At 38.6% G+C, this 144,179-nt stretch overlaps 7 protein-coding genes and 1 pseudogene across 11 annotated transcripts in view; 5 read left to right on the top strand and 3 right to left on the bottom strand.

The window, feature by feature from the left end:
- Positions 1 to 2,200: 2,200 nt before the first annotated feature.
- LOC110935414 lies at positions 2,201 to 3,270 on the top strand. Its single transcript, XM_022177797.1, has 2 exons — positions 2,201 to 2,611; positions 2,710 to 3,270. Exons 1-2 carry the CDS (start codon positions 2,201 to 2,203, stop codon positions 3,013 to 3,015), a joined length of 717 nt encoding a protein of 238 aa, XP_022033489.1. The 3' UTR covers positions 3,016 to 3,270.
- A 21,299-nt stretch (positions 3,271 to 24,569) lies between these two features.
- LOC110935524 lies at positions 24,570 to 39,100 on the top strand (annotated as a pseudogene).
- An 8,736-nt stretch (positions 39,101 to 47,836) lies between these two features.
- Positions 47,837 to 49,132, bottom strand: LOC110935415. Its single transcript, XM_022177798.2, has one exon. It carries the CDS (start codon positions 49,130 to 49,132, stop codon positions 47,837 to 47,839), a length of 1,296 nt encoding a protein of 431 aa, XP_022033490.2.
- A 19,787-nt stretch (positions 49,133 to 68,919) lies between these two features.
- On the top strand, positions 68,920 to 69,453 carry LOC110935417. Its single transcript, XM_022177799.1, has one exon. The coding sequence runs from the start codon at positions 68,920 to 68,922 to the stop codon at positions 69,451 to 69,453; it is 534 nt and encodes a 177-aa protein (XP_022033491.1).
- A 6,331-nt stretch (positions 69,454 to 75,784) lies between these two features.
- LOC110935525 (DEAD-box ATP-dependent RNA helicase 20) lies at positions 75,785 to 87,511 on the top strand. Its single transcript, XM_022177904.2, has 10 exons — positions 75,785 to 75,939; positions 77,473 to 77,717; positions 78,151 to 78,330; positions 78,864 to 79,025; positions 79,205 to 79,359; positions 81,522 to 81,614; positions 81,775 to 81,860; positions 82,844 to 83,070; positions 84,894 to 85,127; positions 87,238 to 87,511. The coding sequence occupies exons 1-10, from the start codon at positions 75,884 to 75,886 to the stop codon at positions 87,294 to 87,296; spliced, it is 1,497 nt and encodes a 498-aa protein (XP_022033596.1). The 5' UTR covers positions 75,785 to 75,883; the 3' UTR covers positions 87,297 to 87,511.
- Positions 87,512 to 92,470: 4,959 nt separating this feature from the next.
- LOC118491693 (inactive protein kinase SELMODRAFT_444075-like) lies at positions 92,471 to 110,743 on the bottom strand. 3 transcript variants are annotated; one of them, XM_035989668.1, is made up of 12 exons: positions 110,576 to 110,743; positions 109,754 to 109,840; positions 108,453 to 108,525; positions 106,199 to 106,364; positions 105,286 to 105,440; positions 105,117 to 105,211; positions 97,920 to 98,764; positions 97,020 to 97,180; positions 96,051 to 96,127; positions 95,816 to 95,963; positions 94,296 to 94,445; positions 92,471 to 92,881 (listed from the first exon to the last, which is right to left on the bottom strand). In XM_035989668.1, exons 3-12 carry the CDS (start codon positions 108,477 to 108,479, stop codon positions 92,681 to 92,683), a joined length of 2,025 nt encoding a protein of 674 aa, XP_035845561.1. In that variant the 5' UTR covers positions 108,480 to 108,525; positions 109,754 to 109,840; positions 110,576 to 110,743; the 3' UTR covers positions 92,471 to 92,680. The 3 variants fall into 3 exon arrangements, with proteins under 3 accessions (XP_035845561.1, XP_035845559.1, XP_035845560.1); XM_035989666.1 differs by lacking the exon at positions 109,754 to 109,840; XM_035989667.1 differs by lacking the exons at positions 109,754 to 109,840; positions 110,576 to 110,743 and adding an exon at positions 108,607 to 108,925.
- Positions 110,744 to 113,169: 2,426 nt separating this feature from the next.
- On the top strand, positions 113,170 to 114,219 carry LOC118491303. The gene is made up of 3 exons (XM_035988939.1): positions 113,170 to 113,406; positions 113,511 to 113,913; positions 114,132 to 114,219. The coding sequence occupies exons 1-3, from the start codon at positions 113,184 to 113,186 to the stop codon at positions 114,217 to 114,219; spliced, it is 714 nt and encodes a 237-aa protein (XP_035844832.1). The 5' UTR covers positions 113,170 to 113,183.
- Positions 114,220 to 131,715: 17,496 nt separating this feature from the next.
- LOC110935527 (ABC transporter C family member 8) overlaps positions 131,716 to 144,179 on the bottom strand; it is a 23,728-nt gene continuing 11,264 nt past the window's right edge. For 2 of the 3 annotated variants that reach the window (XM_035989669.1, XM_035989670.1), the window contains exons 4-13: positions 143,117 to 143,437; positions 142,939 to 143,025; positions 141,159 to 141,770; positions 140,100 to 140,264; positions 138,938 to 139,232; positions 137,622 to 137,836; positions 136,580 to 136,885; positions 135,419 to 135,482; positions 134,752 to 134,991; positions 133,515 to 133,880 (exon numbers count right to left, since the gene is read on the bottom strand). In XM_035989669.1, coding sequence (XP_035845562.1) covers positions 133,753 to 133,880; positions 134,752 to 134,991; positions 135,419 to 135,482; positions 136,580 to 136,885; positions 137,622 to 137,836; positions 138,938 to 139,232; positions 140,100 to 140,264; positions 141,159 to 141,770; positions 142,939 to 143,025; positions 143,117 to 143,437 — 2,433 coding nt within the window. In that variant the 3' untranslated portion in view covers positions 133,515 to 133,752. Of the gene's footprint in view, positions 131,902 to 133,514; positions 133,881 to 134,751; positions 134,992 to 135,418; positions 135,483 to 136,579; positions 136,886 to 137,621; positions 137,837 to 138,937; positions 139,233 to 140,099; positions 140,265 to 141,158; positions 141,771 to 142,938; positions 143,026 to 143,116; positions 143,438 to 144,179 lie in introns of those variants that run through there. The other variant, XM_022177906.2, reaches the window with a different exon arrangement.

Raw genomic sequence — 144,179 nt, forward strand, 5'->3', positions numbered from 1 at the left:
AAGTGCAGGTACTACGCGTAATAGGCTGGCCACTCCTTAGCATCCGTAGAAGTCTCGCAAGCTTAGGATGCATGAAGTCTGTTGAAATAAAGTTTCCTTTTTGTTTGGATCCGCCTGTGGATCTATTTCGACTATTTTGTGATACTTGGATATTACAATATTTTTAAGTTGAAATAAATCTTTCTTTGCTTCCGCTGTGCATTTATATTTTGTATGTTTGACTATGATGATATCAACTACGTCACGGAATCCCCCACCGGGCCCACCGGTGACACGTGGAAAATAGGGGTGTGACAGGTTGGTATCAGAGCCAACGCTGAGTGAATTAAACACTAGCCTTCTGTGTTTAATCTCAGTTAAATTAATGCACATTCCTCGAGTTCCGAGTCTAGACAAAGAACATAGGACAAACTCTGCTTTGTTTTATTTCATTTTGTCTTTACTTTATTTTATATATATATGTTGCTGTATCATTTTGTTGACAGGTTTAATCATGCCACCACGAATGAGACGCGGACGAAGAAAGACTCCTTTCACGAGCCACGATCATGAAGCCGGGCCCTCACACCGGCGAACACCTTCCATCACGATGAGTACGAGCCCACAAGAGCCGTGGAGGCTCTATGTTGAGCCCGGGAGGCGATCGGTCTCCCTCAGTTCCTCACCTTCATACTTGCATTCCTTTGGGCCCCAATCAGAGAATGAGCCCAATAATCAACCACCCTCTTTCATACCATTGCAAAGGTCCAATTCTCACGATTCGTTTGACGACCCAACCCCAGTTTTTCAAAGCCGGTTCAACCCGGCTAACATTTTTCCAGAACCCGTGGGATTCAACCCACTAGAACCTGAGGATCATTTCTCAGGAGACCATGTTGACGATATGGATGAAGACACGGACCCCGTGGAACCAGCATCCGGAACACCAAACCACCCCATCGAGATCTCAGATGGGTCTTCATTTCACGGATCGCCTTATCGCGGTCCGGACAGCTACGAGGAGAGATTCCGGAACATTGACTGGTATTTTACCCCCTCTCACCACTCGTCTCCGTATCAGCAGCAGCAACAGCAACAGGATCCTTCTCAGGATTCTCGTTTCGTGGCAGTCACTCCGCCACCACCACCACCAGTGGAGCAACAACCGCCTTCGGAGCCACCGAGGCGGAGAAGGTCAAACGCACGGATGTCTGTGCGAGGGGGAGTCCGCATCAGCACTCCCCAACCATCGAGTGGCAGTCATTATCCGCCACTCCAGGAAGAAGAAGAAGAACCACAAATGGGGGGTCCATCAAACCCCATTCCAGATGTCAACTCAGTGCCTATGGCACCTCCGTTGGGTTTTGACAACCCAATACCTGCTTACGCCGGCTCAGCGGCGTACAACCCCTTTGAGCAGCCGGCTCATACCCAGTTCGACTATGCAAATGTGGACCCATACCAGGAGGCATGGGACTACAACGTGTGACAACCGGTACTTAACGACTTCTAAATTACGCGATTAACAAACGCTTAAGCCGATAATAAGTAGTGTTTAAGGCACGAGTTAACTTAATTAGGCTCTTGGAATGCCTCGGAACGCCTATCTAACTTTACAGTGCGCACATGTGGATTTGTGAGAAAACTACTGATCGTTAAGCGATAACGAACTGTCACCGTACAAAATACTGAAAACGCCGACAAATACAATTTTTGTAAATATATTTTATATGTATAAGGATTCCGTTTTGTGAAATTTCCATGCTTTCGAACGACACAAAACGCAAACGTGAACGAAAACGCGACTTCAGGAACGCACCGGCAACGAAACGGAAGCATCGGATACGTGAATTAACTGCAAAACTAAAATCTCACGATATATTTTGCTTCGTAATTAGATTTTAATATTCTTAGTCAAAAAAGGATCGAAAAACGCATTAAAACAAAAATCGATGCATTCTATGTAATTTTTAACGCGACTGACGATCAATCGCGACAAAAAACGATTATTGATACCACTTTACACACTTATAAACTCGAAACTTTATTTTACGACGTTTTACAAAGTTTGGGTTTCGAAAACGGGCTTAGGAGTGTATCGGGCCTCTAAAAACATTGGTAACGGGCTTGTGGGCCCTGGGCCCAAGCCCACTTATCAACCAACTATAAAAACCATGTTATAAGTTGCAAACCCTTATTTTTCCCCAAATAAGCTCAGCCGATGCCCTCTAGTTCTTTCCCTCTCTGCATTTCACCTTGGAGAAACCCTTGTCTGCCTCACAAAACCTCAACTCCCTTCCACCTTCACCCTCTCATCTATCTAAACTCCGATCACCGGAGTGAGATCCGGCGGCCACACCCCATCGCCGATGATCGGCGGGACTCACACACTCACCCACCGTCCTCCTCCTCCTCCTCCTTAACACCCCAACTCCCACCGGTCACCCACCCTTACCCACTGTACCCGAACCCCTCAAAAATCAGGAGAGCCGCCTTGTGCGGCGGCGAGATCGGAGTTCGAAGAGAGAGAGAGAGAGACGGACCGGAGAGGAAGAAGGGGGCGGCGGTGACGGACCCGGGAACCAGATTCGGGCGACGGCGATGTATATTCCGGCAGCCGCAAAACACACCGGTGAGCCGATTTATGTTTGTATTTGTTCATTTTTTTTTTCATTTTCCTTCTGGGTAATTCTTCGGTTTTACAGAAGTCAACGACTGGTCAAACTTCAGTTCGGGTTCTCGGTCAGATTACGGTCACGTCAGTTTCAGTTCAAGGTTCAGTCTCGTGTCAGATCCGGTTCAAGTCTTGGGTCAGATTGCAGTTTTGGTTTAGACGGCTGTGATTCGGGTTATGTTTGGCTCAAGTTTTGGTTCGGTGCACGTGGTTCAGGCTCGAGTGTTGTTTGGTTGTTTCGGGTTCACGCTCGGTTCAGGTTCAGATGTTACAGGTCTGCAGCTTCGGGTCAACTGGTCAACGGCTCGGTCAAAGATGGTCAGAACCAGTCAACACGAGTCAAAGCTCAGGTCAACAGTTAAACTTGGTCAAACCCGAGTCAACTCGGGTCAACAGCGGTGAACTCGAAGAACCGGTAACAAACTAGAAGTGGCGAGTTAACATACGTTAGTTTAGATTTTTAATAGTTATACGCGACCGAGCTCGACCCGACTTGATTACTTACTAGTTTAGGTTTTGATATCTTGGCGAAAACTACATTTTGATTACATTGCGTTGATTATTGTTGAATTTTGATAAAATATATCGACACGTTAGTTGTCGGGTTGTTCCAAAAACAGAGGAAACTCTGCCCGATTTTCGTTAAAAACTCGAATTACAAACCGTGATTATATCTTAAAAACGACACCAATCGAAACTCTAGTTTCCTTATAAAAATAAATATAGGAGTATATTTATTTTAGCGGCGTTATATAACATATAAGACGGATTACTAACAAACATAATCGTTTATATTTACTCTAAACGTCGTTACTCATATATTTTTTTATAAAATAAATATAATTGTTTATATTTATTTCAGATGCCGTTTATATTTATAAATATAATTTTTTTTATATTTATTTCAAACGACGTTACTTCGTGTAGATTATAAAATCAATTTATTCGCTTACATTTATTTTAAATGTCGACTTTAAACTTTCTTACGAACTAAATATAATTTTTATATTTAGTTCAAACGACTAGATTTGGAGTTTATATTTTAAACTCACGACTTAAAATATATGTATATATATATACACACACTTTTACTTCCATCTTACGAAAACTACAACGACACGAACCACTATCCACCTACGTATGTCTAATCACGACGACTAACACGGCATCGCAAGTATATTTTTATATTTATATTTATATTTGTATATATATAAATATATATAAATTAATCACTCGAAAACTAAGTCGATCTCGCGACTTAGTTTTATCCCGAATATATACGGGATCAAATAACCATAGATTGGTTATTGTAGATCAAAATACTAACACCTTCGTAGAGTCGTTTTATTAACGACTCGGTAGAGCTCGGACACGTAGTTAACTACGATGTTGTATTAGAAAACTTATAAGTGTTCCTTCGTAGGAATGACATAGTTGCACGCTAGCTACTTCACGTTCTTGGAACGACACTACGGAATCACTAAGCTAGCTTTGCACAGGAACATCCAGGTGAGTTCATAACCCCCACATTTTACTATTTTACATTTTTATAAATGTTTTCGGGGGTGGAAAGACATGCAAATTTTGCAAAAATAAACAACTTTTCGATGAACGAAAGCTCATATTTCTAAACCGTGTTGCGAATGAATTTCAAGGAACTTAAATGGTTTACGAATGATTTCGATCAACATACCGGTTTTACAAAACGCCTTCATATTTACGAAACGTGCATGATTTTCTAATGGGTACGGGCGACACAGTCGAGGTGATTCGACACAGTCGAGGGGATTCGACACAGTCGAGGTGATTCGACACAGTCGAGGGGATTCCACACAGTCGAGGGGATTCGACACAGTCAAGGGGATTCACACAGTCGAGGTGATTCGACACAGTCGAGGTGATTCGACACTAAAAACCGTCTACACAGGTTGAGTACTTCCTATGTCGCCGCATACGTTAATGTCCTCGCGAAACATTAATGATCAACCTGTTCATAGACGCTTTACATACCCATTTACAACACTAAAACTTTCATGTATTCATAAGATTCATTTGATGGAAACTCACAAATACATGAATTACAAACTTTGGTAACGTTTTTCAAGTTATACCTAAGTAAGAGGAAGCGCTGATCCTGCTTACAAAGGTTCGTTTGGGCTCGGCCCATTCTCTCTCGTGCAATGCACAAACACTCTCATGGGCTAGACTCACAGTTTTTCATATATCATGCCAAGAAAATAATTTTACCGTATTTTCTCAACAACTTTGAAACCGGTTATCAAAAAGATTTATTTTAAATCTTTTCAAAACAAACTATGAACTCGCTCAACTTTATGTTGACTTTTTCGCATGTTCTTTCTCAGGTTGCGTTTTCAAAGCTATGGAACGGTTGGAATAGGAGAACCCATGGGAATTCGAGTACTTAGTGGCGTTCACTTTCTAGAAGTCTTAGCATTATTAGCTTCCGCTGTGCAATGAAGATACCGGTCCAGTCACACCAATGCTCTGATATTTCGGGGTGTGACAGATTGGTATCAGAGCTATTGGTTTCAGCGAATTAGGTTTCTGTAGAGATACCTAGGCTCTAACCTCACTATTCCCTAGGGACATAGATATCAAGAATTGAACACGTACAGAACGCATAAGGCTCGAATATGGGTTCCAACCGTTGCCGAAAACAATGAGTCGATAATTTTGGTTTTAAACATACACAAGAGTTGCGTTCGATACACGATACACGAAACGATTACATACACTAAGCAAAACCTTGAGAGTTTTGATAACATGCATCTAGGACCTTTGGAAAAACTTATGTCGAAGTTAATTAATGGTTCTCACGTAGGAACTGCGATTATTAACTTGGGCAAATGCCATTATCTATATTGTCTATGCTATTTTAATTACCAAACAGGTAATCTACGTGGAACGGAACAGTATTGCGCAACTATATGTGAAACATAAACTATACGTCAGCGGATGTCGAAGTACATCACACACGATTTTCGAGGCAAGGCCTTGGGGAAAACACACTTAGGCACGACAACAATGATGTTAATTCTGTCAGCGAGAGAATTACTGATTGAAATGTGGCAAATTACCACGTGATCCTGCAAATGACACCAAACACGCTGAGGTACGTTTAAACAAGATTTCGCAACGATCGATACTTAGTCTAAAGAGACTCGCAACTATTAGTGCTGCACAAGAAGTCACATGTCTTCGCATTCCCCCTATTTCACTTATGGCGATTACGCTATGTTCGAAATTCCAGGTAAAGTCCTTAAACTTCTGTTGTTGAAATTTTGGCTTTTGCATATAACGAGTAGACTTTCATATTTCTACTCCCCCTACTGATCCTTGTATCACAAAAATTTTCTTTCATAATAGCGAATACTCATTTGCTTCATTCTTGACGAACTCATATGTTACACATGCGTTGTTTGTTAAGCATGTGGCTTCACTTGAAATTGTTTCTTTATCAAGTTCAAATATTATTTCGGTATCTTCACTCCTTGCATTGTGATCTAGCTAAACCACATTATTGCATAATGTTTACTCTTTGATATCGAGCCAACGAAACTCGTTGAAACTCCTTTCTTTTCAAGCTACATACATGGTTTTTCGTTGTAACCATGGCAAAACTTTCTTGTTGATACATGTAATCATTGTTGGATTACGTTTAACCCAAGTTCAATTGATTGAGCTTGCTCGTTTTATATATTCGATTCAAGATTCCATATGATGGATTGAAGCCATCATATTCGAAATAATCCCAACAAGCACTTCATTTGCTTTGAACCATAACATGCTTGTTTGGTCTTCGACTTCATTGAATCGTTTCTTTGATCACGATCACCTTGTGGTGACGTTTTCACAAATTTGAAGCTTGCGCTAACCTCGTTTACACACATCATGTACGGATTTAATTATTTATCTATTTGTTTATTGATATTAAATCCGCTTTGTTGATTTGTCATATTAAAGCAATCTTAATACACTCGTGTGTTAAGATAATGGTACACAAATTCATTTCGTATTTCAGTGTACCTCTTAACGGTTCTTTCATTATCGATCGAACATCTTGTGATATTTATTGCTTTCCATCTTCGATCGAAAACATTATTTATTGTTTCATTTTCAATCGAAAATCCTATGGGATTTGTTTAGAACAAACATTCATATTTACTTCGTTGAGCCCTTCATCTGATTTTATACACGGTGATACTCGTTTGGTCACCGCTATTATTGAATTGTTTCAATCACTACGACACCTTGTGGTGTCGGTATGAACTTGTAGCTTGGGCTAATCTAGAAACGAGCGTTTCATGCAAAACACGGTGATACTTGTTCAATCACCACTATTATTGAATTATTTCGATCACTACGGCACCTTGTGGTGTCGGTATAAACTTGTAGCTTGTGCTAATCACGATCATCCACCTCATGCGAGCTATATATGCTTTTCGTTTGACACATCATTCAAATAGTCTGAATGCAATTATGAATTAAGACGATGATACACCAGGTTCGGTTGTATTTCGTTTCGGTGTATCCTTGCAGCTCAATAATGTCAACACGTTGGTTTTATCTTATTCATTTATTGGTTCGACGGTTGACAAATCATTTCTTGATTCTATTTATTTGAGCTTGTTGAATTCGAGTTTCATTCATACAACAACCAACGCTAGATTCCGTTGGTAGTAAATTCTATTGTTTCAAAAATTGATTTGCAGTTAGTGAACGTTCATTTGGAGATCCACTGGTTGAATTTCCTCATTTGTTGAACCCAGTAAACCTAGTCACATTGGTGATAGTATCACAACGTCTCGTTCACTTGACATCGATTTCTGGAACAAACTCAGTTGAACCATTTGGTTCTTATTGATGCAAAATGTTCTTACATTCACATAATCTGAATCAGTTTTGATTCGATTACGCGGTCATTCATTTTGGTATTATTCGGACTTACCTAGGAACGACACAACTCTGAGTAGATAACATAGACTAAATTTCGAGGACGAAATTTCTGCAACAGGGGGAGAATGTGACAACCGGTACTTAACGGCTTCTAAATTACGCGATTAACAAACGCTTAAGCCGATAATAAGTAGTGTTTAAGGCACGAGTTAACTTAATTAGGCTCTTGGAATGCCTCGGAACGCCTATCTAACTTTACAGTGCGCACATGTGGATTTGTGAGAAAACTACTGATCGTTAAGCGATAACGAACTGTCACCGTACAAAATACTGAAAACGCCGACAAATACAATTTTTGTAAATATATTTTATATGTATAAGGATTCCGTTTTGTGAAATTTCCATGCTTTCGAACGACACAAAACGCAAACGTGAACGAAAACGCGACTTCAGGAACGCACCGGCAACGAAACGGAAGCATCGGATACGTGAATTAACTGCAAAACTAAAATCTCACGATATATTTTGCTTCGTAATTAGATTTTAATATTCTTAGTCAAAAAAGGATCGAAAAACGCATTAAAACAAAAATCGATGCATTCTATGTAATTTTTAACGCGACTGACGATCAATCGCGACAAAAAACGATTATTGATACCACTTTACACACTTATAAACTCGAAACTTTATTTTACGACGTTTTACAAAGTTTGGGTTTCGAAAACGGGCTTAGGAGTGTATCGGGCCTCTAAAAACATTGGTAACGGGCTTGTGGGCCCTGGGCCCAAGCCCACTTATCAACCAACTATAAAAACCATGTTATAAGTTGCAAACCCTTATTTTTCCCCAAATAAGCTCAGCCGACACCCTCTAGTTCTTTCCCTCTCTGCATTTCACCTTGGAGAAACCCTTGTCTGCCTCACAAAACCTCAACTCCCTTCCACCTTCACCCTCTCATCTATCTAAACTCCGATCACCGGAGTGAGATCCGGCGGCCACACCCCATCGCCGATGATCGGCGGGACTCACACACTCACCCACCGTCCTCCTCCTCCTCCTCCTTAACACCCCAACTCCCACCGGTCACCCACCCTTACCCACTGTACCCGAACCCCTCAAAAATCAGGAGAGCCGCCTTGTGCGGCGGCGAGATCGGAGTTCGAAGAGAGAGAGAGAGAGAGACGGACCGGAGAGGAAGAAGGGGGCGGCGGTGACGGACCCGGGAACCAGATTCGGGCGACGGCGATGTATATTCCGGCAGCCGCAAAACACACCGGTGAGCCGATTTATGTTTGTATTTGTTCATTTTTTTTTTCATTTTCCTTCTGGGTAATTCTTCGGTTTTACAGAAGTCAACGACTGGTCAAACTTCAGTTCGGGTTCTCGGTCAGATTACGGTCACGTCAGTTTCAGTTCAAGGTTCAGTCTCGTGTCAGATCCGGTTCAAGTCTTGGGTCAGATTGCAGTTTTGGTTTAGACGGCTGTGATTCGGGTTATGTTTGGCTCAAGTTTTGGTTCGGTGCACGTGGTTCAGGCTCGAGTGTTGTTTGGTTGTTTCGGGTTCACGCTCGGTTCAGGTTCAGATGTTACAGGTCTGCAGCTTCGGGTCAACTGGTCAACGGCTCGGTCAAAGATGGTCAGAACCAGTCAACACGAGTCAAAGCTCAGGTCAACAGTTAAACTTGGTCAAACCCGAGTCAACTCGGGTCAACAGCGGTGAACTCGAAGAACCGGTAACAAACTAGAAGTGGCGAGTTAACATACGTTAGTTTAGATTTTTAATAGTTATACGCGACCGAGCTCGACCCGACTTGATTACTTACTAGTTTAGGTTTTGATATCTTGGCGAAAACTACATTTTGATTACATTGCGTTGATTATTGTTGAATTTTGATAAAATATATCGACACGTTAGTTGTCGGGTTGTTCCAAAAACAGAGGAAACTCTGCCCGATTTTCGTTAAAAACTCGAATTACAAACCGTGATTATATCTTAAAAACGACACCAATCGAAACTCTAGTTTCCTTATAAAAATAAATATAGGAGTATATTTATTTTAGCGGCGTTATATAACATATAAGACGGATTACTAACAAACATAATCGTTTATATTTACTCTAAACGTCGTTACTCATATATTTTTTTATAAAATAAATATAATTGTTTATATTTATTTCAGATGCCGTTTATATTTATAAATATAATTTTTTTTTATATTTATTTCAAACGACGTTACTTCGTGTAGATTATAAAATCAATTTATTCGCTTACATTTATTTTAAATGTCGACTTTAAACTTTCTTACGAACTAAATATAATTTTTATATTTAGTTCAAACGACTAGATTTGGAGTTTATATTTTAAACTCACGACTTAAAATATATGTATATATATATACACACACTTTTACTTCCATCTTACGAAAACTACAACGACACGAACCACTATCCACCTACGTATGTCTAATCACGACGACTAACACGGCATCGCAAGTATATTTTTATATTTATATTTATATTTGTATATATATAAATATATATAAATTAATCACTCGAAAACTAAGTCGATCTCGCGACTTAGTTTTATCCCGAATATATACGGGATCAAATAACCATAGATTGGTTATTGTAGATCAAAATACTAACACCTTCGTAGAGTCGTTTTATTAACGACTCGGTAGAGCTCGGACACGTAGTTAACTACGATGTTGTATTAGAAAACTTATAAGTGTTCCTTCGTAGGAATGACATAGTTGCACGCTAGCTACTTCACGTTCTTGGAACGACACTACGGAATCACTAAGCTAGCTTTGCACAGGAACATCCAGGTGAGTTCATAACCCCCACATTTTACTATTTTACATTTTTATAAATGTTTTCGGGGGTGGAAAGACATGCAAATTTTGCAAAAATAAACAACTTTTCGATGAACGAAAGCTCATATTTCTAAACCGTGTTGCGAATGAATTTCAAGGAACTTAAATGGTTTACGAATGATTTCGATCAACATACCGGTTTTACAAAACGCCTTCATATTTACGAAACGTGCATGATTTTCTAATGGGTACGGGCGACACAGTCGAGGTGATTCGACACAGTCGAGGGGATTCGACACAGTCGAGGTGATTCGACACAGTCGAGGGGATTCCACACAGTCGAGGGGATTCGACACAGTCAAGGGGATTCACACAGTCGAGGTGATTCGACACAGTCGAGGTGATTCGACACTAAAAACCGTCTACACAGGTTGAGTACTTCCTATGTCGCCGCATACGTTAATGTCCTCGCGAAACATTAATGATCAACCTGTTCATAGACGCTTTACATACCCATTTACAACACTAAAACTTTCATGTATTCATAAGATTCATTTGATGGAAACTCACAAATACATGAATTACAAACTTTGGTAACGTTTTTCAAGTTATACCTAAGTAAGAGGAAGCGCTGATCCTGCTTACAAAGGTTCGTTTGGGCTCGGCCCATTCTCTCTCGTGCAATGCACAAACACTCTCATGGGCTAGACTCACAGTTTTTCATATATCATGCCAAGAAAATAATTTTACCGTATTTTCTCAACAACTTTGAAACCGGTTATCAAAAAGATTTATTTTAAATCTTTTCAAAACAAACTATGAACTCGCTCAACTTTATGTTGACTTTTTCGCATGTTCTTTCTCAGGTTGCGTTTTCAAAGCTATGGAACGGTTGGAATAGGAGAACCCATGGGAATTCGAGTACTTAGTGGCGTTCACTTTCTAGAAGTCTTAGCATTATTAGCTTCCGCTGTGCAATGAAGATACCGGTCCAGTCACACCAATGCTCTGATATTTCGGGGTGTGACACAACGCACGTCACTTAGAGGGACCTTATGGTGGTCTTTGGAAAACTGGTTACCCAACTTATGGGTACCAACGTCCACCACCTCCTCAACCTATGTACCAGCCGCCGCAGCCACAGCTTATCCCGCCGGAACGCCAGCAGGAGGTTCTCGACCGGTTAAACCGAGTCAAGCAAGAGGTACGTGAAGACCGCGAAAGCAACCGAGGCTTCTTCAAAGGTCTGTCAGACTTGCTCAAGGGGAAGTCCAAGAGAAGGGGTCATTAAAGACCTTGTTATTTAATTGTTTAGTTGTAATCAGTCCCTGCGTGGACTTGTTGTTTCTGTACTCAGCCCCTGCGTGGGCTTGTCTTTCAGTATTCTGCCCCTGCGTGGGCATGTCTTTTAGTTAACCCCTGCGTGGGTTTGTTTGTTTGTGTTTCGCCCCTGCGCGGGCATGTTATTTTTGTAGAAGTCACGTTTAGGGCAAGTATTGTACTGTTTAATCTTTATTAATGGAATGGTTGAATTTAAATTTTCATGATTGTTTATTATTAATAATTGTTTATTATTAATAAGTGCATGCATAAACTTGAAATAAAAAGTAAAATGAAAATAACATTCCTAATAAAGAAGATCTACCATTTCTATTAAATGGCAAAATCTAAAAAGGGACAAGACCTAGCCATGTGTCATTTTAAGACAAGGCCAAGATGGTACCTCCATAATTAGATTCAGATCCATAATTAACATCTCAACTTAGGATTGATCTGCGTTATGTTAAAAGAGAATCTTAGGGGTAAAACCTAGCCACATGTCGTCGCAGGCATGGCCAAGATGGTAGAACCTGTCTAAAAGATTCCAAAGCTTTGTTAACATCTGTAGGTATGTTAGCAAGTTGGGCAAATTGTGATGCAGTATAAATCACGCAGGCCATCTTTAAATTGGGTTAATTTAAAAATTCCCTGTATTTCGATAACCATCCTTTGGGGATGAAGTGCCTACGGGTAATAAATTAATGTCCTCTGGACTAAGAGACAGTCGAAGTCTGCAACTCACTGTCTAGAATAGGGTAATGAACTGTGATTCAGACCCTAATACCTTGATCCTGTAAGAATCCGGGTTATAGATTAACATTGTCTTTGTGACTAAGTTATATGTTAATTCTAAATTGTAATAAAGGATTGTAATAAAGGTCCTGAATAAATACTTGATTAATAAATTAACCAGCAATGGCTATTTAAAACCATGGTTAATAAAATATAGAATACTGTGTTAACTTTTTAAATAAAACCTTGCCTATTATCTCTTTATGTAGCAAGAAAAGCTAAATGGCTAGGTCGGACGAGGTGAACAGTCGTCCGGTGGAAAATCACGAGAATGCAAAAATATAGTTAACTGCCGCAGAGCTGAAAGCACTTGTTGATGATGCGGTTACAAAGCCTTTAGAGCGACAGTACAGTGAGTACAGTGGGACCCATAGTAGGACCCTGTCTACACCACATAATAAGTCTAAGACTCATTCGGAGTCTCACAGCAAGCCACCCTCTGTCCAACTCAAGTCTAAGAAGGAGGAGACTAAGAAGGATGATGATAGACATTCTTCAAATGAAAATGGTGATCATTCCAAGAAGATTGTGTTTGATGATGCCCCACGTGCCAAAGGTTGCATGTATAAATATTTCGTGTCTTGTAAACCCCGGGATTTTACTGGGGAGAAGGGGGCAGTGGACTGTATGACTTGGCTGGATGAAATGGACACGGTGGTAGATATAAGTGGTTGTGCTGAAAAAGACATTGTGAAGTTTGTGTCGCAGTCTTTCAAGGGTGAAGCCCTAGCATGGTGGAAGTCGTTGATTCAAGCCACCGGAAAGGTACCTCTGTACAACATGTCTTAGGAACAATTTGTTACCCTAATTAACGAAAACTACTTCCCTCAGCATGAGGTTGAAAGGATAGAGTCGGATTTTCTATCTCTGGTAATGAAGAACCTGGACTGCCAGGCTTATCTCACAAGTTTCAATACCTTATCGAGGCTAGTTCCTTACCTTGTGACGCCTGAACCAAAGAGGATAGCCCGTTTTATTGGGGGTCTGGCCCCGGAAATAAAAGCAAGCGTCAAGGCCTCTCGACCCACTACATTCCGATCAGTAGCTGACATATCTCTGTCTCTCACGCTGGACGCAGTTAGACAGAGATCACTGAGAGCCGCAGATGCCGAGAAAAGAAAACGCGAAGATGATGGTTCGCGACGCTCAGACAAGAAGCACAAGGGAAACAACGACCAGAAGAAAGGGTCGGGATCGAAGAAGGGTGATCAGCAGACGGGTGATAAACCCAAGTGCAAGACTTGCAAGAGGCACCATTTTGGGAGGTGCAGGTATGAGTCAAAGTCCCAGTCCAAGCCAAAGGCTTGTGGAATTTGCAAGTCCCCAGATCACAAGGCAATAGACTGTAAGAAACTCAAGGATGCCACATGCTTTAATTGTAATGAGAAGGGGCATCTTAGGCCCAATTGCCCGAAACTTGCGAAGAAGACTGAGGAAGGAAAAAAGACCAATGCAAGGGTCTTCCGCATGGATGCGAAGGAAGCTATTCAGGATGACAATGTCATAACAGGTACCCTTCTCATTAATGATGTCTATGCAAGAGTGTTATTTGATTCTGGGGCGGATAGATCTTTTGTAGATAATAAGTTCTGTGAATTATTGAAATTACCTGTGAAAACCCTAAGTATGAAATATGAAGTGGAAGTAGCTGATGGAACAATAGATACAGTTTCGACTGTATTAGATGGATGTGTCCTATCCATTAGGAACCACTCTTTTCCTTTATCCTTGTTACCCTTTAAGCTAGCAGGCTTTGATATAGTAATAGGTATGGATTGGTTATCGCATAACCAAGCCCAGATAATGTGCAACAAGAAGCAGGTAGTAATCAAGACTCCATCTGGTGAGCCACTCACTATTCAGGGAGATACTCAACATGGATTACCCGAGCAAGTGACTATGCTTAAGGCATCCAGATGTCTGAGTAAAGGTTGCATCATTTATATGGCACAAGTAACCATTGACGAGAAGAAGCCCAGGATCGAAGACATACCAGTCATTTCTGAATATCCCGAGGTTTTTCCGGAAGAACTACCTGGTTTGCCACCAGATAGGCAAGTGGAATTTAGGATTGACATCATCCCCGGAGCTGCACCTGTTGCTAGAGCACCTTATAGGCTAGCACCAACAGAAATGAAGGAATTAAGGACGCAGCTAGATGATTTGCTAGCTAAAGGTTTTATTAGACCTAGTTCGTCTCCATGGGGAGCACCAATTCTGTTCGTCAAGAAGAAAGATGGCTCGATGCGTTTATGCATCGACTACCGTGAGCTTAATAAGGTTACTATCAAGAACAGATATCCTTTGCCCAGGATCGACGATCTGTTTGACCAGTTGCAAGGAGCAAGTTATTTTTCTAAGATAGATCTCAGGTCAGGATATCATCAACTGAAGGTCAAGGATGAAGATGTACACAAGACCGCGTTTAGGACTTGTTATGGTCATTACGAGTTCCTAGTGATGCCTTTTGGGCTCACTAACGCACCTGTCGCATTCATGGATCTCATGAATCGCGTATGCAAGCCTTATCTGGATAAATTTGTCATCGTCTTCATCGATGACATCCTCATCTACTCGAAGAGCCAAGCTGACCACGAGAAGCATCTTCGATGCATTCTTAAGCTGCTTCATCAAGAGAAGCTCTATGCCAAGTTTTCAAAGTGTGAATTTTGGCTTCGCGAAGTCCAGTTCCTTGGACATGTTGTGAGTGAACGTGGAATTCAAGTGGATCCCTCAAACATAGAAGCTATTATGAACTGGCAAGAGCCAAAGACGCCTTCAGAGATTCGTAGCTTCCTAGGTTTGGCTGGATACTATAGGCAATTTATTGAAAATTTCTCAAGGATTGCCGCACCCTTAACTTCGTTAACACGTAAGAATATTAAGTTTAACTGGGGCCTAAGCAGCAAGAATCTTTTGACATCTTGAAACAGAAGTTGAGTAACGCTCCAGTGCTGACTCTACCTGAAGGTATTGAAGAATTTGTGGTGTATTGTGATGCATCACACACCGGAATGGGTTGTGTGTTAATGCAAAAAGGCAAGGTCATTGCCTATGCTTCACGTCAACTAAAGGTGCACGAGAAGAATTACACCACCCATGACTTGGAATTGGGTGCCGTTGTATTTGCACTTAAGCTTTGGAGGCATTATCTGTATGGGACTAAATGTGTGATATACTCTGATCACAAAGCCTTCAACACTTGTTCAATCAAAAGGATTTGAATATGAGGCAGAGGCGATGGATGGAAACTCTGAACGATTATGACTATGAAATAAGATACCATCCGGGAAAGGCAAACGTAGTCGCTGATGCCTTAAGTAGAAAGGAGAGAGTGAAGCCGATAAGGATCAATGCCAAGAGCATTGAAATCAAGAACAGTTTGAATGAAAAGTTGTTAGCTGCACAAAAGGAAGCTGTGTTGGAAGCTAACTATCCTGAGGAAAAATTAGGAGTGACTGAAGAACAGTTGTCCTACGATAAGAACAGAATGTTGAGATTGAATGGATGAATATGGGTTCCTGTATATGGAGGACTTCGGGATGTTATCCTCAAGGAAGCCCATAGTTCCAAGTATTCCGTTCATCCTGGAGCTGATAAGATGTACCAGGATTTAAAGGCAAATTATTGGTGGATAGGCTTGAAAAAGTCTATAGCTGCTTATATAGCTTAATGTCTGACGTGTGCTCAAGTTAAGGTTGAACATCAGAAACCGTCAGGTTTGCTACAACAGCCTAAAATTCCCACTTGGAAATGGGAAATGGTGACGATGGATTTCATCACCAAGTTGCCTAAGACGCAGAAGGGAAATGATACTATATGGGTCATGGTTGACAGACTGACCAAGTCAGCTCATTTCCTACCCATTAAAGAGACGTTCAGCTCCGACATGTTAGCCCAACTGTACGTGGATAAGATTGTATCCTTACATGGCGTACCAGTATCCATTATCTCGGATCGGGATACAAGATACACATCTCATTTTTGGAAAAGTTTCCAACAATCTCTGGGCTCCCAATTGAATTTCAGTACGGCTTACCATCCTCAGACGGATGGGCAGAGTGAGCGTACTATTCAAACGTTGGAAGACATGCTGCGTGCATGTGTAATTGATCTAGGTGGTAGTTGGGACAGGCATCTACCATTGGTCGAGTTCTCCTACAACAATAGCTACCATACCAGCATTCAGGCTGCACCTTTTGAGGCACTATATGGTAGAAAGTGCAGAACGCCCATCTGTTGGGCAGAAGTAGGGGATACTCAATTATCAGGTCCTGACATAGTCTTCGAGACAACGGACAAGATTGTCCAAATTCGCGATCGCCTAAAAGCTGCTCGAGATAGGCAGAAGAGCTATGCGGATAAAAGGCGAAAACCTCTCAAGTTTGAGGTTGGCGATAAAGTTTTGCTTAAAGGTATCGCCCTGGAAAGGGGTAATGCGATTCGGTAAGAAAGGTAAGTTAAGCCCAAGGTATATAGGACCATTCGAGATCATTGAATGCATTGGATCAGTGGCTTATAAGTTAAACTTACCTGAAGAGCTCAGTGGTATTCATAATGTATTCCATGTCTGCAATCTAAAGAAGTGTCTAGCTGACGAGTCACTAGTCATACCACACGCAGATGTGCATATAGACGAGAGCTTAAAATTTGTGGAAAAACCTGTGTCGATTGAGGACCGACAGGTAAAGAAGCTTCGAAGAAAGCTTGTGCCTATCGTCAAGGTGAAATGGGATGCCCGTAGAGGTCCTGAATATACGTGGGAGTTAGAGTCCACGATGAAAGAGAAATACCCTCAATTGTTTCCATAAATCTCGAGGTCGAGATTTCTTTTAAGGGGGTGAGGATGTAACACCTTGAAAATTTATGTCCAATAATGTATAAACACGTGTCATAGGCTCTGAACGTGAGAAAGAATACTTTAAAGGGACTAAAGTTGACAAACGGGGAAACTATGTGAATATAAGGGTCCAAAGTGTCAAAAATGGATAAATATATTCAAACATAGCCCTACACATACCTTCAAACGAATAAATCATGGGTCATACGAAGCTAAAAATGAAAGAAAGTGAGGAATTACAAACTAAAGGGGCTAAATGTGTCAACATGTGCAAAGTATACCTCTGAGTGACCATTTGGCAGACCCGAAGCTTTGTAACGATAAAATATACTCACTAGAATATGTGGTTAAAATTTCATAAAGTTTCGTTATCGTATGAGAAAGTTATGATCAAATTCGTGTACGAGGGGTTAAAAGCGTCAACGTTGAATTCTAAGGCCTTATGAGTGGTTACAAGGTTAGTCAAGGACTTAACCAAGTTAGTAAAAGTCCCAAGGCCCTTAAAAATCAAGTTAGAAGGCTGAAATAGCAATTTAGAAGCTTAAAACCACGTTACAAAGGACCGGGGACCAAAAATGCAAAGAATGAAACTTGTTTGGCTGGTTCTGACAGGTCAGGCGACCCGCGTAAGCCCCCCTTACAGGCTTATGCGGGCCGCGTCAGGGTGCCAGTATCAGAAAAACGTGGACAGGTGCCTGTTAAGGCTGTTAACCGACTTTAAACGTTTGTTTCTTATACCAGGGGCTGCCCCAATGGTATTTCATGCATATGGGGCACCTGTAATGATCTTGTATCACCTGTAGACTCTTGTGGCATCATCAAATTCATCCATGAATGCTATATAAGAGGAAGCATGTTACAACTTGTGAACACTTGCTTTTGCAAACTCTCATAAGCTAACTTCTGGAGCTCCTCTGGTCAGCCACAAGCATTCTTAGCATCCCTAATCCTAATTAGCACTCTTGTAAGTAAGCTTAACCCTTCTAATTTCGTTTTAGCTTAGTCAATTAGCTAAAAGTCAAACCGTCGTAATTAATGTTTGACTTCAGGATTAGTCAATAATCACCCACTAATATCCCGAATTAAAAATACCTTTAAGTAGGTAATTATGTGGGTAACAAACCCTTAAAAGGATATTTTTAGATTCCCACTCTAACTATGTTAATTGTCGAGTCAAAGCTTATTATAAAAAGTCAACAGAAAGGTTATTTGCAAATTAATGCATAATTAGCAATGTAGGATACATGCAACCTGTTTGATCATTAAAATAACTTGGTAATTGATGTAAGAACATGTTCCAACATGTTCAACTCGACAATTTTCAGTTTAGGCTCGGTTTGGAACCGAAAGTCGCAAAGTTTGACTTCTGCTTTGACTCTCAGTTCTGAACCGTTTAAGCCAAGATTAGGATTGCCTTAGAGCTTCTCTTGGACCTATTTGCAAGTTAGTTTAACTCTCTGAGATTATACAACTTGGTTCATTAGATATCCTATTCGCATGCATGTTTCCGTTAATCGCTTATATGTTGACCTTTATGCCCATTTGACCTTAAAATGTGATTTTTGAAAATGTAAAAGGGTAGACACCTTAGCTACTGATTTATAAACTTGCACCTAAAATTTGAGATCAGTTTGAGGTGTAGATTAAGAGTTATGCTCAATAGCGTAATTTAAGGCCTCTTTAATAATTAAATGGCGTAAATTACATATAGCCTATCTAAACCCGAATTTTTATACAAAACCGTATACCTACTATTATAAAATAATATTTTGGTATTTTTGAAGATTTTTATTTAATTTTAGGCTGAGCATAACTTAGTGTTCTAAGATTAATTCGGTTTATGCCGGTTTTGCCCTTTTTAGCCATAAAATGAGTTTTACAAATCCTTTTGACTCCAAACCTTTTTCTACTGATTTGTTATGTTAAATAAATTATTTTGAGCCTGCTGGAATATTAAAAATATCAGCTTTTTACAGAAAACCCGGAAATGGCTCCAAATCGCCTTTTTAAGCATTTTTAGCACATAAGTATACACTAGAACCTTGTTAAGCATAATGGGTTGAACTTACTGATGTAATTAGTAAAATTTTATATTTTAATCAGTAGGGAAATAAATTAATTCAGATTTCCAGTTTTGACCCTTTAGGCCTATGTGAAATTACCAAAACGCCCCTACGGAGCATAGAATGGTTATAAGTTATAAATTTCACATATAATTGATATCCTACTGATATAACATGATAAAATGAGTATACTTACTGATTTATTCAGACCTGTAACTCAGATTAAAAATTAAACTCTTTTACACCCTTTAAAATGACCAAAATGCCCTTATGAGGCATAGTTTTGGTTTAAGACCATTTGGGGCATAATGGGAGGTATCATTCTGATATCACAACATATTTTAGGCATATTAACTTCAGAAACATGTATTTGACTCTTATGGTTACTCGTTACGCACTTTACGCGTTCGGATCGGCTTACGTAACTAGTTTACCCATTTTAGCCGAAACGGGTCAAACCATATCTTTTCGGTCTCAAAATCCAGAATGTGATTATGTTACCCATATTAAACAAGCACGCAAGCTTGTTGGGTCAAAACCACATTCTAAAACGGTTTTCGCCTTATCGTGCGTTTAAGACCGTAATCTTCATATAAAAATAACCGGTCTAAGCTTAAGACCCGTTAGGATTCTTTAATAGGTTATTAAAACCTTAATTTCCAGATCTAGGAGCCCAGTAAAAGCTGCGTGCACTCAATAGTTTTGGTTTATACTTTGCTCAGGTAAATACGTTTAACTTATTTTCCCTATACGGGCTTGGGGTACGGTATATAAAATACCGCTTGGTCGGGGAATTGACCTTAACCAGTTGGTGGCTAAGTGTTGTCAAATTAACCCGTTTAAAAATGCTGTTTTGTTTGTTTAACGCCTTTGGGGGTTTAATGACCATGTCCCGGATATCCTTGGCATCATTCAAAGAATGGCCACGACCTTAGCACACGGGTGTAGGCGTACACCCGTAGTGCATTACATTAAAGTATAATCGTCAGTCGAGAGAAGTCTCGTGGCAGAATTATATTAAGTGGTGTGTCTATTAATCTTTAACCCGGCACGACCCGGGCAACTGAACGCATAATAGACATGTAATTCTTTTACAAGATTATTAAGCAAATAATTATCCCAAGTTATAAAAAGTTTTGTGCCTCGGGCATTTAAATCAATTTTTAAACATTTTCAAAATGAGTCAGTTAAATTGTATTTACCAGTGTAAACTGACGTATTTTCCAAAAAGGCTAAGTGCATGTACTACGCGTAATAGGCTGGCCACTCCTTAGCATACGTAGAAGTCTCGCAAGCTTAGGATGCATGAAGTCTGTTGAAATAAAGTTTCCTTTTTGTTTGGATCCGCCTGTGGATCTATTTCGACTATTTTGTGATACTTGGATATTACAATATTTTTAAGTTGAAATAAATCTTTCTTTGCTTCCGCTGTGCATTTATATTTTGTATGTTTGACTATGACGATATCAACTACGTCACGGAATCCCCCACCGGGCCCACCGGTGACACGTGGAAAATAGGGGTGTGACATTGGGTCTTACAATATCAAAAAATAAATATAACTAACTAATTATATAAGTAAACTAACTGGTTGTTCCGAAATATATGTTGCACTATATTGTAGATATTTCATATTGTGGTTGGGTTCATTGCAGAACTCTGAATATTACAGAACTTTCAGAACCACTAATAAACAATTATTTTATTCATATACTTTTATAATTAACATTATTTAAGGATATATTATATGTATTTTTATGATTACATATATAAAAAACCAAATTATTTATGTGTAATAACTATTTTACATATGTGTAAAGGAATTAGTTTATATATGTGTAAATGAACCAATTTACGCATATGTAATTATAAAATTACATATGAAAAAATGATAAAACTACTCTTAACACACATGGAATCATAATAAATGATAAAAGATACCCTTAACAATGTTAAATATAAAAAATATATTAGTAGAATGATTGTTAACTAGGAGTTCTGTAAGTTCTGCAATTATTTAGAATTCTGAAATGATCTTTACCCTTTCATATTGATTTATGTTTTAAGACGTTAATTTTGAAGAAATAGAAGGTGTTCGATGATTAGTGATTTGTACAGATTTTGTAGCCGCATTATTAGAATACAAACTGTTATAGAATAATATAAAAACAATATCATATAAATATAGTTCTTTAGGCAGATGGGTGTGGGGGTCATGGTTGGGACATGATTCGCTACGTAAGAACATGAATGGAAGGTTGCACCACCCCTTTGGCTGATCCACCATGGTTCACATGGATTAAACCATGGCAACCATGGTCCTCTTTTCCATTTTCCAGATTTTCTTTCCTTTTTCTTTAGACAAAAATAAATTAAAATAAATAAGAGGATAGTTGTTTAGGTCATGACCACACACTTAGGGTAGTGGTTTTGGATGATGGATTAGAGGTGAGTGACATGACGCTGACATGAAGGGTCATGGTGGTCATGAGGGTTATGACTACACCTACACATTAAAAGTTGTAATATCATATAAATATAGTTCTTTATAAAACACATTAAAAGTTGTAACCACAATCAATTATAAACATATAATATCTTTCGAAATTTTATGGTATAAGATAACCTTTAGAAACGCAATCATTTTATAAACCTAAAATATCTTTCAAATTTTTATGATATAACTTACAGACCCAATCAGATACCTAAGTGTCAAAAAGAATCCCGCATATAGCTCGTATAGTCGTATTCACTTTCTAATATGGCATTCGTTTCCATTTTTTCTCATTTTCATATCAAACCCCATTCGCAAAACGACTCATTAATCCCGATTAGGGAACAAATCTTATTACATAAGTGATGGATACAATATTTTAACTATCAGCTACCTATATTGTCGTGCCCAACTGAGATTATTAGTTCAAAATTCCAGGTAAGAATCATGTTATAAGACCCAACATTTGACGGTTCTTTTAAGTTAAATTAAATTGCTTATGGTTATCTGCTTATTGTTCTTGAGTATGAAGTTTCAGCGTAAGCATATACTGAACCAATTCAGTTAGTTAATTGAGATTACAAACTCTAATGATACATATTAACAATTTTGTGATAGTTTTTGTTCATGACGTATGGATTTTGTATGTATTTTTTTAGCATGTGGTATGTAAACGATTGATGTGCTACTTTGATTACAAATATGATATAATTTCAATTCTGACTCAGCGAGATTTTGAGAGAAATTCGAGCTGGTGCCCAAGATGTAGAATATAAGAAAACGCATAATTTAATCACTTTAAAGTTTGATCCCGCTCATGGAATTGGAGGATTACCAAAGGTGACATGAATTCGTCAATTTGTAATTTAAGTTTCTGTTGCTTACCCGTATATTATTTAATATGTTTATTTTATAAGTTATAATCAAAGTTGTATTAGTGACTTGTACTATACATTACAGGGGAACAGTTGTTAAATTTATAGGCATGAGGGTGATTACGTATCTCGTGGCAGTGATGTATGTACCAATGTCCATTCATTACGAGTGAAGTAAGACTTGCATTGGATGAAAATCTTCTTGTGATAATCCAAAATTGGTGCCATGTTGTTTGGCATGATACCATGAATATAAGAAAATAAGGTGAACTTTAACTTAAGGTTGATTTACAAATGGATTGTGATTCGTTTCTTTGATCAGTTTTAGGTTTCTAATCTGCAACTCAAAAGTTTTGGTAGTTTTGAATTTGTGTTTGTTATTGGTATGACTTCTTACAATTTTGAATTTATATTTGTTATTGATACAGATGGTTTTCAATTGTTTCAGTTATTGGTATGATCATTAGGTTTCATTAGATATTTTCCAAACTTGTAATCCACTCTTCTATTTCTACTACATTTTATTTTATGATCCTTGGGCACAAATTCAATTTTTTTTAAATAACATTAGTTAGAAACTCGAAGGATTTTTTTAAAATAACACCAAGTATTAAACATTTATGTTACAATTTTATGAATTTTATCATTTTAATAGTTTAACCCGTATAATACACGGTTGCTAACCTAGTAAAAATTAAGATAAGTTCAATTGTATGTATCTTAAAGGTAATTTATTGTTTATTATGGTACTTCAAGATATATATATATATATATACACACATATAAACACACATAAACTAGTGATCTATTGGTAGAGTCAAAGGGGTATTAAAGTTATGATATCCGAAAATGTTGGAGAGTTCGTTTTACTATCTGAATACGTTATGTGTGAATATCCAAAATTCGGATATTCGAAATTTCGGATACGATTTTGGATGGTGAAACAAATATCCAAAAATATGAAAAAAAAATTATTATTTAAGAATGTTAAAAAATATACTTAACAATTTCAATAAAAAAAAATACTTCGGATATCGAAATTATCCTAAATATCCAAAATATAAAAGAAAATATGAAATATACGAAATACCCAGATTTTTATTAATAGTTATAATTAAATATTTTTTTAAAAAAAAAATTGGATATGATCTTGGATAGTTAAACGGATATCCAAAAATATGAAAGAAAAAAATATTATCTAAGAATGTTAAAAAAATACTTAAAAACTATAATAAAATCATGAGTTAATTACACAGATGGATCCTGTGGTTTATAGCAAGTTTCATCTTTAGATGCTAACTTTTTTTAACAGTTTCAGGTTTCATGGTTTCACTTTTGTAACACCTTTGGGTACTAACATCAAACTTAGTTAATTTTTATGTTAAATTTCAATAAAATAACTAAAATATCATTCCATTTTAAAAGGACCATTTATGTCCTTACTCTATTTTTAATTCCAATGACCATTTATGGAGCTCAATAAATCAGCCAACTGTATGTTAAGGGGTTGTTTAACAACTTCTGAATAGGTAAGTATTGAACTAGTAAGATGACGTCTGAACTATTAAGAGCCGGTGTAATGTTAACCATTCAGAGTCAAATGTCTGACCAATTCAGACAAGATGTCTCAACATTCAGATTCAGTATAATGATTAACCATTCAGAAGCAAATGTCTGAACCATTCAGACGTTTGCTCGCAAAACACACAATCTGAACCAGTGAGATCAGTTTGAACAATTAAAAGTCCTGTTAGGCAAACAAACAGCCCTTAGTATCAAACATAACTACCAATTTGATCGTTGACAAAGCTCACACAAAAGTCAAAATCACCCACAATATCTCTCTGGAATGTGAAAAATGGATTAGATTTTGAGGATGATTACCGATTGTAGCTTGATCATCTTCTTTTTTTCATCTTCTGAATCATTTTATCTACCTGGTGTTGCTCCTGTTGACTTTCAGAGGCCAGAGGGTAAGTACTTTGAACTCGTGGTTACGACTTACGAATCAATTATGTTTGTGAAAGAGGTTGATTCAACTTGATTATTCTCATTGATCCAATGACTATATATAGTACAAGGTAAATACAAACTAAATCTCCTATATTGGTGGAGATATCTATACATTGAATGAGCAAATCAATTACTGAAAATACAATATACTATTACACCCCCGCAGTTGAAACGTCGGGAGGACCGATGTTGAGACTGGTACGAAAGTCATCGAATAATACGCGTGGAAGGCCTTTTGTGAAGATATCGGCAATCTGATGACGAGACGGAACATGTAATACCCGAATGTGGCCGCGTTGCACCTGTTCACGAACAAAGTGAATGTCGAGCTCAATATGTTTAGTGCGCTGATGCTGCACAGGGTTACCTGAGAGGTAGACAGTATTGACATTATCACAGTATACCAAGGTAGCACGGGAGAGAGGATGATGAAGCTTGAGCAGAAGATTACGTAACCAACAAATATCCGCAACCACATTCGCGACGCCTCGATATTCAGCCTCAGCACTGGATCGGGAAATGGTGGACTGACGCTTGGAAGACCAGGAAATAAGATTGTCACCCAAATAAACACAGTAACCGGATGTAGATCGACGAGTATCAGGGCATCCAGCCCAATCAGCATCAGTATATGCAAGTAGACGTAAGCTGGGAACTGGTCCTAGATGAAGGCCAAAGTCAGTCGTGCCCTGAAGGTAACGTATGATGCGCTTTAAGGCATTCCAATGATCAAGTCGAGGGGCATGCATATGCATGCAAATCTGCTGAACAGCATAAGATATGTCTGGCCGAGTAAAAGTAAGATACTGTAAGGCACCTGCAAGACTACGGTAGGTAGACGGATCATCATGCAGAGGCCCGGAATCAGCAGATAACTTAGACTGGGTATCAACTGGTGTGGCAACCGGTTTGCAGGAGTCCATAGATGCCCGATGAAGGATGTCTTTAACATACGCCTGCTGAGATAAGAACATATTATCACCTTCCCGGATCACCTGTATGCCCAAAAAATATGAAAGTGGCCCCAAGTCTTTCATAGCAAATTCACCGGACAACGTGTGTAACAGCCGTTTTCGAAGGGCTTCAGTGGACGTTGTCAGAATAATGTCATCCACATAGATGAGGAGATAAGCAATGTTTGTACCATGATGATAAATAAATAGAGAATTGTCAGACTTGCTTTGATGAAACCCCTGTATAGTAACAAAATCGGTGAACCGCTGGTACCAGGCTCTTGGAGCCTGTTTCAGACCGTATAAGGACTTCCGTAGGAGACAAACGTGATTAGGAAAGTCCCTGTGACGAAACCCCATGGGTTGATGCATATAGACCGTTTCCTCCAAGTTGCCATGCAAAAATGCATTGGTAACATCCAACTGGTGAATCTGCCAAGATCTGGATAATGCAAGAGAAAGAACCAGACGAATAGTGGATGGTTTAACAACCGGGCTAAAGGTTTCGCCACAGTGAATGCCCGTCTGCTGATTACGACCATCACAAACCAAACGAGCTTTGTAACGCTCCAAACTGCCATCCGACCTGAATTTATGTTTAAATAACCACAAGCTACGTATAATGTTCATGTCTGGTGTTCTGGGTACAAGCTCCCAGGTCTTGTTTTTAATAAGTGCACTAAATTCATTGGACATGGCATTATACCACTCTGGAGAGGACAAGGCAACCTGTGGACTCTTGGGAATGGGGACGAGAGTGGAAGTGTGTAGGTTAAAAACTTGTTTGGGTTTGACAATACCGCTCATAGAGCGAGTATGGATGGTTCGGGTGGTGATGGGTGGGGGTGGCGTAGGCTGAGCGGGTACAGAACCAGCCGGGTTGGGATCTGAGGAAGTGATGATCGGTGAAGGAGGAATGGGTTGGGCTGTAGATGTGGGTAAAGAGTGGGCCGAAGTGAGAGGTGAGGGGTGGTCAGAAGGTACGTCAGAGGTTTGGGCTTGGGAAGGAAATAGGTGTGGGCCGAGAGAGGTGGGGGAGAAATATTTGGAGTTTGGGCTGTGGGGGTTGGACCGGTTGGTGTAGTAGGCGAAGGTGAAGAAGTGGCGGCAGGTGTAGTGGGCTGTGAGGGTTGGGCCGGATGGGCAGGGGATGGGTTGATATGTTGAGGGTTTTGGGAATTCCTTAGATAATCCCAAACTAGAGGGTTGATGGTTGGGTTTAGAAAATCATAGGAGGGAGGTTGTGTTGGCGATTGGATGTGGTATGGAAAGATGGATTCTTCAAAGTGGACATGTCTGGAAATAATTAGTTGGTGGGAGGTGAGGTCAAGACACTTGTAACCCCTATGATTCGAAGGATAGCCAAGAAAAACGCAAGGGTGTGACCTATAGTCGAGTTTATGGATGGTGGTGGAAGGGGAGAGAGGGTAACACAGGCACCCAAAAACACGAAGATGGTCATATTCCGGGGTGCAGTTGTAGAGCAAGGTTGTAGGCGATTTAAAATGATGAGTTTTGCTTGGTAAAATGTTTAGGAGATATGTGGCGGTTTCAAGTGCATGATGCCACATATTAGCGGGTAGAGAGGCTTGGGCAAGAAGGGTACGGACCATGTTATTAATGGTGCGGATTTTCCGTTCCGCTTTGCCATTTTGTGAAGAGGTATAAGGACAAGAAAAACGGAATTGCATGCCATTATGATTACAGAAATTGTAGAAGTTTTGGTTTGCATATTCTTTGCCATTGTCACACTGAAACTGTTTGATTTTACGTTCGAATTGGGTGTGAATTAAATTGTGAAGGGTGGTAAAGATGTGAAACACTTGGGATTTGGTAGCAATGGGAAAGGTCCACAAGAAATTAGTAAAATCGTCCAAAAACAGGATGTAGTATTTGTGACCACCCGTACTAAGTACGGGTGATGTCCATAAGTCACTGTGAACAATGTCAAAAGCAGAACGAGTACAATTAACAGAATCATAAAATGGCAATTTTACACTTTTACCAAAAATGCAAGATTGACAAATCATTTTATTGAGTTTTCCAAAATCAACAAAAGAAGACAATTTCAAAGACTGTAACAATTTGTCGCCAGGGTGACCCAAACGTTGATGCCAGCGATCTTGAGACACAGCAGCAAAAGCATATGGTTGAGTAGAGTGTAGGGGAAGAGGAGCTGTTAGAGGGTAAAGATCTCCTGTGCTATTGCATCGTAGGATAGGAGCCCGAGTTTTGAGATCCTTCACAAGAAAACCAAAGGGGTCAAATTCAACAGAAACCAAGTTATCAGTAGTAAGGCGACGAACTGAAATAAGATTTTTGATTATGTGTGGGGCAAACAGAACATTGTTAAGTTTAAGAGGTGGGTAGGGGGTGGAAGGACCTGGTTGCCTTGGGCCACAACAGGGATAGTCATGCCATTACCAACGACTATATTTTTATTAGTGCACGTATTAAAATTAGACGGGGACTATATACCTTGCTCATTAGCGGAGTGAGAGGTAGCTCCTGTATCCATCACGCCATGGTCCGGTTGATTGAGAGCCAAAGAATACAGAGCCTGTTCGATGTCAGTAGGTGAATAGCCTGTGTGATGAGCCTGATCTGGTCGCGGGCCCAAGATGCCTTGAGATGAATGAGAGTTGGGCCTTGATGGGTATGGGCATGGAGGTTGGGCTGGGCTGTTTGAATTGAGTAGGCTGGCCCACTAAGAGGCAGTCCAGTCACTCGGGAACACGATATAAGGATGGATCAGGTTCTGTTGCTGATTGGCCTGTCTGTTGTTGCCTCGTCCCGAGAAAGGTCGCCCGCGGCCTCGGCCCTGACCACCTCGGCTTCGACCTCGACCCCGATCTGATGAAGTGTAAAATGGCGGCTGTTGAGTGGTGTTTGACGGCGGGACTGTGGTGGCGGCAAGTGCTGTAGCAGCGGCTTGAGAGCCCCGTACGACCTGACGCTTTTTCTTTTGTTCTTCCGTATTGAGGCGGGAGCGAACTTCATTAAAGTCTGGCAAGGGATCACGGTTTTGAAGAACGTTGGATATGCTGTCATACTGTTCGGTTAGACCGGTGAGAACTTTGATAACCAACATCCTATCGTCAACCGGGGAGCCAACACTCTGCAGTTGTTCAGCCAGATGTTTGGCATGTTGGCAGTAATCTACCATGGTGGAGAAATTGTCGAGGGATAGGTTGGCAAACTCTTGACCAAGGAAGATTGCCCTAGTGTTTTTGTTATCGTTGAATTCACTCTCAACAGCGAGCCATGCATCGTGAGCCGTCTGACCAGGTTTCAGAATAACATGTAGAAGGGGTGCAGAGATGGTGGCGTAAATCCACTGGAGCACAACGGCGTCCAGTTGACTCCACAGGGCTTCGGCGGCACGAGCCGCAGCCTCGGCTTTGGCAGCGTCGGCCGAGTCAGAAGCAGGAGCAGAGGGTTCAGCGGCTTTGGCAGTGATCGGTTTGGGAGATAGGTGATCAAGCACCTCATAGATTTGACAGTGTACCTTGAAAAGGGTTTTCCAGGTAGTATAGTGGGTTGAATCTTTTTCGAGAATGATGGGGACATGGGTTTTGATGTTAGAAACGGTGAGAGCAGGGTGAAGTTTAGAATCCATGAGGAAGAAGTGAAGATGTTGGAGGCTGGAAAAAAAATTGCCGATGGCCGAGAGGAGGGATCAACGGCGCGGGTAGGGTTTTTAGAAATGAGAGGATCGATGTAGGTATGATACCATGAAAGAGGTTGATTCAACTTGATTATTCTCATTGATCCAATGACTATATATAATACAAGGTAAATACAAACTAAATCTCCTATATTGGTGGAGATATCTATACATTGAATGAGCAAATCAATTACTGAAAATACAATATACTATTAGTTTGCTTACTTCATCAAATTGGCGTTTATATATGCGAATCAGTTCGAAATTTGGGTTTAGGGTTTTGTGTTTCAGATTGAGGAGTTAAGTAGGTCATTCTTATGTGATTTAGAGTGATTTGTGTTTAAAGATTATCGGGGTGTAAACGAGCCAAGCTGCTCGTGCGCTACTCGAGGTGGGCTCGCTAAAAGCTTGAGTTCACTTGAGATTAAAGAGACTTAAGCCTAAAAATAAGTTTCATTATTTGTGTAAGAGTTAAATGCCATTTTAGTCCTTGTGGTTTGAGTCATTTTGCAGTTTAGTATAAAGGTTTCATTTTTCGCCCGTGGGTCCAAAAAGGTTTCACCGTTGCCATTTTAATCCACTGGGTTAACTTCATCCATTTTTTCTGTTAACGAGAAGAGCAATTCGGTCATTTTATATGGCCGAATTGCATTTCTAGTTAACGGAATTGCATATAAAATGACCGAATTACCCTTCCCGTTAACATAAAAAATGGATGATGTTAACCCAGTGGACTAAAATGGCAAAGGTGAAACAAAAAATGGATCCACAGGCGAAAAATGAAACATTTGGACTAAACGGGCCAAATGTTCCAAACCACAGGGACTAAAATGACATTTAACTCTTTGTATAATTTGTATTTGTTTTATCTAATATATATTATGTTATATATATAACACTTTATAACTATAAATATATATATAAAAATAATGAAAATATATAAATGAATTAATAAATAATAAATTAGCCGAGCCCGAGCTTGAAAAGCTTCTCACGAGCCGAGCTAACTGGAGCTTTAGAAATAAAGCTCAAAACAAGCCGAGCTTGAGCTCTTGTAAGTTCAACGAGCCGAACTCGAGTCTAGGCAAACTCTGGGCTCCGCCCGGCTTGTTTACAACCCTCATTCTTAACATTTTTCGTTGTCCCGACTGTTGAAGATCAGAAATTGTTATAAACCTTTATATAATCATTTTAAATATATTTCTAGTGTTTTTTAATCTCTCTAACCATCAAAGGCTGAACCAGAGGGTGGTCACGACTCGAGGGTCTGCTAACCCCAGCCACGGGAACTTGTTGATGGTTTAATATATAAAGTCTTGAGATTTTTCTAGTGAAAAACATTATTTGGAGTTTGGAGTTTGGACCCTCTAGTTGTAGCCGCCTAGCCGGTAATTAAGAGAGACCCCTCCCATAAAAAAAGTTCTGGTTCCGCCACTACTAACCGTTTTATATAATTTTCATCCGAGTTAATTACTATTTCCGTCCCTATGGTTTGTCAAAAATCACTATTTCAGTCCATTAGTTTAAAAATTGTGATTTCAGTCCCTGTGGTTTCACTTTCATAACCATTTCAGTCCACCTCCGTTAACCCAATCCATTTATTCTGTTAAGTACATGTGAATTGACCATAATGCACTTATTAATAAAAAACAAAAATATATCTAAATGAGTTAATTATTGTTTTCGTCCCTGTAGTTTGTCAAATATCACTATTTCAGTCCATTAGTTTAAAAATTGCTAATAGTGATTTTTGACAAACCACAGGGACGAAAACAGTAATTAACTCACTTAGATATCTTTTTGTTTTTTATTAATAAGGGCATTATGGTCAATTCACTTGTACTTAACAGAATAAATGGATGGGGTTAACGGAGGTGGACTGAAATGGTTACGAAAGTGAAACCACAGGGACTGAAATCGCAATTTTTAAACTAATGGACTGAAATAGTGATTTTTGACAAACCATAGGGACGAAAACAGTAATTAACTCTTTTCATCCTTTACATTTGCTAGGGTGATCTGCTTCAAGTCAAAGTCAACAAGTTGTCATCTACCAAGACACAACTTCCTTATGACTATTATCACTTGCACTACTGTCAACCCAGACATGTTCAAAACACCATAGAAAATATCGGCGAGCTGCTAAGCGGCGATCGCATTGAGAATTCAGTGTACATGGTGAGAATCTTATCTCTTTTTTGGTTCCATCTAGTTCCTGCAACCAACCTTATTTTAACTAAAGAGTTAATTACTGTTTTTGTCCATGTGGTTTGTCAAAAATCACTATTTCAATCCATTAGTTTAAAAATTGCGATTTCAGTCCCTGCGGTTTCACTTTCGTAACCATTTCAGTCCACCTCGTAACCATTTCAGTCACTGTACTTAACAGAACAATGGATTGAAATGGTTACGAAAGTGAAACCACAGGGACTGAAATGGTTACGAAAGTGAAACCACAAGGACTGAAATCGCAATTTTTAAACTAATGGACTGAAATAGTGATTTTTGACAAACCATAGGGACGAAAACAGTAATTAACTCCTAACTAAATTTTAGTTTTATTTGCTGATGTGGCACTGCGAAATATACTTGTGTTAAAAAAAGTGTTAAAATCGCTATAAGTTCGAAAAAAATAGTCTCTTGTTGAAAGTTATATTTGAAAATGATTAATGATGTCATTAGATATTCAAGTGTCAAGGATATACTAAGATGATATTAAGATGTCATGTCAGCAATTTTTTAAAAATCATAAAAAATGAGCAGCTGCGCATCGTCGTTTAATTTGTTGCTACAATCACTAATATGGGGTGGAGTGCGGGGGAACGGTGGCGGTGACCGCTCATCGCGCAGTAACACCGCCGCCAACCCCTTAAATGGAGCGGTGAACTGAAATATCCGGGGACTGCTCACTGAATGCTATTCGACCCATTTTTTGCCGTTGGTGTGTCAAACAGGGAGTGGAGAGGAAGAGGGGAGTACCCCTTACGTTTAAGTGCAAAATGGGGAATGGAGAGGGGATTTGACATGGCAGAGTATGATTGGTTGGGGTGGAGAGGGGGCTACTCCCCTCGAGTGGAGCGCCCCTTACACCCTAATATACTGAACTTGATTGCTAGATTCGGTAATATAATTATAATTGATGAAACACTGGTTAACACCGAAGGTTAACTAGCTGGGTCGTCTCTTATGTGGGTTCAATCTCCTTCTCTACTTGCTTTAGACTGATGTCCTGCAAAACAGCAACACCATTAGCTCGTTAAGAGGGGAATATGGGGGTTTCCCTCTTAACCGGGCTCCGGCGTGAGAATAAGTACTGCTCTGAGGAAGAAATAGTGTGTGTTGTGGGTGAAAGGTGCGGAGAACAGAATGGATAACCTGAATGGTGAAGGTATTTATAGCCGGAGGGTGAAGGAGGGAGGAGCGACCTTGACAGCTGCTATCGGGCGCCAGCTGTCCGACCAAGGGGAATATCCTCTTGGTCTCCTCTGCTGTGGTCAGGATAGTGGTCCACGTGGCGCGCCGACATTCGCCCATGCTGGAGAAATCCTACCGCTGCTGTCGGTCTGCCCCAGATTTGTCGCAGGTCTACATGGCGCTCGATAAATGGTGACACGTGTCGTCCTTTCTGTCGGAATGAGCATCTTTGGTGCCACCTTGACGTCTTCCGAAGCTTCTGGATTTACTTGCTGATGTAGGCGCCATGTTGGACGGAAAAAGTGGTGTGGTCCCTGCCATGTTGACATGGAATTGGGACCATACCTCTTCAATAATGGAAGTTGGTTTCTATTTTGCGCCTGGTTTAATCATCAATACTTTTTAATTGAAGTAACTTTCTCGAGCCCGAGAAGCAATCCGGGTGATAACCAAGTTATATTTATATTTAATAAAATGTCACAGTATATGCCACGTGGCATATACATGTACACTAAAATGTAAGTTGGTTCCTAAATCCAGAAAAAAAGTACGAAGTTTGTTATTATTTCGTGCATTTTGCCATCTTATTATATGTTGGGGGGGGGGGGGGGATATTCCACGGTCCTCCCAACCGCCGAGGTGATCCCACCTCGTAGACCGCCACCCAGCAAGCCTGAGTCTGGGGGTAAATCCGCTACCGTAGGGGCATTGGGAACGAGCAAGACTCGAACCCGCCACCTCCGGGTTAGAATGCGGGCTAGTGGCCATTGGGCTGACACCCAATGGTTATCTTATTATATGTTAACTGTTATGATCTCGTTCTTAATCGTCATTTCAGTTTCACATGCAAGAGGAGCTACCATGCCAAGTTGTTTGTCGAGTAAAGCTCGACGCTAAATCTGCAAAAAGTTTCCGGGATATGATTGATGATGAGTATCGGGTTAATATGTATGGTTTGTCACTAGTTTACAATATAAATTGTATTCTTAATGTGTCATTTTCGATAAATAGGTCAATTTGGGTTATGTTACATATTTTACATTGGGGAAGTTACGAGGGAAACATGTCAATTGGGTTGAACGGTTCAAACGGGTCGAATTCCACCCAAGTTGTATGTTTATTTCTAAGTCCATAACGGGTCAAGCGGGTAAACTTTAAAAATTTTTAAAAGCGGGTAGAGTGGCACTCAAATTGTGTTTTAACGCCAGCCTCCTTGTGAACGGGCAGATATGAGTTATAACATGTCAAACGAGTATATTGAAAAGTGTCCTACGCTGTAAACGGGTCAAACGGGTTGGAATGTCACACAAAGTGTCTTTCAATGCATAAAACCTCGTAGGTTGTATTTTTAAGAGTTAATTACCTTTTTCGTCCCTGTGGTTTGTTGGAAATAACCATTATAGTCCATTAGTTTAAAAATTGCCAAAACGGTACCCAGTACTTTCACTTTGTAACAATTACAGTCCACCTCCGTCAACCCCATCCAATTTACCGTAAGTTTTGGGTGAAAAGACTAAAATACCCCTCATTTAAAAATCAGTATAAAAACAAATGAGTTTTTTAAATGAGTAGTATTTTCATCTTTTGACCAAAAACTTAACGGTAAATTGGATGGAGTTAACGAAGGTGGACTGTAACTGTTACAAAAGTGAAAGTACTGGTACTGTTTTGGCAATTTTTAAACTAATGGACTGTAATGGTTATTTTCAACAAACCATGGGGACAAAATACGTAATTAACTCTATTTTTAAAGGAAACATATAAATATATTGGAAGAGTAAAATACCAAAATCGTCCCAGAGGTTTAGGCAGATTTGCGACATCCATCCAATTTTTTTTTTTTTGCAACTTGACCCTTCACGTTTGCATTCTGTTGCCAGTTCCATCCATTAGTTTTAAATGGAGTTAGCGAATTGGATGGAACTGGCAACAAAACGCAAACGTAAAGGGTCCAGTTGCATATAAAAAAAGTTTTTTGGATGGATGTCGCAAATCTGTCCAAACCTCAGGGATGATTTTGGCGTTTTACTCTGTATTGAAATAAAGTTTGTAATAGTATTTGACTCACTAACTATTAATAAAAGGTTTAACCTTTAGTTTTTATAAATGACTTATTTTATACTTGTAATCTCTAGCACTAATTTTTTTTTTTTATTTTTTTTTTATAATACAATGCAGGATTTTGGATAACTTACCGGTTGCTGTTCTTAGGCAAAGACTTTATGGTAGTCAATCAACCGTTTATGAACATGGTTTTCGTGTTGGGTTCAAAGGAAGCTATGCTGGGGTGAGTTCCATATACGAAAAAAATCAAAAAATACACGTCACGGATTTAATATTTTTTTTTTAAATAAATTTGTTTGTTTTTATTTTCAGAGCAATGATGAAAAACATTTCATCAATAATCACCTGAGACTACATGGTATGGTGATGGACCATCCTTGGAGGATGATCCGCCACGTAGGCGCCACATCATAGTCCTCCCAAGGATGGATCATCCTCCAAAACTAGGGGGCATGGGAGGATGGTCCTAGTCATCATCCTCCACCACTTTTATATTTTTTTTTTTTAAATCTCCATCTTTTTTTAAACATTTAACAAATAAAGTAATAAAATATTTTAATTAATATTATAAAACATTACATAAACATAAAAAAAAATTAAACTTAAAAAAAAATAAACTAAAAAAAACATAAACTTAAAAACCTAAAGTTAAAAAAAACGTACAAATATCCTAACATACTAAAATAAGCTACTAGTCGTCGTCTTCCATGTGGTGGGCGGGTTCGTTTTCAGCGTTGTTCCAAATATGCTCCACCAAGTCCGCTTGTAGGTTGTGATGTGTGAACTCGTTACGTAGAGCGAAGCCATGATAATTTTTTAGCGAGAAATGGTGTGGAAGCGGGTAAAAAATGATGCAAAATATGAAGACTTTTTATAAAAAGAAATGAGTGGTTTATAAAATGTGAGAGAGATGGGGTGGTAGTGGGTGAAAAGTGGTGAAAATAGGGGTTAAGGGTGTGAGTATTTATAAAAATGGTATTGAAATGGGTGTTTATTTGAAAACTAGCCGTTATTTTTTTTTTTTTTATTAATATTTCAAACGGTCGTATGGAGGGGCCCACAACATTTTGCTTCGTCGAGAACGTCCGAAAAGGGACGCTGAGGACGGCGACGTATGGGGGCGGCACGGTGTTTGGACCGTCGCCGACCCGCGACGGGCCGGGGCCGACCCCCATACCGTATAGCCTGAGCTTCAGAGTCATATATCACAAGAATCCCGACACCGATTCTGCTCGAATTGTCGGGTTCGAAGTTACTCCACACAGGTTTATTTTCTCATCCCTGCTTTTCATGGAGGAAAACCGAAAACCAAGATATAGTGACCCATTTACTTATAAACGGGTCGATTTGGGTAGGGGTGTTCAAAAAACTCGTGGCTCGCAGCTCGCTCGAAACTCGCTCGAAACTCGCTCGAAAAAAGTTTGAAAAGAGCTCGGCTCGAAATTGGCTCGGTTGTAAACGAGTCAGCTCAGCTCGGCTCGGCTCGGTTTGTAAACAAGCCGAGCTCGAGCTTGGCCTGGCTCGGCTCGCGAGCTCGTGAGCCAGCTCGATAAGGTTTACATCCTTGATTTTTTTTTTTTTGTCCCACATCGCTCAGAAAACAAAAACTAAGAGAGTATCTCCCTTATAAAAGAAGGTAAAGAAAATGTACAAAGTGAGTTAACTATTTTTAGTCTATGAAAAGATTCATTTTTAGGGCTTTTTAAGTAGTAAATTTTGCGTTTCTTTATTAGTTCGAGCTAGATCGAGCCGAGCCGAGCTAGCTCGAATTTTAATCGAGTCAAGCTCGAGCCTCAAATCTCAGCTCGATTTAAAATTTGAGCTCGAGCCGAGCCAGCTCGAATTGAGTTCGAGCCGAGCTCGAGCCGGATCGGACTCGGCTCGTTTACAGCCCTAGATTTGGGTTATGTATTAAACTGATCATAAATTAAAAAAAGGTTTGTCTAAACTTCAATGCTGACATGTTCAACAGCATCAGTCATGAGTACACAGAGTGGGGCCCTCAAATAACTACATGTAACAAAGATACAAAAAATATAATTCGAGGAAGCACTATACCACAAACGGTTGATACGGATACGGAAGTTGTATTTACGTATGATGTGACTTTCAAGGTACATTCTTGAGAAACTTTAGCCTTATATATACAGGTCAATTTGGGTCGGGTTTTATCTCAATGGGCTGATAAAATGAATAGGTACAAAAGATTGGTTTAGATTGGTTGAACGGGTCAAATGGGTAAGAGAAAATGAGAAAATTACGAAAATAGCCAAAGACCAGGGTTGACTTACGAAATAGCCACCTCATGCGTCCTTGGAGTGGCGCATCACGGATTCAAATGCGCGGGATGCGTCTTTGGAGCGAAACCCAATAGAAAATGGACACGTGGCGGCAGACTCCTCCAAGGGGTCAGACAGACTCCTCCAAGGGGTCAGGCAGACTCCTCCGAGTGTGAGATCCAAGGCGTCAGGCCTGACCCCTTGGAAGAGTCTGCCTGACCCCTTGGAGGAGTCTGCCACCACGTGTTCATTTTCTATTGGGTTTCGCTCCAAAGACGCATCCCATTGTTTCCAGATGCATCCCGCGCATTTGAATCCATGATGCGCCACTCCAAGGACGCATGAGGTGGCTATTTTCGTAATTCAACCCTGGTCTTGGCTATTTTCGTAATTTTCTCAAAGAAAATTGCATATGGGTTCAATTGGGTCAAAACTCAAATTAGACAACGGGCCTTTTTGTGTCTACTCAAGTTATAGAACGGGTCAAAACGGGTCATTCTTGACCATTGTTTGACTACACCACCTGTCCGTCATAAAAAAATATAGTAGGTGAACCTATTTAAATATTTTTTTCCCACGGCGACTCATTTCAACTTGAGTCCATATTGATCGAAACCCGTTTAAATCGAACGAAATAGATACTTTTTTCGTGAAATTTAAAAGTGTTAGAAAATAGACTAAAAAAATGGTTTGCAGGTACACCGACCCGACCCGGCCCGTTTTGACCCATAGTATAAAATGACCCATTTCAACCGAACCTTATTCCATATTTTCCATTTTTCAGGAAAGCGACATTGAATGGGGTTCGCGTTGGGACGTCTACCTACTTACGAACGACGATCCACTCCACTGGTTTTCCATCAAAAACTCTTTAATTATCGTCCTCTTTCTTTCGGGGATGTTAGCGATGATCATAATGAGAACACTTCACAAAGATCTCGAACTTTAACCAGTTAGACCCACAAGACGAGTCAGAAGAAGAAACGGGCTGGAAAGTCGTCCATGGAGACGTTTTCCGGGGCCCCGTTAATTCCGAGCTACTTAGTGTTTATGTCGGGGCGGGTGTCCAAATCTTTGGGATGACACTCACCACCCTGATATTTGCTTTATTGGGCTTCTTATCACCCTCCAACCGTGGCGGTCTTATGACGGCCACGGTCCTGTCATGGTTTTTCATGGGCTTATTCGCGGGCTTTTCCTCAGCCCGCCTTTACAAAGCATTAAAGGGTACCGAGTGGAAGGAAAACACTTTAAAAACGTCGTTTATGTTTCCCGGTATATCATTTGCAATCTTTTTTGTCCTCAATGCCTTAATGTGGGGACAAAGTTCGTCCGGAGCCGTACCCTTTGGCACCATGTTTGTTCTTGTTTGCTTATGGCTCGGGGTTTCGGTACCTTTAGTCTTTGTTGGCAGTTACTTGGGGTTCAAGAAACCCGTTATTGAAGATCCGGTTAAAACAAATAAAATCCCTCGACAAGTTCCCGAACAACCTTGGTACTTAAAGCCCGTTTTCACAATTCTCGTTGGCAGGATTTTTCCTTTCGGGGTGGTTTTTATCGAGTTTTTCTTCGTTTTAACATCCGTTTGGCTCAACCAGTTTTACTACATAGTCGGGTTTTTATTCATCGCTTTTGTGATATTAATAATAACGTGTGCGGAAACAACAATCATCTTGTGTTACTTCCATTTGCGCGGTGAGGACTATAACTGGTGGTGGCGGGCTTATTTGACTTCGGGTTCATCGGGTTTATACCTCTTTTTATACTCGGTTTTCTACTTTTTCACCAAGTTGGAAATTACGAAATTTGTTTCGTGCGTTTTGTATTTCGGGTACATGTTAATTGCTTCGTTCGCGTTCTTTGTGTTGACGGGTACGATCGGGTTTTATGCTTGTTTATGGTTTGTGTGGAAAATTTATTCATCTTTGAAGATCGATTAGTGTCACATTTGGCTTTGTAAACAAATAGAAATGTATGATATTTGTTTTTGTTTATGTATATATCTTTGTTGTCATAGACATAGAGGGATAAGCTAACAATATTAAATAAAAGATAGATAATATGGTATGTTACTATTTAGTTCACTCTCTTTTTCCTATTATATTTTACCATATGTTACTATTTTTAAATTTTAGGTAAGATAGATAATATTGGTATGTCACAATTTTGTTCACATTCTTTTCCCTACTATATTTGACCATATATAAATCATAAATGTATTTAGTTCTTCATTTAAAACTAGAACTACCACCCGTCGTAATGTGGGGATTCGTTAGTTATATATCATGTTAGATAAAAGGCAAATGTCTTTTACATGACCGTGAGCTTGTGTGTAAAACAAAGAAAAAAATAACTAAGTTGATCTCTGACATGCGCGTTGTGACAGACCTTTTAAACGGGGAAAATAGACGCGTTGCGACGGGTCTGTCAAACCGGAAAAAAAGTAGATGAAAAAACGTCGAACTCCACACGCACGTCGCAGCGTGTTAACTTGGAAATTTAGAACAAAATGTTAAATGGAAAACTTGCGAAAGATGAAAAGTATAAGGGAGCAAAGTTGAAAGTAAAAAACGTGTTGGGGTTAAATTGCAAAAGATGAAAAGTTTTGGGTTAAAAGTAAAAACAATTAAAGAGGTTAAATTGCAAAAGATGAAAACTTTTGAATTAGAAGTAAAAAATCAAATTAATTAAAAGAGTTAAAATAACAAAGATTTAAACTTTAGACTTAAATTGCCAAAGATTAAAACTTTAGAGTTAAAATTTATAGTTTTATAATTAATGTTTATTTGGATGTTAGGTTCTCATTTGTCAAAATTCTTATATTTAAGTTCATAAAATCTTTGGAAACTCGTATATTTGTTTTAAGTAATTGTTGTATTAAATTGTAAACAACACTTTTGTAGTCTAATAATCAAAGATATCAGAAAACGAGATTAAGATTTTTAGATTTATAGAGCTCTTGGTTACCAATCAACTCATATTTCAAAAAAAAAAAAAAAAAAAACTCATATTTTTTTTACTTGTAAGAAACAATATGTATGACTATGGTAAACAATTAATTGCGTGGGTGATAATCGTGTGACGCTCAAGGGTTAGATTAGCGGATTGAAGGAGATGAACCTGCTAAAGAAACACACATACCACACATAATCAATATAGTTATTTGTGTCAAATGTATCGATTCAAACTCGATCACTCATAACCATTTAAACTAAACACCTTTATCTAAACATGTCATGTTTATTCAAACTTTTGTTTTAACAAACAAAATAACCTTATATATGTTTTAGTGCAACAAAAAAAAACCATTTAATCAATATAGAAGGAACAATGTTGCATTCATCTAGTATACCTAAAAAACCAATTCGACATTATCCATTACAACTTTTCAAATATTCTAATCGCAAAACGCCTTATAGGTGATTCGATTCTCCTTGAAAACGATGACCCTTTACAAGATCTTGAAGTGGAGGGCCAGGACATCCACGAGCACAAATTCCGCCTAAACAAGCACAAAACCCACAACTTTGCAAAGTGGTGCGCAATCAGATCTTGTCGTACAGTGCGGTAGACCATTAGGTCGAACTGCAACTGTTCCCCGCCACATCCCTTCACAAATTAACAAACTATTAGAGGAAATACAAAAAGACTTAAAAACATAAATAAAGTATATGTATATTTAACCAGATGAAATGAGGGCAATCAACATGAATAGAACTAAAGCTTGTTGTGTAATTCTCATCCTTCTATCTATATTTTCTGTCTTATACATACTACATACAATCCACATATATATACACACACATTAGCATATTAAGAATACGTTATTTATTAAAAATACATTTAATGAAAAAGTAATTAGATAGCAACTGTTACATATATATATGATAACATCCGATATGTTTAATATTTAATTAATTAATAATGGGCATTCATGTAACGCACCATAATTATGGGTTTTCATTTATTTTTAATTTTAATTTAATTTATAGTGATATTTGTTTGCATTCTAGACACTTAGGGCATATGGTGTGGCTTTCGGTAAACCATCTTTACCGATTCGGTAAAGTGTGGCAAACCATTGCCAACCTTTTGCCACATTAAGTGTTTGACGAAATTGTTGTGAAATCGGTGAGCCAACACCGATGCGGCAAAGGGAGGAAGGAGAGAGAGAGGGGGTATGGGGTGGGGTCCATTCCAATCTCAACCAATCACATCTTTTTTCCTTTTTTTTATTTAAAAAGTTTACCATTCCACCAAATGTTTAAACCATTGCCAACATTTTTCAGTAAAGTTTAAACACTTTTAACTGATTGACATGGCGCGCTCTGATTGGTCGGTTTTTTGGTTTGGCACTCCAAAGTGTTTAACCACTCCTTACACCCTTAGACCACCCGTAGTGGGGCGTATTTTTTTTAAAAAAATCAAAAAAACGCCCCAAAACGCCGTCCCCCACTACACCGGGCGTTTTTGGACGTTATATTTGACAATTTTGCATGTTGGCGTTTTCATTAAAACGCTGAATTTGGTTTTCATTGTCTGACAATCACTTTGGTCCTCCAATCACTTTTGCCCACCCACACTTTTCAACCTGACATCCATTTGATTTTTTTTTTTCATTAAAAATAATATGGGCATTATAATTCTTCACCACTACACCACTTTATGCTATAATGCCCCATGCTGACTGGGATGACACGTGTCTGATAATGCCCCATGGTGGAGGCATTATAATTCTTCACCACTACACCTGGTTTTACTGTGTTTTCTTTCTTTCTTTTTTAACTAGAGGGATAAATACACTTGACATTTTTTTTCTCTATATTGGGTTTAAATCGATTATTATTCATATATTTTTTTGGTGATTACATAATTTTCATAATGTTTTAAGTAATCTATTGTTTACTTATAAAAATTAATATGATCTTATCACACGTTAATACACCGTTAAAAAACATTTTAACCCCTAAACTTTGTTCATAATAATATTTAAAACCATATTTTACATTAAAGTTTTTATACTTGCTTAAAATGAACGTGCTTGTAAAAAACAACATATATATAAATAATTCGTTTCCCTTTAAATTCGTCTAAATAAGATTGTATCTTTTTTTTTTTTTTTTACTTTTTTTACTAAAAAGTTGAATGTCACACTTCATCAGATATATTTTTTTTTTAAATTTAAAAGGTAACGGGTCATTATTTTATTTTAGATATACTTTCGCAAGTACATTTATTCTAGAAAAAAATTAGAGGCTTTATATAAGAAAATTGAGTTGAGGATAATGTCGAATACCCAACCTCCGAGATGAGGTTAGTTGGATCTTCGGTGACGTTGAGAGCTCTTGTCCTTGCTTGCTACAAAAGAATAAATCGTTAGCCTCGCCACGGGGGACCCCAGGAGGGGGATCCGTGACCAAGCTCCGGCGTGAGAGTAAGTAAACTTGCCGGATGAAGTAAGGAGTATTTTCCGATGAAGGTATTCACCGGAAAGTTCCTATCTTGGTGTGAATCTAATTAATGAGTTATGTGTAGTAAATACGAGGAATGTTGGTCGGATTTTAATGAGAGTAAATGAGAGTAGTAAATGAGAATTTGGCCGGAGATTATACCTGCCTTTGCCCTATCCCTTCTCTTTCTTATATAATGACCTGCCCTTATCTCTTAGAGGAGTGTCCTCCATGTTATCCGACGGTAATCATGGTATCTTGGGAAGGTCAGACACGTGTCTGACCCCCAACGGTGCGATATCTTTCCTCATTAATGTATAGCCGGATAAGTACAGTGATGGTGACCGGATGCTCCTCTTATCAAACATTTAATGAACCTGCTATCCCTTAGCTGTTCTCCCGCTCAAACAAAGGAGGAACCTTAGCAAGCAAGGGTACATTATTTAGTGGACTTTTAAGTAATTGGGCTTCCAAAGAGAAAGGCCCAATGCGGGTAAAGTGGGCTTTCCCACTGGCTCGTCGTCAAGTCATCTTTAGTCCCTGGTTCTGAGACCCGAGGCTCATGATCCAGGGCTGAGTCACAACCGCTTAAGAGAGATGGTTTTTCTTTTGGTGGGCCCACTCCTGATTGGTTGCCGCTTACTGTATTTGTTTAATCATGACATCGCCGATTTTACTGGGGCGGGAATTAACTCCCCAGTAACACGTGCCTTCTTTTTAAATTTTGAAGAGACCGCTGATGTGACGGTTACTTGTATGTCAGCGGTTATCTTCTTTAAATACCCCCCTTTCAATTTCTTCCGACTTCATACTCAAATTCTCCATCTTCCTTTCTTTCCCTGTAATCATCTTCCCCATTCACCGTCTCTTCACATTATGAGTCGTGGTGGCCGATCGTCGATAAGGTCTGTCTTAACGGCGAAAGACCTGAAATCTTTCGTCGAGGCATATAATATACCGGATCGGTTTTCTCCTTCCTTACCCGGCCCTAATGAATCGGCAGAATGTACGCCGGATAGGATACCCATTTATACTCTTGCCTTTTCTTCTTGTGGGGTCCGATACCCCCTTTCTGCCTTCAAGCTTTCTCTGCTTCGTCATTTCGGTGTACATTTCTCACAGATTCACCCTTTGGGGTTCATGAGGGTAGTTCATTTTGAACTGTCCTGTGCCGCTATCTTAGGGGAACCCTCCGTCCTCTTGTTCTGTATGTTTTACCGGCTTTTCACTGAAATTTTATTTGGGGATTTCACCTCGATGGTGACTGGTTTACCTTTGCTAAACGTCAGAACAGTGTCTCGAGGCCTTGCTACAACTTTATGCCGACTTCTACTTATCCAAAGGACTGGAAGTGCAGGTTCATCTTTGTCTCTGCGGCTATGTTACCGGAGTCCCCTGTGCCAAAGGATCTTGACGCCGCTATTGAGGATGTTGTCCCACCCTTTCTGCAAGCGAGACCGTCCAGTGGAAGAGGATGTGTGACAATCCAACGAGGGCTTTTACTTTTTCTGAGGGGATGCTTGCTATGGGTGGTTTGAGTCCTTCCTACCCAGTTCGTCCAAGGGCCTTTTTTGGCAAGAAAGGTATTTCCTTGTTCCTAGTTTGCTTCTTACAATCATTTCCCTTTTTTATGCCTTTGGGGACCCATAGTCATCTTTGGTGTCTTGTGCAGAGATAACTTTGTGGCGGTTTCTCCAGGGTGATTCTAAGGATGTGAAATACGTGGTTGATGATAAGGTTGATCTCCGGTTGAACGCGGAGGTACAGGTCGCGGGAGGATCCGTCCAGGCAGGAGGCTCTGTTGCCCCGGGTGGATCTGAGGAGGATCCTTCTGGTGGGGAAGAAAGTTCTCCCGACCTTCCTTCTATTCATCCTTCCGGTCAGAGCGACGATGAAGAAGTGGAGATACAGCTAGTTCGTAAAAGGAGGTCTGCCAGTCCCCAGCCAGCTCCTGCACCACGCAACATTCGTCAGAGGCTTCGGAGTGCTAGTGGTCAGAAACTTCCTCCTCCTTCCAAGGCTGCTTCTGACCTTCCTCTCGTCGGGGTCAAGGGTTCCTTGTCCAAGCATTTAAAGTCCTCAAGCTTAGTGAGTGCTCCATTACTGGTAAGTTATCTCTTTTCTTCTTCTTTCTTTTTGTGTCATTTCTGATCGTCCCTTCTTCTTGCTTCTTAGGGGAGTTACCGGGAGCCTATAGAAATTCCAACTGATCCTTCTCCTTCCCGCATCCGGGACAAGGCCTCTGAGGTGGGGGTAGCTCGCTTTTCCTCGGCTTATGAACTTTCTTCGTTACATGCTACTGGGACTAGCAAACCTATTTTTCAGGAAGGCCTTGCTTGTCGATCCCCCCTTGCCCCTCTGTTTGCTGATGCCATCCCCACCACTTATGTTCCCAAATGGAAGGTAACTAGTTCTTCCGTGATAAGGACTCCTGAAGCTGCCAGGGACTTTCTGAGTAATGTTGTGCCTCCCTCGCATAAATTTGTAAACTCTGCCCTGAGGGATGATCTCTTTGAAGATCAATACAGCATGTCTTACGTGAAAGCTTCTTTAGGGGTGCTGGGATGCTGCAAAGGATTGACGATTTGAGGAAAGCGAACGAGGGACTCAAGGCTGAGCTTAAGGCTTCCCAGTCGATTGTTGCTGGGCTTAGAGGCCAGGTGGTTGATGCTGTGAGGAGGTTACAGGAGGAGAAGGTGCATAGTCTTCTCCCCCCCCCTTTTTTTTTACATATACGTACTCACTGACCCTTTGTTTAGGGAGCTGGGGTTATGCTTGAGAGGAAGGAGCGGGCTTGGGAGCAGGAAATGGCGTCGTTGATCGCGGAGAAGGAAGAGCTTGCTGCTGAGCTGAAGCATGTGAGGGAAGTCGGTTCCGTTTCCCAGGAGCAGCTTAATGCTATGTATGCAGATTATGGGATAACTTTAGATGATAATCAACGATTGGCGGAGGAGAAGCACTGGTTGATTACTGAAGGTTTTGGGGCTTTCCTTACTGTTGTTGCTCAATCAGAAGACTTTAAAAGCGGTTTGGAGGAGGTTTATAGGGCCTGTAGGGATGTCGGCTATCAGGCGGGATTGAAGGATGGCTATGTTTATTCTGCCCAAGGCCTGGGTAGGAAAGAGACTCATCTTTATAATTCCAAAGCGAAGAAGAGGTTGTCCAAACTGAATGAGGAGTTTGGGCGTAAAACCCCGGCCATCCTTGCCAATATCCTTGAGCATCCCTTGATTTCAATTGATGAACTGAAGGCCCTGTTCTCCTCCGCTGGTCCTTCGTCTCCGCCGTCCCTCTCCGGGGGTGATCCCCAGTGAATTCTGAACACTTGATAAACTTCGATATGGTTGTAATAACTCTAACTTACTTTGGGATATTTGTATGTTTTGCTTGACTTTTTTGGATGGTCCTTTGTGTTGGGGACCATCTTGACCGCTAATTGTATGGCCTATTGTTATGTGTAGCTCCCCCTCCGCTTTGTTGCCTGTTCCTTGTCTTGTTTGTCTTGTTTTGCAGGGGTTTTCATCGAAGGCTAGCTTGGTGATTCCCTGGGGACTTTCAAGCTGCTTTAGCGAGGAGCTACGTTTTCATTTTGCCTTGTTGTGTTTGTAATCTTGTATATTGTTAATTTTTGCCCAAGTTCTTGGGGCTTCTCTTTGTATGTATATTTTGTATTAAATAAAGCAGATTCCTCTTCGTAGTTTTGTATACACGGGTGTGTTTGCATTATTTGTTTTTGCTGTTTGTTTCGTTAAACTGTGATTGTCTGTTCGAGGCCAATCAATGGACAAGTTTATAATGTGGTGTTATGTTTTTAACTTGCTTTTGTCCATTTTAGGTTAGCTAGACCTTTATCAGCCCCACGACCGGGCTTTTGGCATGCTTTGAATGCCTCATACACGTGTGTTTGTTTGCTCTATTTTAGATTTAAAGGGTGTTCATAGGCACGTCTGCCCATGTATGGTTACCCATAGTTTCGAAAATGGGACGTTTTCGTCCGGCTTTCATTTAATCTTCGGGGGGTTTATACTTCCCAACATAGACTGTTTACAAAAGGTTTATTTTCCGAGGGGAAAGTCCCCGTACACATAGTTTATCTACTACAAAAGTGGCCCATAGCCGTTTTCTCCTGGGGGTATGCCCCTTACACGTAATACTTCCTTAGCTGCATGAGGTTCCAGGTCCTGGGGACCTCTTTTTCCTCTAATGTCTCCAACTTGCATGTTCCCTTACCGTTCGCCCATGTGACTCTATATGGTCCCTCCCAGTTGGGGCCCAACTTCCCGGTGTTTTCCTGCAGACTGGCCTCGTTGGCTCTGAGGACCAGGTCCCCTGGGACGATGTTGAGTTTCTTCATCCGGGTGTTGTAGTAACTCGCCAGGAGTTTTTTGTAGTGAGCTTCTTTCACCGCTGCTATCTTTCTTCTCTCTTCCAATAAGTTCAGGTTCATCCTTAGATCCTGCTCATTCTCCTCATCCCTCAGCTTCATCCGGGCGGTTTGGGATCCGATCTCAGCAGGGATCATAGCCTCCGTTCCGTAGGTAAGGCTGAACGGGGTCTCCCAATTGCAGCTTTTGGGAGTGGTCCGGTATGCCCATAACACAAATGGAAGTTCCTCCAGCCAGCCTTTCTGTTTCCTTCCAAGCCTGCCCTTCATTCCTTTGATTACGCTTTGGTTGGCTCTCTCTACCAACCCGTTGCTCTGGGCATGGGTAACAGAGGTGAACACTTGTTGGATCCTCATCTGCTCGCACCATGGCTTGAAGGGTCTTCCGGCGAATTGAACCCCGTTGTCACTCACCAGTTCTTTCGGAACCCCGTATCTGCACACGATGTTATCCAGCACAAACCGTCTCATTTGATCTCCAGTGATCTTTGCCAGGGGTTTCGCTTCGATCCACTTAGTGAAGTAATCAATGGCCACCACCACGTATTTGACCCCTCCTGGGCCCTCCGGTAAAGGCCCAATTATGTCAATGGCCCATTTCTGAATTGGCCAAGATGTCGAGACCGGGACCATAGGGTGCTTGTGCTGGTGGGTCATTTGGGCATGTACTTGACAGTTATCACATTTCTTGATTTCTTCAGATGCCGTTTCGTACATTCGTGGCCAGTATAACCCTGCGTTCATTGCCCTTCTTACTACCGTTCTTGGTCCTGAGTGCATTCCACAGATCCCCTCGTGCATCTCCCTGACCACATATTCGGCCTCTTCCATATCAATGCATTTCAGGGACGGACCCAGGTACGACCTTCGGTATAGCTCCCCCCCCCAATCAGTTCATATTGTAGGGCTTTGACTCTTATTTTTCTGGCCGCCCATTCCCCCTCGGGTAGAGTCCCATCTCGGAGGAATTTTATGATTGGGGTCATCCATGTTTCCTGAGAACCTTCGATCATGGCCACTTCCGTTGTGTCAAGGGAGAGGGATGTCAGGACCTCTACTTTGACCTCCTTCGCGAGATGGTCGAATGCTACTGAAGCTAACTTGCTGAGTGCATCAGACTTCCTGTTCCTCCCTCGAGGGATGTATTCTAGTTTGAAGGTTCTGAATGCCTTAGCTGTCTCCTTAACTTTCGCCACATATCGAGCCATGATGCTATCCTTAGCTTCATATTCCCCCTGGTACTGCTTTACTACCAACTGTGAATCGGTACTAGCCTCCACGTGTTTTGCTTTCATCTTCTGTGCCAACCTCATCCCTGCCAAGAGGGCTTCATACTCGGCGGTATTGTTGGTGTTTTCGAAATCCAACCTTATAGCATACGTTAACTCGACCCCTTCGGGGCTTACCAGTGTGATGCCTGCACCATTCCCTTCCTCACTAGATGCTCCATCAGTGAACAACTTCCACACGGCCTCGTCTTCCCTTTTCTTTTCTTCTTCCTCCAGAGCTTCCCACCTTAGTAGTTCCCTCTCTTCGTCCTCGGGGACTTCTGCTAGGAAGTCAGCCAGTATTTGTCCCTTCATTGCTGTCCTGGGCTTGAATTCCAGATAATGTTCCCCCAATTCTACAGCCCACTTGGCCAGTCGTCCCGTCTGTTCCGGCTTTCTAAGCACTTTCTGGAGGGGTTGATCAGTTACTAAGATGACCTTATGCCCTTGGAAGTACCTCCTGAGCCTCCGAGATGCAAAAACCAGGGCCAACGCAAGTTTCTCTAAAGGCATGTACCGTTCCTCAGGCCCCTTAAGTGTTCTGCTGATGAAATATATGGGGATCTGTTTCCCCTCCCGTTCCACCATCATGACCGCACTTATGGTCGTCTTAGAAGCAGATAGGTAAAGGAGCAGTGAGTCTCCGGGCACCGGGGTGGCTAACGTCGGGAGCTTACAGATGTAGGTTTTCATTTCTTGAAAGGCGGCTTCGGCCTCGGTGGTCCAGTTAAACCTGCTGGTCTGGAGGCAATCTTTTAATACTTTCATGAAAGGGAGGGTTTTGTCAGCCACTTTTGATAAGAATCGATTTAGCGCTATCAGCCTTCCGTTTAACTGCTGGATGTCCTTCAGGGACCTGGGAGAGCGCATTTCGGCCACAGCCTGGGTTTTCTCAGGGTTTGCTTTTATCCCTCATTTAGTCACCACTACCCCCAGGAAGTTTCCTTCTTCTACCCTGAAACAGCACTTCCCGGGGTTCAGCTTCATGTTTACATCCTGCATTGTGTTGAGAGTTTCAGCTATGTCGTCTATCATGGCTGCTTCTGTCAAACTCTTGATGACGATGTCGTCAACGTACACCTCTAGATTCCTTCCCCTTTGTTCCCTAAACAAGGTGTTCATAAACCTTTGGTATGTCGCCCCCGCGTTTTTGAGGCCAAAGGGCATCTTGGTATAGCAAAATGTCCCCTCATCGGTGATGAAAGCAGTCTTCTCTTCATCTTCTATTGACATCTGTATTTGGTGGTATCCCTTGTAGGCATCTAGGAAGCACTTCAGCGGGTACTGGGACAGGGAGTCCACCTGGGCGTCTATCTCCGGAAGGGGATAACAGTCCTTGGGACATGCTTTGTTTAGGTCTTGGAAATCGATGCACATCCTCCATCCCCCATCTTTTTTCTGAACCATGACGGGGTTAGCAACCCAGGATGGGTATTTAACTTCCCTGACTATCCCCGCTCTGAGTAATTTCCGGGTCTCTTCACAAGCAGCCCTTCTTTTGTTTGGTCCCATGCTCCGCTTCTTTTGCTTCACCGGCTTTGCCCATGTGAATGTGTTGAGCCGGTGCTCTGTCAGGCTTCTGGGAATTCCCGTCATGTCTCTGTGTTGGAATGCAAACACGTCTAGGTTATGGAGGAGCAACTCCTTCAGGGCACTCTTGCACTTGTCACTTAGGTGGCTCCCCACCTTGACTGTCTGCTCTGGGAACTTATCACAGAGGACCCATTCTTCCACCTTCTTTCCTTGGGACTTCCCAGGTTCCTCCCCTTTGGATACTGAAGAGACCACTTCGTAGGCTGACTTAACCCATGCAAGGCGTTTTGGTGTTTGGAATACCAAAGCCCCGTGGGGAGTAGATGCTTGCGCCTGCAGATCTCCAATCCCGGGTCTTCCCAAAATCGCGTTGTACTTGGAGGGTGCCCTAACTACTGTGAAGGTTAAATTGATCGTCCGGACCCTATCCCCCACACCAACTGTAAACGGGAGCTTGATCTTTCCCAGGGGGTGTGACACGCTGTTGTTGAATCCCACCAATGGGATAGAGTCCTCCTCCAGCCTATCTCTTATATCTCTGTCGAATCTGAGGAAGCAATGTTCATATATTACCTCGACGCCTGACCCTCCGTCCACATGTATTCTAGACACTTTGTGTCCAGCTATCACAGCTGAGATATTCAGCGGGAGTCGTTGCACTTCGCTTTCTTCTAAGTACGGCATAAGGATGGGGGTTTTCATGCAGTTCGAGGAGCCTAGGATCCTGGCCTTAACACTTCGGGTAACGTCAAATTCATTTCTCTTCCTTATCATATCAACATCTGCCCTCCCAGGCTCCCTTGCATCTCTTCCCCTACGATCCCCTCCCCCTTCCTTGATTTCCTTGACCAGATGGGCCAATCTCCCCGTTTTCACCGTGGCCTCTATTTCCCTCTTGAGGTACATGCAGTCATCGGTTTTGTGCCCGAAGCCCTTATGAAACTCACAGTATTCGTTTGGCTGTGCTTTGGGTCCTGGCTTTATGGGGGGTGGCCTTTGGAAAGAATTCTTCACCCTCTCCGTGCCTAGTATCTCACTTGGAGTCTTGACGAGAGGGGTGAAGCTGTCGGAGTAAGGGGGAGGGCCTCTCCCTCGGGGTCTATAGGGGGAGTATGAGGGCCTTGCCCTGTCATGCAACATTCTATCAAAGGTGGGTTTCCGGGAATAGGGTGTACCTTTCTCAGGGGGTCTTGCTGCTGGGACAACCCTTCGGGGTGTGGCCTCCGTCTCCTTAGCTTTGCTGACCGTATCCTTTCCCCGGACGAAAGCCCTGACCCTGTCCATAAGATTGTCAAAGGAAGGTGGGAATTCCTCTCCCAGCTTTTCACACAGTTGTGCGTGCTTCAGCCCATTTATGAAACTACTGATTTTCATGACCTCCGGGACATCCTTGATGTTCATACTTTCTTTGACAAACCTTTCCATGTACTGGTCTATCCGTTCATTATCCCTTTGCCTGATGTGAAGGATTTCGTTGGGATTTTTGACCACCTTCCTTTGCTGGCCAAAATTCCTGAGGAATTTTTCGGTTAACTCTTCGTAGCTGTCTATGCTCCCCGGAGGGAGACTATCAAACCACAGTCGGGCTCCTTCCGTTAAGGTTTGCACAAACATGTGGCACCATACTGGCATGGGCCACCTTCCTAATTGCCCCGCTCCTCGGAAGGCATGCAGATGATCTTCTGGATTTCTCGTTCCATCGTAGCGATCGAAGCCTGGGGGCAGCTTTGTCTTGGGGGGCATGGGTGCCTCTGATATTCTTCTTGTGAACTTTGAGACCTCGGCCAAGTCTCGTGGCAGGTATGGTTGGTCCAAACCACCGCTACCCAAGTCGTCTTTCTCCTTTTCCTTGTGTTTCTGAACTGTGATCAAGTCTTCCCTCTCCTCAGAAGACATCTGCCTCAGGGCAGTCATGAATGTTTCCAGCTGGTCCCCGCTGTTGCCCTTATTCTGGGGGTTCGCTCCTTCCTGATTAGAGGGTGTGTCAAAAGAGAGCCTGGCCCTGAGACTGTCTAACTTTTCCTGTCTCTTCAAATCTTCAAGATACTTGGTTATCTTCTCCCTGTGCATGGCCACGAAGCCAGGAGTGACATGCTCCGTTTCTTCCAGGTTTTCTACCAGATTCTCGTTACCCTCTTCATGAGTAATATCCTCCACAGTGACCTTATCCAAATCGTTTTGTGCCGTCTGGGTGACACGCGAGCTATGTGGGGTTGCCATGTTGTGTTTGGAAGGGTAAGTTGCTCTCTGAACGTCGAGTGTTAATATGGGAACACCGGTCAGGCTTGTGTCCCACGGATGGCGCCAATGTCGAATACCCAACCTCCGAGATGACGTTAGCTGGATCTTCGGTGACGTTGAGAGCTCTTGTCCTTGCTTGCTACAAAAGAATAAACCGTTAGCCTCACCACGGGGGACCCCGGGAGGGGGATCCGTGACCAAGCTCCGGCGTGAGAGTAAGTAAACTTGCCGGATGAAGTAAGGAGTATTTTCCGATGAAGGTATTCACCAGAAAGTTCCTATCTTGGTGTGAATCTAATTAATGAGTTATGTGTAGTAAATACGAGGAATGTTGGTCGGATTTTAATGAGAGTAAATGAGAGTAGTAAATGAGAATTTGGCCGGAGATTATACCTGCCTTTGCCCTATCCCTTCTCTTTCTTATATAATGACCTGCCCTTATCTCTTAGAGGAGTGTCCTCCATGTTATCCGACGGTAATCATGGTATCTTGGGAAGGTCAGACACGTGTCTGACCCCCAACGGTGCGATATCTTTCCTCATTAATGTATAGCCGGATAAGTACAGTGATGGTGACCGGATGCTCCTCTTATCAAACATTTAATGAACCTGCTATCCCTTAGCTGTTCTCCCGCTCAAACAAAGGAGGAACCTTAGCAAGCAAGGGTACATTATTTAGTGGACCTTTAAGTAATTGGGCTTTCAAAGAGAAAGGCCCAATGCGGGTAAAGTGGGCTTTCCCACTGGCCCGTCGTCAGATAAGAAATACAACTTTGAGCTAGGTTGATATGTTTTGTTCGTTCTTATCTAGTTGTTTTAAATATCATATACATTTGAATTCCAACTAGAATCATTGAATATACTCTAGTTATTAACACGCTTATGTTATTTTTATAGTTTTACCTGACTCACTTTGACTTGATTTGTTTCGGCTAGATCCACTTTAGTTTCACTTGTATAAATTTCTTTATACGATGCTTTGATGTTTTATCAAATGTCTATGTATTTCATCATTCCACATGAAATTCCGTACGACCCTATCCTGATCCTTCTTGATAACTTCCCGGGCTTACTTAAAGTTAATTCGTGTGATTTGATGGGTAAGACTAGCATTCTCTTCATTATTATAGTTGTTAACACATGTTATCCAATGCTTAATCAGTTATTCCTCGTATGCCTATGTTCCTTCTTCTATTTGCATGTGGTCACTATATCTCAACATGAAATTGTGATGCCAGGCTTTATTATCGATTTCCCTCCAAAGGTTACATTTGATAATATTTTATGTTATGAGCATATACGGGAGTAAGAAGACGTCAAATTACCAATTTAACAATAAACGCACATACAATCTCAGAATATCTCATTATCTGAAGAACCTGATTTTATAAACTTGTTTGTAAAGAAAATACAGATTAAGTACCTACGATAAACTCATAAATGAACACATATAACCCTAGTTAATAATTTGAGCCTCGCTCAATGTAGAATCAGAATTCATCTCACACAATTCACGTATCTCACATATATAAGACCCAACTTGAGACTTCACTTCTTTTCAGTAAGGAAATACATGAAGGTGTCAAGAAGATGATATCAAAGCGAAGCAACTCAAAATACCCAAACCGAAAGTTTATTAACCCTAGAAAAGTATTTCAACTGATACAACGAACAGATAGATAAACTGAAATAACTGAACAAATTCTCACAACTCTCACAGGATCACCTGCTTGATGAACTTTAACAGACAAACACCTAGAATCACCAGATCTGTGAATCAACTAGATTCACAGTCAAACCCTAATTTGTCTCGACGTGAGAGAAACGAACAGAACACTTTACAAAAAAAATCTCGCTTATAAAGCAATTGAAACGGACCAACTGGGTTTTTATATTAAAGCACATGCGGGTTACCCGGGTTGTTATAACAACCCGGTCTTCAAACATCTTCAACAGCAACCAGGCTTTCTGATAGAAGGGTGAATAACCGTGTTTTAACATGTGTAAATATAAGGTTTTAAGTGTTTATTATCATAAAACATGGTTACTTTGAGTGTGTTTCTATTTGTAGGTCCCCAGAGCTTAAAGGATGGATATTGAAGCTAAACAGGAGGTTTTCGGGAAGATTTATGAAGGTTAGAAGTTTACACACAAGTTGGGAGTTGAAAAATACGAAAAATGGTGAGAAACCAGTACTTGGCGCAAGAAGGAACCAGTTTGGCGCAACCTGGTGTCAGTTTTGACGCAATACAGATGCCAGTGAGTCAGGGGCGCAACCTTGTGCCAGGGGGGCGCAACCTTGCGCTGACAGCAGATACTCATGCGAAAATTCGGGATTTCACTTTATTTTGAGATATCTTCAACCCCAAAACGTATTATTCACTAACCCTAGCCGTTTTCCACTTCCCAAGGACGAATTTTGGAGTTCCCAACCTCAATTTTCATCAATCTTTCATGCAATCAAACACCCAAGACAACCAAGAAGATCAAATCATGACTATGAGTGGCTAGATTCTTTTGTGATCACCTCCGGGTGGATGGTTCATGTATGTGAAACTTAAACCTTGTTTATTTAGTTCTTTGGATTGTTTTTTATAACTTGAAGAATACTTGCGGCTTAGTTTTGTTTAAAAGAATTGTGAGTGTTGCAATTATTCATCTTTTACCATTCGCATTCGGTTTTCTTGCATCGTGAGTAGTTTGGTTATTGGGTGGGTTCTTGGCACTTATGATTTGGTAATTAAATTGCATAGGTTATTATTAAAAACTTGTCTTTGATTATCAATCAAACTAAACCGTTAACAAGACCTTTTGGTATCTATCTAATTAAACAAGTTTGGGTGAATCATTGAACCGGAAATCCGGAGGGGGTTGCTTTCCTTTAAAATTGATAACTTTCTTAATTATTCTCAATCAAAAATCTCAAAACGCAATCAAAGCAATAGTTTTTCTTAGTTTTAGTTAATCTAGGTTTCTACAATCAACACTAACCACATATTCCCTGTGGAGACGACCCTACTTACCCTTGCTAGTAAAGGTACTTAGGACCAAATTTTAAACTTGTTTTTGACCGACCTTTCGACATCGATCAAAATGGCGCCGTTGCCGGGGAATCGGTGCGCTTAGTGTTAGTAGTTCTTTTTATTAAAAAAAAACCTAAAAATTAGAAAAACTAAAAAAAAAAAACCAAAAATATTTCTTTTTGTGTGTCTTTTATTTGTTTGTTCCGTATTACGCTTGGTTTCTTGTTTGTCTGTGTGCAGGTGATTCTCGTGTTGCATGCATACCAGGTTTTCAAAGAAATCCTCACCGCTCTTATTTGATCCAGAAATTGAGAAGACTGCTCGACAGAATCTCATTCTTCTCCGTTCAGCAGTGAAAACTAAAGCTCAGTCATCAACAGTTGCTCAAGATCTTGAACAAGCAGCTCACGAAATGGCTGATCAAGAACCACAAAACCAAGCCCAAAACGATCCAATCCCTCCCATTCCAGATCCACCAATCCCTCAAAACCAAAATCAAAATCAAAACCAGAATCAACCACCACCACAACCATTTCCACAATTCAACCCAGGCCCACAAAACCAACCTGGAAGTCTGAATCTCCGACATGGGGATATTATTCGTCTTAACCAACCACAACATCAACACGGGTATGATGAGGATCCCAACCATAGAGAAGGCAGTGTTCACACTTGGGAATCCGGTTGGGAAAATGATGATTATCAAAACCAGTACGATGGGAGATATGCTGATTACAGATACGACGAAGGGTATAACGTGAATCAAGGACATCCGGTACAACAACAGGTCAACCGAAGAAATCACATCCAGAGGCCGATTCCACAAAATCAAGTTCAACATGGAGTCCCGCAGTTTAATGCGGGAAGAGCTAATAATCAGTTTAGGGGTGAGCAGATACAGTTCATGGATGGTGTCCCACAAGTCATTCAAGGGGCACCAATTCAAGGCGTTGAAGGCCACTGTCGACCTGTTATAGTACCCAACTCATCAGCTATAGTTACACTGGTGGGGAATAATAATCGACCCTTCGAGGTGAGGCCTCAATACTTAGGCCATTTGCCGGAATTCTACGGAAAAAGAACCGAAGAGCCATACTTGCACATTGCAAGTTTTGATTCAATTTGCCAAACTATAGGAGGTTCGGGTTTCACAAAGGATGAGGTGAAGTTGATGTTGTTTCAATTTACCCTGAAAGACAAGGCACGCCAATGGTTCGCAACATTACCTCCTGGGAGTATTTACACTTGGCAAGAGATGCAGCAAGTGTTTTTGGAGGAGTACTACACCATGAATAGAACCAGTGAAGCTCGGGATGCAATCAGAGCATTCCAGCAACATTCAGGGGAAGCGTTCCATGAGGCATTCACAAGATTTAAGGAGTTGCTTAGGAAATGCCCACATCATGAAATTCAGACATGGGAATTAATTAAGGCGTTTTATGATGGGCTACTTCCTGATGATGTAAGAGATCTCATCGCCATCAGTAATGGTACGTTTCTCACAAACACCGAGGCTGCAGATTGGGCATACTTGGAGAGACAAAGTGCCACTTCAAAGAGACAGGCACAATCTAGCAGGAGGGCAAGATCGAGTTCAGGGAAGTCGGTCTATTATGAAGCTGAGGAACGGGTCGAGAAGCTGAGGCATCAAAACTTGTTGCTTGAGCGTCAGTTAGCTCAAATGAACCTTGGAAAAGGGGGTGAAGTTAAAACCGCCAATACGTTTTCGGTATGTACTGAGTGTGGAGAGTTAGGGCATCAAGTTGGAGAGTGTGCTGTGTTGGGTGGTCAGACTGATGAAGTGAATCAACTGTACGGTGAACGAAAGCAATATGATATGAAATCGAATACATATCATCCAGGTTTGCGAAACCACCCTAATTTTAGTTACGGTAATTCTACTAATCAGTTGAACCCCAATTTTCAGATACCTAACCAATGAGGTCAACAATATCAGAATCGGCAAGGAAATTACCAACAAGGAGGTTACCAGAACCGAGGCCAATATAATCAAGGGCCTCAAGCCAACAACCAACAGCAAAATCAAAGCAATTATCAAGGGAGTTGGAGGAATCAAGGCAACCAACAAGGTAATTCTTCAGGTGGTGGAGGCGACTCGAGTGATTCGAAGCTGGATGCAATCATGTCGTTCATGAAAGATATTCAGAAGGAAAATGAGGTGAGAGATAAGACTTCTACAGCAATGCAGAAGCAATTGGGGCAATTAGCAGAGGATATAGCCCAGTTGAGAAGAGATCCCGGAAAGCTGCCAAGTACCACCACGGTCAACCCGCAACATCAAAGTAGTAGTTCAGCTACCAAGAATGCACGTGTTAACCAGGTAAGTGTACTTCGTTCTGGTAAAGTATATGATAACAAGGTTGGCACTCCACCACAATTTGTTGAGGGTGTGGTGGAGGATTGGGATGAAAATGAGGACAATGAGCTTGAGTCTGAACCTGTAAACCCTAAAGAATCTAAAAAAATAACTTTTCAAGAATCTAATAATAGGGTAATAGAGAATGACTTGTCCAAACCAAAGGAAAAGGGTGTGGAGGGTAATACCATCCCGTTTCCTAAGGCATTGGAAAATCCTGAAACAAAAACTGGCAAAACAGGAAAAAGGGGCCCACAACAGGAAGAGATGTGGGAAGTTTTTAAGCAAGTGAAAATCAATATCCCATTGCTAGATGCGATAAAACAGGTTCCGGCTTATGCTAGGTATTTGAAGGACATGTGCACCCAAAAGCGGCAAAACAAATTTCCAAAGAAAATCGATTTGACCGAAAATGTTAGTGCCGTTTTGTCGGGTGCTATCCCTCCTAAACTCCGAGATCCAGGTGCTCCGTTAATACCCATTCAAGTGGGTGACTTTAAAATGAGCCGAGCATTGCTGGATTTGGGAGCGAGTGTGAGTATTCTCCCGGGGAGTCTTTATGATCAATACGATTTCGGACCGTTACAGAGAGCCGACACCACAGTAGTGTTGGCGGACTTGACTTTGAAATTACCCCGGGGAATTGTATGTGATGTCATTGTCAAAGTAGAGGACTTTTACTACCCAGTTGACTTCTTGGTTTTAGACTATGTCTCAATTGATAAAACTAAACAACCTAATGTTATACTCGGTAGACCATTTTTAGCAACTGCCAACGCTTTAATTGATTGTAGAGATGGAACAGTTGACATGACCTTTGGTAATAGGAAAGTCCAATTAAACGTGTTTTCCCGTGCATCTGATTCTCTGGTTAGTGATGAATGCTTTATGGCAGACATCATTGACGAGTGTCATCCTCATGAAAATGGGGTAAACACAACAGAGACGTGTGTTATTTGTGACAGGGAACAGGCTGAATTATCAGAATGTTTGAATGGAGCTGAAAAGGAATTGGAGGTAATGGCTATAAAGGAAGGAAAACCCACTTGGACCCACCAAGTAGATAGTTTACCCGAACATATTGACACTCACCTTAAGCCATCATTGGAATCACCTCCTCAATTAGAACTGAAGGAGTTACCAAAGCATTTGAAGTATGCATTTGTGGGAGACAATGACACCCTTCCGGTGATCATTGCATCTAATTTGACGGAAGCTCAAGAAAAGGCGTTGATGGAAGTTCTCATAGAACATAAGGCGGCTATTGGATGGACAATCGCAGATTTGAAGGGAATTAGCCCATCCATTGTGATGCACAAGATCATCACTGAAGAAGGAGCCAAGCCAGCTAGGGATGCTCAAAGAAGATTGAACCCGAACATGCGGGAAGTGGTGAAGAAGGAAGTTTTGAAGTGGCTGGATGCGGGAATAGTTTACCCCATCTCTGACAGCACTTGGGTAAGCCCGACTCAGACGGTACCAAAAAAGGCAGGAATTCAGATTATCAAAAGCGAATCAGGTGAAGAAATTGCCACTCGGCCGGTAACCGGGTGGCGTATTTGCATAGATTACAGGAAGTTGAATGCTGCAACTTCCAAAGATCACTTTCCATTGCCTTTTGTTGATCAGATTGTAGAGAAACTCGCAGGTCAGAAGTTTTATTGTTTTCTAGACGGGTATTCAGGTTACAATCAAATAGCTATACATCCAGATGATCAACAAAAGACCACTTTTACATGTCCATATGGCACTTTCGCATTTAGGCGAATGCCATTTGGATTGTGTAATGCCCCGGCCACCTTCCAAAGGTGCATGATGAGTATCTTCTTAGATATGGTCGGGGAGTCTTTGGAGATTTTTATGGATGATTTTTCCATATTCGGTACATCATTTGAGTCATGTTTAGATCAATTAACAAGAGTTTTAAAAAGATGTGTCGAAACGAATTTGGTACTAAGTTGGGAGAAGAGCCATTTTATGGTTCAGGAGGGAATTGTGTTGGGACACGTGATTTCAAGTAAGGGGATTGAGGTAGATCATGCAAAAATTAAAGTAATTTCATCTTTACCTCCGCCTACTAATGTTAAAGGCGTTCGTTCCTTTCTAGGACACGCCGGGTTTTATAGACGGTTCATTAAAGGATTTTCAGTTATTACCAAACCGCTATGTAACCTTCTTTTAAAAGATGTTCCATTTGTTTTTGATGAAAAATGTTTAAAAGCGTTTAACACTTTAAAACAAAAATTGATTGAAGCCCCAATTTTACAATCACCGGACTGGTCTCTCCCATTTGAAATCATGTGTGATGCGAGTGATTATGCGGTTGGGGCGGTTTTGGGACAACGGGTTGACAAGAAACCCGTAGCTATCTATTATGCAAGCAAGACTCTTTCAGATGCTCAGTTAAATTACACCACTACTGAGAAGGAGTTGCTTGCGGTTGTTTATGCGTTGGATAAGTTTAGATCCTATCTTTGGGGTAGCAAGGTTATTATTTATTCTGATCATAGTGCTGTCAGGTATCTCATGGAAAAGAAGGATGCTAAACCAAGGTTGATTAGATGGATTTTATTATTGCAGGAGTTCGACCTTGAAATCCGTGATAAGAAGGGAAGCGAGAATGTGGTAGCGGACCATTTATCTCGAGTGATTCATGAAATTGATGAACCAGATGCCGACATTAAAGAGACGTTTCCAGATGAGCATTTATTAGCTATTTCAACTGAACCTTGGTTTGCTGACTTTGCAAATTATGCTGCTACAGGTAATGTTCCAGAACATTGGACACGGAAGAAAAAACAACAATTTTTAGCTAAAGCAAAGCATTACATTTGGGAAGAGCCAGATATTTTCAAAGTTGGAGCAGACCAGATCATCCGAAGATGCATCCCGGATGAAGAAATCCCTTGTGTTTTGGAGATGTTACATGCCTCCGCATGTGGTGGCCATTTTAGTGGTCAAAATACGGGTCACAAAGTTTTATCATGTGGACTTTATTGGCCCACCATATTTAAAGATGCTTTTGAATTTGCTAAGAATTGTGTAAAATGCCAAAGGATGGGTAGTATTTCGAAACGGAGTGAGATGCCCATGCAACCGATTTTAGTAGTTGATATCTTTGATGTATGGGGAATCGACTTCATGGGCCCATTCCCGAATTCGTTTGGCAATTTATACATCTTGGTGGCGGTAGATTATGTGTCTAAATGGATTGAAGCAATCGCCACCAAGACGAATGACCATAAAGTTGTATGCAAGTTTGTCCAAAGTAACATATTTTCACGATTTGGAATCCCCCGTGTGATCATAAGTGATGGGGGATCACATTTTAAAAACTTTTATTTTGGCAAACTTCTAAAACAATATGGCGTAGATCACCGAATTGCAACACCGTATCACCCACAAACGAGTGGGCAAGTTGAGGTATCGAATAGGCAAATTAAAGAAATTTTACAGAAAACCGTACGAGCCGACCGTAAGGATGTTGGATATTTATGTCCGGTTCGATAAGTCAACGCTGCCGACCGGGTCTTGACCCGTAAGAGTTACACCGTGGTCAACGAACTAAAATCCACTTAACTGATTTAACTGGTAACTACGAACGATACGCGGGTATTGAACTGAGAGACGGGTTCGTAAATCGGGTGGGACAAGAATTCTCTTGTATCGCCATTTGGCAAGCACCTAGATTTCAGCCAATGGAATTACATGCAAGGAATCTTTTCACCACTTGTCATCCACCTAACTTGTGGCCAATCAAAACACATGCAATTTTGCATGTCTTACACTTGGCAAGCATACAAGTTGTCCATGGCCTATAAATATGGGTCTTGTTTTGAGAAGAAGTATACACAAGGTTGCAAAACTCTCTCAACTCACACACCCAAACCGGTCACCACCGCCCGCCGCCGCCGCTCTCCGCCGGTCGCCGCCGCCTGAACCGCCGGCCACCACCGCCGAGACCCGGCTCACATTCGCGTATCTTTCGTTCTTGTAACTAGCATTCGTTCGTTGAACCTCGGTGTCTCAACCGGTTATTTACTAACCGAAGGTATATCTAAACCCCCTATGGTTGATGTTCTATTTCGTGTTTGCATGTTGGTGACCTTGTTCCATTACGAGTAATCCTTGGTATAAAAGTGTTTATGTTAATTTTGTTACATACGCTTCCGTTGCCAACAATGTGTATATGTTTTTTTTAACTAGTTAAAGTTTATTTTGAATAACCTATTTCTACATGCACTCTTTTGTCAAAAATGTTTTGACTAAATCCTTGTGACAAAATAAACACATATTTAATATGAACCGGGTTCATAAAATAAAACTAAAATATATACCACGGATATCCTACAGTGGTATCAGAGCCGATGCTCACCACATGCAAATCGAAACCGGTTTTTTTTTTACCGGAATAATAAATCACAAACTTTAAAAGTCTAAAGTTTTTGATTTATTTTTATCTTTGGGCTATATATATTTTTGGTCATATTTTAGTTGTTAGTTTTTTTTTTGTTGACCAAAATTGCCCAAATTTTTTTTGGTTGTGTTGAATATGTAAATCGAGCCCGACCTTGTGGTTGTGTTTATATTTGGTTTTGTTCATGGTTTTGGCCCGTTTTGCGGCTCAAAGTTGTAATAGATTAGTTTATGGTTTTGGCCCGCTTTATGGTTCAAAGTTGTAATAGATAAGGTTCTTTGTCTTTGTTATATTTACTTGTTAAATATTGTTGAACCGAAGACCCGAAGCAAGACCGAATGCCAAGAGGAGTCTTGGAGTTAGTGGGAGTCGCTCAAGACAACAAGATGCACTCAAGTCCATCCTTGTGGTTGTTTTGTGTTTTGTGACCGTGACCCCTTTGATCTTGCTAATTGGCTCTAGCAAGATCATAATCATGCCCATATGATTTACATATTCATTTTTGCTATTATGGTTGCCTTTTGATAAATGTTATCATACTTCAACTTAATACCAAAATGTATTCTTAAAAGTTATTTTTTTAAAAGAAATCGGAAAAAGCAAGTTCTAGCAACTTGGATATTTTTTTTATAACCACTAGAGTTTTATAACATTTTTTTTCTCTCACGTCTTTAAAACTCATAAACTTAATAGTTTTCACTATTAACTTTAATTGGTTATTCCAAGTCGCGACAAACTTAGTTTTATAGGTTATCTAAAACTAATTGTCCCGAGAGGTGAAAGGGTTTTTTTGGTTATGTCGCAAATATAATATTTAGATTAAAACCGACTATAACGACCCTATTTGGTAAAAATTAAAATCAATAGTCTATGCCATCCTACTACTAGTAACACTTGGGGCATAATGCGAACCATCAGTGTTGGAGCCACAGCACGACACTTGGTGTCTAGTTTATCCTTCCAAGGTGCAAGGGTTCCGTCGACACATCCGGCCCTTCCACATGTGACCGTTTTAGGACGACTATTACTTTTCTTCTCGTGTTGCGTGCCCCAGCCGTCTCGAGAACAAAAGTGGCATAGATGAGGCCAAACGTATCAATGCAAGGACAAAAGATTGTCCTTGCAGCCTCATAAACCCCGGGAGTTGTGCTTTTCTCACAATTGACAATCGTTGTCAGTCCGCTTGAACCTCTTGCTAATGTTGCATGCCCCAGCTGCCTTTAGAAAGAGCTTCTAACCGGATTCTCGCTCCTTATCGTCTCACCTCACTAAATAAGGAAATACATTGAAAATACTAATTAAATAATTTTTACTTAACAGATGTCATCTGAAAACAACTCCTCTTTTGCTCTCAAGTCCATACTTGAGAAAGACAAGCTGAATAACACCAATTTTCTTGAGTGGCACCGCAACTTGAGAATCGTTCTCAAGATGGCAAAAAGGCTTTATGTTTTGGAAACCCCGATCCCAACCGCACCCGAAAACAACACTGTGGTTGCGAAGAAGGCTTTCGACAAACATAAAGAAGATGCCATGGAAGTTGCTTGTCTCATGCAAGCCACCATGTCTCCAGATCTTCAAAAGAATATGGAAGACATGAATGCCTTCGACATGATTGAACAACTCAAGGGCATGTTTCAGAAACAAGCCCGTCAGGAACGCTATGACACCATGAAACAGCTCATAAGCTGTAAAATGCAAGAGGGTTCCTCAGTTAGTGCTCATGTCCTCAAGATGAAAGGCTACATCGACCAACTAAACAAACTTGGTTATCCTCTCTAAGATGAGATGGCTGTTGACTTCATTCTCAACTCTCTTTCCAGTCACTATGATCAATTTGTTATGAACTTTAACATGAATGACTGGGTAAAGACAGTGCCAGAGCTACATGGGATGCTCAAAACGGCAGAGATGAACATTTCCAACAAAGTAAGCCAAGTGTTAATGGTTCGATCTGGTGGTGTTAAAAAGCCCAAAACAAAGAAGAAAAGTTATAACAGCAAAAACAAAGGAAAGGCTCCTGTTGCTGCCAAACCTGCCACCAACAAGAGCAAGCAAGCTGTGAAAGCCCCTCTTCCAGAAGAGCGGCAATGCTATGAGTGTAACAAGATGGGGCACTGGAAACGTAACTGCCCCGAGTATCTTGCCAAGCTCAAAGTGAAGAAGGCTAATGGAGAAGGCACTTCTTCAGGTATTCTAATATATGTTATCGAACTTTTCACTGTTTCAAGCAACACATGGGTATTTGATACCGGGTGTGGTTATCACATCATTAATGTCTTGCAGGAGCCTGAGAAGTGGAAGAAACTGAAGCCAGGAGACATGGAGCTCATTGTTGGCGATGGGAAAAGAGTCCCAGTTCTGGCAACTGGCACATTTAATCTTACATGTCCTTCTGGTCTTATCGTTGTTTTGAACAATTGTCTTTATGCACCTGGTTTAACCAGAAACATCATTTCAGTTTCGTTGCTTTATGAACAAGGATTTAGATATGTTTTTAATGGTATTGCTATTTCTGCTTATCTAAATGGTATTTACTATTTTGAGGCTAAACCTCGAAACGGTATCTATGAAATTAATGTTCAGCCTAGCAGTAACATATATCACCTTTCTAAATGTCAGAAAAATGGTACTAGTGATTCATTCCTATGGCATTGTAGACTTGGCCATATAAGCAAGGCACGCGTAAAATGGCTCCAATCTGAGGGGATTCTTGAATCCACCGGAACGGACTCATTTGATGATTGCGAGTCTTGCTTAGCTGGCAAACTCACCAAGGATCCCTTCACCCATGTTGGTGAACGAGCTAGCGATCTACTAGGACTCATACACTCAGATGTATGTGGTCCTTTTAGAACCATGACTAGGAATCACGAGAGATACTTCGTTACGTTCATCGATGACTATAGTCGATATGCTTATGTCTATCTCATGAAGCATAAGCATGAAACTTTTGAAAAGTTCAAAGAGTTTCAAAACGAAGTTGAAAACCAACTTAATAGAAAGATTAAAATGCTTCGCTCAGATCGAGGCGGTGAATACCTCAGCTTGGAATTTCTCGATCATCTAAAGGAACGTGGAATAGTTTCACAACCCACTCCACCAGGCACACCCCAACTTAATGGCGTGTGTGAAAGGAGAAATCGAACCTTACTAAATATGATTCGATCGATGATGTGTAGAACAAATCTACCTCACTCCTTTTGGGGTTTTGCTCTTATGACTGCTGCTCGACTCGTAAATCTAGCGCCGACCAAAAAGGTAAACAAAACTCCATATGAGATATGGCATGGGCATAAGCCGAATTTGAGTTACCTAAGAGTATGGGGGTGTGATGCTTACATCACAAGTGACTCTGATGACAAGCTCGACCCTAGAGGCGAAAAGGTTGTTTTCGTCGGATACTATAACCAATGCGGTTATTACTTCTACCATCCTGATGCAAATACGATTTCCATCAAAAGGAAGGCTAAAAGGTTCCTTGAAGATGAACTTCTTAGTCGAGGAACTGGAAGTAACTTAGTAGATCTTGAAGAAGTCCAAGGACTACAAGCAACCGTTGACGAGGTCGGAACGTCTGAACCACAACAAATTCTTGATACCGAATCAGACCCGAACACAAGCCTTCGCAGGCGCATCAGGACTCGTAAAGAACCCGATAGATACCTTTGGCATGTTGAGGGTTCTGAAGTCCTGACAGTAGCCGAGTCTGATGACGAGCCTACTAGTTACAAATCTGCTATTTCTAATCCAGATTCTGCGAAATGGCTAGAGGCCATGAAAGCCGAGATGCAATCCATGCGTGACAATCAAGTCTGGGACTTGGTTGAGCTACCCCCCGAATCTCGGGCAGTAGGGAGCAAATGGGTTTCCAAGAGAAAAACTGACATGCATGGAAATATATAAACCTATAAAGCACGGCTAGTAGCGAAAGGTTTCACTCAAACTCAAGGTATTGACTATGATGAAACCTTCTCACCCGTTGCTATGATCAAATCGATCAGGATATTACTTGCCATAGCTGCGTACTATGATTACGAAATTTGGCAAATGGATGTTAAGACCGCCTTTCTTAATGGACATCTTTCCGAAGATGTTTATATGGTTCAACCTGACGGTTTTATCGATCCAAAATATCCTAATAGGGTATGCAAGCTAAACAAGTCCATTTATGGACTCAAGCAAGCATCTCGGAGCTGGAATCTTCGTTTTGACCAGAAAGTCAAAGAGTTTGGCTTTGTCAAGAACGAAGATGAACCTTGTGTTTACAGAAAGGCTAGTGGGAGTGCTATATCATTTCTCATCTTGTATGTGGATGATATATTGATCATTGGAAACAACATCCCCATGCTTAAGGAAATTAAACATTGGTTGGGATCTTGCTTTGCAATGAAGGATCTTGGAGAAGCTGCTTACATTCTAGGAATCAAGATCTATAGGAATAGATCTAAGCGACTTCTTGGGCTAACTCAGAGCACATACATAGATCAAGTAATGAGACGCTTCAAGATGGAAAACTCCAAGAAAGGAGGTGTTCCAATGACTAAAGGAACCGTCTTGGACAAATCGCAAGCTCCCTCTGAGGACCGAGAGATAAAGCAAATGGAAGGAGTTCCATATGCTTCAGCGATTGGTTCTATCATGTATGCTATGGTATGTACTCGACCAGACGTCTCGTATGCTTTGAGCATGACCAGCCGTTACCAGCAGAACCCTGGGGTTGCCCACTGGACTGCAGTTAAGAACATCCTTAAGTACTTGAGAAGGACAAAAGATATGTTCTTGATATTTGGAGGAGTCAATGAGGAGCTCACTGTAAAATGTTACACTGATGCTAGTTTTCAAACTGATCGAGATACCTCTCGCTCACAAACGGGTTTCGTGTTCACTCTCAACGGAGGAGCTGTCTCATGGAAAAGCTCCAAGCAGAGTGTTGTAGCTGATTCTACCACGGAATCTGAGTACATTGCCGCATCAGATGCCGCAAAGGAAGCTGCTTGGATGAAGAAGTTCATAACCAATCTCGATGTGGTTCCAAGTATCATGAAACCCATCCAGATATTTTGTGATAACACAGGTGCTATTGCTCAAGCCAAGGAGCCTAGATCACATCACAAAGCCAAGCACATTTTGAGAAAATTTCACTACATACGTGAGATTGTGGAACGTGGAGACATCGTTATAAGCAAAATTGACACAGATCAAAACTTAGCTGACCCATTTACTAAGCCAATGACTCAAGAGAAACATGACCGTCATATGGATGCTATTGGGCTTAGATTAGCTAGTGAAATGTTTTGATTTAGTATTTGGATGTACGAACATCAAACAGTTGTATTCCTGTATTCATTTTGATTTACTAGTTAAATGCAATTCTTGAATCCTACAACTGTGTTCGATTTTGATACGTTTAATCCGTGAATCTTGTATTCTAAATTATCCGTAGTCGATCAGACTCGTGGGAACGACTCTGAATTAAGACTATTCTGATTTTGGACTCAAGGAATTGACTTCCAAATTCACAGGCTTCATTATGAATGATGCTGGATGTAACTCGCATCAAATCATCTTCATGGATCTTAGTCATAAGATGTTTTGATTTGGGCATACTCATTTAGTATCCTCTGACCTGAGATACATACTAGAACTTCCGTTTACTAAAGACTATTCTTTGATCAGTGTCAATCGCTGTCGCGTAACTGCCAGTCATAAAGGCATTGGTTGGGAGTGGTTCTGAAGTTCAGTGGGAGTTGTATGTAGTCAAGATGGGATTCTGTACTCTTACATTATATGTAACAGTTAGACATCTGGGCGCCCTCGTTGATTCAAACTGGTGAAGTGTAAGGCCTTACCCAAACTTACTGTGTGTTTGATTGGACCACTTTGATTCTTGAACGAGAACGATAATGATTGAACGCCATATGAGATTGAATCTGATCCATGTCTCATTGTTCAATTGATGTCTTTTACAGAAGGGATAGATGACAACGATTGCCATAAGTCTATTGTCTTCAAGTAGCAAGCCATTGCTAAAGGGAAGATACCTTGGTTAGTGACTTTAAAGTGTCATGACCTGTTGGGGGCAGCCATGTGTAGCTAGAGCACCGCTGGCTATCTGCGTTGAGATCTTATCAGAGACCGTCCAAGTGGGAGCTGTTGGATATTTATGTCCGGTTCGATAAGTCAACGCTGCCGACCGGGTCTTGACCCGTAAGAGTTACACCGTGGTCAACGAACTAAAATCCACTTAACTGATTTAACTGGTAACTACGAACGATACGCGGGTATTGAACTGAGAGACGGGTTCGTAAATCGGGTGGGACAAGAATTCTCTTGTATCGCCATTTGGCAAGCACCTAGATTTCAGCCAATGGAATTACATGCAAGGAATCTTTTCACCACTTGTCATCCACCTAACTTGTGGCCAATCAAAACACATGCAATTTTGCATGTCTTACACTTGGCAAGCATACAAGTTGTCCATGGCCTATAAATATGGGTCTTGTTTTGAGAAGAAGTATACACAAGGTTGCAAAACTCTCTCAACTCACACACCCAAACCGGTCACCACCGCCCGCCGCCGCCGCTCTCTGCCGCTCTCCGCCGGTCGCCGCCGCCTGAACCGCTGGCCACCACCGCCGAGACCCGGCTCACATTCGCGTATCTTTCGTTCTTGTAACTAGCATTCGTTCGTTGAACCTCGGTGTCTCAACCGGTTATTTACTAACCGAAGGTATATCTAAACCCCCTATGGTTGATGTTCTATTTCGTGTTTGCATGTTGGTGACCTTGTTCCATTACGGGTAATCCTTGGTATAAAAGTGTTTATGTTAATTTTGTTACATAGGCTTCCATTGCCAACAATGTGTATATGTTTTTTTTTTTAACTAGTTAAAGTTTATTTTGAATAACCTATTTCTACATGCATTCTTTTGTCAAAAATGTTTTGACTAAATCCTTGTGACAAAATAAACACATATTTAATATGAACCGGGTTCATAAAATAAAACTAAAATATATACCACGGATATCCTACAAAGGATTGGTCCACTAAACTGGATGACGCCATGTGGGCGTATCGTACAGCTTATAAAACGCCTATTGGTACCACACCTTATCGGTTGGTCTATGGAAAGGGATGTCATTTACCCGCTGAACTTACTCATCGTGCTTTATGGGCTATTAAACAAGTTAACATGGATTATGAAAATGCAGGTAAAACGAGGAAGTTGGTGTTAGGGGAATTAGAAGAGTTAAGAGATGAAGCATACGAATGCGCGTCTGCTTACAAGGACAAGACGAAAAAGGTGCACGATGCTAAGTTGCGGTTGCAGAAGTATGAGGTGGGTCAGAAAGTGTGGTTGTTCAATTCTAGATTGAAGTTGTTTCCTGGGAAACTGAAAAGCAAATGGATGGGCCCGTATCTGATCACGCGGATCGGAAACTATGGAGACATAGAAATTGAAGATTTTGATGACCATTTGAGGCAAGTTGTGAACGGACATAGGTTGAAACCGTATTTAGAAGCAAATGATATCAACGGACCGGATAAACAGTCGGAGTGCTTCATGTTGAGCACTTTGGTCCATGATGCGGAATAACCATGTTCAGGTATGAAGTCTGGCTGAAGACTCATAAACTTAGCGCTTTCGGGAGGCAGCCCGAAGTTGTAGAGTAGTGTATTTTTGTTTGTTTTGCTTCGTTTTGCATTGCGTGTGATTTTTACAGGTCATAACTTGATATCGTTCTCCAAGGATGAAATTATCCAAGTGTAGGGATGTTCAGTGAAATCTCAGGAATGGCACGTGTTCGAGAGAGTAAGAAAGGGAAGGCTCAAGAGGAACCTTCTAAAAGGGCTTCAAAGAAGGCAAAGAAACAACTTCTTGTTGTAGAGGAGTCGGATGATTCGGATTCGGAATATGATGTTTCGGATGAGGAAGAAGAAATAGAAGAAGTAGAAGAGGAAGACGAGAATGATGATGAGGTGGAGTTAGTGCTTGATGAGGATAGGATACCGGAGTGGGATGCGTCAAAGAGATTGTCTAGGTATCCTATTGAACATAGAGCAGGTATGTATCGTAAGAAGATAGAACGAAGTACACAACCTAGGAAAGAACTATTTTTATGTGAGAAGTTGATAGTTTTGAAGGACTTTCATGCATTTGGTATAGAAGAGTGTTTCAAGAAGTTAGGTTGGCTTGATTTTCTACAGTTTACCGGGGGCGACGAGATTTATATGGATGAAATTATAGAGTGGATGTCTAATTTGGAAAAGGATGAGGGAAATAATCCACCGGTTACTACTCGGTTGATTGGAAAGGTTAATGGGGTGGACGTGGTGTTGTCATTTGACGAGATGAAGAGGATAAGTAAGTATGATACTAAGGCTACGTTGAAGGGGCCATATGCATATCCTAAAGAGGCGGAGTTGGCAGATGAGACAAAGACGGAAGAGTGGAAAGCGAGAGTTCGAAGTTTATTTGATTTGCCCCGGGGGGTTGATTTGACAAAGTGGTCCTTGAAGACAGATTTTTTACGCCCCATGCCTAGGTTTCTTGTGCGGTTTATAACGTATAATGTTATGCCGCGCACTAGTGATTTGGGTAAGGTACGTTTTCCCGAAATGTTGGTTCTTGAAGCTTTATTGACAGGTGTTCCAAAGTTGTCGGCCAAACACCTTATCATGTATAATGTGTGGGAAGCGAGGGAGAGAGAACAACGAATGATGATTCCTCATGCTAGATTGTTATCTTTGTTGTTGAAAAAGCAAGGGGCCATTCCTAAGGGGGTTAAGGGGTTTGTTAAGAAGCAAACAAAAATTAATATGCAAATGTTCACTAAGTCGTCTAGGTGGAAGTATTCCAAGACGAGGACTAAACATCGATTGACTGTAGACGGGATAAATAAGTATGTAGAGGGGCATAGATCAGATGTGGAAGGAGATGAAGTGGATGAGGAGATGTCGGTTCAGGTTGGTACGAGAGTTCAAGAGGGTGTGCCTTTGGAGATTGAGTTGGAACCAAGGAGAGTTGTGAATGCAGGTGAAGGTGCTTCGTAGACAGCAGTGTTAGAGCCATATTTGACCGGGTTCACCCCGAAAATGTTAGGGACACCTTGGTATGTTCATATGTATGATACGGTGATGCGAGCTAGGCCCCCAGTTTTTGGGACATGGGATGAATATAAGAGAATTCAGTTCGATAGGCAGTCTCAGGCGATGGAGGAGACTAGGATGTTTCAAAAGCTGATGATCTTGCAGAATCAGCAGCGGATGGGTGAAGGATCGAGTTCACAGGAACCGCATGGCATGGATGCAGTTATGAGAGGCTATTATGAGATGGTTTGTATGGGACAGGATACGCTTCTAGGAGTTTGATGGGTAGTGTGTGTTTTCTTTTAAACACTCACTGATCAGGGTTGCATCCATGATCAGGTCCATGTGTTTTTTCTCTTTCTTCTACTTGGCATGTTATGATTGTTACTTTAAAACTGTTGGGATGGTTGGGAGGTGGATTGGGATGTTTGAACATTATGGTAACATTTTGGTTGGAATAGAGGGTTAAATATTTTGAGATCTTATGTCCGCAAATGGTACCTCACCCCATTATTGATAAAAGAGTTTTCTGAAAAGCATACATTGGGGACAATGTATCCCAAGTGTGGGGATGGGGGATACCCGAGGGAAATGTTTGAAAGTTCACACAAACATTGAGCGAATTTGAAAAAGGTATGAAAATTTTGAAAAAAAAATTGTTTCTAAGCGGGCTTAATTGCGCTTGAAAGCTGCATTTTCAATGTAAATCATCAACTTTTCAAATGCTAACTTATTGGTCTAGGTCCGTAGTCATGGTCTAATTCTACAGAAAAGTAATATGAACCGTTTTCAGCAGGTGTTTTATAGAAAAATGTTTAGAATTGCCTAACTAGGGTTGACAAGCTCTTGGTAATAAATGCATGCACACATCGGCAACCCTATTCCCTACTTTAGTGAGATTTTGAGCCTACGAGAATGGTTAGATGATTTGATATATATATATATATTCATTTGTTGAGAGTAGGCTGTATGTTGCTCTGTTTTAGAACTTGTTTGATTTGATACATGCTGAGACTGTGAACTTGATTTATGCACATAGATGATAAAGGCAAATTAGGAATTCCTTCCCCTCTACACTTTTGTTTAACAATTACCCATAGTAGCCAAATTTGAGCCTGATACCTATTCATTTGTTAAACCCAAATTATTACCTAAACCGAACCACTCTGTTATCAGCTGTTAACGACAATCTATGTGTTTAGCTATGTATATAGTTGTTGTTTAAAAAAAAAAAAGAGAGAAAAGTTCAGCCAAGTAACTGGGTCAAATGACCAAAATAGGCGGCTGAGAAAAAAAAATATGTGTTAGTGGTATTTAATTATGGGTCGAAAATAACCCAAGGTTGTTCGTTAGTAGGATAAGTATGAATAAAGTTCCTTACGGTTTGGTTTTTCTCTGTTCTTATTAGTTACTTACAAAATCGAGAAAAATTACATGTCCTTAGCCCAAGCCCAAAACCTGTAAGTCCTTTAGATATGTGCATTGTCTATGTGGTACAGTGGAGGTGTGATTGTCAAACAAGCTTATGAGTACAGAGTTTCATATTCAGTTGATGAGTGATTAATACTAGTGCATTACATACTAGTTCAGATATTAAACCGAGGGGAGTGACAATTTGTGAGGGGTGTGTTGCATGAGAATAAAAACCGGGAGCATGTTATGGTTAGCTAGGTAAATTCGGTTTTAAAAATATCATGTTTTCCTGTTGAATTAACACATCTAATGCTGATCTGTGAATGGGGTATGACTTTGGACCGAACCGAGAATTGGTAATGATTAGTGAGGTGTAATTGCTAAATGTTGGTGGGATAGTTGTGAGAAAGCTTTGCTTGGGGGCAAGCAAAGGTGAAGTGTGGGGATGTGATAGAAGGGTGAATAACCGTGTTTTAACATGTGTAAATATAAGGTTTTAAGTGTTTATTATCATAAAACATGGTTACTTTGAGTGTGTTTCTATTTGTAGGTCTCCAGAGCTTAAAGGATGGATATTGAAGCTAAACAGGAGGTTTTCGGGAAGATTTATGAAGGTTAGAAGTTTACACACAAGTTGGGAGTTGAAAAATACGAAAAATGGTGAGAAACCAGTACTTGGCGCAAGAAGGAACCAGTTTGGCGCAACCTGGTGTCAGTTTTGACGCAATACAGATGCCAGTGAGTCAGGGGCGCAACCTTGTGCCAGGGGGGGCGCAACCTTGCGCTGACAGCAGATACTCATGCGAAAATTCGGGATTTCACTTTATTTTGAGATATCTTCAACCCCAAAATGTATTATTCACTAACCCTAGCCGTTTTCCACTTCCCAAGGACGAATTTTGGAGTTCCCAACCTCAATTTTCATCAATCTTTCATGCAATCAAACATCCAAGACAACCAAGAAGATCAAATCATGACTATGAGTGGCTAGATTCTTTTGTGATCACCTCCGGGTGGATGGTTCATGTATGTGAAACTTAAACCTTGTTTATTTAGTTCTTTGGATTGTTTTTTATAACTTGAAGAATACTTGTGGTTTAGTTTTGTTTAAAAGAATTGTGAGTGTTGCAATTATTCATCTTTTACCATTCGCATTCGGTTTTCTTGCATCGTGAGTAGTTTGGTTATTGGGTGGGTTCTTGGCACTTATGATTTGGTAATTAAATTGCATAGGTTATTATTAAAAACTTGTCTTTGATTATCAATCAAACTAAACCGTTAACAAGACCTTTTGGTATCTATCTAATTAAACAAGTTTGGGTGAATCATTGAACCGGAAATCCGGAGGGGGTTGCTTTCCTTTAAAATTGATAACTTCCTTAATTATTCTCAATCAAAAATCTCAAAACGCAATCAAAGCAATAGTTTTTCTTAGTTTTAGTTAATCTAGGTTTCTACAATCAACACTAACCACATATTCCCTGTGGAGACGACCCTACTTACCCTTGCTAGTAAAGGTACTTAGGACCAAATTTTAAACTTGTTTTTGACCGACCTTTCGACATCGATCACTTTCTAGTCCAGCCCATTAACCTTGTAAAGCCCACTTCTCTAATCTTGATAAAGCCCAGCAACTCAGAACCCAATAGCCTCACAAAACAACATAAAACATAATATAAGCAAAAATACTTGTACGATAGAAAACATATAAAAGTGATGTTTCAACAGAAGGACTCAAGGTTGAAAAAGGAACCTTTATTGAAAAAGCCCTAAAACCGGGTATAAGTCGTTTATTAGGTAAACCGATAACTCTAATGCTTAAACAAATTAGAACCACAAGGTATATAACTCTAAGGGGTTGTTTGGCAGCTTATGAATGAGTAAGTCATTAAGTGTTGAACCAATAAGATGTCTAAACCTTTAAGAGTCAGTATAATGCTTACCCGTTCAAAGGCAAATGTCTAACCAATTCAAATAAGAGGTCTTAACCATTCAGACTCAGTATAAATGCTTAGCCATTCAGAGGCTAATGTCTAAATCATTCAGACATCTGCTCATGAAGCAAACAGTCTGAACCATTAAGTGTTGAACCAGTAAGAGGTTTGAACCATTAAGAGCCTCGTGAAAAGCTATTAAACTCAAAAAACTTAATAGGTCTATTACTTGGGGGGGGGGGAGTCAAACCAAAGTCTCTAATAAAAAGTAGTTGTCTCTAAAAAGGAGGTGATCCATACGATGAATAACAAGAATTTGATGTTGAATAAGTATTATGATTTTTAGTCCGTATTGATGAGACGTTTAAAGGTCAAACACGTTTTATTTTTTGAGCTAGACTATCCTAAAGCTAAGCGTCCATATCTTCAACCTTTTACACGCTATTTGTTTCACTAAGTTTACATAAAAAACGTATAGATTCTAAAATTACATGTTACGATAGAAATTTACATATGTTGCTTTTAAGACGCAAGAGTTGCCCGCCACTACAAACACCACTTCCCGTAAGGATTGTATGTGTTAGGTATTCAGTCAACATTCATACCGACCCTCAATAAACTCTTTATAAAATTTACAATTGCATTATTTGCGTATTCTTGTTCGTAGACAAAGTTGAACTACAATTGTTTTTATCCTTACTTGTTTCCATGTGCTTCATAATAATCAAAAGTTCGCTCATAGAACCCCCCCCCCCCCATGCCAATCAACACCCCAAGACAAATAAATTAAAATAACTGATTTAGCCTAAATTCAAATAAAAACATATAATTTACAGGTCGTATAAGGTAGTGTTCACCAAAAATTTACGAATCACGTGTTAAACTAATAATTAAGAAAACTAATGTAACCAAACACACCGCTGCTAAATCATACGACCCGCGTAACTATTTTTCGCCGGTCATATACACTCATACTACCCGCACCATGACTTTAACCATGGTCTTTTATTTTTACGAAAATATATACTTCTAAACTCTACAATTACCCTAAACCCAGGTTGAAGAATTCGCTAGTCGCTAGTCGGCCGGTGAGGTGGGGACTAGCGACTAGTCGAGATTACTTGAGATTAATCGGATTAAGTTTTTTATATGTAATTTTCATTTTTATGTATACATATACACATTTTTATAGGTAAAATTTAAGTGGCTAGGTTTTAACTCTTACCCAACTAATTTTTTTAAGTATACAAGATTAATTGTTGGAACTCTCATGGTTTGGTTGGAAACTGGTCGGAATTTAGAGGTTTTGGCCGGAATATACAGGTTTTTTGCCGGAATCTGGCAGGAATCGCCAATTTTTGGCTGGCTGACTAGGCCCGACTAGCGATTAATGAACTGATTAACGAAAAATTAGTCATTGACCGACTAGCGATTAACCGCCGACTAGTCGCGATTTTTACACTGCCCTAAACTAAACATATCGATTGTGTTCGCACCTCGCACCACCATATATATATACACACACACGAACAAGTGAACAACATCAACAACAATCCAGCAGCCGAACAGAGGCGGTTTACAACACACAAAATGAGTCGTTACGACAGCCGTTCCGGCGATCCCGCTTCCTACCGCGACCGGAAAAGGTAAACCCTAACTTTCTATCTCTTTCAATGCATACATTTCTTAAATTGCATAAGTTAATTTCTGTTGTTAGGGTTTCAACTCCGTATCTAGGGTTCATATTAGGGAAATTTAACCCAAACCTCATTGAATCAATTAGTATATACATATTCAGAGAACCAATTCACTCAATTGTTTTTAAGTTCGGTTTACCAAAAAGAAAATTGATTCACTTGAATGTTGTTTGAGAATTGAGATTGGTTTGTTAATCTTAATGTTTAAATCGTTTGATTGTTAATATAAAGGATAATTAGATGTTAAATCATCGGAAAATCAACTATATACAACTAGGGATTAGCTCAGTACCGTACCTATCCCGAAATTCGCCTAAAATGGTTACCGGTACTGGTACAGCACAGTATTCAAAGGTAAAAATGGGTACATAATTGGTATCGAAATTCGATCGGTACTTTTCGGTACTGGTATTTTTTCGGTACCCAGGACCGTTTATTATTCCATATATAAATAAGCAACAACTTTGTGCATATGTTGGTTGTACCATGGGCTTAGGGAGTTTTTCAAAAAAAAACTTTGATTTTTCACTTTTAACCAAGCATTTTCATATTATGTATTTAACCCCTTTTAATTTTTTACTTTTAACCCAAACTTTTCCATCTTTTATAATTTAACACAATACTTAATTATTTACAACTTTGGTCACCCATACTTTTTTATCTTTCGCAAGTTTTACGTTTCGTTCTAAATTTTGCAAGTTAACACGTCGTAGCGCGCATGTGAGGTTCAACGTTTTTTGCTCTACTTTTTCATATTTGACAGACTCGTTATTTATTAATTAATATATACACTCACATCTATAGTTATTTTTTGAGTTAATTACCCGGATGGTCCCTGTAGTTTCACGTTTAGTCCCCACCTTTTTGAAAATAGCAGGTATGCTCCTTATGGTTTGTTATTTTGTTACTCGGATAGTCCCCTGAGTAGATGTCAGTTAGTTTGGAAATAGCAGGTATGCTCCCTATGGTTTGTCTTTTTGTTACTCGGATAGTCCCCCGAGTAACAAAAGTAACAAAAAGACAAACCATATGGAGCATACCTGCTATTTCCAAAAGGTGGGGACTAAACGTGAAAAAACGTGAAACCACAGGGACCATCCGAGCAATTAACTCTTATTTTTTATACATACTTTAGTTATAATTGTATATGTAACATCTTATATATTGTTTAGTTATTTTTATTATAATTGTATATATAATAAATTTTATTATATAAAATATATTTAATATATGTTAAATAAAAATTATATAAGTCATAGTTTCGTTTAGGCTTGCAAGCCAGCTCGAGCTCAGTAAATGAAGCGTAGGCTCTGGCTCGTTTATTAAACAGCTTATTTTTAAGCTTGAGCTTGTTTAAGCTTGGCTCGATTTGAGTTTGTAGCCAGTTGAACTCGAGTAGCACACGATCAGCTTGGCTTGTTTACACCCGTAGCATCACCTACCCGGAGTCCCTGATTATGACATCATGTTCGGTTTGTTCAGTGATTCAGGATTAGGCGGGTATAACTCTTCATCTAGCAAGAGGGACTATGAAAGTACCGAGCCTCAAAAAAAGGTGGATTTAGATGGGCTGATTCCTTTTGAGAAGAACTTCTATGTGGAATCTCCGAATATCGCAAAAATGTCGGAGAGCGAGGTGGAAGAATATAGGGCAAAAAGAGAAATTACCGTTGAAGGTCGCGACGTGCCTAAACCTATTAAGACGTTCAGTGATGCGAGATTTCCAGGTAAAAAGCATGCAAGTTCTTGTTATGCACTAGTAACACGCTATGCAGTTAATATCGGTGATATATCGGTTATATCGGTCATATCGGTCCCTTAGTAAAATATCGGTGTCAAATATTGGTCAGAATATCGGTACCGATATTATCGGCGATATTGACCGATATATCACCGATATTTGACCGATATAACCGGTATATTACCGATATTTGACTGATATAACCGATATATCACTGATATATCACTGAATTATTGGTGTTAAATTGCTGTATATATAAATTCTGCATTATATTAAAATTACCGATATCCCACCGATATCTCACCGAGATAACCTATATTTCAAATATCGGTCCTTAACCGATATCCGATATTTTACCGCATTAACTGCATAGGTAACACGTTAATGATATTTTTTTAATGAATTTTTGTGTATTATAGATTATGTGATGCAAGAAGTTGAGAAAGCGGGCTTCACAGAGCCTACTGCTATACAAGCTCAAGGATGGCCGATGGCTTTAAAAGGCCGAGATCTCATTGGAATTGCCGAAACGGGATCCGGAAAGACACTCGCTTATTTACTGCCTGCGATCGTGCACGTTAATGCTCAACCAATCTTATGTATGTATTTTTGATTCTTTTGTCCTAAATTCTTTGTTTTTTAACCATTCATTTTATTTTATTAGAGTTAACTGCCATTTTCGTCCCTGTGGTTTGTCCAATTATGCCAGTTCAGGCCAAATTTTTAAATTTGTACCATTTCCGTCCCTAACATTCTTGAAACATGTCAGTTCCGTCCAAAAAACTAACGTCTGTCAAAACCTGCTGTTTAATGAAGGGTAAAAACGTCATTTTCCAGTTTTTCTTTTATTTTCCTTTTTCTTAAACCCTATTAAAATAACACCCCTTTTAAGAGAAAAAGGGAAATAAAAATAGAAAATGACTTTTTTCCCCTTCATTAAAAAGCAGGTTTTAACAGATGTTAGTTTTTGGGCGGAACTGGCATTTATCAAGAATGTCAGGGACGGAAATGGTAATTTGGTCTGGCCTGACATAACTGGACAAACCACAGGGACGAAATTTGCTGTTAACTCATTCGTTTATTTTTAAATTTTAGACAAGATTACAATATTGTTTTTTTTTTTTTTTTGTAGCCCCTGGAGATGGACCAATTGTGTTGGTTTTAGCTCCGACTCGTGAACTGGCGGTTCAAATACAACAAGAAGCAACTAAATTTGGCGCATCGTCAAAGATTAAGAACACTTGCATATACGGTGGGGTCCCAAAAGGGCCTCAAGTTCGTGATTTACAGAAAGGTAGGTGGTGATAAGCACAAGATGACTTTACTACTGTATCTCGTGATGTTCATGGATCGGGTATATATCCTAATGCTTATGCTTACATAGCAATTTCTAGCATAATCCTCATTGTTACATAAGAACGTGTTTTACCACAAATGCTTACTCGTTTTATCATTATTTTTTTTTTCTATTAGGTGTTGAAATTGTTATTGCGACACCTGGAAGGTTAATTGATATGCTGGAGTCTCATCACACAAACTTGCGGAGGGTCACGTATCTCGTGCTCGATGAAGCGGACCGGATGCTAGACATGGGTTTTGAACCGCAAATGAAGAAAATTGTTTCCCAGGTTTGTGATTTACGTGAAAATATGTAACTTTTGTTTATTTAGAAGTATAATCATCAATGCCAAACATTTAACCGAGATACAGTTTCCATGATTAAGTCCTTTTTAAATCCAAAATATGCATCTTCATATTGTATTTGAAAGTTTAAGAGCTTAGTAATTAATGGTCGTTGTTAAATAATTTAGCGTGAACCTGCTTTTACTTAAATTATATTTAATTCGTAAAATGTCATAATCCAAAAATGACTCAAATACTCAATGGGGATTAGATGTCAAGGCAAATAAATTTGAAACTAAGATGGTAGGGACTATGCAGTTAATATCGGTGATATATCGGTTATCGGTCCCCATGTAAAATATCGGTACCGATCATAGTTATCGATAGCGCTTATGGCGGCCGCTATAGCGAATAGCGTGGCGTGGCGGCCATATGTCGCTACAAGGTACAGGTCGACCTTATGTCGACGATATAGCGACGTCCGACGTGAAATCCGGCGACAAAATCCGGCGACGGTGTTGCTTTCAGCCGGAAACCAGGTAGAAGGGGGGAGAAGAAGACCAGCAGCTGCGTATCTGTGTCTACAAAATCCGGCGACAGTGTTGCTTTCAGCTGGAAACCAGGAAACCAGGAAGAAGGGGGAAGAAGAAGACCAGCGGCTGCGTATCAGCGTTTTTAGGCTTTTAGGGTTTTTATAAGTTTAGGTTTTTAAACATTTAACCCCTTTATCTTTCATTAGTTTAAATTCAGTCCCTATAACTTGTAACTTTTTACTTAAAAAGTGTAAAGATAGTTTGTCTATATAAACATTTAACCCCCTCTATCTTCAGAAGTTTACATTTGGTCCTTTAACTTTTTAATTTGTACATAAAAATACAAAATTAACATTATAAAATACATATATATAATATGGATAACTATTTTTTATATTTTTATTTATCTACTACCTTATCGCTAAACACGAAATAGCGGGCGCTATTTCATCGCTATCGCTACGTAGCATATAGGTTGTCTATCGCTATTGACCGCTATTCGCTATCGATAACTATGGTACCGATATTATCGGCGATATTGACCGATATATCACCGATTTTCCCGATATCAATATCTTTCTTCTTAGTTCTATCGGTTGTCTTTCTTCTTATTGCTGCTATTAGTGTTTTAAGTCGTAATTGTTAACTGTTAGTGTTTTAAGTCTTAATGAGTTCCTACTTGCTACTATTGTTAGTGTTTTACAAGTTGCATAAGGTTAATTTGGTAATGGACGGAGAGTATACTGAATTGTTAGTGTTAAATTGCTATATATATAAATTCTGCGTGATATTAAAATTACCGATATCCCACCGCGATAACCTATATCTCAAATATCGGTCCTTGACTGATATCCGACTTTTTACCGCATTAACTGCATAGATTTAGAAGTATAATCATCAATGTCAAACATTAATTGAGATACAGTTTCCATGATTAAGTCCTTCTAAATCTAAAATCCGTATCTTCATATTGTATTTGAAAGTTTAAAAGCTTAGTTATTAATGGTTGTTCTTAAATAATTTAGTGGAAACTTGTTTTTACTCAAATGTTACTTAATTCGTAAAAATGTCATGGTCCGAAAATGACTCAAACTTGGTTTTAAAATGCGCGCATAATGCGTGATGCGCCCGTTGCGCTAGTAAGAGCGCATCGCAACACCTGATGCGATGCGTTTACGTGATGCGAGAATATTGCGCGCATTTCGCATAATGCGCTCATCGCATAATGCGCTCTGATGCACGCAACATTGTTTCTTATGCTTTTTTTCCAGATTTTATGAACTGTGGTCGGTTTTTTCCATAATTAACATCTTAGTATGCTTGATTTGAACCAAAAAACACAACTCTTATCTTCTAATTGCATCTGTTGTTTTACTTTAAGTATGTTTTTATAAGTTTTTATGTATAAATAATTTTTCACTATTTTTTTTATAAAGAACGCATCACATACGTGATGCGCTCGCATCGCGCATCACGCATCAGATTTTTGGACTAAACGCATCGGAGCGCATCACGCAATTTAAAACCAAGGACTCAAATACTCATTTGGGATTAGATGTCGGGCTTTCTGTTATGTTCATGTTAATATCACTCTCTTGAAGTTTAATGCATATCATTTCGTGATGTATGTTCAGATTCGGCCAGATCGTCAAACTTTGTACTGGAGTGCTACATGGCCAAAGGAAGTTGAGCAACTTGCAAGGCAGTTGCTTTATAACCCTTACAAAGTAAGATATTCAATTTTGAAATGTTAAAATTAAAGGTAGCAATTTCAACACGTTTTTCGGGAAATGGTTTAACTCGGGTTGTATTTCATCGAAAACGCGATACACCAAAAACATAGAAAACTTCTTCGTGTTGACACATTGTTGTTTGAAATATATACAGGTGGTGATTGGTTCTTCGGAATTGAAAGCTAACCATTCAATTCACCAACATGTGGATATTATGACCGAAAATCAGAAGTATAACAAGTAAGTTAAACCATTTTTATTGGTACCAACCAAAATTCTTCACTACACTTTGTCAACTCACAAATATAGTTGATTAATTGGGTATTCAGATTAGTTAACGGTTTGTCGGTTAACCTAGCCAATAGTTTTTATAATTTTTGTTTTAATAATTAAACCGGCAGTTTTGTTTTTAGATTGATAAATGCTTAATGATTTTTGGTGACGCGTATTATATATATATAGTTAACGAAGGGCGATGAATAGTAACTTTATTTTTATAATAATATATAGCTTTTTATTATTTTTTATTTAATATATTATAATACTTTATTATTATATTTACTTTTAATAAAATATTTTTATTTTTCATTTTTTTAAACCATATATTTCCTTTACCATTTTTAATAATTCTTTTTTTCTTTTTTAAAACATATATTAATTTATCGATTATTTTGATACTTCTTTAATGATTTACGTTTATAATTTTTTTCTAAAACCCAAGTACGTAGTTGTGCTTAATTTTTTCCCTGACATTCTGCTATAAGTTTTGTTAAAAACGAACTTGTACTCAAAATAAAGTATTTATTTGATATTATAAAACGGTGCGATGATAAACTAAACCGTTCTAATGGTCTGGCTTTCTAAACAATATGCTTTATTTTCAAATCACGTTTGTTTTATATTATCATTTGCTCGGTTTCACGCGCAACGCGCGACTTAAAAAAACTAGTTAAATTGAAATACCAATTTGATTTCTTTGTTATCTATTGGTTTGTGCATATGATTTTTTTTTTTTTATTTTGCTTTAGAATAAAATAATAAGATCAGTGGTTAATGGTTTTTGCATTTATATATATTGAACTTCCTTTTAAAAATGCATTTCTTTATTCTTACATAAAAAATGGTTAAATGGTTAACCGCATAGGTGAATCAAATAATGGTTAACCGTTTGTGTAGATCACTGTTATTAGGTGTTTGTAAGTAGTATATTGGGTGGTTTTCAGATTGGTGAAGCTGTTGGATGACATCATGGACGGTAGTCGTATACTGATATTTATGGACACCAAAAAGGGGTGTGACCAAATCACTCGCCAGCTCAGGATGGACGGTTGGCCTGCTTTGTCTATTCACGGAGATAAAAGTCAAGCAGAGAGAGATTGGGTTCTATCCGAGTTTAAATCCGGTAAAAGCCCAATAATGACCGCCACAGATGTTGCAGCCCGCGGGTTAGGTATGTCATATGTGTAGTGCGTAGCAGCTAAACGTTGTTGTAAGTCTTTATTTATTAAAAGAAAATATCATAGATAACAATATAGTTACATTATTCAAGTAAGCTGTTTGAAAATTTTGATATAATAATTGGGTAGCAGCAAATAAAGCTATTTCGTTACCAAACAGGGACATAAAAACTTATATTATTCAAGTAAGCTGTTTGAAAAATTTGCTATCGCTAAAAAGCGATTGGAAAAAGTTGTAAATTACCGAAATGGAACACCGTCAAAAGTGTATTGCTATTTTATGATATTCGCCCTTTTTAACATTTTACTAGTGACACTTGAAGAGCTTCAAGGTCATGTGACTTATATTCTATGCAGTTAATGTGGTAAAATATCGGATATCGGTAAAGGACCGATATTTGAAATATAGGTTATCTCGGTGAGATACTGGTGGGATATCGGTAATTTTAATATAATGCAGAATTTATATATACAGCAATTTAACACCAATAATTCAGTGATATATTGGTTATATCGGTCAAAAATCGGTGATATATCGGTTATATCGGTCAAATATCGGTTATATCTGTCAAATATTGGTCAATATCGCCGATAATATCGGTACCGATATTTTGACCGATATTTGACACCGATATTTTACTAAGGGACCGATATGACCGATATACCACCGATATCTCACCGATATTAACTGGATAGCTTATATTCACTTATTTAGTTGTTATATAATAAATTATTGGAGTAAACTACACTTTTCGTCCTTTATGTTTATACCAAATTTCAGTGGATGGGTCTTTCACCTTTAAAAATGTCAGAATCATCCGTTACGTTTTAAAAACTTTGCACGGTCTGTTCCTTGACACGAAAAACCCAGTTAAGATTTTCAGTTATGTTTGGTTACATAAGGGTAGTTTAGTCTTTTTATGGTATTTAGAGAGAGAGAGAGAGAGAGAAGGGGTGTTTATATCTCTTATTTTTTTGTTCTTTTTGTTTTATATTTTAATATAATTTTTAGAGTAAATTGCCAAAATCGTCCCTGAGGTTTGGGCATGTTTGCCAATTTCATCCAAACAACTTTTTTGTACCATATAGTCCTTCATTTTTGGGATTATTTTGCCATTTTCATCCAAACGTCTGACTTTTTTTGCCAAAATCATCCCTGAGATTTGGGATTTTTTGTCATTTTCATCCAAAAGTTTGATACAAAAAATAAAGCAAATTAGATGTTTGGATGAAAATGGCAAAAAATCCTAAAAGTGAAGGACTATATTGTACAAAAAAGTTGTTTTGGATGAAAATGGCAAACATGCCCAAACCTCAGGGACGATTTTAGCAATTTACTCTTATTTTTAAGAAATTGTATAAAATGACTAAATTGCCCAAACATAACTGAAAATTTTAACTGGATTAGTGTCAAAGGGCAAACCATGCAAGGTTTTTAAAACGTAAAGGATGATTTTTGACATTTTAAAAGGTAAATAAAGGACATCCACTAAAATTTGGTATAAACATAAAGGACGTAAAGTGTAATTTACCCTAAATTATTGTTTCATAACTTTCGTAGTAATTAATTATCACAGCAGTTTTCTTTTAACAAGCAAGACAAACTACAAAAAGGCAAAAGAGTTTAGAAGAACTGAAGAAGTTATAAATCACTTTTTGACTTTTTTTTTAGAGTTTTGTGGGCCCACTTTAATCTTTCATCGTTAAAACCATCACATGTAAATATGTATGCCCTTTGACAATTTCAGGGGGAACTTTTTTTTTTTCTGGTAAAATAAAAAATCATATGGTTGATATCTTTACAAATTAATTGCAGATGTGAAGGATGTTAAATACGTGATAAATTACGACTTTCCGGGTTCATTGGAAGATTACGTTCATAGGATTGGTCGAACAGGAAGGGCTGGGGCTAAAGGCACAGCGTACACCTTTTTTACAGCAGCAAATGCCAGGTTTGCTAAAGAACTTATAGCAATTCTTCAGGAGGCCGGTCAAAAAGTCAACCCCGATCTAGCGGCAATGGGTCGTGGTGCTCCTCCTCCTCCATCAGGTTGGTTGACCCTATTATATATACTTTTTTTTTTTCCACGCCCCGCTTGCGGTATGCACATATAATGTATATATGTGTGGGCCATCGGGGGGCAAAAGTGAAAGTGCACTAATTTTAACGTTATTTTACTAATTTCGTGAAAATAACGTTAAAAGCTGAGGACGGTTAATCATGCATCATGTGGTGGCGTTGATAGCTGAAAGACAAAAGGGTACATGCACTAATCGGGCTTTGTCCCGATTGCTGAGTGTTATGTGCCTTATGTCCAAGGCTTGATGCAAAACTACTATCGAGCCGGGGGTCTCACTGGAAGCAGCCTCTCTATTCCTACGAGGTAGATGTACGGCTGTCTACATCTTACCCTCCTCAGACCCTACCTTTGTTTTACTATTGGTGAGATTTACTGAGTATGATGATGATGATGAGATATATACTTTTTTCATTTTGTATTCGGTTATGATTAGAAGTGCCAAAAATGGGTAGGTCGGGTGGGGTTGGTAACAAGTCAAAAACCGGTCAAAACAAGTAGCTTTTTGGTATGGCTGAAACGGTTCGGTTCGTGTTGGACCAACTTGATACGCACTTTGTTCGATCTTAGAAAATGTCAATGAAATATGTGTTGAGTATGAGTACATATATATATAGTGAAAAGTTTAAAATGCAAAAGGCTCTTAACGGGTGACCGTACGCGACCACCAATGTAACGTGCGTAATTAAGGTTAACCCAACCCATGCGTAATTATGCAAATAACGTGCGTAATTATGTATTTAACATGCGTAATTATGCAATAATGTGCATAATTATGCTAAGTAATTACTATTTTGCCACCGCGTTCAATTGAAGGTCTAGATCAAAACAGATGTGCGGTTGAGATGCTCGCTTACGCATCGCACGTTAAGGTGGTCTTGTACGTTAAGGGTGTAAGGGGCACTCCTCTAAGGGGACTAGGGGTGGTTCACTAGTGATAGAATTTATCACTCACAAGCACCAATCAAGTTTCGCCATGTCATTGACCATTTTTCCATCACTCATAACCATTTTTAGTGGGGGTGGTCATCACTCATCACCACACCCAACAATTCCCCCCAACCAACAATTCCACTCACAAACCCAAACCATCACGGCGTTAATTTTTCCACGCGTTAAACTTTCAAACATTCCATCACTCGTTATGTGATATGGTGGCGGTGGGAAGGACATAAGGGAGCACGCGTTATACAATGTATAACGGGCCCGCCCCGTCCCCTCTAAGGGGGGAGTGACCTCTCTTACACACACCCAATCAGCACGCGCCACGTCAACTCCCCCCAAGCCCTCAATTTGATGGCGGCACTCCTCTCTTGGGGGGACTTGTTTTTTTATTTTTTTAGTTAAGTTGAAAAAATAAAAAAGAAATAAAAGAAAAAAAGGAAAATACTTGATTGGTTGAATCAATGGTGGGCCACCCTCTCCCTCTCTCCCTTCATGCGGTGAACACCCACCGCTCCCCACTCCCCGCTTACGCTCCCCGAGGGGTCGGCGGCGGTGTTCCCGCTCGGGGACTCGCCTCACCGAACCCCTTCCCGCAAAGCGCGTTCACCCTAACCGGCCTCTCTCTATATATATGTGTGTGTGTGTGTATATATATATATTATTTAAATGGTAATATTATCTTTTGAGTAAAGTGAAATTACAAAAGTGACCAACATAGGTTCCACACATCCCAAAGCGACAAATTTTTCTGAATCTCATGCAAAATAATCCTATATTTTACGAAAATTTACCGAGAAATGATTTCACGCGTTATAAAGTCACCTCAGGATTTGTATAGCTACATTACACCAATTTGGAACACAGAGACAAGTATGTTTAAAATTTTTATATCACTTACCTTCTATAGATTTCTTTGGGCGGCTTTCAACCTTTTTGATCGTTTCCCTTTTAGCTATTTTCTTTGCCCGTTACGGGTATAAAATGTACCACATCGTCCCATTGGGTCAAATATGCCATCTCTAAACAGAAAAAAGTTATGCAGAACATACACAACCGTATATGCTGCAGTTGGGTTTGGGACTTTTATACTTCTCTAACTACGGAAACTCACTTTTATCTTTTGCTTGTGTTGAATAGGACATGGTGGCTTTCGTGATCGTGGTCGGGGTTACAGCGGTGGTCGATCTTGGAACTGAGCAGCAGCAACAATCACACTATGTGATATGCATAATAGGGGTATTATCGTTTTTTTCATTGTAATTTCAACCTTGTTTATAGCGTAGTCACGACTGTTCTGTTTGTGTACTCGTCGAGTAGAACTATATATCTTGCTCCTATTTCCCGACTTGAAATTAGTGTTGTTGAATCGCCTTCATCTTTATTGCATGTTAATGTCTGTTGACTCGTGAAATCGTTAATATGTATGTAGAAGTATAGGTTTCAAATAATAGAGTCAATTCACTTGATTTAGTATATCAAAATAATAAATGTGGATTTATTGAATGTAGAACAACACTATGTTAAACAAGTTATTTATTAAGATTTGTGTTAGTTGGAACAAGAAAATCTTGCTTATTTCAATCATAGTTAGCTTTACTACTAGGGTGGTTAACCCCCATGTATTCACTAATCATAATACTTTTACGCGAGTCAAACATGAAAGCCAAATTCGACAAGTGACGTTTTGAACTTTGTATGTATCCCGCTACTAAGAGGGTGTTTGTTATTGAGTTTGGAAATGACTTATTTACTTTTTAAAAAGCTAATAGGTTAAAAAAAAGTGTGGTCTTTTTTGTTTTGGCTTTTTGAAAGGCTGAAACTATCTACACACCAAGTGTATAGATAACCAACCCAAAAAGGTGTTTTTTGTCCTATGTGCATACCCTGCAGTGTCAAGCTGTGGTCAAAGCGCGACGTTTTGGCCCGGTCAACCAGACAAAGACTAACGGGTGTCTGACGAGTTTCTTGACCGGACCAAAACGCCGAGCTTTGGCCGCGTTTTGGTCATGTCAACCAGACTGGGTGTCAGTCTTTTGTCTGGTTGACAGGACCAAAACGCGGTCAAAGCTCGGCGTTTTGGCCCGGTCAACAGACCTGTCAGACACCCGTCAGTCTTTGTCTGGTTGACCAGACCAAAACGCCGCGCTTTGGCCACAGCTCGACACTGCAGGGTGTGCATATAGGACAAAAAACACCTTTTTGTTGTGTCAATAGACAAATGGGTGTGCAAATAGGTATACCCTTCTGAAAGGGAGTACAAATTTGTTTTTTGAAAGTTACAAAACCTGGTTTTTCAAAAAGCTTTTGGCTTTTCAGACATAAAATTACCAATCTAGCCTCACAGACTTCCGATTTGATTCTTAAATTGTGGCACAGACTTCAACAACTGAAGATTTAGTTAGGTGTTAAACTGTTTATTTTTACAACTCGTATTGTGCCTTAAGATTAGATCTGGTACAGTGGCTTGGCCTTTGTCAATTTGGTGGTCATTAGTTCGATCGATTTAGGTTTGGGCCTTTTTCTATGACGTTTTCACCTTCCCTACACAGTTATGTTTTATTATAATTATAGTTTCAAAATTTATTAAGAACTAGTGGGATTCCCGCGCTTTACGACGGGCTTTCAATTAGTAGGGTTTGGCTCATTACAGTACCAGCATGATACCAACACTTGGCATAGTTGTGGTGTACCGGTATGTTACCTACACTCGAATATACTTGTACCAGTACCGGTGTTATTCGGTTGGTATTGGTTTAGTTAGTTACCATACCGATATGGTATCTACACTCAATATAGCATACAATATTACAATACCCAAAAAAAATATTTTATTGTGAATTCAACTCCGTGTTTAACGATTTTTATACCGTCATGTTGAGAAGAACCATAAAAATAGATAGGGGATACCTGTACCGATGTTGAACCCCGCGTTGCGGACGTGGGGGTTGTAAAACTGTACTAAATAGTAAGCAAACAACGACCAAAACAAAAAAAAAATCGTAAAACAAAATTGATAGGAGACTGTTAGCAGTTATTTGAAGAGCCAAAACACTTGAAAATAACTACGAAAATGCCACCGCATTTTTTTACCTTTTCATGCCTTTCGTATGTTTTGTATGATAAGGTTATTTGCATTTAATATTTTGTCATTTTTTATATTTTAAAATCTTTTGTTCCTAGACATTAAAGTGAATATGATAATTTTAAGTGTTAATTAAATGGATGGTTAATTGCATGCCAGTCTCAAATTCTTCTAAGTTTTTGAAATTATACTATTAGTCACAAATTATATTATATGTTTTTTAAGTGAATATATATAGTGCACTGAATTTAAGTGCATGCCAGTTTAATGCACATAAATTATGGCGATTGATTAATAAAGTTGCTTATTGTTTTTAAATAAACACTTTAAAATAACAATTTAATTGCAATCCACTCGCAAATAATGACAATTGCATTTTGAATAAACATCCTATACACAATCAAAGTATGTCATTTGTTGTATTATACAAGTTCATATGGCTTGTGTTTTCGATGAAGGTGACGACAATGCAAGTTGTTTTTTTGATGGTTTATTCGCCGATTATGGTAGTACGAATCTTGTTTGACTACTAATTACATGTTGGAATTCAACACTTGAACTGAAGCCGCGAGACGCGGCTATTGTCTTGAGCCACGGCTTGATCCAAGTGGAAGTCCTTCTAGTGTGTTGAAGCATGAAAAGGTACAACATGCGGCTGGGCCGAAGCAGTGGTGGACCCATGAAATTTTTATGGGGGTGCGAACAAGGGGGTTAACCAAACTTTCAAAGGGTGTGATCGAGAAACCCAGGGCCGGTGATGGGTAGGGGCAGGGGGGGCGATGGACCCAGGCCCAAATATCCTAAGAGCCCAAAGTTTAAAAAAAAATCTATATGTTATGTATTTGTTGTGGACCTTTGAAAAATTTAACCTAGTTATTGTTATAGGGTTGTAACTTGTTGGGCCCTTGAATTGTAAACAAAAGTGACGAACAGGATATCAAAACACATCAGATAATAGCCATAATACACAACGTCACATACAAGCCATGATCTACGATACCAGTGCTCCAATCTTCAAATCGACGCTCTCACTCGTCTAGTGACCAAATCGACGATCAGGGCATTGAATCAATTCTTTTTGTCTTCTGTCTTCATATACGTTCCACTGTTCAAGGGCTTTGAATCAATTTTTTTCAAGGAATCAAGGTATGTCCTGTGTTTGGTAGACGTATAGTTTGTTTATGTGATTGTGTAGTTCCATTAAGTGTTAGTTTAGACAATTTTATGTATTAAGTTCAGTTGTTAAAATAAATGGTTTTGTAATTTAATTTTAGTTATGTGTAATGTTGATTTGTAAATTACTAAATCATAAGTATGAAATTCATGGTTGGCCATATGTGATTCTGATTTGAAGTTTATTCTTTTAAATTGTTCATATATACTCAATTTTGTAAGTGATTTTCGCCTTTCTTTCGGGTTGTAATTTATGTGGGTTAGGGTCGTTAGGTATTGACTTTGAAGTTATGTTTAAGTAGGTAGATTTAGATTATTTTGGTATGATACCTTTGTTTGGATGATTGTTATAACAATTCTTGCCATATTATGGTTTTTTATGTATGGTTATTGGGTTTATATTATATGGGCCCGATTTATTTTTACTCGCACCAGGCCCAAAATGTTTCGAGATTTCTCGGAGACGGCACTGGAGAAACCTATAAAATACACCAAATATTTTTTCCAAGGGGTACGCTCGCTCGCTCGTCCACCCAACCCTTAACCTAAGTCCACCCCTAGGGCCGAGTCAAAATGAAATTTTGGAAGCCCTTTTTCCTTTTTTGGAGGCCTAAGGCGAAATGAAATTTTGGACCATTTTCCTTTTTTTTTATTATTATAAACGGTACTCCTTTATCCGTGTTTGGAACCTAAAAAAAATCTAACACAACGATAATACAAAGTGGTTTGCTTGTGTAAGAAATCAAACAAATCTAAGACATGCAAGGATTAAACATGCTAGATGACAAATCCATGTCTAGAATCTCTTAATGATCCAACTCTTATAGTATAGAGGACGCATTTGGTAATCATCAGAGGCGTCTCTAAAAATTCACGTACCCTGTTCGAGATTGGAAAAATGTGCCCTTCCGTTATGTTTTGTTATTATGTAAAAAAAAATCAATTTAGCGTTGTGCTCAATAAACCTAATTTCAAGTGGGCTAAATTCTAAACCATAAAAAATGATTTGTAAATGAGCCTATATTGAAAGTGGTATGTGTTTACTGTTTAAAAAAATAACTATACGTATCGGATTTTTTTTAAATCGCATGCCTCTCGAAATCGTGGGCCTTGTGCGGAGGTCCTACCCGCACACCATCAAAGCCTCCATGGTAATCATTGCCTACACAAGGGAAAGTGTAATTAGGAGTAACATTATACATTTAATACAAAACATAGTTAATTTGTTAAAGATTAAATATTGAAAGTACTAAAAGAAGTTTTGTTAATTTTGCAGATGTCACACATCTATAATCTTCTTCTAAAGGAGAAACTAGACGACACAAACTTTGTTGACTAGTATCGTCATTTGAGGATTGTTCTTAGACACAAGAAAATGTTATACATTCTTGAAAATTCAGTTCCTAAGGAACCTCCCGCCAATGATACTAAAGCCTCTACGAATGCTTGGATTGAGCATATGGATGACGACTCTCAGGTAGCCGGCCACTATGATTCCAGACCTTCAAAGGGACTTTGAACATATAGGCGGTTATGAGATGCTAAATCGGCTCAAGGAAATGTCATGGCGACAAGTTGTCGCTCTAAGCGAGTTATGTGCAGTGGTTGAGAAAGGGTGGACACTTTGCACAGGACCTACATGTCGGCAATGGAGCACGTGTCGTCGCTCTAACCGAGTTTAATTAGGATTATAATATATGCACCATTATAAGTTCCTTGTTAATGAAACCATATACATTTAGTTTCAATAGAATCTAGAAAGTCCACATTATTTAGTGATACATTTTGTTTAATTGATGTTTGCTATAACTTATAAGTCAAAACAGTTAAGATATCAATGAAACCATTAAGGGTATTAATGAAACCATAAACATTTTGACTTAGGATATCAAAGTCAATTGATATATCATAGTTTGTGTTGCTTTTCATTTTTGGCCAAATTATTGTGGATTGTTGTCTATGTCGATATCTTAACTTTTTTTCGGGGTAAAATTTAGGACTACATAATGTATTAATCTATTATTTTTCTAATGTAGACTTCCAAATTATGTTTAGAACTTTAATTATTTATGAAAGTATCAAAATGGCCAAACATAGTCTTAATAGTTCAACCAATAGATCAAACTTCACCGACACCGACAGATATTATATTTAGCGAAGGATATGTTTTCTAGTGGCAACGGCTACTAACATGATTGCTTGACAAGTAAAGAAAATAATTGGCCTTAAATATAATAACCCACAAGTAATTACCAAAACCATAGGGGTACTAATGTATATATAGATTAGATGCCTAGATTGGCTTCTGTGCTTCAAATCTTGGTCTTATCTTACTTCCCAAGAAGATGGTCTACTAGAGTCCAATGAACGTTTGCCGTTAAACCTTTCCATTGACTTGGTCAAAAGCAATCCGGGGTAATGTTGTTGATTGGTCCACCTCATATCGCTTCGTTTAACCACTTCACACATTGGAGATGACGTGTGGCTGGATGACATGACTAAGTCGCCCTCTAATATGCGTAGCACCTTAAATCCAATGTTTAAGGTTTAGGAAGAATCAAACAAATAAGAATGCGTTTGAATTGCTTATAAGTATGCTTCTTATCCACTTGTCGCTTTTCAAAACAAGCTGTTTAGTATATGCTAGGGATGGGATTGGTACAGTACCCGTACCTATACCCGTACCAGTACCGAAAATACCGGTACCGAATTTGAACAAAACTAGGTACCAAATACCGTACCAAATATATAGGTACGGTACGGGTACGAGTACGGGTACTGGTACGGGTATTTTCGGTACAGTACCTGTTTGGTACCATTTTGTTTTTATTTACTTTTTGACCACTTGTATGAGTACTAAATAGGTAAAATTGACATGAGTACCAATATAGTACGAGTACCAAATAGGTAAAATTGGTACGAGTACCAATACGATACGGGTACCATATAGGTAAAATCAATACAAGTACACTATAAATACCATAATATGAAATAAAACATAATATAAAAAAACTTTTAAAGGTATAGTACCCATTTTTACCCGTACCCGTACCCGTACCAATACCGAAAGTACCGAATACCAAAATCAATAAAACCGGGTACCGATACATTTACCAAATACCTAAAATCGGTACGGGTACAGGTACGGGTACGGTACAGGTACGAGTACATGTATTTGGGAAAAAAAGCCCATCCCTAGTATATGCAGTCACAGATGAACAATCCCAAACACCCTCAAAACAATTTATTGTTGCAGAAAAATAGATGAGCAATTTTTAAAATAATATAAAAAAACAAGTCAAATGAGCGGGTCGTGCAGTTTTTTAAAAAAAGTCAAACATGATGTGTTGACCCTCACATTTTTTTTCTATTTGCAACAAACATGCATAAATTTTATCTATGATTAGAACTTAAATGATTACAAAAGTAATTAACTTTTAGTAAAGAGTTTTAGAAGTTGGCTATATTCTTATATTTTGTAATTCAACTTAAATGCACAAAAAAACAAATCTTGATTACAAAAGTAATTAACCTTTTCTATATTTGAATAGAGTAAATTACGTTTTTGGCCCCTGTGGTTATATCACTTTTACTATATTAGCCAAAAATAAGAATTTTTAACATATTTGCTCCCATGGTCTCTATAACTAACCATTTTGGCCCCTAAGTCTAGAGATCATGGGGGCCAAAATGGTTAGTTATAGAGACCATGGGGGCCAAAACGGTTAGACTTAGGGGCCAAAATGGTTAGTTATAGAGACCATGCGGGCAGATATGTTAAAAATTCTTATTTTGGGCTAATATAGTAAAAGTGATATAACCACAGGGGCCAAAAACGTAATCTACTCATTTGAATATAACTACAAGTTGGCTATATTAATATATTTTGTAATTCCAATTAAATGCACAAAAAAATGAATCTTGATTAATGAAGAATTACCTGTGACATTTTAGGCCGTAAATGAGGATCCCTTTTAATACATAAAGAAGCGGCTTGCAACATGCAATGAACCTCATCTTCTGAATAACAGTTTCCTAACCGCGGGTCAACTAACTCGTTAACAGCATCTTCTTCCAACAATGGGCGAGCCTATCATAGATCAACGGATTAACCAAATCATGAATAAACGTTTCGGTTAAATTGGCTAATCTATGAATGTGTCAAAGTCGTATAAAGTGTGTTTTAATGCATACATGATACAACCTTCTAAATCGCTTTATTTAGAAGATAAAGTAAAGTACATGGATATGGTCCATGTGGCTTACCAAAATTTTGGATTTGATCCCTAGCTTTCCAAAAGTACACGGATGGTCCCTGTGGTTTGCATTTTGTAACACACTTAGTCCCCAACCAACAAATCTAAAGGTTTTCGCATGTCTTAGTTAGGGAGTAAATGCATTACAAAGTGCAAAACACAGGGACCATCCATGTACTTTTGGAAAAAGCTGGGGACTAAATGTGTTACAAAGTGCAAACCACAAGGACCATCTGCATACTTTTAGAAAGCTAAGGACCAAATCCAATTTTTTGATGAATCACAAGGACCATCTGTGTACTTTACTCTTGAAAGAATGAATAAAGAGGGTTTACACTTTAGAGGTCAACCCGACCAAACCCATTCCAACATGGACTAAAATATAACCCATTGACTTGTTATCCGACCCACCCATTTTCTTTAGTAAAAGTGATCGTTTTGCTTTTATTTGGACTTGAAAGTTGAATCCATGACACTCACGGTTTTCTCCGATTTTTGATTGAATTATTTTAGATTGAATTGCGGTAGTGCAAGTTACTATCACTTTGATACTTAAACTAGAGGTGGATAACCGATAACCCGTTAAAACAGGTAAATTTTTAGTGTGAATCCAATCGGGTCGGGTTGGATCGACCTACATACACTTTTTATAATCCGATTTTTGAACTTCATGCATTACCAATGTGTTAAATAAGACTGAAAAAGCTATAACTTATTATTAAAAAAGAGTAAGTATACGGATGGTCATGGTCCCTGTGGTTAACCAAAATTTTGGATTTAGTCCCAAGCTTTTTTAAAGTACAGGGATGGTCCTTCTGGTTAGCACTTTGTAACGCATTTAATCCCCAACTTTTGCCAAATGTACATGGATGGTCCCTGTTGTATGCACTTTGTAACGCATTTAGTCACTAAACATGGACCATCCGTGTACTTTTAAAAAACTAGGGACTAAATACAAAATTTGGGTTAACCACAAAGACCATCCGTGTACTTTACTCTTAAAAAATCTAATATCTGAAATCAAAGCGTTTTGGAGGTTCTCTGCATTCGAATACTTTTCAAAGGGACCCATTTGACCCGTATCCTTTGTAGCTAAATCTTTTAGCTTAACCCGTTAAGAGATAATATATCACCCAAATCAAAGCGTTTCTAGCTAAACGGATCAAAATACCAATTGTAACTTCAACCGACATCTAAAACTCACCCATTCCGTGAGGCATTGCTGGCCCTTGGGTCGATTAAGATCAACTGCTTTTCTTCCAGACACAAGTTCCATCAACACAACCCCGAAGGAATATACATCCGCTTTTTCAGTGATCTGGCCACTTTCTGCATACTCTGGAGCTAGATATCTAAACCGGTTTAAAGATAGATTATTTATTTACGATATAATGGAGACGGTGCAAAGGGACATAATAACAAATGCATTAACGAATTACCCGAAAGTTCCGATTACTCGGGTTGATTCCCCTGTATCTCCATCGGGCTGCCACCTGGCTAGCCCAAAGTCCCCAACCTTGCAAAATTAAGTAATAACAATACTGCTTTTTAAGTAAAGAAAATTAAAAAAAAAAAAAACATCTTTGAGAAGAAAAAAAGTTATCTTTGGTATCACATAGAATTCTTACAAGTCCATAAACTTTTGAGTGCCAAAATTTATATATACACAAATTCCATATCCTTTGTAGCGAACAAATGATTGAACACAAACAATTAAACGAACGGGGTTTTCTTGTTCGTGTTTGTTTGTTAAGAAAATATATGTGTTCGTGTTCATTTATGTTTGTTCGTTATTAGTATAAACAAACAGTTCACGAGCGTAAACGAACGAATGTTACTAAACAAACGAACAAATGTTACTAAACAAAGATAAACAAACATAACTAAGCTAATACCAATTAAAATTAAAAACACAGGTAACTATGTCTTGGGCCTAAAAAAGATAATAAAACTAGACTAAACTGTAACGGGTCATATTTTAAATTCATAAACTACACTAAATTGTAATGGGCCTAACAATATTAAATGAATATATTAATGAACGAAATTAAGCAAACAACGTAAATTAATGAACATAAGCGAACGAACGTTCACGAACATAAATGAACAGGTTTAAACAAAAACTCACGAACATAAATGAGCGTATGAGACATGTTTTCATGTCCGTTCCTTTACTAAATAAACGGACATAAACAAACTTCTCATCGAACACTAACAAATTTAGCAGGTAGGAACTGATTAAGACTTAAAACACAAACAATTAAGACTTAAAACCCTAATAGCAGCAATAAGAAGAAAGGAGAATGGTAAAACTAAGAAAATATCGGTCAATTTATCGGTACCGATATTTTACATGGGGGCCGATAACCGATATATCACCGATATTAACTGCATAGCTAAATGCTCACCATAGGTTCAAAATCATGGGTAACTAGTATGTTGTTAGGCCGCACATCACGATGAACAATGCAACCTACTCTGCATTCTTCATGAAGGTATCTCAGTCCTCGTGCAGCTCCCACTGCAATCTTTTGGCGCGAAGACCACTCTAATGGGACTTGACGACATCCTGGTTCACCACATTAAGCCCCCATATAAATTACCAAATTAATGATAACAATAAGTACTATATTATATCTATTTGTTTAAAAAAGTATAATATTAATATTGTAACGAGTAAAATGCCATTTTCGTCCATGAAGTTTGCCCAGTTTTGCGACTTTCGTCCAAAAGTTTGTTTTTCCGCATCTGTATCCAAAAGGTTTGAAATCTTGCCATTTTCATCCGGCTCCTTAACTTCATTCATTTTTCTCTTAAGTCAGGGGTATTACCTTCTTTTTTGTTAACTTAAAGGGCAATTCGGTCTTTTTCAGGGGTATTCAGTCTTTTTACATAAAGTGTAAAAGACCGAATTGCCCTTTGAGTTAGCATAAAAAACTGAAATATCCTCGACGTAATGGAGAAAAATGGATGGACTTAACGAGACGGATGAAAATGGCAAGATTTCAAACCTTATCCAGATGCGGAAAAACAAACCTTTGAACGAAAATTGCAAAACTAAATGCTTGTACCAGTTTCCTCCAAAAACCAACCTAGCCCATTTTGAAAAGATACAATTAGGTGTGAATACTATTGAGTATAGTAACCAAAACAGACCACAAACCTACGTGCATTGCTATTCTATGAAATTAGCCCCAGATTATTTCATAAAATGGACCCTTTCTGACACATACTAAGTTATGATCCCTTTCAACACAAGCCCGTTTGACCCGTGCATATTATATGAGACTGGTAATTATAGGACGTACCGTAAAGATGAAAATCCAATGATCTGTTGCAAACATATTCATAAACTAACAACCTCTTTCCATCTTCAACACAAAATCCGATCAACATAACCACATTTCGGTGCTGAGCACAGCTAAGCACCTCAACTTCCGAGCAGAACTCTTTATCACCCTGACAACTCGCCAATTTATGTTGTTTTACTGCAACCGCCTGCCCATCTGGCAGTATGCCTCTGTGAACAGACCCAAACCCACCTTCCGCTAAGAAATTCGCTTTAGAAAACCCGCCTGTAGCAAGCTCCAGCTCAGCGTAAGTGAACCAACGTGGCGGTTTTACGACAATAGGTGCTTTGTGTAAACATATTGAACATAAGGGAGGTGGGCACGACGGTGTGGTTTTTGATAACGATATTGCTTCTCTAACACTACCAGTAAATTCCGTCTCGTTTCGTTTGTTTGTCGTAGTTTTACGGTTTGAAGATCGATAACTTGACGTTATGATGCTAGAAACCCATGGCGGAAACGTTAAGTTAGACGAAGACGATGATAGATTCTCGTTTTCGGAATCTGAACTTGATTCAGTGATATCGACATTTTCTTTTTCGGTCAATAATTCATCTGTTGTAGTGAATATTTCAGGACTACTTGTTGGAGTAACAACGGGTTTTGAGTTGTTGTTTATCTTGTTAATTTCTTGATTTTCGGATGATTTTTCTGCACTGGAAAGTGTTGGACAATTCGGTTTGGTTTCGTTTACCGGAGATCCAGTTAAACTTAAGCGAAGAACTTTTGGCTGTGATTTCTTCATTATGACAACGTTGCATTGCAATTCTTCCATACATGACTTCTGTTCATGTTTAAGATTTCTGCAAGTAACATATACACCATCATAACATATATATATATATATAAATATAATCAGTAGAGGTGGATGGTTTAACTCACATTTTGTTATCGATAATGGGTCAAACGGGTAAATAATGTAGCTTAAAAGAAAACAAAACAAACAGGGTGATATCGACTACATGATACTCTTAATGCGTAGAACCTTCTAAATATTTTAATTGGAGTTAAATGCCATTTTAGTCCCTGTGGTTTGGGCCATTTTGCCAGTTTAGTCCAAAGATTTCATTTTTAACCTGTGGGTCCAAAAAGGTTTCACAGTTGCCATTTTAGTCCACTTGGTTAACTTCATCCATTTTTTCTGTTAACGAGAAGGCCAATTCGGCCATTTTGTATGTAATTCTGTTAACTAAAAGGGCAATTCAGCCATATAAAATGACCGAATTGGCTTTCTCGTTAACAGAAAAAATGGATGAAGTTAACCAAGTGGACTAAAATGGCAACTGTGAAACCTTTTTGGACCCACAGGTTAAAAATGAAACCTTTGGACTAAACTGGCAAAATGGCCCAAACCACAGGGACTAAAATGGCATTTAACTCTTTTAATTGGAATATTAGATTAGATTACTATAAAAAACAACAAAGTTATGGTAATCATAGATGAATTACAAGTTATTTATACTAATTTTAAAATGATTTGGGTCAACTCAGACCACCAAGTTCGACCAATACCAAAAGAAGCATGCATTTTGACATGTTACTAGCGAATAGCGGACGATAGTGACAAGCTACTTATACGCTACGTAGCGATAGCGATGAAATAGTGGGTGCTTATTTATGTTTAGCCATATCCTTGGAAGAAAATTTTAGAAATATTTTATATGTATATTATATCCAGATATACTGTTTTGATATGTATATTTAACAAAACACCTAAAATCATGCTATTGCATACGTATATTATATCTATATCGCTATTGATATTTAAAGAAAAACCTAAAATTCTGCTATTTTCTCACTCTGGAGGCGCCAAAATCAGATAGCGACACATGAGCGCTAAACAACGCTATTCGCTATGGTGCCGGCCATAGTTGTTAATAGTGAATAGCGACAAATAGCGACAAGGGACCTATATGCTACATAGCGAATAGCGACAAATAGCAATACACTAGAAAAGGAATTTTGAAAATTTTTATATGTATATTATATCAAAATACCTTGGTATATATGCTATTTTACATGTATATTTAACAAAAATCTATAAATCCAGCTATTTTATACAACAACAACAACGACAGTACCCGGTAAGTCCCACAAATAGCAAAGCTATTGGTAGGTAAATCTAATTGCTATTTACATCAAAAAAAAAATAACTATTTGTCGCTATTCACGCTATTGGTCGCTATGACCCAGATAGCCACACTTGGTCTCCTCGCTACGTAGCGCGCTATAGCGGTCGCTATAGCCGCTATTGACAAAGATAAACCGTGTATTGTTATTGATGTTATTTGTGAAACAAAGAAGACCTATAAATAGGAGCATTGCCTAGCTATTACAAGGAAAGTAAATCATGTACAATCAATGAAATAAATCAATGGTAAATAATATATGATCATGTAAATCTCTGCCTTTAATTCTGTCTAATATTCCCCCGCAAGTTAAGGGCGGGGAGCGACCTGCAACTTGGATCGTAGAAAGATGAATCTTTGTGAGGATAGCGGCTTGGTAAAGACATCAGCAATCTGGTCATTGGTGGAGATAAACTTTACATTGAGCTGTCCTTGAGTTACCTGTTCACGAACAAAATGATAGTCGACTTCAACATGCTTTGTACGAGCATGAAACACAGGATTAGCTGAGAGGTAGGTGGCTCCAAGATTATCACACCACAGTGTGGGTGAGATTTTTGAGGAAGTCCCGAGCTCATGTAAAAGTGCCTTCAGCCAGAGTAGTTCTGCAACAGTATCAGCAAGAGCTTTATATTCTGATTCGGTTGAAGACCTGGACACAGTTCTTTGTTTGCGAGCGGTCCAGGAAATGAGATTCGAGCCCAGATAAACTGCAAATCCCCCCGTCGACCGACGATCGACAGGACATCCAGCCCAGTCAGAGTCAGAAAATGCGTTGATGACAGTATCCTGCCAGTGTGCATCGGTGAAGGCATGGAGTAAAGAGCTTGAGTTGTGACGAATAAGAAGACCGAGATCAGACGTGCCTTTCAGGTAACGAAGAATTCGTTTGACAGCAGACCAGTGATTCTCGGTGGGCGCATGCATGAACTGACACACTTTGTTTACCGCAAAGGCAATGTCAGGTCGGGAGAGAGTAGAGTATTGTAAGGCGCCCACGATTTGACGATACTTTGTTGGATCTGATAAAAGGGGACTGTCATCAAGTGTTAATACCTGAGAGGTGCTCATAGGAGAATTCACTGGTTTGCAGTCTGAAAGGCCAGCACGTTGTAGAATATCCAAGATGTACTTTCGTTGCGACAACAAAACATTTTTCTGATGGTGGAGAACTTCAATTCCCAAGAAGTAGTGAAGTTGGCCCAAGTCTTTTATAGCAAAAGAGGCATTTAATTGCTTAATGATACCTGAGATAGCCGAGTTGTTGTTGCCAGTGATGATAATATCATCGACATAAACCAGAATGTAAACCAAGGTTGCACCGTGTTTGAGAATAAAGAGGGAGGGATCCGTTTTGGACCCTCGAAAACCCAGCTGCTGTAGAACAGTGGAAAGCCGATGGAACCAGGCTCTGGGCGCTTTTTTGAGCCCATATAGAGATCGATGGAGTAAGCATACATGGTTAGGTTTGCTGGGGTCTGCAAAACCTGGAGGCTGTTTCATGTATATAGTCTCAGAAATATCACCATGAAGAAAGGCATTTTCCACATCGAGTTGGCGAAGAGGCCATTGTTGAGTAACAGCAAGAGATAAAATTACTCTGATTGTTGTCGGCTTGATGACAGGACTGAATGTTTCATGATAATCAACACCAGGTTTTTGATGAAAACCCTTTGCCACGAGTCTGGCTTTGTAGCGAGTGAGTTTCCCCTGGGCATCCGACTTTAACCTGTAAACCCACTTGCAATCAATTAAGTTAGAGTGATTATCATAAGGGACCAAGGACCAAGTTCCGTTCTTGAGAAGCGCTTGATACTCCTGGTTCATGGCATGACGCCACTCAGGAGATGTGTTGGCAGCGGTAAAGGTAGTGGGAACGGGAGGGTTGGAAGAAGTGGTGGCAGAATAGGCAGATGGAGTGTAGAACTGTGTTTGTTTTGGGTTTTGTCTTAGATTAGATGGTCTAGGACGAGGAGGTGGGGTTGGAAAGTTCGAGGATGGGCCGGTTTGAGGTTGAGTTGAGACTGATGGAGCCGAGGCTGGTTGAGCCGAGGCTGGTGGAGCCGAGTCAGCTTGAGCCGAGGCTGGTTCAGCTTGAGCCGGGGCTGATTGAGCTGAGGCTGGTTCGGACGAGGGTGGGTTGGAGTTTGAATGGTTTTGAGTGGTGGAGGGTGGTGATTGTGGGGCCGATTGTTCATCAGTGAAGCAAGGAGGTGGGTCTGGAAATATGGAGACGGGGGTGGGTATAGTTGGAGTAGGTGAAGGTTGGGGAGGGTTATAGGGAAAGACGTGTTCATTGAAACGAACGTACCGGGCAATGTAAATGCGCTCGGTGGCAAGATCGAAGCACCGATAACCGTGGTGAGATGGACTATAACCAAGAAAGACACATGGTGTAGAACGGAAGTCCATTTTGTGATGGTTATAGGAGCGCAAGTAGGGAAAGCATTGACAACCAAAGACACGCAGGAAGGTGTAATCTGGTTTGCGGTTGTGGTTGTTGGTAAGGAGATTTATTGGAGGAAGTGCGGGAAGGAAGACGGTTTATGAGATAGACGGCTGTTTCAAAGGCGTAGTGCCAGAATCTTTGTGGGAGATTGGCTTGGGCTAGGAGGGTGAGACCTGTTTCAACAACGTGGCGATTTCGACGCTCAACGGTTCCGTTTTGGGCACTGGTATATGGACAAGAGCGTCGATGAATGATGCCAAGGGAGGTAAAAAAGGGTGATAAGTTTCGGAATTCTCCTCCCCAATCAGTTTGAACACTTTTAAGTTTGGTATTAAATTGTCTTTCGACCATGGTTAAGAAGTTTTTAAAAGTGGTATAGACATCAGATTTTTTCGTCAAGGGAAAGTACCACATAAAACGTGAATGATGATCAACGCATAATAGAAAAAATTGATAACCATCATTGGACAATGTGGGCGAGGGCCCCCAAACATCACAATATACCAAATCCAAAACATTATGGCTGCGAAAATTAGAAAGAGGTAAACAAAGTTTAGAAGATTTTCCTAATTGGCATGCAGTACATAAAGAAGAACAACGTTTGGTAGTAACAGGTAAAGAAAAACTGGAAATAACAGTATCAAAAACACGTTGATGAGGATGACCGAGGCGTTGATGCCAAACAGTAGAGGGAGCTTTGATGGATGTGAATGCAAGCTTTGGAATGGACTTGAACCTGGGGAGGCGAAGAGTATAAAGACCGTTCTCACTTGGACCCGTTAGGAGGGTAGTGTGTGTAGACTCGTCCTTCACAACAAAAAAGGAAGAGTGAAATTCAAAGAAGACGTTATTTTCAAGACAAAATTGTTGGACAGATAAAAGGTTTTGTTTTAGGTTTGGTACATGTAGAATATTAGATAGATTAAAGGTTTTGTTGGGTGAGTAGAATTTTGATGAGCCAATATGGAAAATAGGAAGAGGATTACCGTCGCCAACATGGAGTGAGTCATTACCGTGATAACATTCGGAGTGGTCAAGGCTTGACAAGTCAGGAGTTGCGGTCTGGTTGCAGCCGGTATCAGGTTTCCACATATCATATTGTGATCCAACATCTGAAAAATTAGCAAAGTTCGCCTGAGTAGGCTGCCTAGATGAGGAAGAAGCTGGCTGATTAGGACATTGGGATGGAATATGACCTATCCCACACCTGTTGCAGTGACCGTACACCATTTGTTGTGTGGATGCCCATGAAAACTTGTTAGAAGGGCCAGTATCACGGCTGTCACGGTTCCTGTTGGAAGCACCACGTGAGTTACCTCGAAAATTACCACGACGTTGGCCCCGGTTGCTGTTGGAGCCAGAAAAGGAGCGAGTAGTATAATTGGCTTGTGGTTGCGGGGTAGAGGATGAAAGAGGGTTGAGTTGATACCCCAGTTGATTGGCTAGAAGTTGAAGGTTAGAAAGTTGAGATTGGACAGCATTGAGGTTGGGTTGATTGATTTCGGTTGAGGCTGCAAAAGCCTGTGGTGGGGCAGCAGTGTTTGATGGGCTCCGATGAACACTAAGCATGTAGTCGTGATCGTGAAGAAGACCATGAAGTTCGTTAAAAGCTACAGGTGGTTGCCGGGTCAAAAGATTAGATTTGAGGCCGTGGTATTCCTCCCTGAGGCCCGATATAACGAGCATAACAAGGTCTTTGTCCTTCATAGGTTCACCAATGTTTGCAAGAGCAGAGGCGTATTCCTGTGCTCTAGTGAGGTATTCGGTTGGTTTTTCATCTCCCTTCATCATTATTCTAAGAAGTTGGGTTTTTAAAGTGTACTCACGTGAAGAGGTGTTTGGAGCATAAGCACGTTCCAGAGAGAGCCAGACTTCTCTGGAGGTTTGACCTTGAACATGCTGGAAGGCGGCTTCAGAAATGGTGGAGGTGAGGATCATGCGGATGTGGGCATCATTCGTTATCCAGTGGGGATAACTAGGGTTGTCAGATGTGGTGGAGCCTGATGTAACAGTTTTGGCTGGGCAGGGTATGGTTCCATCTATGTAACCGTATAGGTTGTTGCAGATGAAGAAGGGTTCGATCATGGCTTTCCAATGACCATAGTTTGTGGGTGTTAGGCTGAATGCGAATTTATGGGAGTTCAAGGTTGTTTTCTCTGTTGCAGTTAGGGCGGTGATGGCTGCCATGGGTGGAGTAAGGGCTGAAGAGAAGGCCGAAGGTTGGTCGGCTGCCGAATGTTGGTCGGCTGTTTAGATTAGGGTTTACTTGGCTCTGATACCAAGATAAACCGTGTATTGTTATTGATGTTATTTGTGAAACAAAGAAGACCTATAAATAGGAGCATTGCCTAGCTATTACAAGGAAAGTAAATCATGTACAATCAATGAAATAAATCAATGGTAAATAATATATGATCATGTAAATCTCTGCCTTTAATTCTGTCTAATAGACAACTATGGTGCCGGCTATGAGCGCTATTAACAACTATGCATGTTACCCAACTTGCAGGACCCGCACCTTTAAGAATCAACATAACTACATTAATGAGGAATCTTAAGATATTTTTGAAATATTACTTGTCCAAAACGACCCAACTAGCATGTATTTTTTTGGCCTCTGCAGCAACTACTCCACATTGTGTTCCAGAAACAACTTTAATCTTCACATTTACCTATGAGAAAATAGGCAAATATTTACTGGTAAAGTCAAAAGCCATTAATGATCCTTGGTCAACCAGTCATGTACCTTATTTGGATCATACACATTATGAAGTTGAAGAATCATTTGCGAGCAAGAATCAGTAATATCGACTTTCTGATCTGAACTTGTTTCCGCAATAGACTTCCGGTGAACACTAGCACAATCTCCTGAAAATCTTGGAAAAGCCCACAGCTTTCTGCCTATGGAGATAAAAACAAGTGTTATTATGTTACTTTACCTACCACTTGTTCGGTTAACAACATATGACCTACAATTATAAAATTTTATGTTGTTTTTGTTTCACAACATTTTATGTTTTTGTTGTTTTACAAAACAAGTTGACCTGCCAATCCATTTAAATGAACCGAACGAACACGAACATAAAATCGAACACGTTTTTCTGTTCGTGTTCGTTTATTAAGAAAATAAGAATGTTCATGTTCGTTTATGTTCGTTCGTTTAAAACCTAAACAAACAGTTCACGAACATAAACAAACTTAAATGAACATAATTTAACAAACAATAAACAACACAAGTGAACATAATTAAAAAAACATAAATGAACACAAATGAACATAATTTACTAAACATAAACCTATTTTTATTACTAGAAAGCCCAATTATCAGTTAGTTATATTTATATAAGTAGTTAGAAAGTTCCTTTTATGTTTAATACTTATATAGATATAACTACTTATGTATTTAAATTGAAACGAACATAAACGAACAAACATAAACAAATGTAAATAAATGAACGAACAAAACGTGTGTTCATATCCATTCGTTTCGTTCGTTTGTTAAATAAACGAACAAGTTCATGAACGTTCGGTTCGTTTACAGGCTTAGTTTGATCATTAGGTTACATGGGTCATGTTCGGATTACAGTCCACGATAAGTTAGCTGGGTTGAATTATATGAACCGCCAGCCCGAACCTGACAACACGAAGAAGCGTATTACCGGTGCTTTGCGAATGGCAGACCACGAGCAATGTAACGCAATGCCCCGGTTGAGCCACGTGAGTTAACGCCCAAACCAAAGCGGTTTTCGGGATTTCCTTAGAAGCTTTAACCGCAACAACCACCTTCTCTACCTTCCCCATGTTCCCTTTTCTACTTGATGATCCCTAAAAAAGAAATAATACTATAATATTTCCTTAAATATACGTATCAGATAATCAAACCGATTTTCATGATTGCTTTTAAAGGCAAATGTGAATAACAAGCATCCAACACTCACTTTATATGAAAAAATGTAAGAAGAAAATTGATTTGCATTCTTGTGTTTGTGACTCTCTACCCCCACCACATGTTTAGATTCCTTATCAACTTACAAGCAAACAAATTAATTCAGTTGTGATGTAACTGTCTATTGAATACCTCCAAATTTGAGAAAAATCTCTTCTTTTACCAGCAAAGAGGTTTTCAAGTCACTGACAACTCCACAGTAAATGGTTTTTCTACAATGGAAAGTGCATGGGCCGTGTTCCTGGGTTCAACCCGGCCCGAACGCGAAAATTGTGTCATACATATGAACCTGAACATGACCCGAATACTCACGGGTTGATCTGAACATGATCCGTTCAACCCGATTTTTTTATTTTTTTCGCTAACTAATATATTAAAATTTAATTTTACTACAAAAAAACACAAGTGTATATAATGCATTTACATTTTAGTTATAAAATCTTGTTTCAGTTGATATTTTTAAGTTATAATTAAGGCATAAAATACACTCAAGTTTAATCTATGACATAAAACATATTGTAAAAAATATAAAATAATATAAATGGGTTAACACAAACCCAATCCGTTTAGCTAAACGGGTTCAACACGAAACTGAACGACCCCGTTTAGACTAAACTCAAACCACAAAATTCGTGTTAGGTTCATGTCGTGTTTTCGGGTCGTGTGAGATGTTCACACACCTACGAACATGTTACGTCTTTTTGGTCATTGGAATCGTTTGGTTATAGGCTTTACTTTCTGCGAGGTTTCGTTTCGGTTACTCCAAACTATAAGGTTTTTTGGGCTTGTGACAATGTGACATTTCAGCCCAAAAAACAACAAACTGAATCAGTCCAATAAAGCACAACAGCATGTGTTAATGAAACCTAGCATGAAAAAACAAATAAATAATCCCATAAATAAAAATCATCCTCATAGGAAAAGGTGTTATCAGTGTAATCTCAAATTTTGGCTCGGGTGATGCTTTTCGTTTACACGGAAAACATAGCCCAAACCAAAATTTTAAGTTTTACTAGAGTAAAGTACACGGATAGTCCCTGTGGTTTTCCAAAATTTTGGATTTGGTCCCTAGCTTTCCAAAAGTACATGGAGGATCCCTGTGGTTTGCACTTTGTAACACATTTAGTTCCCAACCAACAAATCTAAAAGTTTCAGGAGGTTCAAGTTACGGACTTGATGCATTAAAAAGTGCAAACCACAGGGATCATCCATGTACTTTTGGCAAAAGTTGGACTAAACGCTTTACAAAGTACAAACCACCGGGACCATTCGTGTACATTTAGAAAGCTAGGGACCAAATCCAAAATTTTGGAAAAACACATGGACTATCCATGTACTTTCCTTTTTTTACTAATTTAAAAACCAAACCTACACGCGTAATATCATATTTTGGCTCCGGTCATGCTTTTCTTTTACGCAAAAAACGTACCCCCAAACCAAAATTTTCGAGTTTCACCAATTTAAAAATCCAAACCTACACGCGTAATATCAAACTTTGGTTCGGGGCATGTTTTTGTTTTTGCATAACCCGAACAAAATCTTCAACTTTCACTAGTCTAAAAACTTAACCTACAGTTTTTTTTAGTTCTCTTTTCTATTTCATTCCAATAACAATGACCAATTATAGCTTGAATATTCCAAAACGGCAAAACTTTAAGCAAGTGAATCCAAAAGTACCATGAACCATGATCCCAACCAGAAACTTAAAGACTGTTTGAACCACGTGTCCACCACAAACAAACAATTACTCTTTATGGGCTTTTCGAAGGGATCAAAAACATGAAATTCATCTCACAATCAGCTTTTTTGGACCTAAATGAATGAATCTCCCAAAAGATCATAGTTTTCTATTCATACACTGTTATTGTAGAAACAAACAAATTTAACATATTATAATATTAATTGTGATATCTAATGAAACAAGCAATTGATATGACAGCAGAGTTGAGCAGATTTTGTGATTATACCTTTCTGTTTAATGATTGAAATGACATGACAGTATCATCCACTATTCCACAGTCACCTACTCACCTCCAGAACCTGCAACATCCACCGTATATATCAAAATTGAATACAAATGGCAATTCACTTGAAAATCAAATTCGAAGTCAAACTAATAACTAGAGGTGTAAACGAGCAAATAGCTGGTGAGCTCCTCGAGATCGACACGCTAAAAGCTAGAAACAAGCCAAGCTTAAGGCTAGACGGTATGGGGAGCGTCCCCCACCCGTCCAGCCCCGGAGACGAAGCACACACCGCGCCGCCCCCCTCTGTCGGCGTCGAGTCCGTCGGCTTTGAGACGTTTGGGACGATCCAGAAGAAGACAAAACCCACCCCCTTTTCAATGTATTTCCTTTGCAAAAATAAAAAAATAATAATTTAATTGCCATAATTAGTGGGGTAGGATCATCCTCCCATTTCCAGTGTTTTGCCATGGCTGATCATCCTGTGTAGGACTATGATGTGGCGCCTACGTGGCGGATCATCCTCCAAGGGAGGATGGTCACCATACCGCATAGCCTAAGAGCATCTACAACAGTTAAATCTGGTCCATCCAACAGACCGGCCTAGTTAACATGCCACATCATTTCAAACCACCACACTCCAAACCCCATTTTTTCCTCCAACAATAAATCATTCCAAACCTCCACCTCGCACCCCACTTTTTACCCACTTTATACACTAAAAAAATAAAACAAAACACTATTTTGAGTGGGTGGTCCCCACTCCTTCCAAACCAAACCGGTCTGCTCCACCGGACCACCTCATCCAACGGTGCCAGACCACTTTCTTTGGTTTGCTTGAGCGGACCACCCCGACGGAGGGACCACCCGTTGGAGGTGCTCTAAATGAGATCGTGCCTAAAAGTAAGTAAGTTTGTTTAATAATTGAGTGTTGGACAATTCCGAGCCTAGACTTCGCTTATCGAGCTTGAGCCGGATCACGAGCCTAAACGAGCTTATTATTCATAAAATACGTATTTTGTTAGTATTTAATATATATATAGTTTACGTATTATTCAATATAAAATAAATAAACTATGATAAGAAAAATAAAAATAATAATGATAATAATAATAATAATAATAATAATAATAATAATAATTATTATTATTATTATAATAATAATAGTAATAATAATAACTAAATATATATAAAACTTTTAATTTTGATTACATAATATGTATACGAAATACTTAAAAATGTAATAATCATTTAACCAAAAAAATAATAAACAAGCCGGACTGAGCCGAGCTTGAAGAAACTACCTACTAGCCGAGCTTTAACTTTAGAAATAAAGCTTGAAACGAGCCGAGTTCAAGTTTAAGGAAGCTCGGGTCCGCCAGTATACACTCCTAGTCATAACGGACAATAGCATTCAATTCAAATTAGGTCAAAACTGAAAGAAATTAACAGTAAAAACACGAGAATCATTCTAGAAAATTGAAATCCTCAAAATCAAAATCTAACAAATGAAAATATGATTACCGTATGAAATGATACCTAAACATGTGTTTATACTTTATACCTTCCGATTCAACGATTAAAATGATATCACATTCATATCAACAACAGTCACCATAAATCAACATCACACTCTTATTAAAACACATATACACACTCGAAATCGAAATTCGAACTCATAACAGACAATAACCTTCAAAATTAGGGCAAAACTGAAAGATATTATTAACAGTAAAACACGAGAATCGTTGAAACAAACAACATCAAATACTCGTAAATTAAAATTCTCACAATCAAAAACTAGCAAATGAACATACGATTACCGTACGAAACGATGACTAAACATAAGTGTAATCGATTAGTATCATCGTCATCTTCTTCGTAACAAAACACGCACAAACATGTGATTATACCTTTCGACATCACACTCTTCTTAAACACACACTTGAAAGACGAATTTCGAACTCATAACGAACAATAACATTCAAATTAGGGCAAAATTGAAGAAGATTAACAGTAAAACACACGAGAATCGTTGAAACAAACAACATCATATACTCGTTAATCAAAATTCTCAAAATCAAAAACTAGCAAATGAACATATGAATATAATAATGTATGATTACCGTATGAAATGAAGAATAAACGTGAGTGCATTCAGTGATCTGAATGGATTAATATCGTCGTCGTCATCATCTTCTTCGTGGAGAACACGCACAAACACCAGCTTGTATGTGTGAGTTAGACAGTTAGTGAGTTAATGAGTTGTTACGAGTTATGAGTCGGTGATTTTTTGTAGAGTTATTTTACCGCTCGAGTTTCAATGGTGATATGTATTTATGGGGTCTGTTGGTGTTACGAAATTGCCCCTGGTTTTGGATTTATCTTCACATCTTACCTTTTTCATGTTACGGTTAGAATTGAGAATCAATTAATTAATTTTGGGGTATTTTAGGAAGATCCGTATGTATGCTTTAAATAAATAAGCATTTGGATCTTAACCTTTTTATTTATTTAAAAAAAATAAAAGAATATTAGATTTAAATAAAGTTAACTATCAATTAGTCGATAACACTCTTAACTTTTGATTTATAATGTACCACAACACTTTTAACTTTCAACTTATTTTTCTCGGACACTTCCAAATTAACTGAACCTTAACCCAGTTATTTTTTGCTGATATGGCATCTGGCATAGCATTTTTTTGTTGACGTTGCATGTGAAATGACATTTTTTGCTGACGTGGCATTCGACATGGCAATTTTTGCCGATGTGTCATCTAATGTGGCACTTGTTTAGTGACGTGACATTTGACATCAACTAACTGGGTTTAGGTTTAGTTAGTTTGAGAGTGCCAGAGTAAAATAAGTTGAAAGTTGTGAGTATTGTGGTATAAATCGAAAGTTGTGAGTGCTATCGGCCAATTGATGAAAGTCGGGGTTATTTAAATCCATTATCCTAAATATAAATTTTATTTTCTTAAAACCCGTTTACGTAAGTATTTTGATTATGTAAGTGAATGTTTGGTATATAATCAGTTTTTTTTAAAGGTGTGAATTATTCGCGAATGTCGGGAGGTTCAACATACGTTGTCTTAACCGGGTCCACGGTAGAGAGTCCCCTCGCACAATAGATCCCTAGTTTAAACCCCTCAATGAAATCCCCAATTAATTTAAATCCCTCAATTTATAATCAGTTATAAAGAGACGATTGTGATGATTGTATAAATGTATAATACACTTATACGTGGTTTATGGTGTTTTTTAACGGAAAATAACTACATTTTATCATGAGGCTTACATAGTCAAATTATAAGGTACAAGTGTTTATCTGATTTTCAAGGTTGTCTAATTGTTGGCTCCTAACTATTTCAAGTATCATTTAAAAATTGTATACCTTATACTTTATAAGTGAGTAATCCTTTTAATAAAAGAGGAGGTGTTATGTAATTTATACTTTTGGATTTATTGAATATTTATTCAGCAAAATGTTGGTTTTTTTTACCTTGACTTTTTAAATTTATCTACACTACGTTATAAAGTTCTTCAATTGTTTTTCAATGTTCAAAATTAATAATAGTTTAAAAAAATAATCAATATTATACTTATAATTGGTAAAAAAAAATTAAAATTCTTCAGTGATTTAAAATAATTGTTAGATATTACAAATCTTGTAGCCAATGACCTTGTGGTCTAGTGGTGGAAAGTGCTTGAGTTCTCAAATGTGGCTCAGGTTCAACATCCATTAACTGCAAGTGAGGTGGTAAGGTTTACCCACCTTGGTAAGGTTCCTAACCGGGGTCACGGGTTCGAGCCTGCCAGTTGGAATTAAGTTTCCACGAGGTGCGAGAAAGGGCTCTGCACTGCACCCCCCCTCATTCGAACCCAGATGGTTGTGCTTTCGATATAAAAAGGTTAAAGCGCAATCGGTAGTGGGTTTTCGATCGATCTACACCTTAAAAAAAGATATTACAAATCTTGTCACTACCAGTCATAAATACGTATTTCATAGTTGAGGACAAGGGTACTTCAGTAGCATTTAATAGTTTGGTCACACATTTATTTTCTTCTCTAAACTAAGCAAACTCGTATATTGAAATTAAAACCTATATAAATTAGCAAACTTTTTGTGCATAAGACCAAGCGTAATGGGGCGTTTTTTTTTAAAATTTTTTGCCCCAAAACGCTCTATAACGCCCACATCCCCATTACGGGGGGCGTTTTGAGGCGTTTTAAATCAAAAAAAATGAATCCGGCGTTTAAATTAAAACGCCTAATGCACAATTCAACCACCAATCAAACGGCTATATTCCAACGGCTAGTTTGACTTATTTTTTTTTTAAACCTATTATATATATATATATATATATATATAAACAACCAAAACTCATTCATTTTCTACAAAAACAATCTCAAAACCTCTCTAAAAAATCCCACAATTTATAAAAAAAACTTGATGGATTCTCCTAGTTCTTCATCCATGATAAATTTTTACTACAACGAGTATTTTGCGGATGGCGATGGTTCGACCGATGAGGAGCTTGAGCAAGAGGCGGTTACGAGTGCATGTCAACTAGCGGTGCGATATGTCAACCATTCTCGTCGGCCCGAAGCACCAAAAAATAAAAGAGGCTATGTTGAACGAGACCAACGCGCGGCACACGAGCGTTTGATGAAAGACTATTTTGACGAGGCGCTGACATTTTCAAACGAAGTTTTTAGGCGTCGTTTCCGGATGAGTAAGCGGTTGTTTCTACGCATAGTCAACGACTTGGAAGCCAACTACGATTATTTTAAACAAAAACCGGATGCGAGAGGGGCACTTGGATTTACCGGTATCCAAAAGTGTACGTCGGCATTACGAATCCTTGCTTATGGTAACACTACCGACATCAACGACGAGTATCTAAAAATGGCGGAGAAAACTACACGAGATAGCTTGGAACATTTTTGTCGCGGTATAAATTCTTCTACTTTACTTTTATTTTTTTTAAAACGACGAGTATGCTTAGATTTTTTTTTTTTTTTTGAATCTTATGTTTATCTATAATTTTTTATAAAGGTATAATTGATGTGTACGGTGCGCGTTATCTTAGAATGCCTACATGGGAGGACCTTCAAAAGATCTACGAGGTACATAATGCCGAGCATGGTTTGCCTGGTATGATCGGAAGCATAGATTGCATGCATTGGCGTTGGGATAACTGCCCGACTGCATGGCGAGGCCAACACACACGTGGTGACCAAAAAGGACCCACTATTATTCTTCAGGCGGTTGCTTCACAGGACCTTTGGGTTTGGTCGGCTTACTTTGGCGTGGTCGGGTCAAGCAATGATATCAATGTTATTGAACAATCGCCGTTGTTAGAGGAGTGGATTTCTGGCAAAGCTCCAAAAGCGTCGTTTTACGCAAATGGAAACTACTACCCCCATGGATATTATTTGAGCGACGGAATTTATCCTAGGTATTCGATTTTCATGAAGACGTTTAGTGATCCTATTGATGACAAAAGAGCATACTTTAAAAAGGTTCAAGAGTCTTCACGAAAAGACATTGAGAGATGCTTTGGGGTTCTAAAACAACGCTGGCAATACTTGAGAAATCCTTATCGTGCATGGAGCAAGCAAAAAATGAGAGATGCTATGTACGCTTGTATAATCATGCACAACATGATTTTGGAAGACGAAGGAAAGGCGATATGCCAGAATTATGTGCCAGAAGCCGTTCAACAGGAGCATCCGCAGGCGTCAATGGAAGAAAGAGTGAGTAATGCGCGAGAGTTGCGTTACGAACCGTACCATTCCCAGTTAATGGTTGATTTGGTACACCACGCATGGTCGGTTCGGTACGTACCACCTGAGGGAGAGGAAGAAACGGAGGACGAGGAAGACGAAGTGGGCGAGGGTGAAGAAAGCGAAGATGAAAACTAGTTTTTTTTTCTAGTATTGTATTTTTTTTTTATTTTCTGTTTTTTTTTAGTTTCGGTTTTTTTTTCTGTTTTTTTTTTATTTTTTTTTCAAGTAATGTAACTTTATTTTTAAATTAATGAAGTTTTTTTTATGTTTTAAATTAAAAAAAATAATTGGGAAATGATTGTAAAATGATTGAATGGGGGTTATGGCATAATGCCCCACTACACCACTTTTGCTATAATGCCCCCTTGCTGACTAGGACGCCACGTGTCGTATAATGCCCCATGGTGGGGGCATTATAAGGTTCTACCACCACACATGGTCTAAGGACTTGTAAGTTGTGCTTTGGTTGTTTTCCCAAAAAAAAAACTTGATTTTTTAGTTTTAACCCAAAGGTTTGTACATTTTCCAATTTTAACCCTCATAATTTGTTTTTTTAACTTTAACCCAAAATTTTTCATTATTTGCAATTTAACCTCACAACTTTTGTCACTTATACTTTTCATCTTTCGCAAATTTTCGTTTTACGTATAGTTCTAAAATTTTCGAGTTATTACGACGCAACGTGCATGTGTGGTTTAATGTTTTTACCTATATTTTTCCATGTTTGACAGGTTCGTCGCAATACGCATATTATAGGTCGAGTCAGTGTTGGTTGTCGATGACGGTTGTGTGACATTAGTACTATTTGACACCGTTTTACGCCCCGCCGCAACGCGGGGTGTGCTTTGGGGATTTTTCAAAGAAAAAATTGTTATGCATATGGTTGTCGTAACGTTGGCTTTGGGGGTTTTCCAAAAAAAAATTGATTTTTTTTAGTTTTCACCCAAAAGTATTTCATAAATTACTTTTAACCCAAAACTATTTGTTTTTTACTTTTAACCTAAAACTTTTTATCTTTTACAATCTATCCTCATAACTTTTTTTACTTTCAACTTTGGTCCTTTATAGTTTTCATTTTCCACAAATTTTGCGCTCTATGCTTGGTTCTAAATTTTGTGACTTAACACATCACAACGTGCGTCTTTGGCTTAATGTTTTTACGTTTAGTTCTAAATTTTGTGAGTTAACACGACGCAACGTGCGAGTGTGGGTGAACGTTTTTACATCGTCTATTTTTACCCCGTTTGACAGGTTTAACATAACGTGTGGGTCGTAGATCGACTTAGTTATAAATAAAGAATCCCCGTCGCATTGCGGCGGGTCGTAATCCTAGTTACTTTAGTGGATTAAATAATAAGTTTCTAAATTATTTTTTTAATGGCTAAGCTTCTTCTAAATTAATTAGTATTTAGTAATGTGTGTATATATATATATATATATATGTAGGGGATGGTTTAAATGAGAACGCTAAATATTTGTGAGAACCGTGAGAACAAATGAAAAAACCATGAGAACTTGGTCAAAAACAATTCAAATTCAAAATTTTTTTTCTACACTTATCATTATTATTCGAATACAATGTTAGAAATTCAATGTACACGTTTAAATTTACGTGAATTCATAAATAAAGAAAATTTACACATGTGTAAGTTTGCCATTTACACATGTGTAAATCTGCTATATTTACACATGTGTAAAAAATCTAAAAAGAATGATTTTGAAATGAGAAATGAATTATTTGATGTTATAAATTCTTGTTTTGATGTTGTATCTTAATTACAATGAGGTTTGTATAAAAAAATTGGTTTTGATTGGTTTTTTCATTCGTTCTCACAGTTCTCGCAATATTTAGCGTTCTCAAGATAAACCTCCCCTATATATATATATATATATATATATATATATATATATATATATATATAGATATTGTCCAGTGGGTGCCCCGAAAATGCTCGAGATTGATTTTGTTCGCCGTTAAAAAAAAAGTAGGAGTACCTCTAAATTTTCGAAAGACGAAAATATCATTGTATAAAGCAACAACTAATGGTAAAGAAACATATTCGTTATTTTATAAGATATATAATATTTTTTAGATAAATTTGGTATAAACAAAAATGAATATCGCTTGTCCCATCAAAAAATTTAATATATGAATACGGGACAATATCAAATAAAAAGTTTATTTTTTAAATAAATTTGATATAAAGAAAAATGAATATTGGTTGTCCCATCAAAAAAGTTTAATATAAGAGGATGTGGGTAAGAGCAAATAAAAAGTTCATTTTATCTAAGTTATGAGAATAAATTTTAACTATTTAGTTTTTAAATCAATGGTTAAAATAAAAATGTAGAAAAAAAGAGAAGCGTAAGGGGTATATTGTGAAAATCCTATTTATTGACTTTCTCTCCCCACACGCAAATATTTCACCCACATTTTTAAACGTTCATAATTTTTTTATACGACATTATTTTTTTATAGAAATTTCACCATAAAATCGAGCGTCTTTTATCTTTAATTTGAGCACCATATTGTTATATAAAATATGACGAATAAAAAACCTCCAAAATGTATTGTATTTTTATGTTGTATAACATTTTTTGTGCTAGATATTTATACTATATTTTTTGTGCTAAATTATTTGTGTTAAGTTTTTTTTTTGATTTTTTTTCACAATTTTTTCTACTACATTTTTTTACTATATTTTTTGTGCTGAATTTTCGTTCTATATTCTTTTGTACTATATTTTTTGTGCTATATTTTTTTGTGCTATATTTTTTCATACTTGAATTTTAGTGCTATATTTTTTACTGCATTTTTTGTGCTAGATTTTTTTATACTGGATTTTTTTTGTTGTATTTTTTAGAAAACAAAAGTGGTGCCACATTTTATTTTAACACTCCTATTTACAAGGATCAAAATGATTTAGTACCAAAATGTTCTTACTTCTACTTACAAGGAGTGTAACATGTTATGATCACGATTCTTCTTAGACTAGTGGGTATGGTTCGGCTCATCACCACGGGGATGAGCCTCCACGTAGGCGCCACGTAGACGGCCCGTGGAGGATGAGCCAAATGAGGGATGGAGGGGGATGGAGGATGGGGCCCCACCTCATTATTTTATAATTTTCTATTGTTTAATTTAATAACCAAGGTAATAAAAACTTTATAAAATTTAAAAAACACCACATCAAACAACATAAATAATTTCATTCCATAAAAAAAAAAATTACATTCCCTAAAAAAAAAAGAAACCGAAAATAAAAAAAAATTACATTTCCTAAAAAATAAAAAAGAAACCGAAAATAAAAAATAAAAAAATTTACGTTTCCTAAAACCTACGACGTCCATTTTTTTTTCACCTCTTCCTTCATCCTCCGATAAACCTCACGTTCATCCTCCGGAACCGAGTCGAGATCCAACCGCATAATCCTAAAATCTTCCGCTCGAGCATAGTCGGACGACACGGTTTTCTTGTGACTATACTTTTCGGTCGCGAACTCTTTGAACGAACGGAATTCGTTTATCAAGTCATCCATTTTTGACGATGCCTTCTCGCCTCTACCTCCACTCGAGCCGCCACCTCCACTCGAGCCGGACACTTTTTGCTTTCCGGCCGCTTCTTTTTTTGCTTTGTCCCTCCCGGTGGGACGTTCCGACTCGTGAATGGGCAACGCATCCTCGTCATCTTCCGGGTCGTCGTTTATGTCAATTTGACATCGAGCGGTGGAGCCTCCCGCACTATAGCTTCCGGACTCGGAAGTTTTAGTGCGTTTGGCCGTTGCGACCTCATTTGGAACCGGCTTCCATTTTTGTTCTTTCCTTACAACGTTCCATGCTCGGAAGTGCGGGAAAGGCGTTGGATTTTGGGAGTCCCACTTGGCGATAGCAAGGTTAAGAATATCTTGCTCGTTACTCCCGCTTGGAGGATTAAAGTAAATTTGGTTATAAATCGCGTTAAAGTTGTTGATGACTTTGCTCATTTTACGCCACTTGCCCGAGACGGATTCGACATCACGAGCCTCCCCATGCTCCATAATCGCGTTAAACCTATCCGTTGCCTTCTTCCAAAAACTACTACCCGTTTGGTTGTTTCCTAAAATTTAAAAAATAGTGCATTAGTAAAAAAAAATTAAATTTTATAAAAAAAATAGAAACCGAAAATAAAAAAAAAATTATACCGACTATCGGGCAATTAGAGGCCTTAGTATACGCCATAGCTAGCGCCTCCTCTTCTACTTTCGTCCATTGCCTCCCCTTTGCTCTCGGTTTTTGCGCGGTTTCGGGTTCAACCATCTTTCCCTTCCTCTTCTTTTTTTTGCGCGTGAGCTCTTGCGGTGGTGATTCGGGGACGACTTCTTCATCATCATCTTCAACTTGAACCGGGGGTTGCGATTGGGATTGGAGTTGTTCAAACGTGTTGCGTTGCATGATTTGTTGGAGCGCTTGATATTGTTGAACTTGTTGTAGTTGAGACATTTGTGAGAAGGCGTTGGGTGTTTGTTGGAAACCCGAAAACGGAAATTGCGAAGCCCCCCACGAAGGATCCATAGTCGGAGTGTAAGCGGGACTAGAAAAAAAATTAGGTTGGTTCGGATTGGGATTATTCGGGTTGGGGTTGTTTGGGTTGGGGTTGTTTGGGTTGAATGGATTCATGTTTGGGAGAGAATGGTATAAAAAATATAGAGTATTTTTATAAAAAAGGATGAGAAATGGAGAAGAATGGGAGTAGAATGAGAGAAATTGGTATAAAAATGGATTGGGATAATGGTATTTATTTAAAAGGAAATTGATTTTTTTTTATTAATATAGCCGTTGGATTAACGGTCAAATGTTTGAATTGAGGGTCGGCCCACCCGGCTATGGGTGGCCGATTGAGCTGAGAGCCGGGCCAGGGGGGCGGTGTGGGGGTCCGGCGCCGGGCCAAGCCGGGCCAAGCCGGCCCCCATACCTTCTAGTCTTAAGCTACTTAGGCAAAATTCATTTTTTTAGTAGATCTTTCCCCTATGAACATTAGGGTTTAAGGGGTGCATGCATAAAGGAATTAGCTAAAGTTTCCTCCCACCCAATCATGTTGTGCCACGTAATTTGCCTATCATTTTTGTCTATTACCTAAAAAACATAAGGGGTGCATGCCTAAATTGAGATTAGGCAAACTAATTTAAAAAAAAAAGATGACTGGTTGATATAACTATAGGCCCCACCAGTTACCCTTCCCTCTTCGTTGCCGCAAGCGGCAAGCATTCCCCGAAAAGAACCCGTCATCATCTTTGCCGCACTGCATATTTCCTTTGGCGGTGGACCCCCCGATCGGCAAAGGGTATGCCGATTACCCTTGCCTAACCCACCCCGTATACCCTTATGAACATGTAGTTGAATACTTGAATGAATAGTCTAATACCAGGCCCCAAGTTTCTTCTAAATTGTAATATACTAAAGAGTAAATTACGTTTTTGGCCCCTGTGGTTATATCACTTTTACTATACTAGTCCAAAATAAGAATTTTTAACATATCTGCCCCCATGGTCTCTATAACTAACCATTTTGGCCCCTAAGTCTAGAGATCATGGGGGCCAAAATGGTTAGTTATAGAGACCATGGGGACATATATGTTAAAATTTTTTATTTTGAACTAATATAGTAAAAGTGATATAACTACAGGGGCCAAAAACATAATTTACTCTATACTAAATATAGTTATAACTTATAAATGTAGCTATTAATGTACTTATCTGGTTTTCTATAAAGGGTGTATAAAATAATATAAACACTTTTTGAAGGGGTATTGGGTTTCTTCCTAAATTGGTGCGTTGGCATTATATATAGTGAAAATAGATATGATGAGTTGGTTTCGTTAATGACACGATGATACTTTAGTGGTAGTTAATTATCCAAATTTCCCGTTCAAAAAAATGTAATAGTGTAAAACAAAGAGGATGAAAAATATCGGTGACTTATGCCAGTCAAAATCAAATACTGGTAGTCAAAATCGACAGTACATGATCAGTAAAATGTGTGTCATTGTCAAGTGTCAATAGCTTCTTTATTTTACATACAGAAATATTGATTTTTTTCAGTAAAATATAGAAAACCTTTAATGAAACTCAACACAACTATATTTTTAGCTTCATATTATACAAATATATAAAATATATATTAAAATATAATAAAATGGCCAGAGAAACAGTTTAAGATGTCACATATATTAAATTACATTTTCACAAGGGTGATATATACTGTGAACTTTTTAACATTTTAAAAATCACTTATTACATATGTCATATAATCACTTATTAGGCCATACGTAGTCGTTAGCTCAATAATGCCCCCACCCTGAGGCGTTTCCTGTCCAGGGCCGTCTCCGAAAATGTTAAAAAAAATTTTTGGCCTTGTGCGAGATAAAAAACCGGGCCCTACCCACCAATTGCCATATAAAATAAACTCATCATTTAGTCAATCACATATATAAAAACTAAAAACCCATAATACGACGTAAAAACTTTGAATCACGTATTTACGCATTGCATCGGGTTCGTTAAATGGGGGAATTCAGTTGTTGTCTGCTCGACTCATTACGTTATTGTTCGTTAAATGGGGGACTCCATATCGCAACACAAAAAGGAAACAAAAACAAAAGTTAATCATTACTATCACTATTATATTTGCGATTGTTATTTATAGAATGACAATTTATTCATAATAAACAAATAAACATACTAGTGGTAAGCTAGATATTTTATTAGCTATGAATATTTGTTTTAGGTTTTTTTATGAAAGTTTATAAAAGAATAAGAAATTCATAATAACAAACAAACAAAATCCCAAACGTATTGTATAAAATACATCTCTATAATATAAATTAAACAATATTGAATAGAAGCCAAAATAAAGCGATTAAATAAAATAATAATATCATGAAACAAAAGCCACTTAAAAAAGAAAACCATAAAAGCATTCTATGGTTTCAAGCTATGGATTTTGGCATCAGCAAGGTAAATTAATTTAAAAAGAACTCTCAGCAAAGAAAATAATGAAAGAAAAAGTGTATTACAGGATCGAACCGGGGTGATTATCTAATGCAACTGTGAAACAAAGTTCCATTCCCAACCACTGTAACACCCTTCGTTTCTATATTACAATTGATTTGTATTTTATGTATATACTTTTTATAAGTAAATATAGATAAATTTAAAAATTACGGGCCCTTTGCGGGTTTGGGCCCTGAGCAGCGGCCCACCCCGCACACCCTCAGGGCCGGCCCTGTTTCTGTCATTTGGCAGTCCAGTCAGCATGGGAGCATTATTGAGCGTTATTGCAAAAGTGTCGTAGTGGGAATAATGCCCAATAACGCCCATCCAATCATTACAAAATTATTTATTTTTTTAATTTTAAAATTAAAATACCTCATTAAATTAAATAAAATCACAATACTAAAAAATTACATTGCAAAATTTTAAGTTTTATAAAAGATCCAAATGAGACATTTAATAAACAAAACTTTAGGGACTGATATAGCATTTTTGAAACTTAAAATATTAAAGATATTGAAGTTTAAAACCACAGGGGCCTAATGTGACAACTGAGGAAACTTTTAAAACAACCACCCACCCCCATCCTTATTCTTCTTCGTGACCGTGACACCTGGAAACCCAAAAAATCCGGCTAAAATTCCGGCAGACCCATAAAATCCGGCAAACTCAAACCCCAAAATTCCATCTCTCTCTCTCTCTTTAAACCACATGCTCTTATCTGATTGGCCAAAGATTTGTCATTTCGGAGTGTTTCAAAAAACGCCAAGATCCTTTTTTTCGCGAATAACGCCGGAAAACGCCTAGGGGCGACACCGGGGCGTGTTTGGGCAATTTAAAAAAAAAAAACGCCCACTACGGACGGTCTTACATTGTTCGTAAAAAATCACTTATTACATATGCTATTTTGGCTACATTGAATATATTGTGAACTTTTTGTTTACGTAAAGTTTTTATTTTATTTTTTAATGGATATTTTATTATATTTTGTTATAACTCTATATATTGGTAACAGTGTTAAAAAAAGTATATATAGATAGGTAACTTTCTGTCATTTTAGAGATAGAAATAACAAATAAGTTACTGCTATTTCAATAAAAATATTTGTAATTTTAACTCTTAAAAATATGTTGTTGACAGTATTTTATTAAATCGGTTTTTATGTAATAAATGGTAAAAAGGGAAAGAATGATAAAAGTAAATAAAGGAGTAAGTAATTATTTGAACCTGACTAGACGGCGGTTGGGGGGCTGAACTGAGCTAACGTCTGACAGGTGAATATGTATTTAAAAACAATCACCTTTGTCACGACATTTCATTAACCACTATAATATAATTTCAATTCTTTTTTATGATTTAAATGCTTTTTTTTTTGAATGATTTAAATGCTACTAGCTGCAGGTTTAGAAATATACTATGTTAATTTTCTTTATTTTATCATTTTTTTAAAAGCGTTTATAGCATAAATACACATAAATAAACTATAATTTTATGAATTTGAGTGATACGGAGAAGAAAGTGAAAACAAGGGCACCCAAAATCAAACAGATTTATTTTAGCGGTAAAAATAAAAAAAATATTAAATGTAAATTAGAAAAGGTAGGATGACGTAGAGACAAGCTAGAAAAATAAAAAAAGATTAACCAATTGTATTGTTTAACAGTACTGAAGGGTCGTTTTTGTTGCATGGAAGAAGTAAAATACCCAGTCTACTCCATATCTTACCACCCAAACATCCTTCTTTCATGTCAGACACGAGTCAAAGATTTTTAAATATAATATTATTTTATACACAGTAAAAATTTGATTTTAAATAATAAATAAATTATTACTACTGTAACCGAGTAAAATGCCATTTTCGTCTACGTGGCTTGGCCAATTTTGCAACTTTAATCCAATGGTTTGTTTTTTCATATTTGGATTCAAAAAGTTAGAAATCTTGTCATTTTCATCTGGCTTGTAACTCTTTCCATTTTTCTCCGTTAAGTCGGAGGTATTTTCATCTTATTTGTAAACTTAAAGGGCAATTTGATTTTTTTTTTCACTTCATGTACAAGCATTTAGCATAATATGCAATTAATCAAAAGACCGAAATACCCTTTAAGTTATAAAAAAGATGAAAATACCCCTGGTTTAACGGAGAAAAATGAATGGGGTTAACGAGCTGGATGAAAATGACAAGTTTTGAAACCTTTTGAATTTAGATGCGAAAAAACAAACATTTAGATCAAAGTAGCAAAACTGAGCAAACCTTAGGGACGAAAATGGCATTTGGACTCACTATTAATTAATTTATTAATTACAAACCTGGAAAATGATTACAAAGTGAAAATTAACATGCTAAGGCTATGTGTTAAAGAGTTCCATCCCCATGCCATGGAGTAGGTGTTGGGCGTGGCACACCGTTACAAGCTAGCGCCATTGCTGGTGAGGGTGCAGGTGTGGGTGGCATAGCGGGCTTGGGGCTAGAGGTTTGAAAGGGAGAGAGGGGCGTTAGGGGTGTTGTCAACCGCAACACTTAAATGTGAAAGCTCTATTGTCTATGTGGCGTCACGTGACACTGTATTATTTTTCCTGATAAAACCCCTTGGAGCCATCTACAACATGGTCTAACGTGAAATAAAGTGAACATTTCAACATTTATATACATCGTTAAGTTAAGAATAGCCAGTGTTATAAAGTATTATATGTTTTTTATATGTATTTGAATTATATGTTTTAAATAAGAAAAGAATGGCAATACATATTTATGTCTTTCTTTTATATTATAAATTTGTCTTTTAAGTTATTATCTGATGGCTTAAATTTTTTTTAAATGATAAATTTGAATCATTTAACGGACCACTAAAGTATTATCGTAAGAATTCCTGTTGTTGCTATTGTATACCGTATCACCTCTTGTGTCGTTCTTTTTGAGTTTTTCTTTGTGGATTGTGACATCGTTTTTCTAAATTTTTATGTACATGTTGGAACTAAGCTTTTGACTTTTTTTTTTTTTGGGGTAAAGACTAAGCTTTTGACTTTTGCCATAACAAATTTGTTATCACATGTTTTGCTTTAGTCTAATCCTTCACGACTCACGATTCTTAACAAGAAAAATATATTATTATATTAAGAGTTATAGTTGATCAAACATAAAAATGCTTCGATGGGTTGAGAACATCCAAAACTATTTGGAGGAAGAAATGTTTACTTTTAAAGGAGTAAATAAAATTAAAGAAAAATTGCTAGAGACAATCACATATATATATATAAGTTTTATAGTTTTACACGCTCAAACTGGACACGAATTGTAGAGTGGCCAAGTTTGAGATTTCTTGAGTTTAATCTTAATAACGTTAGTCAGAATGTATTATTTAAATGTTTATTTGTTTTTGGTATAATTTTTATTTGGAAGTCTAGTATGTGGTAAGTGAGGTTTAAAGACAGGGCGATCCAACGTTTTTGGAGACCCTAAACGAATTACAAAGTTGGGGTCTTTTTAAATGTGTATAAGTCATAATAAATAAATAAATAAATAAATAAATAAATAAATAAATAGAGTAAATTTCTGTTTTCGTCCCTGAGGTTTGTCCATTTTAACTAGTTTAGTCCAAAAATCTAATTTATAACAAAACCATCCTTCAGGTTTGCATTTCTTAACGTTTTTCATCCCTAAGGTTTGCATTCTTAACGCTTTTCATCCCTAAGGTTTGCATTTCTTAACGCTTTTCATCCTTAAGAATTAAATGAAAAAGCACCCTTAAGGATGAAAAGCGTTAAGAAATGCAAACTTCAGGGTTGGATTTGTTATAAATTAGATTTTTAGACTAAACTAGTTAAAACTGACAAACCTCAGGGACGAAAATAGAAATTTACTCAAATAATAAATAAATAAATAAATAAATAAATAAAAATATGCATCTGCTTTGGTTGAGAAATTAGATGAACATTAATATAATTTAACGAATTAGGCCTTTTATTCTAAATTAGTTGGGCCTTGTAATAAAATTTGAATGAATTGGGCTTTTTTTCTTCTAAATCAATTGGACTTTGCAATAAAAGTTGGTTTTGTTCGTGATTATTTGAACAAAGTCAGTGATGTTCTAGCACATGTAAGGTTTTGAAAACATGACATAATGTGAAACTTAAGTCGACATGTTATAGCATATGTAAGGTTCTAAAAACATGACATAATATGGTACTAATTGCCTTAATGATCCATTCATTTAATTGTCTCGACGGGCTAACAAACAAACACCGTATTAAATTTAAAAGTTATAAAACTACGAAAAACAACAATCTTTTTTCTTCTATAAAATAAAACATTGACGAATCTGATCGGTACATTTTCGGCACACTTTATTTCATAATAGAGTATAAATGCATTAATATTTGTATAAAACATATACTTTTCAGTTGTTTTTATCTTTTTATTAGGTTACGGATAAAACGAGCTAAAAGGATTCTATTAACCTAATCATGAGATAAAATCATCAATGATTATTAATATACAAAATTAAAAAAAGAAAAGAGTTTTAGGTTTCCTCCTGGGGGCAGTGGCGGACTCAGGAATTTTTCCTTGGGAGTGCGGAACATTTTTAAAAATTTTAGGCCACTAGGTATATAAGTAAAAAAATCGGTTCGGATCGGGTCAGGTCAGGTCATGTAAAACAAACGAACATTAAACTAAATTTATATAATCATCAAAAACATGTCAAACCTTGTTACAAACATAATTAAAACGTCGACGCCCTACGAGTTTTCATTTTTTGAAATCTATCCAAAACATCATCTAAAACTAGTTTATTAAGCAATTCTTTCTCTATATAACATAAGTTCATCGCTCCATAACATAATGTTTCAATTTTAATTTTAATTTTCAACTATTCAAGCCCTAGAAATTATAGCGTAAGTTGTAATCGCCCTAAAAATATATAAACAACATAATCACACTAAAAATCATATAAACAACCATAAACAATGTCAAAACACACAAAATTTCAAACATATTTAACAACTTTATTCCACTTTTTTCTCCTATAATATCAACCAAAATCATCAAAATAACAAAGAAACTTACCCGTGTTCGGATTCCGGTTAGATTTGGTGTCAAACGACGGTGGTATGGAGGCTGATTACGGTGGTCGCCGGCTGCTGGACTGTTGTCGCTGGGTGATGTTGTTCGTTGGCAGTGCAGGGACGCAAGAGAGAGAAAGAGAGAGAGAGCGGGAGAGAATTTCTAAAGTTTTTGTGCTTTAATTATTTATTATAGTTTGAAATATTGTTGGATTTGGTTAATGGGCTAAGACTTAGTGGGCTAGCTAGTTAGGAATTATAAGTGGGTAAAGGTATGAGTATTTGGGTTTAGTTAGTTAGGTATTAAAAGTTATATAATTTAGGTAGTATTATTTTTAAATATAAGAGTTTACTAAATAAATCTATAATATAAGTTGATAACACTTTTTACCTAAGGGGTGCGAACGAAAAATTTCAAGGGTGCGGTCGAAAAATTTTAAGGGGTGCGGACGAAAAATTTCAAGGGGTGCGGGCAGGATTTTCGACGGAACTTTGCACTAATTTTTTTTCCCCGGGGGTGCGCCCGCCCACCTTGGGGTGGGCTTGGGTCCGCCCCTGCCTGGGGGTACTGGAGGTAGGATAAGACTTAGGGACCGTTAGGTCCTGGTTACTACAAGGGGGGGGGGGTTTCCTCCTGAATTGATGTATATGCATTATTGCATAGTGGAGATGGATATGATCAGGTGGTTCCGCTGGTTCCGCTGGTGACGGTTTGTCAGTGATCCAAATTTGCCGTTCAAAGAAAAAAAACTAACTTTACATTGCATTAAATGAACAGTGAAATTAATTGGTTTAATTTTTTTTATTCGATATATTTCTTTTTATTCATACTTGCCAAGTTAAATCAAAACAGAAGGTAGACGGGCAACAATCTGCGTTAAATAATTGTGACATGAATTAATTTGCCATTTAATTAACTGTTGCAGGAACACACTAATTACACAAGTGTGAAATGTGAATGGACTACATAAAACTCATGTGATGGACTGAAAGAAAAGATGAAAAAGAATCTATGAGCCCAAGCAAAATATAAAAGAGTTGTTTGTTTTCTTGGATCGTGACATCAAATAATGTAGGTTGGCTCGGCTATGTTGCTGGGCCAACTATTTGGGCTTATTACTCAGCTATGTGGCTGGGCCAGTAAACAATTAGCTGCAGTCAAAAGGTCCATGAAGCCCACAAGAAAGGAGGATAATTTTTGGGCGAGTTAAATGCCATTTTAGTTCTAGTGGTTTGAACCATTTGCCAATTTAGTTCAAAGGTTTCATTTTTTGAATGTGGGTTCAAAAAGGTTTCACCGTTGCCATTTTAGTCTACTGGGTTAACTTCTTCTATTTTTTCTGTTAACGAGAAGGGCAATTCGGTCATTTTATATGTAATTCTGTTTAATAGAAGGGCAATTCGGCCATATAAAATGACCAAATTGCCCTTCTCGAACATGATAAGCTATAACGAAATTAGTTTTCGGGAAATTATATACATACCAAATAGTATAAGTTATTAATATTTATAACAAGATACGTGAATATCAATATAAAGAAAAGAATACATGTTTAAAAGCTAAAGTATGTGAATATCAATAAAAGATTCCTTGAAAAATGATTTTCAGATAGACATAAGAATTATGTTTTATTTTTTTAAAGTCAAACTTGGCCCGAGTTGACCAACTAGATCCGATTCTGGTCGAGGTTGACCGCGTTTGATCAAATATGAGTAATTAGGCGGAGTTGAAGAAAATCGCTTCGGCAACCTACCTTATAGCGATTACTCGACTTCGTAGACCTTGTTTTACAATATTGGTTTCAATTAATCAAAATGAATCCAAATTTTAGTTTTAAAAAACGAAACGTGTTATTTTGATCGCAGTTTACTAATGTTGAGTAATGAACTGATGATTATCTCAAATTTTCAGAAGCTAATACCTGAACAAAATAGACTTTATAATACTATGTTTCACTTTATAAGACAACATAACATTATAATTTTTCTGCTTTCTTAACCATATTGTGTATATTTATGTGTCATGTATATGTTTCTATGTGCGTGTGACAATACATGTACAGTCATGTGTACACGTGTGAATGTGCCTGTCTTTGTGTACTTTTTTTTATAGAACTTTTTTTTTCAGTTGAAATTTAATTTTATCATTAAAACAGAGACGATTACAGACTAATGACAGGTAGACGGGCAACAAGCTGCGCCGCAACACCCTTCTAAATAGCTATATAATCCGGCTAAAACTAAAATAAGCATTTTGGAATTGTCAATCGGACCAAGCATATGCCCGAACTGTTCCAATGCAATACGATTTTTTAGCTCGAGTCACACCCCCCCGCAGACCAAACATCAATGAGCTTAATGTTGATATGTGAGCGTTACATATTCAAGAAATTGATGATATCAAAAGGGTTTTATTGATGTTTCTGTGTTACAACGAAAGAGAAAAAAGAACCATATATATAGGAAAAAAGACAATCTCATGCAATATGCTAAACAAGGAAAATGGCCAAACATAGGAAACTAGATACGTGATTGATGGAGGGAATAATAGAGAATATTTGACCAAAATCCTATACTCCCCCTCAAGATGGAGCATGTAAGTTTCGAATGCCCATCTTGACAAGTAACGTTTGGAGTTGGTGAGATCCTAAACCCTTTGTGAGTAAATCTGCAATCTGATCTTTGCTGTTTATTTGCATTGTCATGATTTCTTTGGATTCAACTCTCTCTCGAACAAAGTAACAGTCCATCTCAACATGTTTGGTTCGCTCATGAAAAACTGGGTTGTTCGCAATGTGACAAGCTGCTTGATTATCGCAGAAGAGAGTTGTTGGAGCTGTCAGGATGATCTGTAGATCCTTAAGTAACCATCGGACCCATAAGATTTCACTAACGGTGGATGCCATGGCTCTATATTCAGCCTCTGCAGAGGAACGAGAGACTAGAGATTGTTTCTTTGACTTCCAAGAAATAGGAGCACCACCCAAAAGGAGAAGATATCCGGTTCTTGATCGTCTAGAATAAGGGCATCCAAGCCAGTCTGCGTCACAGTAAGCAGTTAGGACGGGTTCGCCAGCTCGTGGGAGTAAAATACCCTGTCCTACTGTTCCTTTTAAGTAACGAAGTACCCGATTTGCAGCATCCATATGGTTTTTTCTTGGGTCAGTCACAAACTGACTTAACACGTTAACAACATAGGCAATGTCTGGTCTTGTAACCTGTAGATATAACATTCTGCCAATCAATCGCCGATACGAGGTGGCATCTACTTGATTCTCCTTTTCACCTTTGTCGAGTTTTAGATTTGATTCAATAGGAAAGGAGCTTGTTCGACAACCCATCATCCCACTATCTTCTAATATGTCCAGAGTGAATTTTCGTTGACTTAGAACCAACCCTTCAGATGTTTTAGCGACTTCGATTCCGAGGAAATATTTTAATCTACCCAAGTCCTTGATGCTGAATTGTTTATCAAGGTACTTCTTTGTTTGTTGAATTTTCAAGGGATCGTTTCCTACCAGGATGACGTCATCGACATAAATGAGGACAGCAACAAAAGAGTTCTCTTCTTCGTATGTGAATAAGGAATGATCGGCCTTAGATTGCTTGAACCTTTGACTGAGAAGCGAAGATGTGAATTTTTCATACCAGTTGCGGGAGGCCTGTTTCAACCCGTAAATGGACTTTTTGAGTCGACAAACACGATTTTCGTTTTCCTTAGAAAAGCCTTGAGGGATCTTCATGTATACTTCTTCGTGGAGATCTCCGTGTAGGAAGGCATTATTTACATCCAGTTGGTGAAAAATCCAATCTTTCTTTGCCGCTACTGCTAAAAGAGTTCTAACAGTAACCAGTTTTGCCACCGGTGCAAAAGTATCATGAAAATCCACTCCTTCCTGTTGGGTAAAACCTTTTGCTACTAGCCGCGCCTTGTATCTCTCAACTTCTCCATTTGGTTTGTACTTGATTTTGTAGACCCATTTAGAGTCTATGGCTCGTTTCCCTTTTGGCAAAGTTTCCAAAGTCCATGTTCCATTCTGTTCAAGAGCATGTATTTCCTTTTGCATGGCCTCTCTCCAGCGTTCATCCTGCACTGCTTGCCTAAAAATTTTTGGCTCATTGTTTGAACTAATGGCCGTTAAAAAAGCTTTATGAATGTGAGAAAATTTATCGTACGAGATGAAATTTGCAATAGGGTGTACCGTAGAGAAGGCTTGATCGGGTACGGGTTGCGAAAGGTCGACCGAAGAGGGAAGATTGACAACATAGTCTTTGAGCCATCCGGGTTGTGACTGGGTTCTTTTGCTTCTAGTCTCGGCTTGTTCAACAAAATCGGGCTCCTCATTGATTATGCTTTCAACGCTTTGGTCCGGAAGTGGTGGGTCCATTTCTTCTTCACGATTCAAGTCATCAAGTGGGCATGGATTACCACTTAGACATGAATTATTCATTTCTTCTTCCTGGTTGTCAATGGTAGACTGGGAAGACCCATTCATGACATGCTCTTCTTCTATTGGCCCATTTATGGTTTGACCCTTATCTACTGGCCCATTAGGATGTGAGAAAATTTCAATTCCGTCATCTTTCTCAGTTGTTTTCATAGTTTTGAAAGGAAATATTTCTTCACAAAAAAGGATATCTCTACTTAAAATAATTCTACTATTTTTAATGTCATAGATTTTATACCCTTTTGTTCCCGGTGGATATCCCAAAAAAAACTCCTGGACTCCCCCTTTCTTCAAATTTGTCTCCTTTTGTGTCATTGTTTTTGAAATAGGTGAGACAACCAAAAACTCTCATGTCGTCATACTCGGGTTTCTCATTGAAAACATATTCATAAGGAGTTTTATTTTTTATTACCTTAGAGGGGAGGCGGTTGATTATATAGGCTGCGGTTAGGATGCATTCTCCCCAAAATTGTTTAGGAAGATTGGCCTCAAACCTGAGGGTTCGGGCCATTTCAAGGAGATGCCTATGTTTCCTCTCGACCACCCCATTTTGTTGGGGTGTATGAGGGCATGTGGTTTCTAGTAGGATCCCCCGTTTGTGGTAGAAATCAATCATAGAATTAGACGTGAACTCACCACCATTGTCGCATCGAATTCTCTTGATTGCCTTTCCGAATTGAACTTCTACCAACTTGTGAAAGTTGACAAGACACGTGCTGGCGTCACTCTTGTGCTTGACGAGGAACACCCATACAAATCTACTGAAGTCATCCACTATGGTGAGGAAATAGTTTGCCCGATTAAAAGACGGCACACGATATCTACCCCATATGTCACAATGAATTAATTCAAAACAATGACTTGTCTTAATAAAACTAGTGGGAAAAGGTGTTCTGCAGTATTTTGCCTTTACACAAGAATCGCAAACATCATTATCAAAATTAAAAGAAGTACTCTTAAGAAATTCGACTTTAGAAAATTTCCCTTTTGAGGCATGACCCAGACGGTTATGCCACGTTTCTGCCTTTGTCATCATTGCCCTTCGGTTAGTGTCAATCATTCCCATTCGGTACAACCCTTCTATGCATCTACCCGCACCAATCAAGTCCCTCGTTCGTAACCCCTGCATGACAAAGAAATCAGGAAAGAAAGTTACGGCACATTGAAGTTCTTTACTCAATTGGCTAACCGAAAGGAGATTGTAGTTAAAATTTGGCACGTAAAGAACGTTGTTTATTTTAATCCCCCCCGGTAGATTGTGATCACCTCTTCCCTTAACCCTTAACGGGAACGGTCTCACCATTTGGTATAATGACGGGGGGTTCAAAAGTGGTTTTCTTTATATTTTCAAGGTGATCAATAAGGTGAGTAATATGTTCGGTACAACCTGAATCGACAACCCATTCTTCATTTTCTATTTTTCTACCTGCCATGTTTGCCTTTGGGGCTGTTTCTTTGATGTTCGTCCCTCCAAAATGTTCAACAAACATTCTATATTGTTCATCCGTGAGCCCTGGTATTGGACTAGAGCCGGTTTCAGCGCATGCCGCCTTCGGTCTTGATTTTTCACCCTTGGTTTTTCCGGGCCACCAATCCAGATACCCGACGAGCTTGAAACATCCTTCCTTCTTGTGACCGTCTGTTCCACAGTGAGTGCAGTGATCTCCTTCCTTGTTCTCTCTTTTGTCAATCACAGTCCCTTTTTCTTTGGCTTGCATCGGCCCTTTATTGCCTTTAAAAAAAGCTTTGAAGTGTTTCTTCCAGGTGGAGATGGTTCTCTGTCTCTCATCTTCCGCTACCATGTGGTATGCGGTTCCCAGCGTGGGGATCGGCTTTGTGGCTAGTATTTGAGTTCTGATTACAGCAAAGTCGGTATCTAGCCCCATGAGAAATTCATAGAGCCTTTCCTTCTCTTGGTACTCCATCTTTTTGCTAAGTCCACAAGAACAACCTGTACAAGAACAAACAGGAATGGGTTTTATAGATTGAGATTCATCCCATAAAGACCGAAGCTTGGTGTAGTATACGGACACCGAAGTTCCGTCTTGTCGTGTTTCTGCAATCTGAGGTCTGAGTTCGTATGCCCTCGGGGCACTATCTTTGCCAAACCTTTCAAGAAGGTCCGACCAGATTTCAAGCGACGTGCCGGCATATTTCACGCTAGCACGTATGTTTTTCTCCATGGCGGTTGTGAGCCAACCCTTTATCATCGCGTCGCATCGCATCCACGGTGCATATTCTGAGGAGTCCTTTTCCGGTTTCTTCAAAGTCCCATCGACGAATTGGATCTTGTTCTTGGCAAGAAGAAAGTTCGTCATTTCTTGCACCCAATCTCCATAGTTGTTATCGGTAAGCTCTTCGTTCACGTGTAGTTGTTTCGGGTAATCGGATGGATGAAGGTAATACGGTGAACCGTAATCGATTGATCCACCGGTGCCCGTTTTTTCTTTGTTGGTGCTATCGTTTCCGGCCATTCCGACCAGAACGAGAGTGGATTTAAGGGTTTAGAAAATAGCCTGCTCTGATACCATCAAGAAATTGATGATATCAAAAGGGTTTTATTGATGTTTCTGTGTTACAACGAAAGAGAAAAAAGAACCATATATATAGGAAAAAAGACAATCTCATGCAATATGCTAAACAAGGAAAATGGCCAAACATAGGAAACTAGATACGTGATTGATGGAGGGAATAATAGAGAATATTTGACCAAAATCCTATACATATCGCAAGAAATGACATTGCAAAGTGATGAATATATAAAAAGGTGTAACAAGACTCGCTATTAAAACTCGGGTGTAGCATAGCATGGTACAAAACTAGGATGCTAAAAGAGGGAGTTTATTAGGCCATATAACACAATACTCACTGCTAAAAGATCAACGCGCATGACCCTGAAATTAACTAAAGTTTCAAGGTCGAGCTCAAATAGTATTATGCGCATGTATTTGAGCTCGCGACAAAGATTATTTAATCACTGAAAGTCATCAAATGTTTGAGCAGAGTTCCTTGTACAACTGGACCAGTATTCAGCTACAAGCTTGGAGAAGAATGAATCAGTTTCCATAAGCTTTGAAGGCTCATCATACTCCATCATTTTCCCTACAAATAAACAACTTTTATTTTATTTTAATCGACAAATGTGACCCAGTTACTTATGAATGAGACGATTTGGACTATATCTTCAGGTTAAGTATAACAAAACTTAGCTGAAAGGAAAGGAGAACATGTTGATAGTCATTCAAATTCTGTAACTATTAACACATTATGTAAAGGATGAGGCTATCTGATGCGGGCCCAAGTGTGGAGGAGCAGGCTATTTTGTACTTGAAGGCCCAAAATCGTGTAACAAAAGGGACTTCACTAAAATGGCTCTAACTTGGGCTACGGGGATCCGTTTTGGGCGTGCGACCAGGCGAAACGAATGTGAGAACGAGCTCCATCTTGCTGCAAACAGCCTACGGCGGTTTGGGTCATCGTCCGGGCCAAAAAACGCTTATTTCCATGAGTTATTTTATGTTTTGTGTTTTTTAGTGGGTTTTTTGGACTTTTATTTTGTTCTAGTTTTTGGCCCAAGTGTGTTTTAGGCCCATTTTCGAATTTTGGTCTCTATTTATATGTTGCTAAAGCTAATGAAAAGTTCAGACTTGAATTTTGTTACAATCAGTTTTTTCACTTCAAATTCCGTGCCTTTTGGGTGGAATCTTGGGGGTTGGGGAAGAACACACGGGTATTCTTTGAATCAACGTGTTTGATCTTCGTTTCCGTATCACGCGCTACATCACTATCCCAGTAGTAAGTGCATCAACCCAACTTGACCCGGTCTGTTTTGACCCATACAAAAAAAAAAAAAAACCGCTTCAACTACCCAAACCCGTTTAGATCCCAGTTACCCAAACCGCCTAGCCCGCCCATTTAGCAACACGGAATGCATGAAATCATTTTTTCCGACCATGTGGGAGATGTGACGTACCAAAAGACAGAACCATGACCTTGTCACTGTCGATAACGGTTGGGACTCTATGGGCCACAGTTATGACAGTGCAACTCGAGAACTCTTCTCTTATGATTCTTTGTAGAATAACATCCGTTGCTGAATCAATGGATGCGGTGGCTTCATCGAGTACTAGGATTTTGTTTCTCCTAAGTAATACTCTTCCTAGACAGAATAACTGTCTTTGTCCAGCACTCCAATTCTCTCCTTCATCACTCACTGTAAAATTCGAAAAAAATATGACGGTTAAGAGTCTTGTATTGTGTTTCGATATCCGTTTTGAAACTGATTATCTGAAAATGAATAATTACAGTCAAATAATTGACTCTGATAGAACATGTTACCAAAGCTAGTGTTTGGATATGATTGACAAATTCTGATTATTTATAGAACTAATAGACAAAATGACCATAATAGACATTGTTGGTTTACATTTTAAGAAATAATGAAGAAAATGTGGATAAAAAAAGAGGGGTAAACAAGTAAAGTTAATAAAACTGAATTTTACAATTCAAGTCACAAGAATAATAATAATAATAATAATAATAATAATAATAATAATAATAATAATAATAATAATAATAATAATAAAAAAGAATGCAAATACAAACACCTCATAGTATGATATTCCATGAAGCTAATTTACCTGAAGAATCTAGCAAATTTGGAAGACTTCTAATGGTAGTTTTAAGTTGACACTTCTCTAATGCCTGCAAATTCATATGAACTATCATATATTATTGCATAAAGGTTGTATTGTTCTTGAATAGATTTTTTTTTTTTTTTTTTTGCGTAAACTACCATTGTATTTTCACTTTTGTTCTGCTTAAATAATTGTACTTTCTTTGGGTATAGATTTATGAGTAGATCTGGGTATAGATGTATGAAAAGATTTTTGTCCCGTTTGGGTCATTATGTAGGCTTCTCGTAAAAGTTTTTGTTCTGTTTGGGTTAACATTCTAAGGGGCTGTTTGACAACTTCTGAATGGTTAAGTGTTAAACCAATAAGAGGTCTGAACAATTAAGTGCTAAACCAGTAAGAGGTCTGAACCATTAAGAGCCAGTATAATGCTTAACCGTTCAGATGCAAATGTTTGGCCAATTCAGATTAGAGGTCTTAACCATTCAGACTCAGTATAATTCTTAACCATTCAGAGGCAAATGTCTGAACCATTAAGTGCTGAACCAGTAAGAGCCCCGTTAAGAGGTAAACAAACAACCCCTAAATCTTTTGACTCAAACAGCACACAAACCATGTTTAATGACTCAAATGTATAAGAAAGTGCAACGATTCAAATAGAACAATAATGATAGTATCTATGGTATTTCAATCAAAATATATATTGGTCTTGTTTAGTCATTGCACATTTTTGAGTCATCAAAATGTGACTCTTTGTTGCGTTCTGTTTGGGGTCACCATTATAATACCTTAGAATGACCTAAACAAAACGTTACACATCTTTAAATGACTCTTTATATCGAAAATTTACGATGATTAAAGCAGACACAAAAGTAAAAGTAAAAGTAAAACTACATTGGTATTTTATGCAAAATATTCTTTTTGGTCCCGTTGTAAACGCACTTTTTTTTGTACATTTAAGTCATTAACTGATGACCTTCTATCCCGTTTGGGTCATTATACTAGCTTGATGTAACTTTTTTGTATCATTTGGGTATGATCTAAACGGCGACTCAAAATGTATGCAAAAAAGAACAATGATCACAAATGGCACAAAAGTAAAAGTTCATTGGTATTTTATGCAGAAAATCCATATGAATATGAGTGTAGATGTTTTGGTTTGGTTACCTTCCATATCTCATCATCAGAATGAAGTCCAAGCGGGTCCATGTTTGTTCGAATACTACCCCTAAATAGGGTGGGTTCTTGTGGGATGACACTTAGATTCATTCTAAGATCTTTAAGCCCAATAGAGCAAATGTCTAACCCATCTATAAGAATTCTTCCACTATCGGGTTCGACCAAACGAAATAAAGCTGTTATTAATGTCGTTTTCCCGCTTCCTGTTCTTCCAACAATGCCTACTCTAGTCCCTTCCTTGAATGTACAAGTGATCCCTTTAAGAACTAGCGGTGCGTTTGGACGGTATCTTAACTGAAATCACAAGCCCCATAAATTCATAAACATTAAGATCTTTACCGAACAAATATCTCATTTCTACACGCTTTTAGAAAAGTATAAAATTATATCAATTTTTACGCGGTTTGTTCAAGATAATTACATTTATAAGCATGTAAAAACGTAAAAATACTGTAAGAATTTTCTTGCTTATAATTGTATATATAATGTAGACACTTATAACTGTTTTATGTCAACCTGACCAAGCCTAAAAGTTGCCTTTTGAATCATGTATCTTGACACATTCTTTTATTAAAAAAAAGAGTAAACTGCCATTTTGGTTCCTGTGGTTTGGTTACTTTTGCCACTTTAGTCCAAAACTCAAACTTTTTGCATCTGGGTCCCTGTGGTTTCAGTTTTATTGCCATTTTAGTCCAAAAATGAAATCAGGTCATATTTGTCTTATAAAATCCTTCTATTTTGTTATTTTCCGTAGGTGCAAAATGATCATTTCTTTTTTATAAATAAATACCATATTTTATAAGACAAATATGACCTGATTTGCCCCTGAGGAAAATGACAAAATTGCAGGATTTTATAAGACAAATATGACCTGTTTTTATTTTGGACCAAAATGGCAATAAAACTGAAACCACAGGGACCCAGATGCAAAAAGTTTGAGTTTTGGACTAAAGTGGCAAAAGTGACCAAACCACAGGGACCAAAATGACAGTTTAATCTAAAAAAAATCTGGAAAGAAGTACGAATTCACCTTTAGATCCTTGAAATTAATCCTTCCCTTGGAAGGCCAAGATGATGGTGGTCTATTATTCACCACAACTGCAGGCGGCTCAGTCGGAATGTCCATGAATTGTTTAACCCGTTCTACTGAAATGATGTAATTGGCTAAGCTGCAATACCATCTAGTCAAAAACACTTGGGTGCCGGTCAAATTCAATGCATAAGAAAGAGAGAGGCCAACCATCCCTGTACAAAGATTGAATATATATGGAGTTAATATATGTTGTCTATGAACACATATAAAAAGTTGTCCTGACACCTCCCGGACCCATGCATGCGGGAGCCTCGTGCACTGAGTTTGCCCTTTTTTAACATACATGAACCATAGTGGAAAGTTGAAATTTTGACCCATTTATTTATCGAGTTGTTTAGAAGAATAAAAATAGCTAAAAAGGAGATGGGCCGCAAGTCACCCGAAGTGTTTATTAAGGGTTTATGTCATAGATAGCAACATGCTTAGATTGGTGGTCCATTTGTGATGTAGCGCGTGATACGAAAACGAAGATCAAACACGTTGATTCAAAGAATACCCGTGTGTTCTTCCCCAACCCCCAAGATTCCACCCAAAAGGCACGGAATTTGAAGTGAAAAACTGATTATGTCAAAATTCAATTCTGATCGTTTCAATTACTAAAGGGACATATAAATAAGAACAGAAATTCGAAATGGGCCTAAAAAAGATAACGGGCCAAACACAAGCCCAAAAACAAAATGCCCAAAATACCTCAAAAAACATAAAAATGCAAATAACTAATAGAAATAAACGTTTTTTGGCCCGGACGATGACCCAAACCGCCGTAGGCGTTTGCAGCAAGATGGAGCTCGTTCTCACGTTCGTTTCGCCTGGTCACACGCCCAAAACGGACCCCCGTAGCCCCAGTTAGGGCCATTTTAGTGAAACCCCTTTTGTTACGCGATCTTGGGCCTCCAAATACAAAATGGTCCGCTCCTCCACACTTGGGCCCGCATCAATTTGTCATAATTATATCCAATAATATCCCATTCTTTTTTTTTTATTGAAACTGGTTATTAATATTATCCTTCTTTGAAGTGAACTAGCTTTGTGATTTAGTTATAAGCCACCTCATCAAGTGCCACATAAGCAGATTGAAAAAGTCGATTATTACCGAGTTTAGTTTTCGTGATCATATTCAACAAACTTAGAAAGATTAGACAAAAGTGTTTCGGGTCGACCCAACCCATTTCAACATGTAAAAGTACCCATTTTGACTTGTTACCCGAGTACCCAACCAACCCTCATTTCACCTCAAGATATGACTAACATACCTGGAGGCACAAAACCATTTGGAATAAACACCAGAAGAAAACTAGCTGTGAACAAGGTGAGATTCGAAAACGCTTCGGTTCTCAAAACCAACCATTCCAATGAAGCATTTGAGAAAAAGAAAGTCGTCGCGTCTGTATCCACCAACTTGAGGTATTCTTTAAAAAATCTATCTTGCATTTTAAAGGCCCGTATTGTTGCTACTCCGAGCGACGTTTCAGATGCAAAATTCATCACAGGTGCTTTTGTTGTTCCGTTGATTCTCATTAGTTCCCTTGCATTTGGTTGATAATATCCCTGCAGTTCACAAAAAAAAGATATAGTTTTCACAATGTCTTTTACTCTGACTTTGAGTTAGTTTCATGTATACACTTCTAGATTTCATAATATCTTATCTATCTTTTCAAAACACTAAAATTGCCATATTTATACCTTCCATAGTAAATAAAGTGAACTAGTGACTATCAGTGGCGGAACTAGCCCATTAAATCAGGGGTATCCCAATTTTTTTTTAACGTGCAATCATACAATATTAAAAAAACGATAGCGGCGGCATTAAATAAAGTATAATATGGAAATCCATCTCCGGCGAACGTTCAGGCAAACTCACCGTCATAACCAATAGCGCGACATGCGTATTAACGACGACATTTTGTTCATTAGCGACGGCCTCATTACCGACAAACATGTCGCCGCTAATGATAGTTGATTTTTTTATCGAACCAGTGTTATTGGCAGCAGCAAAAGAGGAGACCAGTGCGTAAAGGATGACCAACGACGTTTGGTTTTCTTCCAGATCCTGAGCGACGATCAGAAAGAATGTCGCCATACGTATTTTGTGATTTTTTTGGGCAAATCTGATCAGCTGGGCTTATCTAATCAATTGGGTCATTGTTTCAATCGGGCTCCCTTATTTTATAAATTTGGGTTGGTTAGGGATATCCTTGTATTATTTTAGGGGTATCCTTTGTATAAAACCGAAAAAAAAAATAAAAAAAAATAAAAAAAAATACACTAAGCATACGGACTTCAGCCGTAGCCCGTGCTCCAGCTCACAATATAGTGGTTCCGCCCATGAGTGACTTATATAACAGCTGTTTCACTGAATAAAGAAATAGAAAAACAACATGATCTGTGAAAGGATTAAGGATAGCCAAGATTTACCTGCGCATATTTGGTGGCCACTAGACCGAAGATGGCTACAATGAGAACTTGCCATGTCACCGAGGCCATAATGCAAATCATAGCAAGTAATTCAATACCGGAAGCAGCCACATAGGCGAAAGAAAACGGTATGTCAAAATCGATTACACTAAGATCAGATGAGGCCTGCAGGAAATATTAAGTTATCAGCAACCAAATATGTTATGTATACAACACCCTATTTTCTTTTTTGGGCTAAATTAAGAGTAACTTACATTTTTAGCCCCTGTGGTTATATCAGTTTTACTGTATTAGCCAAAAATAAGAATTTTTAACATATCTGCCCCCATGGTCTCTATAACTAACCATTTTGGCCTCTAAGTCTAACCATTTTAGCCCCCATGGTCTCTATAACTAACCACTTTGGCCCCCATGATATCTAGATTTAGGGGCCAAAATGGTTAGTTATAGAAACCATAGGGGCAGATGGTATAAAATACCGATCCCATCCCCATCCCGATACCGATAATCCCGATCCCGACATGTTTCGGTATCGGAAACGGTATCCACATTTTGGTTTTTTCGGTATCGGTAAAATACCGACTTTTACCCTCAAAATACCGATACCATACCGAACCTACAGTGGCGGATCCAGGGGTGTTTTGGGGGTTCCGGGAACCCCTTCGGTTTGGAAAAAAATGAAAAAAAAAATAGTGGAAATTTTATATGATTTAAAAAAAATAGTGAGAATTAGTGAAAATCTACCAAAAGGAACCCGGTGAAAAAAATCCTGAATCCGCCACTGCGAACCTACATGTTTCGGTATCGGTATCGGTATCAAGTATTCATGAAATTTCGGGATCGGGATTATCGGTATCGGGACGGGATCGGTATTTGCTCATCCCTAGGCAGATATATTAAAAATTCTTATTTTGGACTAATATAGTAAAAGTGATATAACCACAGGGGCCAAAAACGTAATTTACTCCTAAATTTATAATCTAGTATTTGAATTTTCTGGCCTAAAAAAGTTGGTTACTATAATCAGAATTCAGAAGACAGCTTCCAAACAATTCTTACCCTGGTTAGAATTCGCCCAACTGGAGTCGAGTCAAAGAAGACCATGGGAGCACTGAAAATCGAGTCGGTGAATTTATCGAAGAACAATTTGGAGGCCTTTAATCCCAAAAGTGCGGCAAAAAACGATCGTAAAAACACAAAAACTGTGCTAACAGATGAAAGCAAAGTATAAACACAAATCAACATGATGGTGGTGACTTTAGGGATCTGAATACCATATGCTAGCCAATAACTTGCTGCTGCTTGAAGAGCAACAAAACTAGTTACCGTAAAAACCGATAAAAATAAAAACCATGATCCTTCTGAGATGACAACATAATCTAAGAAAGGTTTCCATCCAACATTCCCTATCTCTTTTTCTTCTTCTTCAGTCAACTGCACTCCTGGTGGGCCCTTTATTAACTGCCCCTCACTTATTTGTTTTTTGAGGTAGTTATTATTGTTAACTTCTTCAAAATTTTGATGCATGTTTATTGTTTTGTTTTCAGAAGGTGAAGAGTTTAAACCTGTGATTGCCTCTTTATGAGCATTCACAAGCTCTTCAAATGCCGTCCCTGCCGTCAAGATTTTTTCGTAGTTTCCTGATTGTTTGATTTGTCCATCTTGCATAACCTTGAAACAAAAAATAAATAAAATAAAATATGATCACAAAACATGATTAAAAACCCATATATAAACTGGGTCAAATTGGTTGGGTAACGAGTCAAAACATGTGTAGGTTGTTGACCCGCTAACACCTTCTTAACAATGAACGCACCAATTTGATTACAAAAACGATATTGTAAAAATCATAATCTTAATGTTTAGAGTAAAATTAGGGGTGTTAACGAGCCGAGCCGAGCCCGAGCCTGACTAGGCCCGAGCTCGGTTCGTTATGTTTTTATGAAGCTCGAGCTCGAGCTCGGCTCGGTTCGAGCCTACTTCTCTGAGCTCGAGCTCGGCTCGCGAGTAAAACCCAAAGCTCGAGCTCGGCTCAACTCGGCTCGAGATATTTTAAGAACAACCTCAAATGAGCTAAAAGCTCGGCTCGACCTCGTTTCGACAGCGATTAAGTGAGCCAAAGCTCGGCTCGAGCTCGGCTCACCAATGTTATCATCATTATTATATTATATATATATATATATAACTAAAATTTTGTTTAGGCTCGTTTGGGCTCGCGAGCCTAAACGAGCTTTGTATTTCAGGCTCGAGCTCGGGCTCGATAACTAAACGAGCTCTATTTCAGGCTCGAGCTCGGGGCTCGTTAAGGCTCGACTCGTTTGAGCTTTTAACCGAGCCGATCACAAGTAGCTCTCGAGCCTCTGGGCTTGTTTACACCCCTAAGTAAAATGCACGGATAGTCCCTGTAGTTTGGTGAAATTTCACCTTTAGTCTCCAACTTTTCAAAATTACACTCTTAGTCCCCGTGGTTTGCCAAGTTGTTACTCGGATAGTCCCCAAAGCGGACGGAGGTTAGTTTTTCTGGTTAAGTGGGTGTGAAATGACAAGGACTATCCGAGTAACAACTTTTCAAACCACAGGGTCTATCCGAGTAACAACTTGTCAAACCACAGGGACTATCCGAGTAACCTTCATCCGCTTTAGGGACTATCCGAGTAACAACTTGTCAAACCACAGGAACTAAGAGTGTAATTTTGAAAAGTTGGGTCCATGAATTTTACTCTAATGTTTATATAAAACAATTTAGGAGGCTATATGTGTTAAAAGTAGAGTTTGGGGAACCAGTTTGACCCCATTATGTTTGAGATAAAACACATTCATAAGTTCTAATTATATTTACCAGAATATTGTCAACCGACGAGAGAAACTCCACTTGATGAGTGACAAGAATGACTGTTTTGCCCTCAAGACAGTTCATAACACAATCCTGAACCACAAGATTCACAATTTAAATGAGTGTTCAAGTAATCCATAAATCCAAAAACCCGAAAAAGCATTTCAAGAAGTTAAAATCTTACGTTAAAGAGAGTCGCGGCTGTATGTGCATCTACGGCACTAAAAGGGTCATCAAGAAGATAGATATCGGCATCATTGTATACTGCACGTGCAAGTTGAATCCTTTGCTTTTGGCCCCCACTCATGTTAAGCCCTCTTTGACCAATTTCTGTTAAATCTCCATGAGTAAAAGCTTCAATATCTTTATCTAAAGCACACGCCTTAATAGCCTTTTCATATTTAGTTCTGTCCATTGGCTTCCCATACAATATGTTATCTTGAATTGTCCCACTTTGAATCCAAGATGTTTGGCTAACATAAGCGATCGATCCAGAAACACCCACCTGAAAAAAAACAAGATTACAATTAGTCCGTACTAGGGGTGTTCAGAATTCGTTTCGAATTCGAAAAATTCGGAATTCGTTTAAATTCGATTTGATTATCAAGAATTCGTTTCGATTATAAGAATTCGAATTCGATTCAATTCGAGTCAAGTAAATCGAATACGAATTTACAATTTCAAATTCGATTCGATTCAAAATTCGAATAAAAATTATACCTTTTTATTTATTATTTTTATATACAATACATATATAACTTTTATTAGGCTATGCTACAAATTATTTTCAAAATTTATTCCAAGTATTAAAATTACCCTTTACCAAACCAACTACATGGCCCATAACTAAAACCTAAGTAACAAATCTATCAATAGATTTCTAACCCTAAAAATATTAACTTGTAATATGGAGTGGTTATTCTCGACTTCTCGTTTTGAATTTTAGATTAGTGATACTTTATTTGGAACTGTTTTTATGGTTGCTTTAAAATGTATGTTTCATTTTGATAGTTTTTTTTACATGTTTTAAAGAATCTAAATCAAATCGAATTTATTCGAATTCGATTCGAATTCGAATTTATAATCGAATACGAATCGAACACGAATTGGGTTTTTTTATTCGAATACGAATTCGAATCGAATTTGGTAGATTTTAATCGAATTCGAATCGAATACGAATTTTAAGGGAAAATAAAAATTATTCGAATAATTCGATTCGAATAATTCGAAAATTCGATATTCAATTC

The sequence above is a fragment of the Helianthus annuus genome, chromosome 4, assembly GCF_002127325.2.
Source record: "Helianthus annuus cultivar XRQ/B chromosome 4, HanXRQr2.0-SUNRISE, whole genome shotgun sequence".
NCBI classification, from domain to species: Eukaryota; Viridiplantae; Streptophyta; class Magnoliopsida; order Asterales; family Asteraceae; genus Helianthus; species Helianthus annuus.

Coding starts and splice junctions, on each gene's coding strand:
- LOC110935415 (XM_022177798.2), bottom strand. CDS start 49,132: ATGCGCTCTCCCAGGTCCCTGAAGGACATCCAGCAGTTAAACGGAAGG.
- LOC118491693 (XM_035989666.1), bottom strand. CDS start 108,479: ATGTCATTTCAATCATTAAACAGAAAG. Junction 105,441..106,198: donor CTGCCATTCGCAAAGCACCG/GTAATACGCTTC, acceptor TTATCTCCATAG/GCAGAAAGCTGTGGGCTTTT. Junction 95,964..96,050: donor CGAGTAATCGGAACTTTCGG/GTAATTCGTTAA, acceptor AAACCGGTTTAG/ATATCTAGCTCCAGAGTATG.
- LOC110935525 (XM_022177904.2), top strand. CDS start 75,884: ATGAGTCGTTACGACAGCCGTTCCGGCGATCCCGCTTCCTACCGCGAC. Junction 77,718..78,150: donor CAGTGATGCGAGATTTCCAG/GTAAAAAGCATG, acceptor TGTGTATTATAG/ATTATGTGATGCAAGAAGTT. Junction 81,615..81,774: donor TGCTTTATAACCCTTACAAA/GTAAGATATTCA, acceptor AAATATATACAG/GTGGTGATTGGTTCTTCGGA.
- LOC118491303 (XM_035988939.1), top strand. CDS start 113,184: ATGAGTAAGCGGTTGTTTCTACGCATAGTCAACGACTTGGAAGCCAAC. Junction 113,407..113,510: donor CTTGGAACATTTTTGTCGCG/GTATAAATTCTT, acceptor TTTTTTATAAAG/GTATAATTGATGTGTACGGT. Junction 113,914..114,131: donor AGCGACGGAATTTATCCTAG/GTATTCGATTTT, acceptor TGATTTTGGAAG/ACGAAGGAAAGGCGATATGC.
- LOC110935414 (XM_022177797.1), top strand. CDS start 2,201: ATGCCCTCTAGTTCTTTCCCTCTCTGCATTTCACCTTGGAGAAACCCT. Junction 2,612..2,709: donor GGCAGCCGCAAAACACACCG/GTGAGCCGATTT, acceptor GTCAAACTTCAG/TTCGGGTTCTCGGTCAGATT.
- LOC110935417 (XM_022177799.1), top strand. CDS start 68,920: ATGTGGGCGTATCGTACAGCTTATAAAACGCCTATTGGTACCACACCT.